The 140,300-nt window shown below is 41.1% G+C and overlaps 1 protein-coding gene across 2 annotated transcripts; it reads left to right on the top strand.

Annotated features, from left to right (window-relative positions):
- The first annotated feature begins 38,765 nt into the window (after positions 1–38,765).
- PRRX1 (paired related homeobox 1) lies at positions 38,766–102,832 on the top strand. Of its 2 annotated transcripts, XM_080649119.1 has the most exons (5): positions 38,766–39,290; positions 89,882–90,057; positions 93,105–93,286; positions 97,094–97,165; positions 102,588–102,812. In XM_080649119.1, exons 1-4 carry the CDS (start codon positions 39,050–39,052, stop codon positions 97,146–97,148), a joined length of 654 nt encoding a protein of 217 aa, XP_080505245.1. In that variant the 5' UTR covers positions 38,766–39,049; the 3' UTR covers positions 97,149–97,165; positions 102,588–102,812. The 2 variants fall into 2 exon arrangements, with proteins under 2 accessions (XP_080505245.1, XP_080505244.1); XM_080649118.1 differs by lacking the exon at positions 97,094–97,165 and having other exon boundaries at positions 102,588–102,832.
- The last annotated feature ends 37,468 nt before the right edge of the window (positions 102,833–140,300 follow it).

The raw sequence follows: 140,300 nt of genomic DNA, 5'->3' as shown, positions 1-140,300 counted from the left end.
AATACGAGAAAATTTATGTGCAAAAAAAAAATTCAACTTTAGTATCAAAAATAGACTTAATATTTTTTCAACAGAAATGAACATTCTATCTCAGTGGTTGGCAAACTGCGGCTCGCGAGCCACATGCGGCTCTTTGGCCCCTTGAGTGTGGCTCTTCCACAAAATACCACAGCCTGGGCGAGTCTATTTTGAAGAAGTGGCGTTAGAAGAAGTTTAAGTTTAAAAAATTTGGCTCTCAAAAGAAATTTCAATCATTGTACTGTTGATATTTGGCTCTGTTGACTAATGAGTTTGTCGACCACTGTACTATCTAACAAACACTTGATTAATAATCTTAAATTAATGGATCCAAAATCAAGATGATGAGAATAAATATTTTGTGTTTTGGTAGCATAACATATTTGCCAACAGACTTAACCTTAATGCGAATTAATTAGGAGATGGATAAATGAGAGACTGCATTTAAAGTAAAGACCACTTTATAGTTAACTTATTTAAAATGGACTCATAATGATGTCTCAAATATTTTCTAAAGTAAATGGAAAGGAAAATGTTTAAATTCTGATAAAAAAGCTTCTTTCAAAAGGCACACAGCATACCACAGACCTTTTCCCTGGCCCTGGCGTTCTCCAGAAATTCCCCTGCTATAAGGCATATTCATAAACCCGATACCAATAGAGACATACTTGTCACATCCAATCTTGCTATCTTCTTAGTTGTTCATTTTACAGGAAAAATTCCCCCTCTCCTATCTCTTCAATTTTTAAATTGCAACTGACTCTAGGTGATATGTACATGAAATGGCATTCATATCCAAGACATTAAATGTCATAACTGAGGTCATTTTAAGATTAGAAAGAATCATTGCTTCAAGAGGACATGCTTGAATGACCTGTGCAAAGACATACATGTGCTTAAATAAGGTTGGAATTATATAAGATTTTAAAGTTGCAAATTACAGTGTTTATGAAAACACTGGGATACCATATAATTAAATAAAAATTGAGAGCCTTCGAACACGTCCAGATTAGTGGAAATGGATTCACAGACGTAGATTTCACGTTTTCATTTTAATAGCAATGAAGTATTTTGTTTATGTACACTCACTTTCAAACTCCACTTTAAAAGCATGGCATTTCTATAGCATTTTATGCACATGTTTGCCATCTAGCTAAAGACAGATTTTAATGAGCCATGGCTGGAAATCATAAAGGTCTGCATGTCAACACTGGTTCCATTATAGAAAATCTTTTATTTTCTCTATTTTGTTTCTAAAAATAGGAAATGTTTGGGGAGTATGGAGGATAAGAAGGAAAAAGTGCTTTGAATTAGTTCATACAGATTCTGAAGGTAGGCTGGCTTAATCTTTCTCTTTTTTGTTCTTTCTTTCTTCTTCCTAATATTGAGAACAAGAATAAGTAGATTTGTGCAAAGGTGAAATGATACAGAAATTGAGACGTAGGCTGCAAGGTCACCAAGGTCATGTGGAGGTACCGTTAGCGTCTCTATCGCTTAGGGACGTTTAGAACGTCCTCAATCTATTTGCTGGGTCAGATAACCTTTTGAAGATCCCTGTTTGTCTGTTTGTCAAAACTTCAAAATTTAGAGCTCTGTAATTTTGAACAGGGAAGTTTAAAGTGACCGCAAACCAAATAGTATAGAAAACACACAAAAACAATAACAACAACACAGAAGAAAAGGAAGGGAGAAAGAAAGGAGGCAGAAGATGAGAAGAGTATGGGAAAAGGGGGACAGATAACTTAGGGGAGAGCAGAGGACAAAATTAAAGTCAGAAAGAGAAGGGTCTGATAAAAGAATCAAACATAACTTAAAAATATGGACGCAGAATCAACATCCCAAATATGCCCTTAACAACCTCCAGTTCTGCAGGCTTTTCTGCTGCCACACGAAAGTGTATTTTTCAAGAAAATTGGTTACAGCAGTTACCGTGCCTTCGAATAGCAGCGAGAAGAAATAAGGCACTGCGTCTGGAGGGACTCTCCACAGTGCTGCATTCTCTACCTTTCCAAGCCCTGCCGGGTCTCCGCGCCTAACCATATGGAATCCATCTCACTCAAGGACATAGATGAGAAGAGGGGCTTGGGGAAGCCAGGGCTGCTGCTGGCTGTTTTAACGGCATGCCCCAGGAAAGTTTTATTTCCAATTGATTGGTTACAAATCAGATAAATATCGCTTCTAATGAAAGCAGCTTTGAACTGCTGGAAATGTTATCTATAGGCGTCTGGGGTTTATCAAAAGTCAAATGCAGCTTTAATCACATCAGCATGCTAATTACAGGCAAACAATAAAAGCTTTAAGAAACGATTGTGCGGGTTTTATTACTATTGACAGTCACCAAGGTGTATTTATCTCGGGAGGCAATTGTCAGAAGACTTTCTCCAGAAAGACTTGCTTGTGTAATTAAGTGCGTGTTATGCAAGCTTATCTGCTGATGGGCTCCTGCTAGCGAGGTCGCCCCCCAATGCCTCAGAACACAGACACAATTAAAAAAGAAACACATGAAAAATACCAAACAGAAAAGAAAAGAAAGAAAGGTTCAGGAAGATGGTTTTTCAGTCGTTCATTTGTGAGGGATTAAAAAAAACACACAACCTGATGTGCTCTGAATAAAACAAATGTACTGGAGTGAGAAATGCAACCAGTCACCCACACACAAAAAGGATAAAACAATCAAGTTAAGTAGAAGACTCTTCCTGATCAATGATTTTTAAGAATCGGGAAAAAAAAATTGGAACGGAACATGTACAGTTTTATTTTGAGTAGAAGTTGGGGGAGCGGGAATTTTCTCTTTTGTGTGCAAGATATTCAATGGGGTAACTCCAACTTAAAAATATGTGAGATGAGAATGAGACAAAATAGAAAATAACAATAAATGGCTACATAGACCCAAAAAAACACTGGTTTTAGTATTTTATAGTGGATTTATTACATAAGTCCCCAAACTACCTAATTTAAAATTAAAAGTTTGATAACATCAATCCAAATCCACACAGCCACACATGCTTTTCCAGCCAAATAAACAACAAAGGCAAATTTGCCACCCTAAAATATTTTTTTTTCAGTCTAGGGCACCTGAAACATGTATTTTTTAAATTTCCACCTTATTTTTAATGACAAACTGGCTACATTGTGACTGAACTAGAGAGGAAAAAAATAAACCTTTCAAACTATAAACTATTTTTGTGCCATAAAGAATCATTCAACTCTAAAAGGGGGGGGAGGACCATAATTTAAAAAATATCATTATTATATCAAAAGGTGTTGGCCTGGATTTAATTCTTTCCATTCCCAAATATTGGCCTCTGTTCAGTTTCCATATCATTCAAAGCAGTTAAAAATGTGGCAAATCCTTGATCAATTTTTTTTACCCTTAAACAGGGTCAGTTCTGAAGTTGTTGTCACATTTTAATGGGTTCAGAGTCAGTTTATGCAAGAGACAATCAAATGTTTGCTTTTAAAAGCCCTATAAAAAGTAAGAGCTTTTAACCTTTTGAATGCATTAATAAAATGCTAATGACATCATGGCCAAGGCCACATTTGGAGGTCCCCCAAAACTCCAAATGACTGTTGTGAAAAGGAAACAAAAATTTAATCAAATGATCTGTTATTTTAATGGCCACTTACAAAACAGGAGATTTATTGAGAAGCATAAAGTTTGTTTGCGTGAGTGAAGGCAAAGCTTTTAAGAATTACCTTCTTCTGGGTTCTACCCCCCCCCCCGCTCCCCCCACCCCAGCTCCTTGCAACATAATACTACCAAATATTTGTGAATTGTGACTCAAGTCTGCAGTCTTATTTCTAACAGAAAATAAAAGTGAGGCTGAAGAGGGGGGAAAAAAAAACAGTGGTGCCAATTTGTCTGCCCAAGCTCTGATTATTGGATGCAGAATTTTTTTTTTTTCTCCTTTCGGGGGAGGATTTGGTGGGAATGTTTCTCCCTTCAGGGTGAGATATCTGATATCCATCTTGAGACCAATCATAAGGCCAAACTTTCATGCAAAACTGCACAAGGGGGAAAATTTAAGACTTTGGGTAAAATCCTCATCTAAACTTGCAGCAGATCTCTAGTTCCCACTGGGCTACAGTGGCTCCATTTGCCATTGCTGATTGCAAAGCACACTGATTTTTTTTTCCCCAAACGTTATTTCTGATAACTTGATGACTTGTGATCCCTAGGCCCCTCCCCCAACTCTTCTGCCTCTTCCATGAATCTCTGTTCCTCGTTTCTGTCTCTCCTGTCCAGAAGTGCTATCCAGTGACCCCTGGTGCTGATTAAAGTTCCTCAGGTGACCCCTGAATGCATTTTATTACACTGGCTGGTCATAAAACCTGCTTAAACTGCTGGCTTATCCAAACTCCTGCCTCTTCTGTGGAAAGCCCCACCGTTAGCCCAACCTCAGGCAGGGAAAAGACGAACAAGCCCACGAAGGAAGGGGAAGGGCAGAGGGCTTGAACACAGCCTTCGTCAATGGTGGGAGCCGCTGGGCAGAAGGGAGGGAACCACTTAGAATGAAGACTGAGGCTGGCCGGGTTCTGGAGGGAATCAACTTAGCGTAGGTGGGACATGGAGATGCAGACGCATAAGGAAAGAGGGGGGCAGAGAAACCCTTTGGTGCTTTGTTCTTTTCTTTTCCTAAAATGATGCCACGGTACCGAACTAGCTTGCCAGGGGAAAGCAAGGCATAGCTAACAGGGGAGCATAAGGCATCTTTGAGACCAAGATATTCCTTAAATGTATCCCAGAAAAACATGGACTTGGCTTTTGGAAGCAACACAGGGCGGCTGGAGGCTTTAGTATGTCTATGTGTTTCTACAACCAGGTAAAGATCTATATTACCCTTACCCGGCTCAGCAGGAACCAACCTTCCGTCTGGCTCACTTAAACTGTTTGTTTTCCTGGTTGCCAGGTGCTGAAGGGAGACAAAATCTGTGATATTCACCATCCTCTGTGGATGGAATTTCTGTGGCCAGGGTGAGGCATGGCAATGCTATGGAAGAGACCAGAGAAAACATGTTTGAAAGAAGGTGCCATTGCAAACCTAAAATCACCAAGTCCTGGGCTTTCCCTGATACTAAAACTGAATGTATATGTGTGTGTCAAATCCAGTTTTAGCACTTGGAAATAAGAAATGTTTTTTATTCCATCCCCACTCACAACGTCTGAAAATAAGTCAGCAGGGTCAGTTCTAATCCTTGAGCCCGAGTAGGAGGATGCGACCAGGAAATTCGCCAAGAGATGCCCATCCGCTCAGTATGTAAGACGCTACCTGCGGCTTCTTGGGTAACAGGATGAAGATCTGATGCACGGAGTTAGCCCTGGGCGGCTCTCTGGACAGCCGCGGTGGAGATCCACAGGGCAGGAGAAGGACACACCCTTCCTACCTCGCGCTGGTCAGGTCCCCATTTCAGTGACACGGAAGCTGGATCAGATCCATACTCTTTGCGGGGAGCCCTTGGCATTCTTAATCTCCAAATAACAGGCTCCCAAAGAGCTGGGCAGTTTTCTCCATACTGCCATGGTCTCGCAGGGGTCCTCAAACTATGGCCCGTGGGCCACATCTGGTCCGCCGAGGACATGTATCCGGCCCGCCGGGTGCCGCTGCCTGTCCTGCTTAGCAGCCGACTCGTCCCGGGCCCACAGTGAGCATAGGAATTTGTTCATAGTGTTTTTTTTAAACTATAGTCCGGCCCTCCAACAGTCTAAGGGACAGTGAACTGGCCCCTTGTTTAAAAAGTTTGAGGACCCCTGGAGAGTGTCAGTCATTTTCACACTAGCTAGAATCCTTAATAAGGCAAAGGTGAGGGCCCAATGGATCATGAATGACTATTTAATCAGCATCTGATGACTAAAAAATGATGTTACTCTTGGAATCATTTCCTTTGTTTCTGTGTTTTCTTCAAGCCCTTGGAAATACTTGCTGCCTTATTCGCCCTTTTGTCTAAACATGCACTCATGGTTCTGTTGTGTTTCTTTGTAATCTTTTCAGGTGGTCTCTTCCTCAGGCTTGGGGATTTCCGTCCATGCATGTGCCCGTCAGTATGTAGCTGAATAGTCAAGAAGGGGACTCTGCAGATGTCTAGCACTTTCTCTCTGTGCAGCTCCCCTCTCTGGTACCCTAGCTGCAACGTCTAGCCATGTTGCAATCCCCAGGTTCCTAGCCCTGTCTCCTCACTCAGGAAGACTGCCGTGCTTCCTAATTCCCCTTCTGTGCCCTGACTGGAGACTTCCTCTGGCCTGTAAGCTCGAATACCTGTATAATTGTAAGGCTCATCTTGATCGTCTCCCATCTCTCAAGGATCGTTCATTGCCTTATGCCTGATGTGAAAAACATTTTTCTATGTATTTTTCTCTTGTTTTTTAGTTGTTTCCATGGGATGGTAATCCATTTGGATGGGATGTAGATGTCTCCATGTCATGAACAAAGTCCCACAATAGTCTAAGCCACTAGTTTGTTTGGCAATGTAGTTCCTTGAAATCTTGGTAGACTTAACACTGAAAAAAAAAAAAATGAAGTAGGCTTCTCATCTATGTACTCAGTGCCATGTGTCAGGAACCACACCTGAAATCTTTTTGAAGCATAGTGTTCAAATCTGCTTTATATCGTTGCTTTCTTATCTCTACACTTGTCTTTCTCAACTTAACGTAGCCACCGGGAGGCTTTCAGGCTTCAAGGTGAGAGATCACAATGTGATCACTTTTGCTAACAAGAAGGTTAGATGGGACATTTACCCTTATATTTTCTTTTATTGTTATTATCTCATACTTTCTGAGATTGATAAACAGTTTTTCCAGCCTTGTATGAGTCCAAATTTCTATTTTTTTTTTCTGTCATTTAAAAACTTCTGCTTGCATATTGGCCATTTTTTCTGAGTTTATTACTTCCTTATAATATTTTGATAGAAGCAATCAGCAATGGCCAATATTTATTTGTAACTGTTATCTTTTCTAATCTCTTCTGCTATGCATGAGGTCTGGCCTAATGCCCACGTTACCACAAGTGGTGGTCTCTCTCTCCGCCATTGAATAACAACAATTTCATCCTTTCTTTCCCCTGATGTCAATTTTATCACTGCCTGCTTCACATGAATACAAGGCATATAATTTAGGTTTTTAATTTCAGCAATACCTTATTTCAAAATATTAATCTCTGGATTAGGATAATGTAGTTTCCATAAGAGAAAAATGCCCAAATCTCAAAGGCTTAACAAAATAAGTTTCATTTCCCTCATGCAATTTTAATGTGGATTGGCAGTCTTCCTCAGACTTACAGCAATGACATCTGGAACACGTCTCCTCCTAGCTTTCCAAGGCAGGGACTAGAGAGATGCTGAAGGCATATTATTTCTGAAGTACCCCATTTTACTCACAGTCCATTGGCCAGAACTTGTCACATGGCCCCAAACTAACTGCAGAGATAGTTGGGAAATACTGGGAGACATAGGAAGAAACTGGGAGAAACAAGGGAGACACAATGATGAACTCTGCCACACCGTGCTAATAACTTAGTGTGGTACTATTCCCATTTCCTGTATAGTCACACCCCTCTGCATACAAATGTATATATTCATAGATAACTATATATATTCCATTTTCTTTTCTTTTCTTTTTTTTTAATAAATGACTTTATATATATATATATATATTTTTTATTGATTTTTTACAGAGAGGAAGGGAGAGGGATAGAGAGTTAGAAACATCAATGAGAGAGAGAAACATCGATGAGCTGCCTCCTGCACACCTCCCACTGGGGATGTGCCTGCAACCAAGGTACATGCCCTTGACCGGAATCGAACCTGGGAACCTTGAGTCCGCAGGCTGACGCTCTATCCACTGAGCCAAACCGGTTAGGGCTATATTCCATTTTCTAAAACAATAATAAGATGCCATATAAACTGTACCTATAAAATAACTGTTTATTCTTTTCATATATCACAAGATTCTATTTGCTTCTATTTAGTAAGGACGTTTTTGCATCATTATCTGTAGGTGAAATGGGCCTTTACTTTCCCTCTTTTGCACTATTTTGGTTAGATTTTAATATGAAAGCCATGCAGGCTTTGAAATATAAGTTGGAGGAATTTTCCATCTTTTTCTACACCTGGAATAGTAAAACCAACACTGGAATTACCTATTTTTAAATAGTTAGGTAAAATTAGTTATGAGTTCATCTGTTTCTGGTACTGTTTTACTGGTAAATATTTACTAGTAATCATTTGACAATCTCATCTGTGATCATTGGTCCACTACTGTTTTCCTGTGTTGTCATTGGTAATTTTATTTTGCTAGGAAATTATTCCTTTTTTACTGTTATTAAAAGTTGTATGAAATACTGTTGCATAATTCTGTTCATCTTTTACGAATGTTTTAAAAGTCCTGATCATGATCTATTTTTGCTTTATTTTTTCTTTTAGCAGTTTTGTGAAAAAAATTAATCATATCACTGTTTTCTTTTAAAAATCTATCTGGCTTATGTCTTTGCAGGTTAGCCTTTTATTTGAACTTGAGAAGAACCTCTTAATTTTCTTTTTATTGCTTCACCTCCTTTTGTGCCTCTTTCTTCCAAACTTCCATCGTTCACATGGGAACTCCTACTCTCTCCTCTGCTGTGTGTGTGCGTGCGTGTGTGTGTGTGTGTGTGTGTGTGTGTGTGTGTGTGTGTGTCTGACATATTTTTGATGGGGACTGTGAAAAACTGCTCTCTATCCCATTATTGCCATGTGGGAAGGAAGAATCTGTGTTGCCATAGCTCCTCATTTTTTAAGAGAAGTCATAAATCCAGAACTTTATGCTACATCTTCTCATTTGGAAACATTGAGGACTTGTGAAAACTGTTCTGTCAATATTACTCCAGGTTAGGACCACAGGAGTAGACAGTACCCTGGGGGATAGATGGTCACTTCTGACTTCTAAGTTCTGTTTCCTGGAGGGAAACTATCCTGCTTCTCTTAGGCAAGCTCCTTGGAGCAGAGCCATGTGCTCTATTTAGTTTGTGTTCCTCAGGGTTCCACGCACAGCCCAGGGTGTACATGGGACACTCAATATGTATTTACAAGTGAAGACATGCACTCTTGGTGCCACTGTCAGACTAACAGGTCATTGGTCTGGCTTTGGTGAACACAAACCTTTATGCTGTAAAGGAAGCTGCTAATGTGGTGATTGAAATGTGGGGGGAGGAGGCATGGAGTCTTCAAAACAAAATTCCCCACAATTGCTTGTGGTGGGGTCAGTAGACTGTACCATTATGAGTTTCCTACAAGACTAGAATATTTTCAAAAGCTCAACTGTTCAACTTTTCTGTGGCAAAGAGTTAGCTGAACAACGAATACTGTTTAATGAGGAATACAGGAAGTTTTGTCTCAACCATGTGGATTTGAAGGTTTTATAGTCTAACAACCACCTCAACGCAAAGCCGTGACTAATAAAATAGAGAGTCTGAGGATGAACTCAGAATGATGGCTTTTCCTTTTTTTTTTTTTCCATTTGCCATGTTTCTCTAAGAGACTTTCGTAGGGAAAGAAAAACAATAAAATCACTGTCCTATGTTTTACAGGCATGGAGTCTTAATATCATCAATGCTGAGAAGTGATTATCTGAGATGAGAACTCAAACGTGAGATTTCAAAATTTGAGGGAGAAAGGCCATAAATCCAGGTTTTGAATTGCAAACCTATTTAATCCTTGATTGGGCTCTGATGGTCTGTTCACCGTAGTGCTGCCTATATTAACCTGAGCCCTATTCCTAGTTACAACCTGCTTTTAGTGTTCCTGGATGACATCAAGATGTGTGGGATTAACAGACAGTACCAGGCACATTGCGTAGCAATTGTGGCAAAACACTGTGTTCCCTCAAGGGTGTGGAGAGTAAGTAGCTTCCTTGGGTCAAAATATTAATGTCTAGACTCTCAAGGCTGCTGTTACTATTCTGAAAAAAAAAAAAAAAAAGCATCATTCTATTGAATCAACAGGCTGTCCTAGACTTGTCACTGAACCCCTCTCATTTTTCACTTTAATTTCAAATTTCTTTGTTAAGCTTCTTTCTCAGAGAGTTTGAAACATGAGTTTCAAAACAGACTATTATTAACCTTAAAAAAGATCCACTTCTACATGATAGAAATATAGAGTGGATAATCATACTACACATTTATTTATAATATGTCTACTTTCAAAGAAAGGATTTGAGGTGTGTTATTCAGAGTAAATGAAAGAGTTTCAATCAGCCCTGTCTGGGAATTTGAGAATCTAAGTGAACCTAAAGAAGGCCAAACGTGGCAATTTTCTCCGGGACTGTCACTTTGCCCTACTTCCAAGGGATATGACACCCAAAGAGTTCACAGCTGTGCTGTCATCACAAGTTTCCATTTGACACTGGTGATATCATAACCATGGAAAATAGTTGCTTAAAAATATCACAGCTTGAGCTTTTAGATTTCATAAATTGTCATGATAAAGTGAGCTCCACAGAGTTTGATGGAGACTATGCACATTCAAGGACACACCATTCTTTACTATATTAAAGAATCGGCTCTGTCAAATACTGTGCCAGGCCTTTCACACCCATTATGTCACTTAATCTCCATATAATAACCCCATAAACTAAATACCATTATCCTTATTCCATACAAGGGCAACTGAAAGTTTGAAGAGATGAGATATCCTCCACAGAATCACACAGCTGGTCAGAGATGGGATGAGGAAGCTTACCCACACTGCCTGGTTCTGAAGCTCTTTCCATTACAACTGGAATGTCTGGAACTCAGATGAAGTTCTGTTCAGCCTGGATTAAGGGCCTGCTCTGTAGCATCTCGCAGGAGTCCAATAAAATAAAGCTAATGAAAACAGCCGATTCATCCCCTGACACAGCAGAACACTCCATAGTAGTAAGGGACAGGGTGTCACTATTGGAATAAAAATCATGATGGGACTCAAAACTCTCCTCAGCCATTCCCTCTTATAGATACCATGATATATCTGAAGTCTGCCCTGAGTGTTCCTACCTTGTAACCTCTTCGTTTAAAAAAAAAAAAAAAAGATTTCTCTAGAAGACAGGAAAGGTTTATACATGAAATAAATTTGAACTGAGGCATTTTGTGATTATACAAATGTGCCTTCTTCTGAGAGGAAGCAGGCAGTCAACACATTTTTGGTGTGTGGAAGGTGGTGGGCTGAAAAAAATGGAACTCCAGAAATGAGAGAACACTCTGGTTTATCTCCTGCGTAGGTCAAATTTTAGATACAGTATTTGGGGTTGGGGAAGGAGAAAATAAAATTCTGGTGTATTTTTCTTTGGGTAATGGAGAAGCTTGCAATGAATGGGTTGGCAATTTGCAGCCATGATCTTGACTGAAGGAAATCATCCTGAAGATAGTAATAATTTTTTTATTCTATTCTAGTGGTCACTGATGGTTTATATAATTTTAAAGGTCAAACATTGGCATCAAGGTCTTTTGTGAATTGAGTTTGTAATTTTCATAATCCTGTACACAAAAGGTATACTTTGAAGATTTAGGAGGACATTTCTTCCACTCATCCTGGTGAATTTGACCTTTGAACTATCATTAAGTTTGAAGCCAAAATTGTGGATTTGGCTAAGACCAGGACTAGACAGCATATTGTGAAAAACCGTGGGAGGAGGGGGGGGAACTCCACTGAATACTAGAAAGTATAATGAAACTAAATATAGAATGTACCACAGATCATAAGGGTTGAAAGGCAAGAGCCAAATTCCAAGCACTGTCCATAGTTGGCAAAATACAAAGTTCCATTTCGAAACAAGTTTTTTCAAGGCATCCAAAAATTCACTCTGCTTTTCAGGAAGCACTGTTGATCCCTTTGCAATGAGACAAGCCTATGGACTTGGCAACCATCTTCGGTCTGGCTCTAAGCCAACCAAAGTGATCAATATTGCATTCTGAGAGCACCAATAGGCCCTTTGTCCCAGCACTAACGTATCTGGGAGATGTGCCAGAAGACTCCCGTGTGCACATATGTGTGCACACACTGGAACAGGATGATCCAGGAAATCTAATCATATGGGAAGATCAAAAGCACAGCAGGATATTCCTGTGACTCTGGCACTGGTCAGCAATACTTCAATGTCCACATCCAAATATGAAGGCAGCTTAAAGAGTCTACAGATGGAAGATAAACAGAAACTTGAAAAAATGTACCAAGGCAGCTGATTTGTGTTCTGTTGCCCTTTCGCCTACCATGAGCAGCCCTGGTGTGTTGTCAATCACTCCCTTGCACTACTTTGAAGTATGACTCTATCCCTAAATCCCACAGAGTGGATGCCAGCCTGGCCTGGTCTCACCTCTTTCCACCTCCTGCCCTCCAGCGCGCTCACAAGTGTTTGGAACATAAATTGGGGATGGAGGGAAATATGATCCCAGACCCAGGTCCTGACGGCTACTAGAACATGTCATGTGTCTGGCACTGAACACGACTCATTGCCAATTTAAAACCAACCTAATGACCACAGTTCTCTTGGGAAAGAAAAAAGAAAGCATGTGGCTGATGAGAAAACAATGAAAAGATATCTTGCGCGTGTGCATGCACGCGCACACACAAACACACACAGACACAAACACGCACACACGAAGTTCATTTGTCTGAAAATCAAGGTCATATTCAGGGTTGAAAAATATATATTACATGGATGGCATTAACAGGACGACCCAATGAGGCACTCTCACTGCTGTTGTCCTTCCAAATAAAATTTAAGGACACACTGAGCCAGGGAGGAAATGAATATTCAATTTAGAGCTTTTTCATACATTTCATATCTGCCTCTCCCATCATGTTTGCGATTTTTACAGTCTTTGTTATGAATAGCTTCTCATCACATTTCTATGAGGGAGATCATCATAATTACAACCTTATGTTATGGGAGAGCAGAAAGAAGTGACTTGGCAAAGGTCATGTGGCAATGCAATGTCCTAGACAGGAAGGGAACTGATATATCTGGAAACCATTGTGAGCTGTGCATTCCAGAGAGCCTGGCAGAAAGCAAGGCTCAGGTTGCCCCAGCCAAAGCTTCGGGCTTATTCAGGAACATGAGTGCTTGCTTGATGTGCATGTGATGTCACCAAGAAGAAGAAACTAAACTTTAGTAATAACTCGAGCAAAATCTTATTAGAAGCAATTTCCAAAATGATTGTTACTATTGTGAGTGTTAGGAGGAAGACAGGGTAAGGATGAACTGACTTTAATACTGGGACATTTGATTTGGCATTTAAATTGCTGCAAACTCTACTCTTAGCTAACAACCTACCCTTTGCAAAATCATTATAAAAGCTCAGGCTAGGGTGGGATCTCTTCATGATACTCTCCAGGGGGGCAGCTTCCGTATATTCCTGTATATTATTCCATAGTCCACATGGTTATGGGATGCAGCAACACTTCTATGCCAGGATGCTGCTTAACTGAGGAAGCAGATGTTCAAACAGTTTTAGAAATGAAATATCATGAAGTCCTTAATTTCTGAACAATGAATGAGTCTTTTTGCAAATCTTACCCAAACTGATAGCTGTTCTTTTCCCAACAAAAAGTTAAAAAAAATTTTAAACCATCTATCACAACAACATAGAAGAGAGTAAAGCTGAAAACTCAAATGAGGGAAACACTTAGAGTCAGTATTTTTCAAAAGGTACCTATTGCCAGGTAAGTAAATCTGCTTATATAGTTGATTTAAAGCAAACAAACCAAGCACTTCCTATATGAACTTCGAAATATTTAAAGTGGAGGAACTGAGAATTTTCTATAATTAATATTGAAGTCCTGATGTATGGAAGTAAATATTGAAATCATAGGTATAGGACAAAACCTTCAGTGGATAAAGGAAAAGTCTACTAAAGGAGAATATGACCCAAACTGGACAAAGACAGACACATGCCCCTCAGCCAGATCTGAACATATTGCTTTCCCCAACTGTCCCGCAAAGAGGAATTCAATGTTAATATTCCATATAGTTTGTGTTCCTAATATTTAAAAAAATGATTATTAAATATTTCAAACAGTACATAGGAAATGGTACTATCGCCATTACATTTTACAAACTTTAGCTTCTTGTCCTATTTGCTTTAGATCTAATTTTTATGAGAAAGAAGACATAGATACATTGAAAGTCCACAATGGAACTACTCCAGAATTTAATTTCCTCTACTCTCTCCTCAGAAGAATCTGAAATTGGTTTGTGTCTTTTGTTGTTTTTTCATACTTTATTATATATGGATGTATTAAAAATCATTATGTAGTTTGCACATTTTAAAACTTGAACCAAATGGTATAATGTTGTTCACATTCATGTCTACTTTTTTACCGTTCTTCATTGTTTTTGTCATTTATACAAATTGGTATATGTATCTAGTTTCATCATTGTAACCACCAAATTTAGTCTACTCATGAAGGGGATCTTTTAAAAATAGCTGATTTTGTTATTTTTTATTTTGCGTTTTCATGATTATAGTGAGATTGATTTCCTTTTCTGTGATTTTCCTATTTATATCTTTTGCCCATATTGCCACTGGGTTGTTTGATTTTTTTAAAATAATAAATCTGTAGGAGTTCTTGGTATATTCTAGATAGCAATTCTTTGACAATTATGTGCCTTGCAAGTAACTTTCCTCTCTATGCCTCTTTAAAAAAGTATTTATATGTCAGTAGTTGTACTTAATATAACACCCTACTTTTATTCTTCAAGACAGACCATCCATCATAACAGTTAATGACCACAAAGAAATTTTATAGAAATTTCATTTTGCTTTTCTAACAACCCCATTCTTGTTCAAGTCCAGAGATAACTTGCTTCTGATTCTTGTTTTCATTTCCTTGCCTTGGCCCCAGATCTGATCTTTTATATGATATTTGAATTTAGAAGTTTTGATAGTCTGTGCTCCCCGAAAATGTTGTTCAGCACTCAACCTCTGTCACCTCCATTTTTTCCTCCTTCTGTAGATTTTCTGGATCTTATATAACTCACGTAACATGTTCTCATGATTGTGGTAAGCTAGATCCATGTTTCTAGCATGGAACTAAACATGTTAAATGATTATCAATCTGATGTGATTTCTTCAGAAGTATACCACTGTCCTGAATCATGATGTCAAGGTTCTTGTCTTTTCACCACAGTATTGTCAGTATTTTTGGGATGAATGAATGAATGAATCTAGGTGTTCTTTGCACAACCTCTGAACATTGGAAACCTGATTCTAGCACAAGTCTTTCTAAGTGAAGTTCGTACCATAATATACTAGTATAGCTAGTGTATCTTAAGTTAATCATTTTATTCTCACAACACATTTAATAAGTATGGCAGTTATTAAAACATGGCTGCAAACTCTGGTATTTCTCCCATAAAGACTCACCTAAGTAGGTGGGGGAGGGGAAGGGTTGACTGAGAGGCATTCATGAAAGTCACAGCCCCCGGGCACAGGCTCACTAAAAGATTGAGACCTAATCGCAGGACCATAGAAACCTTTCCCTCTCCCCACCTCACCATCACATCACTAGGGCTCTGGTATTATAACCAGGGAATATAATTGAAAGAACTGCAGGCCTCAGACTTTACTTAAGAAGAGATCTCTAGGGAACCCCAAATACAACAGAGGAGGCAAACACAAGGACACCAGAGGAAATGTTAGCTTCTGACACCTAAGCTACAACAAACAGTAAACATAACCTAACTCCTAGTAAGATAAACATAAAGCCTCACACAAAAGGCCTACTCTTACCCAGTACATCATGACAAGCTTTCAGTAAGAGAAAACCGTAAGGTATACTAAAAGACAAAAAAGATAGTTTCAAGAGACAGAGCAAGCATTACAGCCAGAGTCAGATATGGCAAGGATGCTGAAATTATCAGACTGAAATTTTAAAACAACTGTAATTCATATGCTAAGAGCTCTAATGGAAAAGGTGGGCAACAGGCAAGAGCAGATGGATGATACCAGCAGGGAGGTGGGAATTCTAAGAAAGAATCAAAAGGAACTGCTAGAAATCAAAAACACTATATGAGGAATGAAGAATGCCTTTGATGGGCTCTTCAATAGACTGGACACAACCAAGGAAACTGTCCATGAGCTAGAAGAAATATAAACTTCTATACTGAAATGCTAAGAGAAAAAGAATGACAAAAGACAATACAGTATTCAAGAATGACAAAAGCAGTAATATATGACAACGGGCATACCAGAAGGAAGATAGAAAAAAGAGCAGAAGAAATAAATGAAGCAATGATGATTCAGAATTTCCTAAAGTTAATGATAGACATCAAACAAAAATTCTCAGAGAACCCCAAGCAGGATAAAATTCCCAAACCTACAGCAACACATATATCAAGCTGTAAAAAATCAAAGACCAGGGGGAAAAATCATGAAAAAACCAAGAGGGGTGGGGGAACGCCTTACTTACAGAGGAGCAAGGATAGGAATTACTAAAACTTCAGAAGCCATGCGAGCAAGAAGAAAGTAGAGGGAAAGTGGATACTGAATGTGTTGAAAGAAAAGATCTACGAATTTAGAATTCTTTCTTCAGTGAAATGATCCTTCAAAAGGTTTGCCCCTTTGGGCTTCTTAGACTTTAGTATGTTTGGAATGAGGGTTTCAATCAAACAAAGACCTCACCCATTCCATGTAGCTGTGACTCTTCACATTGTGTGTCCTCAAATGTGAGAGTAAGGAGAGTGATGCTGGCATGAATCAGGCGTATAGGGCAGAGAGACCCGTGAGGTGTATCTCTTACGTAAAGCAGTCCAATAGCAGAGCTAAGACAGCACTCGGACTGTACATATGACACTAATGAGAGGCTGCATGCAAATTATTAACATGAAAGCTCAGAGCCCTTATTATACATCCAGAACAAACAAGCTTTGTGCACCTGCTTCTGTATCCTTAGGTAAGAGAAGGAAGAACTGTGATTCAGTCTGTTTTGTAATTTCCTTGGCCTCTATCGGCCCCAAAGAAAACAAATATACACACAGCTGTTACAGCACTTGCTTTCTGTTCCAGATGAGGGTAAGCATGGAATAGAAATCTTGGGTGCCTGCAGACGTGGCCTAATAACTAAAAAGTGACAAACACAGCAGGTCTCTCCTGGGTCTCAGTAAGGAGGCTGTAATTCATTATAAAAGCATTTCTGCACCTGCAGCGATGGTTGTTTTATGCTCATCTGTGCACCAGAAGCTGTCTTTGCATAACCATGTGAGGACTGCGGGCTGGAGGCAGAAAGCACAATGATGATCCCCAAACCAAAAGAGCAAGGCATCCAGTCCCACTGGGGTACAGCCAGTTTTCTGAGTTTTGATCCCATAGGGGTCAAGACCGCCTCCAGGGGCAGGGGATGGGAGTGGCCTAGAAGAGGTCAATGGGGGGGGGGGGCACATATGTGATACTTTCAACATTAAAGATTAAAAAAAAAAAAGACTGCCTCCAGTTTGGAGGTGGTGAGCAGAGATTGAAAGTGCAGGTTTTTTGTGATTTTTTTTAAAAATGAAATATAAACCAAAGATTTGGGAATTCCAGACAGCGACCAATTTAAATCCTTTCAACGGGCCATGCAGCTGCAATCCAGTATAGTGCTTGGCTGAGACTGGTCAATAATTTTAACCTTTCCTTCAACTGATACTTCTTGTTATAGTTATTGGTGGTATTACTCAAGGATCATGTGATACCTGGGTATTATTTTTCAAAATCCTATTGTTGATCACTTCTCAGCCTTTTGGTTAAGATCAAGTATAGCAACTGTTCTTATTAGTTTAATATCTAATACCAATACGTCCTCTATCTGAGGACAATATATTAAACTAGAGGCCCGATGCACAAAAATTCGTGCAACAGTAGGCCTTCCTTCCCCTGGCTGCCCGCACCACCTTCCCGCCAGCACCTGGGACCCAGGCTGGCTTCCCTCTGGCCGCCTGCAGGCACCCGGGAGCCTGGCTTTCCTAAGGCCCTGGCTTCATCTGGAAGGATGTCCAGAAGGATGTCCAGAAGGATGTCCGGTCTAATTAGCATATTACCCTTTTATTATTATAGACTACTGACCCAGTGCACAAAATTCGTGCACATTAAAAGGGGATTAATTAGAGGAAATAATTTAATATTACTATTTGCCCTTTCTCTATAATAGAAGTGTCAGAGATGAAAGAAAATTAGTAAAATGTATATGAAAACCTTTCTCCTGTCAGACTCTGGGGCATACCATGGGACCCAGAGTCAAGTCCCTGCCCACCCACATGCACCTCAAAATTGTGTGAGACCCAGACCCGGCCACCCTTCCCCCCATTGGGCTAGATCCAGACCCGGCCAGTCCCACCCTTGTCAAGCCCTGCCGGGCAGGGGGCATAGCCTCAGGTCCCCTGGCCTGGCACCAGGACGGGGGGCATGGCCTGAGGTTCCCCTGCCCAGACTGGGGCGGGGGCATGCCTTGAGGTCTTTCATCAAGCCCTGCCAGGTGGGGGACACGGCCTGAGATCCCCTGTCAAGCCCCGCTGGGTGGAGGGCATGGCCTGAGGTCCCCTGTCAAGCCCAGCTAGGCAGGGGGGTGCAGCCTCAGGTCCCCTAGCCCGGTGCTGGGGTGGGGGGCGCGTCTTGAGGTCCCCTGTCAAGCCCCACTGGGTGGGAGGTGCAGTCTGAGGTCCCCCAGCCTGGTGCTGGGGTGGGGGGCGTGGCCTGAAGTCCCCTGTCAAGCCCCACCTGGTGGGGGGCACAGCCTGAGGTCCCCTGTCAAGCCCCAGGGGTGCGGGGGAGGGCGTAGCCTTAGGTCCCTGCTGATTGCTCGTTAAGGCTGCTTATGGGAACTTGGCCTCAGCTGTGGGTACAGCCATCTTTGTGATGGAGTGATGGTCAATTAGTATATTCCCTCTTTATTAGATAAGATGGATTTTGGAGGCTGGGAGATGGAATAGGAGCTTGCTCCATCCACTCCACATATTGACCCGGTATTGCAGTACCTCTGGGAAAGGTGCACAAAAAAAAAAAAAAAAAAAAAAAAAAAAAAAAAAATCCTATTGATTACAGAGAAATGGATTGTCTTTCAAAATTTTCTCTGGAAAGCATTTGTCTTTTCTTCCTACTATAGATTAAATAATCCTGTGGTGATTTTTAACAGGAATTATTTGGAATCAAATGAAGTTATCAGTTACAAATGCCATAAGCATTTAGGAGAAACTCATTTGTTCAGTTACCCAACCAGTTCTGACTGATTGCTGAAGGCCAACTATGTGTTGTGCTGAATGCTGGGAGACTAGAGATGAGCAAGGACAAGTCCCTGCCCAGTAGGGGGACATATTCATGGGAACTAATAAAAGCAATAGAATGTGGTAGATCCTAGTATAAGCAGCAGGGCCCAAAGAGTGGTCAACTCCACCAACCTTTCTAGAGAAAGCAGTGCTTGAGCTGAGTCATGAAACATGACCAGATAGTCACCAGACTTTCCAGAGAATGCTTCAGACAGGAAACTGAACATAAAAAGGCAGAGAATGAAATAGCTGAATACATTCAGAGAGCTGAAGCTAGCTGAATTTGGAACAAGGGTATATTCATGTATTCATTTATTAAACAAATTCCTCAGAACAGTGAACAAGACACGTTCAGTCCACACTTGCTTGGAGACCACTTTATAGTGATGGAGGCAGATTTTGCAAGTACCCTGTAAATACATTGATCAGGTAATTACAAATTATTAATGCTTATAAAGAGAAAAGTGAGGATTAAGATATAAACTAGAGAAAGGGAGATGAGGGGGACAGAAATATTCTTTAAAGGTCAGGAAATGCTCTTGTGAGAGGTGGCTTTGAAACTGACACCCGAAGAATGAGCATCCTATCTAATAAAAGAGTAATATGCAAATTGACTGTCACTCCAAGATACAAGATGGCCGCCCCCATGTGGTCAAAGATGGCTGCCCCAATGTGGACACAAGATGGCTGCCACAAGATGGCCTGCAGGGGAGGGCAGTTGTGGGCAGTTAGGGGTGACCAGGTCAGCAGAAGAGGGCAGTTGGGGGAGACCAGGTCAGCAAGGGAAGGCAGTTGGGGGGGGGACCCAGGCCTGCAGGGGAGAGCAGTTGGGGGGGACCAGGCCTGCAGGAGAGGGCAGTTGTGGGCGATCAGGCCAGCAGGGAGGGAAGTTAGGGGTGACTGGGCCAGCAGAGGAGGGCAGTTGAGGGAGACCAGGCCAGCAGGGGAGGGCAGTTGGGGGAGACCAGGCCTGCAGGGGAGGACAGTTGGGGGGGACCCAGGCCTACCGGGGAGGGCAGTTGGGGAGGACCAGGCTTGTAGGGGAGGCAGTTGGGGGGGGGGCAGGCCTGCAGGGGAGGGCAGTTGGGGGTGACAGGGCCAACAGGGGAAGGCAGTTGGGAACAACCAGGCCTGCAGGGGAGGGCAGTTAGCGGTGACCAGGCCAGCAGGGGAGGGCAGTTAGGGGCAATTGGGCCGGCCATGGAGCAGTTAGGTGTCGATCAGGCTGGCAGGGGAGTGGTTAAGGGGTGATCAGGCTGGCATGCAGAAGCGCTTAGGGGCAATCAGGCAGAGGCAGGTGAGCAGTTGGGAGCCAGCAGTTCTGGATTGTGAGAGGGATGTCCGACTACCCGTTTAGGACCGGGATCGGGCCTAAACGGGTGGTCTGACATCCCTTAAGGGGTCCCAGATTGGAGAGGGTGCAGACTGGGCTGAGGGACACCACCCCTGTGCACGAATTTTGTGCACCAGGCCTCTAGTCTTAAATAAAGTAGGTGGGATGATCACTATAGACAAGCAGATGGCAGAGGTCCTGAAATGTGAAGAGGAGGGTGGGAGGGAAGATTAGTCCAGTGAATGGACATGCCATCACTATATGAAGGTGTTTATCCTCTCTCTCCTAGACAATAAGGAACCACAGCATAATGTTTAAAGAGACAAATACGATCATGTTTGCATTTTAGGAAATCCACGTTCGTGGCAGAGTAGAGAGGTATTATCCACAGGCTAAGAAACTGCAGGTCTAGTCAGTGGAGAGAGGGTGGATGCAAGTGCTTGTATCAAGGAAGGAAACTGACAGAACCTAAATTCTTATAGCAGCAGAATTCTGGAAGACATGAACAACGTCAATAAAAAAATAAGACAGTATCACTAAAAATTCCAGCACTTAAAGAGATGACTAGTCAGTATTTTGTGTGCATTCTTCTAGTCTCGTTTCTATACAAAAACATAGTTTATAAATATTTTTGCCTAATTTTTCACAAAGCACCTTCATTGTGAATATTTTCCAAACTAGTATATGCCATGACTTTATTCTTTGAATAGCTGCATTGATCATTACCCCATTATTTTTTTCACACATTTGCATTATTAAAAATGTTGCTATAGATATTCTGGTATGTAGATATCATGCTCCTGCCCAATTATGTTTCAGGGAGATAGTCCTCAACGCTGAATTAGTATGTCAAAGCATACAATTTTTTAAGTGCTTCTGATGCGGTTGGCCAGAATACCCTTTTGAAAACTGAATTCTTCTTGTACCTTTGTTGTTCTAGCTGAACTCTGAAACAATTTTGGCAAATTGCAAAGAAAAAAAAGTAATTTGTGTTGGGACTCCATTAAATTTATAGTTAATTTAGGTATACTTGACATTTTTATCCTATTGAGTATTTTTACCTGGGGACGAGCTATGTTTCTACACATCAAAGCAAGACTCTTAATTTCCTTCAATAGTGCTTTACAGTTTGCCTTTTTGTGAGCCCTACAGAGTTCTTTTTCATTTTATCCTTGGGTATTTGACATTTTATTACCATTATGAATGGTGTATTTTATTTAAACACTAAATATTCTGACTATATTTGAAATATAGGAAAACTGTGGAACTTCTAATATTTAATTTGCAACTGGCTACATTATTGAACTCATTAGTTCTAACGGCTTTTTTTTCCTGTTGATTTTCTCAGGCTATTCAGGTGGAAAAATTATATCATTTTATAACATTTGATAAATTTGCTTTCTCTTTTCCAATATTTTTAAGCCATTACATAGTTTTCTTATTTAATTGTGTTGCTGGCATTTCCTGAACAGTCTTACACAATCTTTGCGATCATAGGCTTGTTTCACTGTTCCAGACTTTAATGGGAATTTCTGGAGGGTTACATCACGAGGCATGATATTGTTCAATTATATTAAGCTATGCATCTTACATGTTTAAAAAATCACTCTCTAATCCTATTTTTAAAAGTTTGACTGAGAATAGGTCCTGAATTTTATTAAATACCTCTTGAGTTTCTCTTTTGATACTTTTTCTTTCATGAATAATGGTAATATATATCCTAATATCAAAGCACTCATTTCTTCCTGGAACAAATCCTATTTTGTCATTGTAGCTTAGTCTTTGAATAAATATTTTAGGTGATTTAGTTAGTATTTTTGTTAGGAAATTGGTGTGTACATTGGTTTTTGTGCTGTCTCCGTAAAATTTGTGTATCAGGGTTGTGTTGGCTGTGTATACATATAAGGAAATTGGAAACATTCCTTCTTTCTCTATGTTCTGGAACAATTCAAATAGCCTAGAATTACACGTTCCTAAATGTTTGGATGGATGAACCCATAAAATTACTTAGCTCCAGTGTCTTTTGAAGGAACAGTTATTTAATAAATTTCTTTGAATTTTCCATGAATTTTGATTGAGTTAATATTTCTACCTCTTCTAGGAGCAATGTATCTTATCTTTATTTTCCTGAAACATTGCCTATTTATTTTCTAGTCATTAACATAGAATTGTTGGATGTATTCTCTTATAATTATTTTACATTTTTCTATCAATAATTATAACTCCCTTTAATGGTTATCTTTTCCTATATAAAGGCAGTTAGTTTTATCTTTGTTTTTCATTTTTCAAAGACAATAATTCCTGGATTTATTAACTCTGTTCTAAATTATTACATTTTGCTTTTATTTTTGAAGTTCTTTTCTTCTGTATTCCTTAGCTATGTTAGATTTTGCTTTTCTAGCTTCTTGTAGGCAACTAATTCTTCTTGTCTTAGTGATAAATGTATTTAAATCTATAAACTTGTTTTGGATACAGCTTTGGTTGCATCCAGGTTGAGATCCATATAAACTATTATAAATTATTAATATATATAAATTATAATACTGCATATATTACATATATCTATATTTCTATTAGGTACATAGAATGTGTTCTATAAGTGTACCTATTAATAGTGCTACTTTATTAAATACTGTATATATTATTATATCCTTAACTTTTTTATTTCATGGCAAAAAATAAAATATTTAAAGTTGAAGTTATCTTTGTTTTTTTGTTCCATGACAATTTTTCCCTCCTTCCATAAGGCAACCACTATTATGAATTTTAAATCTTACAAATCTACAAATTCATGACTAATATGCAGTATTGTTTTATATGTTTTTCAAGTACATACATACTACCACACTGATGTATACTTCTGCATCTTTTATGTCCAGTGTATTTTTAAGAACTATGCCAATGGACCTATGAATTGATTGATATATTTATACATATTGATATGAAGGGCTCATTTCTTTTTAACTGCTGTGTGGTATTCTATCATATGGCTAAGTCAGAGTTCATTTAATTTCTCCCTTTATTAATATTTCCACATTCTCTTCATTTTTCAGTCTTTAAGTATAATTTACTTTTTTAAAATTGAGATATAATTGACATAACAATGTATAAGTTTTAGGCATACAACATAATGATTTGATATATGTATATATTGTGAAATGATTAACACAATAAATTTAGTTAATATCCATCATCAAACTAGTTATTTTTTCTTTTTTGTTTTATTTTAATTCCTTATTGTTGAAAGGATAACATATGTCTCCTTTTTCCCCCATTGACCTCTCCCAGCAATTTTTTCTTGTGATAAGAACTTTTAAGATCAACTCTCTTAGCAACTTTCAAATATAAAACACAGTATTGTAAACTATAGTCACCAGGCTGTACATTACATCCCCAGGACTTTTTTTATCATATTGGTGTCATTTTTGTGTGTTTATTCTTGCGGAATTTTCCTTTAAATATTGTATGACCAATTCTGACTTTTAATGATGAGTCTAATCTGTTTGTAATGTTGTGAGCACTGATGTACTTGGGTTTGTGTTTTATATTTACTATGCTCCTCTATACTTTCTTGTATTTTGCTTTCTACTGACTTTATTGAATTTTCTTAATTCTTAATTTTTTCCTAGTGGTTTCAAAATTATACATTTTATTTATATTAATTAGTGGTGAACCGCAAATTTGTACCATATAAAATTAATTTAACTTAATTTAGCAAACTCTAGATTAGAGAGTGGGAATCCACTAGATCCAGTGACTTTCCCTCAAGTTGGTTTATTTATTTTCAGTGTTTGTGACCCTTTTACGAATAACTATAAAAATAATCACTAAGCTGGTATAATTAAAAATCAAACTTGATCAAAGATTTAAAGAATAATGGCATGAAAAATAAGAATGTGAAGTTAAATCATTCTAAGGCTTATGCATTATTGGCGGGGGAGGGGAGGAAGGGTGGAGAGACCTATAACCGATTATCCAGCAAAGTTATCATATCAAAACAGATAAAGAGCTTCCCAGACAAAAAAAAAAGCTAAAGGCATTCATCACCACAAAACCAGTTTTTAAGAAATGTTGCCAAAACAGGTTTGGCTCAGTGGATAGAGCGTCAGCCTGCAGACTGAAAGGTCCCAGGTTCGATTCCGGTCAAGGGCATGTAACTTGGTTGCGGGCACATCCCCAGTAGGAGGTGTGCAAGAGGCAGCTGATTGATATTTCTCTCTCATCGATGTTTCTGACTATCTATCCCTCTTCCTTCCTCTCTGTAAAAAATCAATAAAATATATTTTTTAAAAAAAAGAAATGTTAAAGGGCTTCTTTAAGAAGAAAAAAAGATTAAAAAAATATTTATAATAAAATGACAATAACTTCATATCTACTAACAATTACTTTAAATGCAAATGGATTAAATGCTCCAATCAAACAACATATGGAGGCTGAATGGATAACAAAACATGACCCTTATATATGCTGTTTACAAGAAACTAACTTCAGAGTGAAAGACACACACAGACTGAAAGTAAAGGGATGGAAAAAATATATTTCATGAAAATGGAAACAAACAAACAACAAGCTGGGATAACAATATTTATGCCAGACAAAATAGACTGTAAAACAAAGACTATATAACAAGAGACAAAGAAGGATCCAGCAAGTCTACTTCTTGGTATTTGTCTGAAGAAACACAAAACACAAAATGGAAAAGACATATACATCCATGTGTTCATTGCAGCATTATTTACAATAGCCATGATATGGAAGCAACCTAAGTGTCTGTCAATAGATAAATGGATAAGAAGAAGTGGTGCATATATACAATGGAAAATGACTTGGCCATAAAGAAGAATGAAATCTTGTCATCTGTACATGGACGGACTCAGAGGGTACTGTGCCGAGTAAAATAAGTCAGATAGAGGAAGACAAATGCCGTATGATATCACTTATACATGGAATCTAAAAAAACAAAAAACAGAATAAATGAACAAGCAGAACAGAAGCAGACTCATAGACACAGAGAACATTTTGATGGTTGTCAGATGGGCGGGGTTTGAGGGATGGGTGAAAAAGATGAAGAGATTAAGATTGGTAGTTACAGAACAGTCTTAGAGATGTAAAGAACAGCATAAGGAATATAGTCAATAATATTTTAATAACTATATATAGTGTCAGATGGGTATTAGTTGTATCAGGAGATCACTTAGTACATTATATAATGTTTAATCACTGGGTTGTATACCTGAAACTAATATAATATTCTATGTCAACTGTAATTGAAAAATTTAAAAAATCATTTATAATTTAAAAAGATAAAGCAATCTGAAAGATATTAAATAAGTATGTTTAAAGTATTTTATAAATAAAAGGTTATAGGAATCATTAGGAAAGAATAGGAGACAGTTAAAAAGAATCAATTCCTATAGACAGTTATTGAAATAAAGTAACTCTATAGATGGGTTGAACAATACATCAGATCCTGCTGAAGAGAGAATAAATTGGAACATATATCTGAGGAAACCATTCAAAACAGAACACAGAGAGATTAAGAGAAAATATATGACAGAGAAGTTAGAAAACATGAAGGATGCAATCACAAATTCCTAAACACATTTCAAAAAAATTCCAGAAAGAGGGCACAGAGAGAGTGGGGGAAGACAACTATGGTAGAGATAGCAACTAAGAATTTTCTGGAATTGAAAAGGAACATATAAAATCCTTAGTAGGTACATAAAACAAGCCCACCTCTAGTGAAATTAAGAAAATTTAAGGCAGGGAGACTATTTAAAAAAACAAAAATCATTGGAAGTTATTCTTTAAATATATTTTTATTGATTTCTAAGCGGAAGGGAGAGGGAAAGAGAGATAGAAACATCAGTGATGAGAGAGAATCATTGATTGGCTGCCTCTTGCATGCCCCCTGCTGGGGATCGAGCCAAAATCTGGGCATGTGACCTGACCAGGCACCCAACAGTGATCTGATTCCTAGGTTGACACTCAACCACTGAGCCACACTGCCTGGGCGATGGGACTTCTTCAGGGTCTCCTTTCTGACTCTAGGGATTCCTTTTCCTTGGTTTTGGGTTTGCCTAATCAACCTGCCTTGTTTCTCCAAAGTCTATACAATTTTCTAAATATTTTGTAATTCTAGTTTTAATTATACTTAGGTTCATATATTTCTACAAATTTAAAATGTTTTGCATTAGCTTTACTTTATTTTCATACTTATTTAAAGGTAATTTCTAACTTTATTGTCTGAAAAGTTCTGTGGCTTTCTTTTTGGCTTACAATATAGTAATAAATGGCACCTGACTGAGAACCACTACCAGTTCGACTCCTCTTTATTCAACCAATCACAGAAACCAAAAGACTATTCTTTGACTGTCTAAGACTTATTGGTCTTCTGTTAAATAATGTTACATATTCATTAACAAGTTAATTCACTTCTGCCTGAGATATGGAGGCAACTAAACTCAAAAGATATAAGATCGTGGATCTTATTTGTGGACTTAGACTCTCTCTGCCCAAGTCTACTCTGAGACTTGAAACCGCTCCCTGATATACTCACATGCTATCCTAGAGAAAAGCCAATAGGGTGGAAACAATGGAAATATTAAGCATCAACTTCCTCAAAAACATGAGTTATCTTTGAAAGACTGTTCAACCCCCAGGAATCTGAGATACCATTAATTATTGAATTTAAGCTTTTATTTTGGCCCTGATGGATGAAGGACTAGGGGAATATATCAATTTTAGAAATCAAAGAAAATACTTTTTTTTTAATTTGAAAAATATCGTGTTTAATAGTAAGCTCTGCACACAAATCATTTTCTAAATATCACTGTTCATCTGCCCTCTTAGACAGTGAATATACTGTGCTCAGACCTTTTATTTTTAATCCTCAGGGTTAGTGGGCACTCAACACATGTTGAGTGAGTACATAAGTAAATGAATGAGCAACTAATGCAGGAAGATCTGAGAGATTGTTTTAAAAGTAGACCTTTTGCTGGTTAGTATTTGAGGTAACAGACTTGAAAAGTATAATGAAGACAGGCATCTTGTTGAGAAGTGAAGATCTGAGTGAAGAGGTGAATAGTTAGAATCTGCACATATAGAAAAATCACGCCTAACAAGGGCCATTGTGTTGAATTCTACTTGGTATTTAATCTCAAATACTAATATAAAGAATATAAGCAAAAAAAAAAATGCTGGAATCTTCCCTTCAGGTGCTGACTAACTAGCTATTTGTACTTTTTATTTGCTCTTAAATAAAGCTCCCTTTGTTCTCATGCGTAATAGGTTCAAGGTTTTTATTTGTCTTCTTGCTGCAGCAGGGTTGCTAAAAATTTTCAACCTGTGTAAGTACAAATTCATTTTTCAACTAAAGCTGTTGTCTCCAGAAGGAATACATTTTCACCAACACAGTCCAAAGGCAGAGTCATGATAACAAGTCTTCCTTAGGTTTAAGTCTGGCTCCTGGCAGATGAGGAACATGTTGATGACAATATGCATATCATTGTGACTTGGCAAAGGATCTTTCACAGCAAACAAAAAGTTGGCACCTTTCCCAAAAAAAGGGGTGGGTGGAAAGGTAAAGAGAAAAAAATAATCTAAGTTCAAGCACCCTCTGATTTATAGGATATCTAAACATACAGGTGATGATGCTTTCTTTTCCATAGTTCTACTAAGTAAAATAGTGTTAAGTCTTCATCCCCAGGAGAAGGAAGCAAAGACAGGGTCCCAAACATTTAATGACAAACCCTATTTTTGGATATGGACCCTTGGTGAGGTAAGCAAAGAGATCGATGTTCTTTTCTTCCTCATGATAATTCTAGTTTTTAAAGTGCCCCTATAATGTAGGGTGACTTAAGAAGGTAAAGTAGAGGCTAAAGGAAGGGAAACACATTCTTGGGGCTAAATTTACACTAAACCTTACATTTACTAGTATAGTTTCAGATCATTGAATTGGTGTTTCTTTAAATCACTGATGCATACCAACATATTTAGCAAGGTAGTGAAGAGCACATGTGTTACGGTCAGAGGGAACCAGATTCTAATCAAGGCTGGGTGACCTCCCTTAGGAAATTGCTTAACCTTGGTTTCCTGATCTGGGGTTCTGTGAAGATTAAATGAGATAATGGATATAAAACACTTATCATGGTGTTTGGCATGTAATCAGACCCTGGCCAGGTAGCTCAGTGGGTTAGATTGTCATCACAAAATGCCAAGGTTGTGGATTTGATCCCTGGTCGGGCACATACAAGAAATAACCAAAGAATGCATAAATAAGTGGAACAACAAATTGATGTTTCTCTCTAAAATAAATTTTTAAAAAATTTAAAAATACTAATCAAATGATAATACTATTATTACTATTTTTACAGCTCCAAGGTTATGTAACTTTATGAGATCTTTATTTCTTCTTACAGCTTCAAGTTATTGTCTAATTTCCTTTCATTTTACCCTGCAAGATTCCTTTAAACATTGCTTACAGGTAATTTCTAGTGATAAAAAGCTCCCTCAGCTTTTATTTACCTGGAAATATCTTAATTTCTTCCTCACTCTTGAAGGAAAGTTATTCCTTCAAAGTTATTGATGGCAGTTTATTTTTCTTTGAGCCATTGGAATGTATCAGCCCACTGCCTTCTGTCCTATAAAGTTACTGATGGAAAAAAAAAATCTGCTGACAGTCTCCTTGGATGTGATGAGTCTCTTCCCACTTGCTGCTTTCCAGATTCTCTATATCTTTGGCTTTTGAAAGTTTGATTATAATGTTGTAGGTCTCTTTGAGCTCATCTTGGAGTTCATTGACTGCCGTGGACATTTATATTCGTGTCTTTTATCAAATTTGGGGAGGGTTTTTTTTTTGGCCATTATTTCTTCAAATAGTCTCTCTGCCCCTTACTCTTTTTTTCTGGGACTCTCCAGTGCAAAAAAATGGTCTGCTTGATAGTGTTTTGCAGGTCACTTAGGATGTTTATTCTTCTTCAGTCTTTTTCCTTTCTGTTCCTCGCACTTGATCATTTCCATTGTCATATATTCAAATTTGCTGGTACTTTCTTCTGCCTGCTCAAATCTGCCTTTAAACCCCTCTAGTGCATTTTTCTTTTTAATTGTTGTACTTTTCAGCTCCAGAGTTTCTTTTTATCTTTTCTATCTCTTTATTGATATTTCCATTTTGTTCACAAATTATTTTCTTAACTTTCTCCACATCTTAAGTTCTTTGAGCACTTTCAAGGCAGTTTTTTAAACATCTTTGTCTATTTATTTTTTCTTTTCATTCTGAATGAGTCATACTTCCCTTTTTCTTTGTATGCCTTATATATATATTTTTTTAAAAAACTGGACATTTGTATATAATATTGTGGTAACTCTGGAAATCAGATTCTTTCCCTTTCCCAGTGTTTGTTAGTTTTCATTGTTATGGACTATCTCTAGTCCAAGAATCAGCCTGAGGTATAAACTTAGGGTCTTCTCAGGTCTTTTCTGAGCCCACACATTTCCCTGGGTATGCATGGGCACTTTCTAATTTTCACCATATATGCAGTTGCTTTTGAACGTTCTACTTTTTAATGGCTTTCCAAAAAATGGAAAAAAGATTAAAATGAAGGGGTTGGTAGGGTGCTGGCCATTTAAATCCACTTCAACTTAAGGGGAGGGGCTTGCAGCAATTGGGGGAAGTGTAACCACCATTCCTACTGTCCTCTTGGGCTGCACATCTGTGATCAGAACAACAATCAGCAGTTAGAGCACAGATCCCTGATGGCTGGAGGTTAGGTTCTGTTTCCCCCACTCCGGCTCCCAGGAGCTGTTTGTATTTGCTCCAGAAACATGTGCACAGCTGCCTGCCATAGGGCTGAAGGTGGAGGATGGGTAGCTGCTACTGTGCTAAGAGTGAAATTGACCAAAATTAACCTCAATTTACTGTCCAAGCCTTTCCCTGGAAGTTTCAAGCCTTCAATAGACTCCAGAGTTTTAAATTAATTACATTAGACAGATTCTGCCAGTGCAATTGTTGTCTAGGTAAGGAGACAGTTTCCTGGTGCTTCCTACTTCTTCGTCTCCCTAGAATCCTCTTTACTTCCCGTTATTTTTCCCCTCCATGCTTCAGGCTGGATGCTCTCTTCTGATCTACTTTCAAGCTCACTAATCCTCTCCTGAGCTGTGCCAAATATCCAATTAAAGCCATCTACTATTTTCTTAAGTTCTGTTGTTATATTTTTCAGTTCTAGGAATTCCATTTGATTCTTACAGTTTCAACAGTGAAATTCTCATCTTATATTACTTTGATTATATTAATTACTGTTACTTTTAAGTCCATGTCTGCTACCTCCCATATCTGGGCCACCTATTTCTGTGGTGTATTGCTTCTCTTGGTCTTGTTTCTTAACATGTATGGTTTCTTAAAACTCAAATGCTGGATATTTTGTATGAACATTATGGTGACCCTGAATGCTATATTCTTGCAGAGAGGATTCAGCCTCATGAAGACAACAGTGAGGCAAATCAGTTCAATTCAATCTGGGACTGAACTCAGTACTAGTAAGGTTCAGTTTACATATAATTTTGCTTCCATTCTTAGGCTGTAGCTTTCTAGATTTCCTAACAGGGAGCCTGCAGTGTTTCTTGTGGATTCTCCTCCTTGATATGTCATGAACTTCAATTTTGGTCTTCCAGGTTGCCAAAACTTCTGACTGCTTTTTATTTACATTATGCTATTCTTCTTATCCTTTTATCTTGTGTGGCTCAGTAGTTGAGTGTCCATACGTAAACCAAGAGGTCATTGGTTCAATTCCATGTCAGGGCACAGGCCCAGGTTTCAGGCTCAATCCCCAGTAGAGGGCATGCAGGAGGCAGCTGATCAATGTTTCTTTCTATCATTCTATCTCTTTCCTTTTCTCTCTAAAATCAATAAAAACATATTTTAAAAATTTTTTGAAGGAACTAATTCAGACTTCTGGTTTAAAGAAGATGCTCAAAAGAAAAACAAACACAGAAAGTAGAAAGGCTAAAGCAGTGAGTGGGAAAATGAGGTGTTTTGTTTTGTTTTGTTTTGTTTTGTTTTGAAGCCTGTATGTTGGGGAAGGGTGGCTCTGGTGCTTTATATACAGAGCTGGACACCAGATTCATGACAAGCCTAAAAGAGGTGAACAGTGACTTAACCAAGTGTTGAAGTAATAGGTGCATGATCTGCAACGTGTTGAAATAATACATTATTTCAGACCTTAAAAAAAATCAGGTTTCTAAATGCCATTACGTAAATTCATCCTTCCTATCTGTAGTGATGAAAAGTGAGAGAAGAATGGCAGGAGAACATAACACTCGAGGTAATGATAACTGCAACTGCTCTTCTAGGTAGTCTTGCCTATATTCTACATGGCCCATCCACTGGGTTTGCCAAAAGTGAGCATTAAAGCTGAAGCACCTTATGGGCTTCAAATTGGCCGACTTACCCAGGCCCAAAGCATTTTGTACCTAATCTTAAAATCCCATCCCACTTTTGGTTAGCCCCGAAACAGAGCTCTAGAGTCCAAAATTTGGGGAGTTCACAGAGGCAGGGAGCCAGGCCATGACCTTGGCTCGGATACCTTATGAAGGGCCAAGAATCCAGTGAGAATGCAGGTTCTCTAATTCTCAGAGTGTGATACAAAAATCCCCCAGGCTTGAGCTCTCCTAGCACAGGGGTGAAGGGTCAACAGTGGTTCCCCCTGGCAACGCTGGGTTGCTATTCCCAGTTTTAAGCTTCTTAGTCCCATGCATATGTCCATCCCTAAAGGATTTTTCTAAAATAGGTAGGTAGCAGGAATTTAGCCTCCTGTTTTTCTGTGGAGCCCAGAGGAACCTGTAACCTGAGTGTAAGGGAATAGCAGAGGAAGGGAATTAACATTTGATGAATATTGACTGCGGTAAGGCATTTTACTTTTGTTTTCTTCCTTATCCTCCCAACAGCCATGTGTGATCCTTCTGAGCCTGCCTGCTGAGACAGGCTTGAGTTCTTTGGGACAGAGAGGTATGTCCCCTGCACATACAAACATCCTGAGGGCAACCTGATTACTAAATGTTATGAACATACTCTAATACCACAGCTACACACTCACATGGAGTTTTGCGTATTCATTTGCTCCAGTGTTACTGAATCCTCAGTTCCAATTTGACAAGCACTCACTGACTATTTAATTATAGGTTATGCTGACTAAGTAAAATAGGCAAACCTTAGTGATTACTTAGATGAGCTGGAGGTAATGTCAAAGAGAGAGGAAGATGGAATAATGCCTAGGTTTCTTATTGTGGGAAAGGGAGGAGCATGGGAGAGTAGGTGAGCTCAGTTTGGGACACATTGAGCTCAAAGTTCCTCAATGAATGTGCGTGTCCAGCAAGAAGATGCTGTCTTCCTCCTCACTGTCTCTCAGGCCTTACCATGTGCTAAGCACTGTGTTAAATCACTTGCATGCATTCTCATGTAATTCTCACAAATGTACATGGTAGGGGCCATGATTAGCCTTATTGGAAAGATAAGTAAACTGAGACTTAAAGAAGTAAGTAACTTGCCCAGTTTGCTCAAGGTGATTTAGGTTTCAGACTCATGGACACAGATGGCAATTAACCATGAAAATGTATGAGATCCTCTAAGAACCAGTTTATTGGAAAAGAGAATGAGGATAAAGGACAGAACACAGAAGAATATCAATATTTAAGGAGTGAGCTGAGGGAAAGGCTCAGAGAGCAAAGACCAAGGAGAAGTGATAAGAGAAATAGAGGACCCGATGAAATTTCACAAAGAGAGTGCTCAATGGGGTCAATTACAGCAGAGGCATTTAGTAAAATAAGGTGGGAGGACATTCATTGCATTTGCCATTATACAGATTGCCAATGTCTTTAGCTAAAGCTGGCTTGGTGGTGGATACAAAGTTAGTGCCCAGTGGATAGAAGAGCAGAAAGTCCCAGTGAACATCACTAGGTCCCAGCCTGGTGGGCCTCTCAGCCTGTTACATCATGTACGCATTACCAGCTCACTACTTGGAAATGTGGTTTTAGTTCTATTTCATTTGATTATTGCAAAATATCAAAATAATTCAATAGGACCATTAGAGGAGATGGAGGGGGTGAAGGGCATTCACCCATGCATAGGAGGAACGTTCCTAAAATGCCGCTCATGATTACAAGAACCACAAGTAGAAGGGCAAAGGAGAGTTTCCTTTCAAGTGTGGCATAAAGTGTCCTCAAAAACGTTAAAATAGGGGACCCTGCAGAATCCCGTTTTATTGTTAATGAAATAGATTTCATTGTTAATGAAATGTATATACTAGATTGTCAATCATGAGTAGAAAAGCGTTTCTACCCCACAGCATGTTATGTGCACGAGGGTGGTAGTGCCTTGTTATGTGTCATGGAATCTATGACCTGTCACATGTGATAGTCATGTCAGCTTATTAACATATGAGAGTATAACTCCTGGCTTCCACCTCAGAGGGGAAACTGCTTAGGATGGGGGGCGTTCTGCTAGCCGGATGGGGCAGAATTCTACCAGTTTCCAGTGCCAGGGAAACCCTGGACAGTAATCAATGCGGAACCTCACTACGAAGAGGACTACCCAAGGGCTTGTGGCTGGGAACCAAATCTCCTTCTGCCTTGGTCTGATCTCTCGGTAAGTAAGCTTCCTTCCTTAGTCCCAGCTTTGTTCCCACTTACTCGAGGAGAAATCCAAAAACAGGAGTTATTTTAAAGAGGGTAAGCGTTGGACAGCCACTGGCAGATGCGGGAAGGCTCATAAGGAAATGGATTCTAGCTAGTGACATCACCCAGAGCTTCACATTTTTAATAAGTACTGATTGACAGATGGAAGGAAGTCAAAGCAAATGCCAAGGGAAGACCTGCAAGGGTTCAGAGGTTTTGAGTTAGAAATGCTCTCCTTCCATCTCTTCCAAAAAGGAAGGCACCTGGGGAAGTCACAAAGTAGTGATTACGGAACAAAACAGGCCAGGGTTCTCTGGGGCCTTCCAAGTCTCCAGGCCAGGCCTGCAGGGAGATAAGCTTGGCCCCAGGCACAGCGTCTTCTCTCCCGACATCTTTCTGCCAGATGATCCCTCTCACATTCTAGAGGTGCTTGGCCCTCCTGGTTCATGCAACCTGAGCCAGAGAACTTGGGTCCACCAAATTTCCTCTCCCTCCACCCCTCCAGCAAGCAGGAGCAGGGCCTGGGTCCTGAACGGCAGGGGAGGCCAGGCAGGGAAACTCTTGGTGCCCTGAGAAGGCGCTCTGGACCTAAAGCACTGGCTCCAGGGTATGGAGAGAGCCTTCTCCCTCCGGCCAGCTGGCAGCAGGAACCCACACTTTCGCCTTTTGCTATTTACTGGGTGAATCTCCCTATTACAATCCAGAATCTCAAAAAATTACAAATGTTGTACGAAAATATAATCAGGATGTGGATTCAATCCGCAAGTAATTGTTAATTGAAAAAGAAAGGAGAGGGGAAAAAACACAAATCAACCCTGCAGGGTCTATGCCTGGAGTTTTCCGCTTTCTGGGGACCCTCCCAGCACATATCCCCCAACCACCCCGCCTCATGGACTGACTCCCTTTGGTGGTCTCCGCGGGAGCTGGAGGATGTTGCGGCTCCGTCCCTGCAGTTGAGGCCTACGGGACACCCTGGGAAGGAGACACCTTCTGGAGGGGTTAAGATCCCTGCAACCCTTCTGCGCTCCTGTGGCCTCGCAGGATTCCCCCAACTCCCCCTCCCCCGCCAAAAAAATAAAAAGCGCTCAGAGACTGCGGCGAGGGGGGCCCTGATGTCTGCCTGGAGATCCTGTGCCAACACGGGCTCTTCCCTTTCCCTGGGCACCCTGGGAGTGTGTCCCCAGATCCCAGCTTCTGGGCTTGGAGAACACCCTTCCCCCCTCCTTCCCGCAGTCCTCAAAGGCCACCCCATTCCTTCAAAGGGGCCCCTCAGACTGGACCAGCTCCACACAGTCGCCGAGATTTGAGCTTTTGTTCTAATAGAAGTTTGGGGAAAATATAATCACGTATAGACATGTACATATCTATCCCGGCGACAGTTGTTAAGCAGCTGGGTCTGGTGTTCTTGTTGAAACCGCCAGCATCCCAGGTGGATTGGTAAGACCAGTTGGTATTGTTACACGAGTGCCAAGAGGATGGTGCTCAGGGAGCGCCTGGTTCCTCTGCAGAGCGCGGCGCAATCTAAGGGGTGATGTCCGCTTCTGTTTGCAACCCTGTCTCCGGCCTGAATTCACTGGCGCTGCCTCTCCGTCACCAACCCGGCGGGCGGACGGCGTACCCGGGACAAGGCAGCTTCCTCCCAAGGGCCATCGCCCCCCTCCACCCGGAAGGTCGTTGGGTCTGCAAAGGAGGCAGCACACCCCGGTGTCAGAAGCCCCTGGCCCCTCACCCAGACCTTGGTCACAAAAGGCAGCTCAGTCGGTGTGAGGGACGAGAAGAAACGTGTACAATACTTCTAAGTGGAGAAGGGTGGCGAAGGAGAGACTGGCTAGGGCCTGCTCCGGTTCTGGGGCCGAAGCCGCCAGAGCCTGGCGCGCACGGAGGGAAGGGAAGAGCGGCCCCTCGGCCTTCCGCCTGGGCTCACCCGGCAGGACGCCTGGCGAAAATCTCCCGGTGCGATTGCGTCGCCTCACTTGGAGCCGGTGGCACTGACACGTGTGACGCTTGATTTAGGCTCCGCGGTGGAAATCCCCGCGGAAGCACCCCCTCCCCAACACTCCCACTCGGCGCGGGCCCACCCGGGGCGCGTCCGCCTCCCACCAGCATCCCGCTCGCAGGGCCCCGCGGAGGACAGATGTTTACTGCTGGGAGCCCCGACCGCTGGGGAGACGGAGCGACGGGCGCGGCGCACTGCGTGGCGCTGGCGGGGCTCTTGGCTCCCGGTCGGGGGTGCAAGCGGGCCGTGGGGAGGGCGAGGGGATGGAAAGAGGAGGGGGGAGTGGGTGGACTAATGATGAAAAAGTCTCCTCCATCCCGGCTCCTTAATTAAATGCATGGAAAGAACCGAGGCGTGCACATCTGGTTTCAATCTGCAGCCCTTTGATGGCATCAAATGTTCTTTTCCCAGATCAGGGCTGGAAGTTCTGGGCTAACTACGGCCGTTTGGAGCCCAGAAACCATTTGCACACACTAGGACCCTTTCTCTTCAGTCGAGCCTCTCGGCTATAGGAGAAAAAGGAAGAAAGAAAAAAAAATCTAGTAATCAAGGGAGATGGCGTGTGTGTGTGTGTGTGTGTGTGTGTGTGTGTGTGTGTTTAAAGAACATAAAACGCCACAAATAAGCACTTAATATTTTACTTACTCGTCATATAGTAACTCATTTCTAATGAGACTATTAAAGCTGTTACCAAATTCCAACAGGTCATGAAAAAATCCCTCAGCACCTCCCTGTCCTCTGTCAAGTTAGGGCTCAGCAGACAGACGACGGAGCATTATCTGTCAACTTAGGTGGGACCCCCTCCCCTCCCCCAAGCCGCGAGGTACCGGGCGGGACCCTGCACAGCGCACGCAGTGGAGCGCCCAGCCGGCTCCGCATCTGGGCAGCGCGACCCTCTCGGTTTAGCGTCCCTGCCTGGGGAAGCGACCTTGGCCGCACCAAAAAGGTTACAAAATTGGGCAGACTGGGGGGGTGGGGGGGCGCGGGAGGGGGCGAGGAGACGGGGAGCATTTGTGATAGATTCTAGAGTCCTTTCCTCCAGCTAAATAAATATGTAAATTTCCTACCGCCCGGCGGGGGTGGGGGTGGGGGTGGGAATCCCAGCGGCTCGGAGAGCCTCGAATCGATTCGGCGCCTTCAGATCGCCCCCAATCTGCCCTAGTCCGCGGAAGAGGCGTGGGAGACTCCCATTATGATCGCTCCTGTTACTTTATTACATTATTTAATAGGTTGTCTCTGGAGGGCCAAACGCAGCCCTCCTATGCTTTGCTCTCTCCCGCGTTCTCTCTGAGACGCTCCTCCACCCCCACCGCAAAAACTGTTAGAACAGCAGGAAACATTAAAAAAAAAACAAACTTTTTTTTAAGGCAGAGAAAGGAGAAAATTTGATTGAGATAGTTGTGGATTTTCTCCAACAAGTTTTCCTGCAGCTGTTATCAAAACATGCAAATGAGATTTTTTTTTTCCAACAGGATCTTAAACGAATCCGGAGGAGTTAACGCGCCGAAGCAAAATAATCTTCCCGTTTGAAGTGACTGTGGGTTTCAGTTTGTCTGTTCTCCCTGTGATACTATTGCAGGGGAATGATAATTAGACCTTTACTTGAAAAATCCAAAGGGGCTCTCTGCTTTCTCTTCCCTCCCTCTTCCCTTCCCCCTCCCTCTCCCTCTCTCGCTCCCTCCCTCTCTCTTTCTCTCCTGCTCAGATGTTGGCAAAGGGGGTTTTCTTAATCAGACTGTTTTTGGGTCCGAGGGAGAGGAGGAAGAAGGAGATTGTGATGGAGAAAGGGGGTCTGTAAATCGTCAGGCACCGCACAAAGGCTTTGCCACGTAATTACAGGCCCCTATTAAGTCGAGATCTGCCCTCCCAGGGGTCTCCAATTTTCTTGTATTCCCTACAAAGCGTCCTCTGCATGCCAGTTTGTGCCTTTTGAAGTGCCAGAGAGCTTCTTGATCCAACTGAGAAGGAAAAGGAGCTGGGCGAGAAGAGGGGGAGAGAGAGAAGAGAAAGGGGGGAAACCCACCACCACCCTCCTTCGGACTCCTGAAGCCCTTTTTTTTTTTCCTTCCTAACGAAAAGTAAAGTGAGAATCCTGCTCTCCAGTACATCTGCAAGACATCACCCTCTCCTCCTGAAACTTTAGTCACTCCTGAGAATCCACAGGAGTGCGGAGAGGGGGAACACGCTTTCTTGAAGATGTTTTAAAGCTGGAACAAGCCTTCTTCTGTTGGTGCTTGAACTCTTGCCTGGGAATAACTTTTTTAACCTTAAAAAAAAACCCCACTTTGATTCTTCTCTCCCACCCCTTCTTCTCTCTTCTTGTGTTTGCCTAACTCCCCCGCCCTGCTGGCTTCCCCTCTTTCCTCTCCCCCTTACTATTATTTTTAGTGTGTGCGTGTGGACACTTTTGGAGAGAGAGGTGGAAGGAATTCTTTTCTCCTGACTTGAACGTAGGGTGACTTTTGGACTTTATTTTTTGGTGTGGGTTATCTCTTTGGATCGCGCCGGACTTGGCCTCAGGAAGGCAGCCGGGGCTGTCAGAGGCTGCTGTGGGAGAGCGCTTTGCTCTGCACAAGGGGTCCCCCGCCCTCTTTCCACTTTTTTCCCCCCTGTTCTTCCCCTCCTTCCTCTCTCTCTCTCTCTCTCTCTCTCTCTCTCTCTCTCTCTCTCTCTCTCTCTCTCTCTCTCTCTCTCCACTCCCCCTCTCTCTTCCCCACTCGGCTCCTCTCCCCCCTCGCGCCCACAGCGTTTGGTGTTGATTCGAGCGGGAAGAGGGGGGTGGGTGGGATCCGAGGGGGAGACCATGACCTCCAGCTACGGGCACGTTCTGGAGCGGCAACCGGCGCTGGGCGGCCGCTTGGACAGCCCGGGCAACCTCGACACCCTGCAGGCGAAAAAGAACTTCTCCGTCAGTCACCTGCTAGACCTGGAGGAAGCCGGGGACATGGTGGCGGCGCAGGCGGACGAGAGCGTGGGCGAGGCGGGCCGGAGCCTGCTGGAGTCGCCGGGACTCACCAGCGGCAGCGACACCCCGCAGCAGGACAGTGAGTGAGGGGCGCACGCCCCGGGGGCGGTGTGTCTGGTACCCAGGGCGGGGGTCCGAGCTGGGCGGCCGAAGCCCGCCCGGGGCCAAGGGGAGAGAGCAGGGGACCAGGAGAGGTGGCGGCAGTGGCTGGAGGAAGGGCCGGTCACAGCTGGGAAGCGGGATGAGAAAAGGAGGGCTCCTCCGAAGGCGTCGCCAGGGCAGACGCTGGAGGGAGACTCCGAGGCCCTGCGGTGGGTCGGGGTCAGGAGCACTGCCTGCCGCGGACAGTCGGACAGTCGCTGAGGCCGGGTGCGCTGTCCCTCCGTCCCCAGCGAGCAAGGCGGCATATCTCCCCGCTGGCAGGCGGCAGGGCTGGGAAGGGGTGCAAACTCGAGGAAGGAGCCCGCCCTGTTGGCGTTGAAGACGCTGTGCGGAGGGACAGGGGGGCTTCTTCCCGCGGTATGTGCGGGTTAGGGGGCAGCAGGGACAGAGGAGGCGACGGCGCCGCGCACAGGGAGCCGGACTCAGCGCCTCTGGTGGCACGGGGCTCGCGGGCTCTGGAGGCCTGGCGTGCAGGGTGGGCTGCGCTGCCCTCGGCCCCCTCTGCCTGCACATGGGTTGGAGAGCCTGGCAGAGTCAAACGCCTGAATGACTCCTCTGGTGTGAAACCCAGCTCCTGACCTGCAAGATCCCGCACGAGAGGCGCAGGGCAAGCTGGCTCCCATGTGGGGTCCGGTGTCACTTTGGAGGAATTCCCCCTATTGGCATCAAAACCTCCACAAAATTCCAGCGCAGTCTCCCTTCCCCATCCTCCCGGACTGGTAGCAGCGCCCCCAGGAATGTCGCCTAGTGTTATTAACCAAGCCTTAAAACGTGACTCCAAGTGTGTCCAGACCTGACACCTAGCTCATCCCAGGTGACATGGGACTGGAGAGTTCCTCCTTGAGGTCTGCAAGAGCCCAAACTTGGCTGGAAGTTTTAAAATGAGGCGGATCTCTGTCCGTGTCACTATTTGCCAACTGCTATTTTGTCTTCAAATTTGGAACTTGTGGAACCAGGCAGTCTGTGACTTTCAAAAACAGAGCCAATGTCAGACTTTCAGAAAATAGACAAAGTAACTAGACCCAGAAACAGCTGGGAGCAAGGCCTGGGCAAGGCAGTGGGAGCCCCACGGGGGTAGAGCAGGCCACAGGAAGCCTGCCCCGCACTCTTCCTTGGTCCAGGCATGGGCTCCCCGCAGCGTATTTTAGCCAAAATTGAACTGGGACCTATGTACTTGCAGAGGCAGAGGGCCACCCGGAGTCTGGCCGGCCTGTCCCTAGGGAAAGATGGCCAACTCTGAGGATGAAGACCGGGTGGCACAGAGGCAGGGGATTCCTCGTCAGCGGGTATTGGGGCGGGGGACTGCTCTTGTTGCAAACACAGGTAGCGTTGTTTGCGTAGACACTTTCAGCTCCAAGCAAATGCGCTGTACAATAATATCACTCTTTTTAAAGGTTTACTAGGGAACATTTAAACACACGAAGGACAGGGAGAATAGTATTCCCTACGTCCATGTACCTATTGCCCAGCTTCAGCGATTCTGCACATTCTGGCCTTGTTTCCCCATGGCCAATGACCAATTCCAAAAGTTACCACCATGCAGAGCCCTGGCGGTTAGGCCCACCACAGAAAACAAAGTGGTGAAGACAGTGCTGCTTAGAAGAGGGTGGGGCGCGCGTGTCCAGCCCGAAGTGTGAGCAGAGGGCTTGAAAAGCAGGCCCAAGGCTCCTGGCCACAGGGAGCTCAAGGCCCAGGCCGGCCGCTGTGGGCACTGGGTGCTACAGAGTGAGGCTGGGCCAAGGAGGCTGCCTGGGAAGCGCCCTCAAGCCCAGGCAAAGGCTGTGCCTGAGGTGGAGGAAGGCGACCCGGGACAGCTCCTGAGACCCAGGCCTCTGGCTGCCCAGGCTTTGCTGCCCACGTGGCATCTGCTGCGGGCATGAGGACCTGCAAAGAGCAGTGGGCTCCGTTGGGGACTGTGTCGGAGGGAAAGGGATGAGAGCTGCAGGAACCTGCCTGCTTGATAATTGTGCACATCTCAGAGAATGGAGTGACAAGGCCCCGTGGGGAGTGGACCCGTAAAGGAAACGGAGGTTCCGAGGCCAGCCAGGGAGAGGACGTTGAGGAAGGATGGTCCATAGAGTTACGAAAGGAGGTCGCAAAAAGCAGAGCTGAGGTGATAGGGAAAAAAATCACCTTCACCTGGGGTTGCACACACACACACACACACACACACACACACACACACACGGCAGGCCTAGTTTTCTAGAGATGTCAAAAGGCCTATTCTAACAAATAGTTGTTGCTCTTAGAAATAATGTTCTCTCGTCCTCCTCCCTCATCTCTGGAGAGAAGGGTCTGCTAAGTTGGGCGATGGCAAGTGTCCAGGAGGATCCTTGCCCTGGGTTCTCGGGCCTCCCTCAGGAGGTGCCCAGAAGGTTGCTGTGGGCTACCTGGAAGCCGGCACTGGCTGGGCCTCCAGTCTGCTGGAGACAGTGATCAGAGACCAGAGGAGTCTCCAGGCAGAGGACTGGAGCTGGGCTCTGAGCCCGCCGAGGGCAGAGGCCTCACGGAGAGTCAGGCTCTTCTTGCAGCCTGCTGGGAGGCCACTCCAGAGTGAGACCTGAAGATAATCTCCTTCGGAGAGATGGGGAACCTTCTGAGACACCTTTTATTCTTCCAGCCATATGGAAAAAGGTCCTTCCTAAATTTTCTTTAGGGCTGAAATTGGTAAAACAGACTCCATTTACACTTGCACTTTTAGATCATTAATGTTGCAAATTTTTGAATTACAACCTGGGCCAACCTTGGCAAAGAACTGCTAAGTATCCTGTCCAAAGTGAGGGCTCCTGCTGATCTCCTGCTCACCCACCCCCTGAAATTCTGTTTCCCTGTTGGTTGAGATTCGCTTCCCTTTCTTTCCCCCACTAACGGATTCTCCCAGCCTGTAAATTTCTAAAACTTTTAGGTTCAAATACCTTAAGGGTTTAAAGAAACGGTTCTTTAACACTGTTAGGAATGCAGTGGCTAGTGGGGGAGTATGGAGTGTGAAGGGGGGTGGTGTTAGATCAGGGGCAGTCAGGGAAAGGAAAGAGGAACAGGTCATAAAACAGGCAGACTACTCCTAGGAGGACTGTGCATCCCGCTGTCATTTCTTCATCTGAACTTCTGCAAACTCTTTTAAAAAAAAAACCTGCCTTCCATGTTCCCAGCCTCTAAATTAGTGAAACCAGATTGTCCTAATAAGACCTTTTGTTGGAAACACATGTAGTCATAAAAAGGTAGACGGAAAGTCAATTAGACACGCGCGCGCGCACACACACGCACACACTCACAGGCCGGTGCTAAGTGTGCGACGGACGCAGCTGGGGCCCGGCCAGGGCGGATGCAAATACAGCACAGAGGCCCGGGAAATTGATTTGTCACAAAGGGAGAGGTGTAAACGCGGCGCAGAGGACTCGCTCGCCCAATCCCTCCGCCACACACCGGGACCCACCTCCCACAACTAGTCCCCGTGAGATAAACTCCTCGGGGAGCTTGAACGTTCCCTAGGCGCACTGCAGTTGGAATTGCATCAGGATATCAATTTCCCCGGAATCTCAGCGTTTACAGACTTCTTCGGTGCAAGAAGTTTTCTAGTCCCATCCTGGGACCTAGAGCGGGTGTGGCACTCTGAATTTGGGCCTCCATGATCTCCACTCGATGGGGAGTCAAGAAAACACTTAGTTTTAAGGGTAGCCTGGGAAGAAAATCTCTTTAGAGGAGGTAGTGAAATCCAGGATCACGGGGAGGGAGTGTCACTGAGTCCCCAAAGTCCAAAGTCAAGTTCAGAGAAGAGGTGGTGAATCCTGTTGGTCTTACGCGCAGGGGCAGGGGCTGGATTGCCTCTGTCTCTTAAATTAATTTTGGGAAAACGGACAGTCTGGTGACTTGCACCGCCTTAGAGACAAGCACCGCTTGGAGTTTGCAGTGTCGGGAAGGTGGGACACAAAGTCCGAGGCCCCAGGCTGCCAATGCTCCCTGCTCCAGATCCCCCAACCCTAAGAAACAGTCGCTGCCTCCACGTTCATTTCTCAGCGGAGACCCTTTCCAAGACTCTGGAGCGCCTCTCCCGCAGTTCAGGCGTCCCGAAGCTCGCCCTGTGGCTAGGCGACCTCAGTCTTCCCCGCGCGCTCAGGCAGGGCGTAGTGGCGTCAGGCGGGCAGCCGTAGGTCACTAGGGTCCCTGCAGTTTCCTCATCTTCCCAGGGCCTCGTTTTAGATGTTACAACCCGAGTGAATAAATCATCTCCAAACCAACAAGGTACCACCCACCCACGCCACCCCACTCCACGCGAGCCCCCCACTCCACCCCCCCAGCAACTTCAGAAACCTATCTTCCTAGCCCACTGGCTCAGAGTTCTGAACGTCGCCCCCGCCAGCAGCCACCTCCAGGATGCTTTTTCACGTTTAAATGGCATCAGTAGATTTTCAACCAGGAGGATCTCTAAATTAATTGGATTCATACTTTAAAATACATTGTTTCTTTTACAATTCCTCCCCTCCTACAGCAGAGAACCCCACCAAAAGTTGACACCCCAGCTCCTGGAAAATCTCCATCACAGAGGCCAGCGGGCTGCGGGTACCGGGATGCTGCAAGTCTGTGCGGCGCTCGCGCGCGCACGAACGAGGGTCCCCGCTTGCCTCCCGCTCTTGGTAGCAAGGTTCGCAAAAAACGTATTTCTTTTTTACCCTTTCGGAGAGAAGGAGTCAGCAAAAACTTTAGGCAGTACAATTTTTAGAAATGAAGGAGACAAGGCTTGCGTTTTGCTTTTTTTTTTTTTTTTTTTTGCAAGTATTAGAGTGTTTTGGGAAAGAATCTCCCTGGAAGAAAAAGTGAAACGGGTGGGGGGGGGGGGGGTTCAGCATCCTCCAAGCGATTCCTAAATTCCCATAACAGGATCCTCAGAGTATTCCTCTGAGCCAGAGAGTAAGCATTTACAGGAACTATTCGCTAAGGGGACAACTCCTTGCGGCCCCTTGGTATCCAAACACTTACCTGAGCGCACACGCTGTCCTTGCAATCACTGGGCGCTCTCTGCTGAGAATTCTGCGGTTTAATTTGATGCAGGGGCCCCAATCCCTCTGCACAGATGTCCTTCATCTCCCTTTTCAATAATACCAAGAGGATGCATTCGACAGCACTATTAGAATTTGGATTCTTGTAAAATCGAATCGCTCCGTGAGCAAGCTAACAACACTCAATTAAAAACCAACCGTCTCAAACAGCAACAGTAATATCCACAAAGTGCCACGGCCTCCTTTTCTCTACATAGGCTGTTTCTTATTAAACCAATCAATACGGAGACGCATTGAGGAGACATCTGAGGAGGGACAGTCGTCATGTTGGGGGATCAGCGTTTGTTTTCCATGTGTAGAAGTTTTTGAGTAAGAAGTCTCCACAATGGTCTTAATCTTAGTCGATCCTTGGTGTTATTTGTCTAATCTAGTAAGGCAGCCCCGAGGAAGTAGTCTGATAGAGAATTGCGGGCTATCTATCGATTTTAGGTTTAAGACTTAAAAAATCACCGCGGTTCACTTGTCCTGGAACCACTTTTCTTGATGAAAAAAGTATCTGGGAAGCTGATTACAGGGACGATGGCCACTCCATGGGGACGGGAGGGGAACAACACACAAAAGGTGGTCGGCGAAGGAAACTTTATGAAAGAAAATAAAGAAAACATGTCAGAACAAATCAATCACACATACGTGACTTCTCAGAAGAGTCTGAGGACACTCGGACGCTGAAGGATTCTGTTGTTCCTGAAGTTCTCACATGTAGGATTCCTTCAAGGTCTTAGTTATGCCCAAAATGCAACCCTGGGTATGGGATGTCCCGGCCCCTTTTCTACACCAAGTAATGAGGGAGCTGTAATTCCTAAGAACTATGGGGCTTATTTTTACCAATAGTGATTTCCCCAGACTGAGCTCCAAATGAGAAATAAATTTGTAAAAATGTGTATTCATTCGAATCCCCAAGATCTGAGTTCTGAGAAAGGACAAGGACATGTTCTCTGTTTCCTATTAGGTCTACTTTCCTGGAGTTGTTTGCGAGTGATTCGAAATTTTCTTAAGAGCTGGCAGCATGGGGAGACTACATGGCAATTCCTAGGCGGGAATAGATATCTCTGGGGCCTGAAGAGCAGGCATCTTTGAATCTCACCTTTTGGGGAGTGGGAGTGGGAAGGGAGTAAAATAGGGTGAGGGGAAATTAATTCAGTAATTTAGTGAATTTAACTTTTAAAACACAGCCCATAATATCTTAGATTTTAATGATCTCCATGTTGGGCAGGAAAAGATGTAAGCACCCCTAGCCCACCCCTGGTCTTGGCCTCCAAGTTCCAAGGGCACTGGGGCATAGCTTTGGGTGGGTGGGATGTACCAGGTACCTGGGCAGGCACGCCTCTCCTTGCCTTCTCCCACCTGAAGGGGGCGAATTTCTCCCAGGCCAGGCTGGGACCTACCCTACTTTCAAAAACCCTTGGACTCCTGCAGGAAAGAGAGGCATGCTGGAAGACCCCCTACACAAGTAGCAAAAGATGGGAAATACCAATATCGTGAAGATACTCCAGGATAAATAGAAACTACAGAGACATGGAGATAGCTGGTAAGGCAGTCTGCCTTTCTCTTTGAAATGAGGGTGTCAGGATTCCAGGGTGAGCTGGAAGGGGCAAGAGGGGAGTGCAGTAGACCACCTGAGTTTGGTGGGTGCTAGGCCTGGTGCCAGGGTTCCCTGGGGAAGGAGAGGGCTTGTCCCTGAGGAGGTAGGTAGACATTTGTGCATACGAACAGTATTTAAAGAAAGTGGCACAGATCTGAGAGACCGAGAGCTGCAGTATCAGTGAGGTGCTGCCAAACTTCCACAGAAACCCTCATAGTACCAGGAGTCTCAGATAAGGCAGAACACCAGCCCCCCTAGAGGTGAACCCTGGGGTTAGGGTAACCCTCTTTCCCTCAAAGGAAGAACAAGGCTGCCTCAAGTCTTGGGTGAGACAGGTGGGATTTACCAAAACCATTTGCAAATCCCAAATCTTACTCTTGGCCTCCACTGATCCTCCCTTTTGGGGAGTTTCAAAAGTCCCAAAGGACATAAGAGAGTAAATTCTTAATCCCTCTCTGTAAATCTTGAAATGTTCTACTTCTCTTCTTACCACTCCTTGACATTGGAGGCCAACAAGACAAAGCATCGCTGGGAGCTGCAAACGGCAGAATGAAAATTTTGTCTTCTTAGTGTAGGTGGTGGTTACTACATACCTTCCAAGATAATCTGAGCTTGGGTGCTCACTAGAAACAGAAGCACAAGGCCAGGACGGTAAAGGAAATTGCCTTCCCACAAACATTTGTCTGGGAGTAAAAACACTCACCCCAGTCACTTAATTTCTCATCATTAGTCATGTCATTATATTTTAGAGGACTCACAGTGCTGGAAGGTGGTGTAGTTATAAATAAGCATAAAAACAGACGGGCACTCTCCCAGTACTGTAAATACATATGGGGAGGCCAAATGTTTTCAAAGGGGATTCAGATATACAACTTCAAGGCTACGGGGCCCAAGTCAATCAAAACTGGAGCCAGGATATGCTAAGTTTAATCAGCTTGACTATGGGCAAAGTGAAAGGCCTAGCCAGCATTTCAGATATACAGAGAGAACCACTTTTTCTCAAGTTTCCATTATATTTACCCACACAAATTCATGCTAGTCTGCAAAGGGTTTGGTAGCATTGGGTAGGGCTTGGCAGGTGGTAGGGGACTCGGTGCCCGAGCCTCCTGTCCTTGTCTACTGTCCTCTTCTTTGCATTTTCTGTGCCCCAATTGGTTGTCCAAGACCTCTTTGTTGCAGAGAAATTGGTGCCTGGAGACCACAGAAGCCCCCTAACTACTGTTTTTTCAGTCCTCAGAAAAGGAGACAGCTGTTGAGCTCAATGACATGTCATGTACCAGGTCTTTTCATGTACTTTTCTGCTCTGATAATTTACTTTATAATAGCCTGGTTTGCAACTTCTTGGGAATTGAGGTTTGGGGACCTGGTTACCGTTCAATCTGTTTTCCAGGTAACACACAAATATATGAAGTGGAAACTACCAAAGGAAATAGGTGTTGAATCAAAACCTTTATATCTAGGCATTGACATAGATATCACCATTAATCCAGATTGGGAGGGGGCATTAAATAACTATGTACATTGTGGCTTTTCTTTCCATTTTTACCAGTGCTCTTTCCCTAAATCCTGGTCTGAATTATAGCGGTCATATGTCATGTAGACAGCAGTCAACCTGTTGTCTGTGCTCCATACATGCTCACCTAGTGATAGAATGAGCTCCTATCTTCAGTGGACTCCCTTTCCAATCTGGCCTCAGTTCTAGGCTCTCTTTCTTCCCCTTCCCGCTTCATACCCTTTGCCTTGGAGATCTCCTTGAGGCCAGCCGTTTCAATAACCATCCCTATATTGTCGACTCCCAGGTCATAGCTTCACGGTCCCCTTAGAATTATAGATTTATATATGCAGCTACCTACCTATGGGACATTTCCATTTGAACATAAAAGTGCTTAGACCTCAAAAACAAGAAAACATGCCACCAAATGAGCTCCCTTTCCCCAATCTGATCCTCTTACAGCTTTCCCCATCTTCCTGCACCACATCATGTGGGCACAAAACTTAGAAATTTCATTCTTTGCTCCTTCCTTTACACCTCTGTCCAAGCCATCCCCCGATCCCAGGTTTACTTGCTGAAATCACTTGAATCCATCTTCTTTCCAATCCTCCACGATATCTCACCTGCACTGCTGTACCAGCCTCCTAACGCCCTGCATCCACGCTAGTCCTCCTCTGTGCGCAGGTGGCAAACGGAGCAGGTATAATAGGTCCTCAAAGAATACTTGCTGAGTGAATGAATGATAAATGATCGTGGGTTCTTTTACATACTCTTAAAAATCCATGCGTCTCCCCTTCTTTAGAACTCACAATTGCCTTCATTCTTTTCTACAGCGAGACCAAATTATTTGTCCTGTTCTTTCTTTTTTTTTAAATCACCCTTTATGTTCCCATCCCTGCCCTAGTAACCTGTCCGTCATACAGGTGCAGATGTGACTGTTTCCCCATTTGCCCTAATATGCTCTTGAGGCTCTAGTCTCCTTTCTGCTTCTCTGACTTCTGATATGAAATGGCCCGGCTCCTTGACCCTTTTTCAAACTTATCCATGCGACCTGTTCCCAACACACTTCTGTGTGACACCCTCCTTGACTACTTCTTCTCAGACCAAGCAAACTCCTTTCTCAGTGCTTTCGGTAGAAATATTCAACACCTCAGCAAATATTGCATAGTTGTTTTCTAAATATTTATGATTATTAATTTATCTTGAGAAATTCTTAAGGTTAGAGACTTTTATTGGAGGGGGGGCATATTCCACAGTGCATATAGCAAAGCTGCAGTAAGCAAATAGAGATTTTTTTTTGTATAGTCTGGTTGTGCTGTTTTTACAATCTCTATCTGCAAGTAATTTTTTTTAAATATAAAAATAATATCCAAGTGCAATGCTACTCATTTTAGGAATTGTATTATTTTACATTTAAAAGTTTAAATAGGAAAATAATGTCATCTATATTTCAACTGTGGTAGACACAGTTAATAGTTTGGTGCTAAAATATTTCCTTTTGACTTTTACCAATTTTTCTTATTAACATTCTCGATTCCTGATTTTTCTTTAATTGATGGGGGGAATTTTTAATCCCATTTTCAAAGGTTGTGTTTTCCCCAAATTAAGAAAATACTCAAACATGTAATGGCATGTTTTTTCTCTGTTCCTGGTAGAATGATGATCAGGTAGGACAGGAACAGATTCCAGGACGCAGAAGTATGCTTTCACAGAGGAAGGAGCATTTATAAAAATCAAAGACAATGCATTTATCTAGCTACAAAAGTCTATAGTACCCCAGCCTTTAGGTAACACGATAATTATGGAGAAAATATAATTTGTTATTAGTTGAGGTTAAAACATCTGCCTGATGAATGCAAATATTTTCTTTAGGGAAAAGTATTAACAAGTGGTATGAAATCGTGTAGAAAGAAATTTTAAATGATGAATTAGATGTTGTAATAATTCATCTTTCTCCTCATGAGAAAGGGGGAACAGAGAGCGTAATCATCATTTTTTAGGATTAAAAAAACCACACTTGCCCAATCAAAATTCCTGCTGGTCCCCTCACTGCCTGTTTCTAAGGGAAGAAAAAAGAACCACCCAGTGAGCTCTTTGCTTATACCCAGATGTGCTGTTCAGTGCTCTAATCCTCAAGTTCGAGGAAAGACCATGGGGTGAATCCTCAACACATTTTAGAAATAAAACGTAATTTAGTTCATTAATCACAAAAGCTGAAATCTGCAGTTTTGCTAGACACATTTTAAAGGCTGACTCCCTTCTGACAAGAGAAAGAATTATATCTCCCTTCGAGTTTGACTGCTCCGCGTCTGTTCTCAGCGTCCCTCGGGGAAGGAGATTTCCCCGGGTTTGGTTATTTTAACTCACAATATATGGAGTGCTATTTACATTTATGTCTTCTTTTCCTTTTTCTTCCCTCCAACATTCTTCTTTCCCAAGGTGGTGAGAATATCTGTTGTCTGTGCTGTTTGCGGGGGAGTGGTGGGTTTTTTTGTTTGTTTTTTTGTTTGTTTTTTTGTTTGTTTTGGTTTGGAGATTCAGGGCTACCTTGAACAGCCAGGATATTCCAGCGGTGTTTGGGTAGGCCTTTAAGTACAATCGTTTTAGCTGAATTCATATGCTCACTGCTGGTTTCTTTAATTCTTTCCCCTGATTTGTTTTAGTACATTGATGCATTACTTTGTCTGAAAGAATTAATAATAATAATATGAAAGACAAAGTGAGATTAAATATTAAACTGCTTCACAAACTCTTAAGAATATCTACAGATGCTATTACATTTTAAAAGGCCAATTCTAAGAAGCCAGCAGAGATGGCACAATTCTTGACAGATAAGAAGTCTGTGGCCGATAGGTGACTTGCCTCTTACTCTCCTGACCCCACTGTAACCTTTTTCATTATATCCCACCATCTTTGACGTCAGCTCAGTTCTATGAGATGCCTTATAGTCCAGTGAAACAGTACAGAGTTAAGAAGAGGAAGACCAGCCTGTCACTTCACAACACATGGCCGTGTTACACAATCTCTTCTTATGCCTCTTGCTCATATTGTTGGTTATAAAGTGGGCATGTCACTGCTCTGTCTAGCTTCCTCCTGGGAATGGAGGAGGCCAAAAAGAGAGTGCATCTGTGAAAATATTTGAGAAATAAAGAACTGAATTTGTGTATGTTATTCTACCTTAGGAACCAAATGAAGACTTTTCTAAATTAAGTTATCATACAAAGATCAAAACCCAAGAATACATTTTAATAAATATATACCCAGACCTCAAAAAGCAAGAATCTTTAGAGTTAAGGACATTAGGAGTTTCAAAGCACTTCACTTTTTATTCAGAGAATCCTGTGTGAATTTACAGTTGCACAATACACAGTAGACCCCCTTATCTACTGTTTCACTTTTTAGTTTCAGTTCACCCTGGTCAGCAATGGTACAAAAATGTTAAATGGAAAATTCCAGAAATAAATGATTCCCATATATTTTAAATCGCATGCCATTCTGAGTAGTGGGATGAACTCTCACTGGTCCTGCTCTGTGCCCCTGGGATGTGAATCATCCCTTTATCCAGCATCCACACTGTTGATGTTACTGTTAGTCACCTAGCAGCTGTCCAAGTGATCAGACCCACTGCCTTGGTATTGCAGCAGTGGTGTTCAAGTCTCCCTTATTTTACTTACTAATGGCCCACAAGCACAAGAGCAGAGATGCTGGCTATTTGGATATGCCAACCAGAAGCTGGGAAGTGCTTCCTTTAAGTGAAAAGGAATGTATGTGTAGGGAAAAACATAGTTTATATAGGGTTCAGTATTATCCATGGTTTCAGGCATTCACTGGGGATCTTGGGACATATCCCCTGTGGATAAAGGGGGGTGTGGTACTGTACTTGCTGGTTGACTTTAGACAAATCTGTTGTTTGGAATAATGAGATAATGTAAACAAAGACCTCAATACTCTACTTTTCTTCCCATTGAAGGCATCAGCTAGATGCTTCCCCTTTACCTGCCCACACTGCCACAACATCTCTGACAAGAATCAGTTATTCCAGGCTCAGATATATATTCAATGTGGTTTCTCAACCAATGTTTAATGCCACTTATTGTCACTAAAATTGGAAATATTCCCTACTCCAAAAGTCACTTTGATAGCATGTCACCCACTGACTCAGTAGACATCCATTTTTGATCTACAGTTAGACACTGATGGCTTGTGATTGTTTAGTGACACTCATAAGGCCACACAGAAGTGCCCGGCAGAGCCAGGAGTCTGGCCCAGAAGTTCCTGGCTACGGTCTTCTCTTTCAGGTCCCCCTTCCCCTCTTTAGCATGAAAGTGATGCACATCTTTTTAAACTTTCAGATGACACCAACCTTTCATATTTCCATTTGCTTCACCCATCACCACGGACTTGGTAGTGATTGAAGATAAATGCCCTCCCCCAATTTAGTCAGGATATATGGCCTATGCTTAGGACACCAGGTTTCAAGACTGCTTATCCCACACCTACCATAGCCAGCAAGTTTCCAGGAGACCAACCATGTTCAATTTCCTCCATAAGTAGAATGTCACTAACATAGCACTGTCTCACCACTCCTCTGAGATTTTTGTGTGGTTTACTTAAATTTTTGTACATGAATAATACTCACCATGTTAACTGTGATTATACATAAAGTTGCCATTGTTTTGCCAACTTAGATTTCCTAACCAGTTGAGTAAGATAAACATTCTGTCCTCAGTCTGACATGTGACCTGCTTTCATATGTATGGCTTTGAAATCTGATAAACCTGGGAGACATACAGACTGCATTTCTATATCATGAAGCATCTAGGACTCTTTATTATTATTTTGTCAAGCAATTAACAATTAAATCTCCCTGGTGTTCTTCGGTAATACATCAGCATGCCTAACACTTGTGGAACATGTGAAAGAAATGGATCACCATGGGTGTAGCAGTTAGATACCAGTTTATTGCACAGCTAGTTTGTGCTTGTGTCTAGAGAAGCAGTTTACCATGTGCTTTATGTGCCTTATGCAAGAGAAAGTCAGGTTTTCTCTTAAACATGACCAGTGGATATTAGAGACTAGGAGCACAGCTCTGTTGGGAAGATGAATTGTGACGTATGGGAAAGTGTATGCTTGCTAAAAATGCTGTTTGTGTTTTAGGGGATTCTGTAGAGTTTCTAAATTGGGGGTATAGATTCTTCGTTGGAGAGCATGGAGTCCTTCCTCATCTAGGAAAACTTTCCCTCGGCCTTTATTGCCTTCATTTCTTTCTATGTCTCTCCCACATGTGGTTTATTTCTAACTATTGAGAAACAAGGGATAAAAGAAATGACAGATAAGCCGACTCTTTCTCTGATGTGCTTACGAATTCGATCATATATATCTTAAAGTGTGATGCCTAGTTCCCCTGCAGATTCCAGGGCCCGGCCCTTACCCAGTGTATCAGAATCTCCTAAACCACGTGCATTTAAAATATCCCAGATGATTTTTACATACTGAAAAGTTTGAAAACATTCTCTTAGAGCATACTCTCACATAGTAATTGGTACTGAAGGATGTATTTCCTCACGCCCTCCACTGTACCTCCTGCGATCCATTGTCAACCCCCCGAAGCGTTCGTCTTTTCTCTTCCACCAGATACATAAGGTTGTGAAGACAAGGGCAAAGAGGCAGACATTTGATACTTCAGAGCACTGATCCTGGTGCTTTTTGTATTGTGGACAGCTCAATAAGCAGTTATTGGGTAAATGAAAGAGGGAACAAACACGTGGGAGATAAAACCAGAGCCTGCACAAAGCACTTACTAGGTGCCGGGCCCTGTTTTAAGTTTTTCACATAAAACAAAGGAAAGAGGATGGAGGCAATTATTGGGGACTATAAAAACCCTATGACTAATTTTAGGTAATCATTATCTCAGCCCTTATTCTAGAAGAAAAAGCATGGGTCAACGAAGGGGCTTATCATCACACAGGTATGAATATTTGCAATTGACCTTTAGTTTTAAGTAAGCTTTCAGATGAAAGTGCGCCATATTTAGGAAGTTGAAGTTCAGTATTTGGTGTTCTTTTTTTAACAGAGTCCTTCCTTCCTTTCTGATGGTTGATAAAGCATTTTTTCTTATATGTCCGCAATTTGGTTGATTTCTCTTCTATGTGGTCTGAGAAAGCCAAGTTTTCATCCCCCCCCTGTTCAGACACTGACTAGGGGAAGGGTGTATTTGAAATCTCAACCTAACCGTTCCAAGTTGGCCATGTTTGAAGGCACATTTATTCCATGAGTGGGGTACTAAACTTGGCGCACACTAACGTTCCACCGAAAATATCTCCTTTTAAGGTATGTCCCAGGGTTTTTGTCCTAAATGAATTTTCTATTAAATATCAGGCTTTGGTGTGTGTTTTTTTAATGAAGTACACGCACTTCCTAGATTGCTGTCCAAAGAGTGCATGGGCCTCTTAAATGACAGACCATGTAACTAATTAGAATGGAACTTCATTTAAGGAAGCAGGGTGACTGTGATTTTGGAAAGCCCAGAGGGGGAGAATAAGAAAGGAAGGCCCTTGCAGAGATGAGAGGCGCAAAACCCATGGGGGAAAGGCTTTCCTGGGGCCACCTCTGTGGCAGAGACCCCTGCGGAGTTACAGGATTCCAGGTCCTTCTGGGATCCTTCTGTGACGTGATCTTTGCTTGGGTGGTTTATGACATCATGGGAAGCCCCTTGGTGGAATTACAACTGCATAATTCCCAGTTAGCTGTTGTTTATTTTGTATTTCGTCATTTGTGGAGCACACTGGCAGCGTACCCAGGGGAGCTTTGTGGTTATGCTCCCGCAAATCCTGTTGTTGCAAAATTGAGTACATCAGAAGTAATTCACCAAGTGTCATAACGTCCCTGAAGATGCTGGCCGTGGTGGTGATGGTCCGAAACTTATCCCAGCTGACTCGCCTTTTCAATGAGTTTTCATTTCGGGGCAACAGTTATCAGAGAGCAGGGCTTCCTAGTTTTAATACAGTGTTCTGAGTACTAAGCATAATGCTTCCATAGAAAGATCATTCCCCATGTGGTACTGACTTCTGTAATGTGACTGTGAAAGTGTGGTTCTATTCCTGTTAACCCAGAAGAATGCCTAAACTATATCAGATAACAAAGAAGGTTTCTGGGTTAGCAAAGGGAACCGGGATTGGTTTCTATATTTTTTTGTGTGTGTTTGGTCCTGAAGCTCAGAGATGACCCTACTTACCTAGTGCCCTTGGGTCTTTCATTGGGAAAGGAGCAAAAGAAAGAAATTCCGATGTATGGAGCACCTGTCCTGACCAGGTACTGTACTGGGTGATTTATACTACCTACGTTCTTTAAATGTTCACAATAATGCACAGTGGTGGGTACTATTTCTCCCCCCGCCCCGCCCCCATTTATAAATTGGGCTTTAAGATTCAGAGGAGGCTTAGCAACTTGCCTGAAGCCTCAAAGTTATTCCTGACAAAACTAGAAGTTGTCTTCACCACTCTGTTACCCCATATTCCATTATCCTCTCATTTAACCTCCAGTGGCTAGAAAATTGGAAGGAGGTGATTGAGTTAAGTGGCTTTTCTGTGATGTTTATTCTGTGGAACACGGAACTCCTGCAACTGTAGTATTGGGATTGCAAATGAAAAGAATGCAAATAATCCTTCAGAAAATTATACCTTTGCCAAGAAAAGCCTTGATGGCACTGAGTACTTCAGTGATGGCTAAGCAGCAAATTGAGGTTAATTATGGGGCTCAGTGAACTTGAATGAAAGAGTGAGTTGGAAGATAGTCCTAGAGCAGAAACCAGGTAAGCCAGAAAGCTTTCCTGAAGATCAGCAGTTAATGCTGATTATGGCCTGGCCTTGAACATGTCACCCCGCCCCCTCCTCAATAGTCCTATGAAATTGGAAAAACAGCAATATATTTTTGACAAGTCGGTTGAAGATTCAACCAGATAGTCTGATTTGGTTGTTTGGAAATTAATTTTTCCAAATGCAACGTTGTAAGTGGCGATTAGGTTCCCAGGAAGCCTCCGAAAGGCAAGTAAACATATGATAGGAACTCCCGTGACAACGGAAGCAGCCAGAGTGTTGAATCCTAGAAGCGGCTCAGTAGTGAGGGATGTCTTTCCCTCTTTATTGGTATAGGACCCGTGCTGGGAAAAATTTACAACTAGATGAACTTAATCTCTGGGCAACCTTCTTCAACACCCATCCGTGGCCACCAATGTCTGAAGCCACCCCTCCTCCCACATGCTCTCATGTCTCCCTTTGTGTCATGATCATGTTGCATGGTTTCTTAAAGATGCCACTAAGGTTTCGGTGCCTTGAGCATCCCAGTGAGGAAGATAAACACTTAGAACAATAGCTGAATGGAAAACAATGTACTGAATTGTCATCAATGGGACAAACATTCATTAAATCCTGGGTACCCTAAGGCCCCATTTTCTGGGATTTGCTGATAAAACACAGTTGGAAACTTAGTTTTAGGTCTGTTATGATCACAGGACAGACTCATATTCCATTCCCTTTCTCTCACCCATTTGCTCATATGTTTGACAAACACAGATTGCGTCCTGAGCTTCTGTGAAAAACACGAACTGCTTTTTCTCATAAACCATACATTCTCCTGGGACAGAGAGGCCATAAACAAGAAAACATACAAGCAACTAAATAAATAATTCTATTATAAATAATGGCAGGTTCCATAAAAGGAGTGAAATAGGCTTATTTGAGTAGGGATATGAATGAAAAGAAGATCAGGGTGCAGAGCCTCTCAGGCAGCAGCATGAACAGCAAGTGCAAAGGCCCTGAGGCAGGAGCAAACTTGATATGTGCAAGAAAGAAGGTCAGTGTGACTGGGAGACAGCAAGGGATGGCAGTTTGGGAGATGAGTTCAGGGAGATATGGAGAGGCCAAGTGATGGGACCTTTTAGGTCACAGCGAGGAGCTGGGCTTATATTCTCAGTGCGACAGCAGTAGACAGGAGCCCACTGCATTGGTATATGCCTGGAGGACTGACCCAGGACACTTACTTTTCTTAGCCTCATCTTTTCTTTCTTTCTGTACCCAGGTTTTCTCTCAAACTTGCAGCCGTTCCCTGCCTGGGTCCCTAGAAGCAGTTGCCAAAGGAGAAGAAGTTGGGTGGATGTAGCAGGGTGTGAAATGGAAGCAATTCTGTCTTGAGTTTGTTATTTGAAAAGATAGAGCCTGTAATTCAGGTACTGCCTATAATTTGCCCAGAAAGGAAGGGTTCTGTTTTAAGTTCTGCAAAAGTGGCCTCTTTGTAATTTAGCAAAACATCGGAAGGCAGCTTTGCTAACGGCTACAATTCAGCTCTGTGAGGACTTGGGTAACAGAAAGGCCTCGAGAAGTGATTTGGGTATTTCCTAGGTCACAGGGCCTCCCCATATGTGTGTCTGCAGGGTACAGCTAAAGGATCTTCTCTCCAAACAATGGAACAGTCATCATAGCTGAAATCGGAACATTTCACCTATGCCGGCCATTGGATTAACAAATATTGTGATCAGCATGTGCCAAGCATTCTGAAGGATGGGCTCTTGCCAAAAGAGCCAATCACCGAATGGGGAAATGAATACCAACCCTCACATAGCTCACCATCAGTGTAATTTTAACATGTCCAATCCTGACATCATCCACCCTCCAAACCAGTCATTCAACGATACCTCAAGCTACCGGGTGGAACCAGCTCAAAATTGTAACAGCGACCCCCAATCCCTCCCGTCTTTCATTCTGCACGCCTGCTTCTAGGGCATGTTGTCTCACAGGGGCTTGGTCCCTCCCTGTGCTTCCTCACAGATGGAACTTTCTGTGACCTGCAGGTGATTCCCGGCTTTTGTAGGAATTCCTAACCTGTTAGGAACCACTAGTTGGAAAACGATCAGAAGAAACTCTTGCTTTTAAAGAAGATTTCAAACCCCAAATTCTTGATGCTTGAAGCACCATGAGAGTTAAGAAATTCCTTCCTAGCTCATCTTTCTCAGCATTTTAAATACTCCAACAGTTTTCATGATGTTTCAAGTAATTTGGCAAATGATAGGTTAGAGTCAGCATACGCGTATAATTATGCAATTGATTATGCAGATCATGCAGAAAATTTCAGTGTTTGACAGGAAAAACTGGACTTCATATAAAATGAATCTTGGGACAAGATGACAGTCCCCTGACTTCCAGACTCCAACTCGGAGACAATCAGCGTATTAATTTCTTAGCACAGGGAATTAAATCAGTATTTTTTCCTGAAATATTGGCTTTGCCACAGAACTTTACTTGAGGTTTTATTAGGCTTACCTGTTCTTCGGAGCTTCTTCTAAAGTTTTCGTTAAGAATCTGAAAAACAGAGCAGAGGAAATTGGGTCAGGATAAATCAGTTTATACTGACTGTGGCTGGAACCACCAGCCCAGCACATGTCCTGATGCCGGGGACTGAGGGGCGGTGGGTAAGGCTGGTCTTGGTCAGCTTGGGCTTGGGAAGTCCTGTGAAAGGGTGATTCACATCTGGACCAGCAGTGGATTAGGGCACGGCACAGCTCAGCAGCCCTCAGCAGGCGGACTCCAGGCCAGGGGAGCTGCGAAGGTGGCCTGCAAGACGTGTAGAGGGAAGGGGATTTGGGAATTACAGTGCTTTGACCCAGATGAGGAAGTTTACTTGCTTTCATAGGTGGAGAATAAAAGAATTTGGAATCAGAAAATCATTGATTTGCTTTCTGCCTGCATTTCTGCCTATGTGTACCACACTGGGCCTCTGTTACCTGTCTGTAAAGTGGAATGGTGATCTTTTTTTAACCATGGAGGCTGGAGGGGGTACAATACGGAAAATGGATGTGTATGATTTGAGGCCTGATCATCACAACTGTAAAACTCTACAAGAGGGTAATAAAATAGTAGGGATTCCGAGGGTGAAGTTTTCACACTGAGCAGGAATACATGAATAAAAGCTTTTGGGAAGAGGCCACATTTGAACGAGACCTGAAGTTTTTGTTTTTTTGGTGTTTTTTTTTTTTTTTTTACAAATCAAAATAGTGTAAGTTAATAACAATATAAACAGTAAGCAAGCAAATGTCAAATGGACGTGTACCTGCTCAATCCCACAAGAGCCCTTCCGAGCAGGAGGGGAGGCCTGTGAATTTCCTTGGCCGGAGTTGCTTCACTCTGTTACCGTTAAAAACACAGACCTCCGCCTCCAGGCTGTCAATCTGGCACCTTTCACCAGCGTTAAACCCACTTAAAAATGATTTGAAACAACATGACGTATTAAAAAAAATAAAAAAAAAATACCCGGTTGATTTTTAGTCAAGGGTACAAAAAACAAGTTGCTGTTTGTGTTCCAGACATTTTTTAAAAATATGGTCTGGTGAGTGGAGAATGGCAGCTTGGAGAAAATGCTGGCTTAGAGGACCAGGAGGGCGAAAGCGGGCAGCTCTGTGTGTTTTATAACAAGCTTTTCTTTAAAAAGGGCCATGGTGGGGGACTGGCAGGGGAGGGGGCCAGGGGAGGTGGAGGGAGCAGAAGGGGAAGGAAGACAAGTGGGGAAGAGAATTTCTCATTCAAACAATCCCATGGTTTTCAGCAAGGTCAAATTTCTGAGAGTTTTGTGGTGCCTTGGGGAGGGGACTAAGGAAAATATAACTTTCCAAGGTCAGCAATTTCTGACACTCATTCAGATTCTAGCCTTAGGGGGGTAGCTGTGTGATGAGAAGAGAGGAAGAGGTGACATGGGTAGATGACATTTAACATCGGTAGGGGACGGCGGCGGCGGCGGCAGCTCGCTCAGTCCACTCCAGGGAGACATGTCCAGGACAAACAGTCACCTCTTAATTGCCTGCACATGGAGTTCCCACATGGTGGATTCTTTTAAAATTTGTATCTCTAACTTTCGAGTCCCTTCACTTCATTATCAGAGGGACTCCACTGGAAAGTAAGGCCAGCGAAAGCACATTAGAAATGTCTGTCTCCTAGGTACTTGGAAACAAGGAAACTGTAGAATATTTCCCAAGCATAGATACAGAAGGCTTTCGGACTACCTTGTGTTTTGGGGAATGGAACTAACACTGCTTGAGTACCTTGTAAACAGTTATGGCTTGCTTCTCTCCATTAGTCAGAAAAATCAGGAGTTGGTTGGGCTCTTCCCCATTCCCACCCCCAATGTAAGTTTTCTTATTTACAGCAGCTTCTTCTCAGAGTAACACAGAGTTAAAGAAAAAACATTTCTATGATATGGAGGGTTTTTCCTTTTTTTAAAGGTCACCTTGATCATTTAGAATAGTGTAAGGAGCAGTACAAGCACTAAAGAGGCAAATTTGAAATGCCAAACGTGAAAGCTGGTTTTAAGTAATGGGCAAAGTTTGGCATTGGACATTTCGGTGAGTGAGTCCTTTGGAGGTACTGGGTGAGACTACAGACTTCCCTCCCTCGTCTCTCAAAGGAAATTTCTTGGGATGCCCAGGGTTACCCCATGACTTTGGTGAGTTCTTTCCTTTCTTGGCTGTTCTAAGCCAACAGTAGGAGAGTTTTGCTCTGAGACAGCAGCAGAAACCAGGGACTAAGAATTCAGACTTGGCATGGCCGCCCCTTCCCTCACTTGCTTGTCCTGTGGAAAGCCTGACCCTCCTTCTCTCAAAAATGAAGGTCACAACATCACCCACCTAGGGTTGTCGTGAGTGTTCAATGAGATAATGTATCCAACATGGTTGGCACTGGGCCTGGCATGTAGCAAATACCAAATGGAAGTTATTTTTTAATAAGTACTTGATCCTTATTTTACAATGGACCAGACACCGCGGAGTCCTTTATCACTCAGCCATAAAAACTGTGTGGCTATGTCCTTGAAATATTTGTAAGCATCTGGAAACGATTTAGTCTGAGGACACTTTAGGTAACTAAAGGGACTCATTCTTAAAATGAATATATAGTCTCAGGAGACTGTGGGGGTCAAAGAGCAAGTGACCAAATACTTCTACTCAATCCAGAAAGCTTTGTGGTGAGAGAATGGGAAAAAACAAAGAGGGGAAAAGAGAAGGGGCAAGACAGAAATAGATTTTGCTTAAAGCTAAAGTATATATTGTTTGAGAAGCAGCATGTTGCTTACTCTTTGCTTTAGTAGTCAAAACATCTAGGCTGTACATACATTGATTTGTAGAATGACCTCTAGATCCATTGTGATACCTCTCTAAAAATTAATTATAATTATTGGTATTAAATTTATTGACCTAGAGATCTTTGGGAAATAAAACCTTCAAGCCCCTATTGACTTTGGACCCAGAGAGCAGTGTGAATTAAGAATTAAGGGAGCCCTGACTGGTTTGGCTCAGTGGAAAGAGCATCAGCCTGGGGACTAAAAGGTCCCAGGTTCGATTCCAGTCAAGGGCAAGTACCTTGGTTGCAGGCACATCCCCAGTGGGGGGTGTGCAGGAGGCAACTAATTGATGTTTCTCTCTCATCGATGTTTCTAACTCTCTATCCCTCTCCCTTCCTCTCTGTAAAAAATCAATAAAAATATTTTTTTTAAAAAAAGAATTAAGGGAAACAATAAAACTCAAAGTAAAATGTGGGCCAGAAAAATGTAATGTTACCAGGTGCTGGTAGATATCTCTGGAATCGGGCTATACTTGTGGCAAATTTAAGGTATCTGATTTTTTTCTATTTTTCTTAAAAATTGCTTTTATTTCACCAATCCATTTGAAAGAGCAATTGGATTTTTAAATTTGATCTTCAAGATAATATAAAGTCAGGTATGTTTCAAAGGTCTCCAACTTTAGCTCTTCAAAATGAATTTCAGAGTCTTTTGCTCAGGGTTATCCAGACTTTAAAAATGTATTTGCTAGTAAAATTTTATTTAAAAAAAATCTGGTACCCTTATTTATTTAGCCAAGTAAGTTCCTTTGAAGAAACCTCCTACCATTTTCTGACTGTATCATTTCATAAAAGAAAGGACAGTAGAACACCAAGATAATAAAATGACTGTAATCGCAAATTAAGCAAATGGGTGCATTTAACTTATGAAAACCTCATTGTGTTGTAGTAATCCACCCTCCCCCCATTTTATTTTGGAACCCTGAAAACTCTCTTTGTTTTGAGGACTATTGACTAGGAATCTCTGATTGAGATGTTATTGTTTTGTTTTGCCTCCTATAGCTTCACTGTATAATTGCTGATTTTATTATTCAAACTATTCTGATGATTTTGTGGTGATTCAAGTTCAAGCAAAATCCATATTATTCTTTAGCTTTGCATCTTTTGGTTCTTAGTTGTGTGACAATAAAATTATCATCAGTGCACATTTAAAATCAGATGAATTATAATCTGAGCTAAATGTAGTCATTTGAGAGCTTCTTTTTTTCTCTCCAGGAATATTTTATTTGAAGTTGTACCAAATCCATCAGGAGACTTTTCCTCTAGTCCATTGGTACCCAAATCTCAGATTCTTCAGCTTCTTAGAGGCAGTAAAGGGAACCTTTACTATTTTCTGTTATCTCAAAAGCCTAATGAAAATATATATTTACTATATATATGTAGACAAAAAATTTTTAAGATATTTTTATTGGATTGATATTAATTTAGGGTAAGTCTAAAGCTCTTAGAACACAGGAGGAACTCATTAAAGAGCAGAATGAATGAATGATGCTTATTCCTGGCTATCAGAGGCTAAAAGGTACTGCAGACTGATATAATTAAAACTTTCAGTATATGGCTCCAGGGTTCTGATATTTATTATTTTAAACAGATGAGGGGATTAAGAAGTATGAATTGGCGGTTATAAAACAGTCAGGAGATTTACAGTACAGCATAGGGAATATAGTCAATATTGTAATATGTATCATGCCAGGGGTACTAGACTTATTGGAATGATCACTTCACAAAGTATAGAAATGTCTAATCACTCTGTTGTACACCTGAAATGAATAAAATATTGTATGTCAACTGTAATTGAAATTTTTAAAAAATAAAGAAAAAATAATTTTCATTTATTAGGTATTTTTCTTGCTTTTAGACACCAGGTGGCGATATGGGGTGAGGTGTGGGGAGCTTGGGGCACTGAGGTTGGATCCTGTCCTAGCAAAAGAGGAAGCATGTGGAGAGCTGGAGAGCAAAGTGATCAGATTTAATACTGTGTGTGTGTGTGTGTGTGTGTGTGTGTGTGCGCGCGTGTGTGTGTGACAGAGAGAGAGAGAGAGAGAGAGAGAGAGAGAGAGAGAGAGAGAGAGAGAGAGAGAGAGAGATTTAGTATTTCATTCTCCCTCCTCTCATCCCTTCCATTCATTCAACATTTGCAGAGAACCTAGTGTTCTAGGCACTGTAATAAGCAACAGAAATACTGTCATACAAGGTCTGGTCCCTGCCCACTAGGAGCTCGAAGTTTAGAAGAAGCAGACATGTGAACCCTAAATCAGCAAGATGTTACGGGTTCCAGAATGGAGTCATGATCAGGGCAAGATAAAGAAAAGTCACAAAGGATGGAGTTGCCATGCCAATGGAAGCCATGAACTTTGAGCTGAATAGTGAATAGACTGGGGAAGGGGAATTATTCTCATAGTCAATTTTGCCACCAAGAACAGTTCAAGTGTGTGTGGTGTGGATGAGAAAAGTGGGCTGGGTCTTAGCTTTGATTTATAGTCAAACATCCAAAACACAATCAGGAGTTACCATTAGTAACCTAGTGTTTAAATGTGAAAATGTGAGAGATATACATTTGGCAAAACTTGACTTCTTCACCACTCCTTATATGTAAGAACTTATGTGATAAGAGTAATTATAATATATATTGGACTTTAAATATTCAAATGTTTTTATTGGGTCAAGATTAGATATGGGCCACCTGATCATGGTGTGATTCTGGGAAGAGTATGAATGGAATAAAATTATAGAAACTATTCAGCAAGATGGAAATTTCAGGACATGAGAGCCTAGGGAGCGAGCAGAAGGTTGGCTAGATGCAGGCACTGCCATTGGCATCAGAACGAAGGATGCATGAGTGGATCAGAAGTTGTCCATTAGAAAAGGCTAGGTTCCAGGGAGAAGGTACTGATGGTTTTGTTTAGGCAACAGAAGATAATGTGATGAAAAGGTGCTTGTTTGCTCTGGCCAGTGTGGCTCAGTTGGTTGGGTGTCGACCCGTGCACCAAAGGGTTGTCGGTTCGATTCCTGGTCAGAGCATATGCCTGGGTTATGCAGCTGATCAATATTATGCTCTCACATGGATGTTTCTCTCTCTCTCTCTCTCAAAATCAGTAAAAATATATTTTTATAAAAGAATAGGTACTTGCTTGACAAAATTTGGGGATGGATGATAGCACTAACTGGGTGTTCAGGTGACTGTAGAGAGGGTAGGGTAAGATGTGTTTTGTTGAGCACTGTCTTTCTAGTGCCAGTCACAAATCTGGAAAGTCATTGTTCAAAAAGTATTTGTTGAATGAATAAACGAAATAAAGTAGATGGGTTGCATGCCAGCCAGCAAGCAAAACTTGGGTAAAAAATCTTTATTAACCAACCTAGGAATGAAATATAATGTACTGTCTTTTAGAGACTGCTGATGGATTTAATTAGGCCAAACTTAACTAAGTCCTAAGAACCAACTAGTTTTTACAGAGTTACTCAAGTGGATTCTGGCATCATTGAGAAGAAATTTCCTTCCTTCTTTCCCTCCCTCCCTCCCTCCCTCCCTCCCTCCCTCCCTCCCTCCCTCCCTTCCTTCCTTCCTTCCTTCCTCCCTCCCTCCCTCCCTTACCCCCCTCTTCCTCCTTCCCTCCCTCCCTCCCTCCCTCCCTCCTTTCTTCCTTTCCTTCTTTTTCTTCTTTTGCATGCATTTGTTTTTATTTCAGGAACATTGAATTGTGATATTTTCCTCTGTTTCATTCTTTCCCTCTCCTTTCCCCCCCTTTCTCTTCTTCCCCCTCTATTTCCTCCTCTTCTCTTCCCCTCTTTTTCCTCCCCTACTTTTGTTTGAGTGACAAACATAATCCTAAGAGGTTAATGTAAAGTGGGAAAACTATAACCCTTGTTCTCTGGGTGGCAAACAGAATTCCAACAGCAAGTTTTGGAGACTCTGGCACCTTTTGTTGGGGGTGAGGGGCATGTAAGTCTGCTTTATTGCAACATTTACTCAATATGTGTGCATAGTTCTGTGTTAAGTACTCTGAAGGGTACAAAGTTCCCTGTCCTTTAAGAAACTTGAACTTGATCAATAGGTCTAGAATCTAGACTCTAAATTATATATACACACAAATATAATATCAAGTGGAAAGTGATGTTGTGACAGAGGAACAAAGTATATGATACAGGAGTTATTTTTATCTTGGCAGTCCAAATGAGAGTAGGATCTATTCCAGTTCACATTTCCAGGAAAGAGTATGCATTTATATAAACGATTGTTCAGGATCAGGAAGTCCTTCCTAATAACTAACATTAACCCTTATGGATTAATAATCTATTTCTTATTTTCCCATAGTTTCAACAATTTTGATTAAATTCTTAATTTGAAAGGTTTCACTCAAAAGAAGAGCCTTAAAAATTTCTATAAATGGAGTTAGTAAACCTGTCGGTAATCCTTCCTTGCTTCACTATTGAATTATATGTCAGAGTGTAGCTGTCTTTCTAGAATGCAGTTAAAGGATATCCTTACACTGTTATTAAGCATAACCTTACATTTTCATAAGCATTATAACCTTACATTATGATTAAGTTGCTGTATTATAACTATTTGATGAAAAATTGAAGCTGTTTTTATCAGGCCACTAGTATTATAAAAGAGCCAGACTTGTCTTAGTTTTAGAAAAATTTTTTTTTCTCAAGATAACAAATTATAATTTACAAGTACTGAGAATTGAAATGGGTGTAATAGAAAACCTTCATGGAATGATTTCTCCCCCCGCGCTCCCACCCCACACACCCCTACCAATCCTGCATTTTTTTGCATCTGGGGCTATTGGCATTTTTATATCATCAAAAAGGCTTACCTTATGCCGAAAGCCCTTGACCCCAAGGCACCTTGGAGAATTTTGGGAGCTGGCCTAATCCCATATATATTCAGGGCAAATTCTGACAGCCTTACTGCTTTTCATCATTAAGCAATCCTGGAACTTTTCCAGAGTAGCCAGGGGTATTAACACCGGCATCTTGATTCAGGTCCAACCCAACCTTCAATTTACCCCACTTGGGCTTGCCTTCTTCCCCACTCCTTCTGTGACCTAAGCCGTGCTGGGACACCACTATGTGTTGTTAATATTTGTAGCATTCTCAGGAGACAGAAGCTATAGAAAAGCCAAATACCAGGGTTTTGTTATTATTACTAATCACAGGGCTCTACCTCAAAGGAATAAAAAGGTGAGAAGAGATGAATTAGCATTGATAAATGACTTGCAAAATAGAATATGCTGTAGAAAGGTTCTAAATATTACTAAAAAGAGTGGAGACAGCGTGCAAATGTGATTAAGGAGATGGGGTTAGAGGGCAAATGCTGGAATATGGGTGCACCTAGGGTCAGTGTGAGTGAATTCTGCGATGATGTAATTTCCTGAGCATACTGATCTCAGAGGCTGGCTTTCAGGAAACAGGATATTCAATACAGCAGAACTGCCTTCCCTGGGAAGGGGACTAGGAAAGAACAACAGGGGACTTTCTTGCTGGGCTGCCATCACCTCTTCCCCTATCTCCTACCCCCACTAAACTCCACGTTCACCATCGTAAACAATTTTGAAATTCCGTGTTGCTAGGTAACACCTGCTCAGCCAGGCTCTTAAAAGGAAAACTTTTAGGAAGAAGAAGTCTGATCCTAACCATAGTATGATATAGGATGAGCAATGGGGTTGACAAGGCAATTTATTCCTTGCTGTTTCTTGGAGATGAAATAAAAGCGATGAGGAACTCAAGTCTTGAATTGAATTAAATGTTGAGATGAGACAAGGGATCAAGGAAAATCGATTCTCTCAGAAATTGGGTCTTCCTGGAGGAAGGCTGGAATCAGTAACTAAGTGTGAGTCTACAGAGTATAAAACTCAGGTGGGTTTTTGTCCCCAATGTCAAATGGTTGGGAGCAATAATTCCATCTTATTTACAAATACTTGATTGCTAATTTTCATGTGTTCTGCCTGTGAAACGTGGGAATAGGATTGTTCACCACACAGAGATTCCATGAGGCAAACAGAGTTTTATTTTTCCAAAGCATGTGCAGTTTTCTCAGAGAACGGTCGCTGCCATGAAGGATTTTATTACCAGAGACTTTGGTTTCCAGGTGCAAGCGTGTCCAACATCCCAGGTGCAAATGTATCCAAATGTCAGCACCACAAACCTTCTAACTTGTCATTCGGTTTCTCTCTTGTGTTTGTTAAAGTACCTGCCAACACACGAAACACAGTAGAAATGTCAAGTCAATTTTTTAAATGAATTTAGGGAGGAAAAATAGTAACGCACACCATAGGATTCAGAGTTGAGAGCTTCTAAGTGATGGCATCAAACCTTTTCTGGGATCTGGAATTCCTCCTCCAGTATTCCTGGCAGACAGAATCCAGGCTTGCTTAAAGATTTTCATGGATAGGGAGTGCACTGTCTCACAGAACAGCTGCTTCTTTTGCAGGTGGAAATTATCTTTAATGTACACCAATGCATGTGTATGCTTATGTGCATGTAGAGTACACATGCCCATTTAGGAGAGGCCTAGTCCCTGTGTAACTGCATTTTGTTATTCAAAATCCAGTCACGTGGGCTAAGAAGAGTGAGCATACTTATGAGGAAAATAAGAAAACTGGAATAGTACTTACAATCTGGGAAATGTGCCCACCATCTTTACCACTGTATTAAGAAAGCGTATTTTTTTTTTTTTTGCTTTTAGTACCAAGCACATCTTTTTATTGATTAAGAGACTTCTACTATGAAAGCTGACTGTAAATAAAAATTTACTTATTTTTCCCCTTTTTCCTGTAGTACTGGAGTCTAATGAGTAACAGCTGCACTTGAAGTGTTTCTATAGATACAAATTAAAGTATGATAGCCTCTAAGAATTTTTTGCTGTTAGAATAACAATGACTGTAGGAACTAAGAGGTAGCTAAAGGCATCAGTTCTTCTAATTTATCATTCAGTCTCTTCATGCAATAAATTGGGAAACTGGCAGAACCCAGCAATCCCATCATTGGGGGAGCTGCTGAGACACTCTGACCTTGCATGGAGTTGTAAGACATTGCAATGGAAGGGTCCAGGTCACCCACTGGGATGTCTCCAGAGGTCTGATTCTAAACTCTGCTATTAGAATGGCTCGATGTGATAACTGTGCCCATTGGACAATTAGAGCTGAAAGGGGCTAGAGAGGGTGTCCTTCGGAACCTCTTCTTCGCAAGTGAGTAAACTAAGGTGATTTGCATAAGATCGGCTCACTAGTTGCACAACTGTGTGTAGGACATGAGCTCCTGTTTTATGCTATCACTTCCCACCAATGGCTTTCCCACCCCTGCATTATGGTTGTCACCACTCAAATGAAGATGCTATGTAAGTTCTACAAACCTAAACATGCAATCAGTTGTTCTCCCCTCCCTTTTTTAAGGCCAAACCTTTATGGAATATATTTGATGCTAGTGTCCTCTTGTCTGTTCACATGTCCTTGGGGAGAGAGGTCATTCTCTCATGCTGAGACTATGTACACGTATGAGATTCTTAGACCCAGTTAGAGGCGAGTATTTTCTTCCTCTGAGTCAGGACCAAAAGCCTCCCTCTTCTGCCAGCTGCGCTTGAGTTCTTTTCATATGTACCAACCAACTCCCAGTCACATTTCCAGCCAGCAAGAAACCTATAAAAGGTATGAACATCATTCCCCCGAACTATCCTCACCCCATCTTCTCTTTTCACTCTTTTTTTTCTGAGATACTTTTCTTAGGCTCTGTTCTCTAGGACCTTTGTAGGAACCTCCTACAAACACAGCTTATAGCCACTTAGGAGGATTTTTCTGGGACCTTCTAGGTGCTCAGTGTGGGGGAATAAAATATACACACGCTTGCCACTAGACGTGGGCGCTTGGGGTTCCCTCTCTCTGTAGTGGCGTCCAAAATCCAGCCCGAAAGAGAGACAGAGAGGACCGACACCTCACACCTGCACTGGTCCCTTATCAAGGTGCAAGGTGGGCAGGAGCAAAGGAGGGAGAGACATGAAATCCTAGGTCTAGGGAAGTAAGACATGCTCACTGCATCGATGGCCTTTGGAAAATTCAGTGGGGGTTCCTCTCACACGGCAGGAATGATGGCAAATGTATCATTAGCCGTGACCAGCGATGACATGTTAGATACAAAGGGGCCTCTTTGAATCTCAAGTTCTTGTGTCTTACGTTGCCTGTTTCCTAGTGTGCAGCTCTCAGAGAGGAATGTACCACAGCATTGCAGTAGTCAGGAAAAGATAACATAAGGTGTAGCTCCTGGTCCAGAAGGGATATGGTTAAGATTTGTCAAGCTATTAGAAGTACTTTATAGGGAAAATTACCTCACCCAATGACTCTTATGAATCCAAATTTTCCAGTTAAAAAGAGGGCAAAGAACACATTTTGCCATTTGCGCTAGAGATCAGTATCTCTTTAGTTAAATGCAAATTACTTTAAAAACTAGGAAAAACCTATAAAAATTTTAAATGTTCCACACCGGGGGCTTAAACTAAGAGTCTTTGTCAAATAAAATGACTTCTGGAAGATCTGCCCTGAGCAACTTTCTTTGCATCTGAGCACAGGCTCTCTTAGAGGAAGGAAACAGTAAAGTTCTCACAGAGGGGAAAAACGTTCACCACTCAGTAAAAATCCCTGCGCCTGGCGGCACCAACGCTTTCATTTAGCTCAGCTCACTCCGCCGTGAGTGCATTTGGAGCACCAATAAAAGGAGATTATTTTTGGACTGAGAATCTGCCTGGCACATTCTTTGAACCTAATAGAGCTAAATAAAGCTATGCAAACTCCTGTAGTTTCTGGAGGTCACCCATGAGCGATAGCCCTGCGCTAGTTTTTATGAACCTAGCAGACCCAATGTGAAGGAACATCCTCTGATTTGGGGAGATCAGGAGCCTCATATATGAATAGACCCACTTCTTAAACACACATTAACCAGAAAGGAGAGTAGGTATGAGTAGAACCACTTCTTAACATGCATTAATCTCTCCATTAATCAATCTCTCTCTCTCTCTCTCTCTCTCTCTCTCTCTCTCTCTCTCTCTCACACACACACACACACACACACACACACACACACACACACACACACACACACACACAAAACCAGTCCAGGAAGAGGCAAGCACGAAGGAAAAGCACTAGAAGTAAAGTAAGCGGTGTCTTATTTGCGTCCTGCACCTAACTCATTTCCATTCCAATCACTTAATCTCTCTGAACCTTGGTTACTTTATTGGAAATGGAAAATGATTGTCTCCCTTGACGGGTTACCATATCGGATGTGAAGAGTTTATACACCCACAATCACTTTACATGTATAATATTATAGTCTTAATTTTCCTCGCTTGTACCTTTTCTATTTTTTTTCTCAGATTAACGTAAGACAAGCTCATCATAGAAAATTAGAGTCTCAACAAAACAATAAGGGGAAATAATCCATCATTCCATCACTCAGAGGTGGACACTTAACATTTCAATTTATTTCATTCAAGTCTTTTTTTGCTCAATATTCTTTTATATAGTTTATAATATGCCATATGTATAACTTGCATTCATATATATGAACATATATATTCACAAGTGTCCTTTCATATCATTAAAAAGCCTTTAGAAAACATAACTTTAACACACATTCCCCTATCATCTTTATCAACATTATAGTCAATGTTATCATCATCAATAATTGAACACTATAAACCATGTACACTAGGATAAGTGCTATACATAGATTTATGTTATTTTATTTCATTCTCATGAAAGATGTTTGTATAATGAGATGAATATAGTCAATAAAACCAAAATATTGAATGAAGAGACTGATAATATTAATCAGTAAGCTTCCAAGAGAAACTCCAGGACAATTTAAACTAATTTAAGTGGTAATAAGGTGACAGTAACATGGGTAATGACCTCATACTTCTCTGAAAAGTTAAAGCAAAATAAGAATGTGTGCGTGTGTGTGTGTTTTATCACTTATATACACACTTGAAAATACTTTTAAAATTTTATTTTAATGTCTGAGAAACAAAGTATTGGTTTTTGTATTCCTAAGGAATGCGATCATTTAAAGATGGATTAATGCCTTAGTGCAGTGGTCGGCAAACTGCGGCTCACGAGCCACATGCGGCTCTTTGGCCCCTTGAGTGTGGCTCTTCCACAAAATACCACGGCCTGGGCGAGTCTATTTTGAAGAAGTGGTGTTAGAAGAAGTTTAAGTTTTAAAAATTTGGCTCTCAAAAGAAATTTCAATCGTTGTACTGTTGATATTTGGCTCTGTTAACTAATGAGTTTGCCGACCACTGCCTTAGTGAAATGAGAAAAGGCTTCTCCCAGTACACACAGGCACCATTCAGGATTTGGGTGGGTGTTTTACAATCACAGTAGAGACCTTTGGCTTATTAAAATCACAATTTTTCTGACCATTTAGCCTCTAAATCAGTGGTTCTCAACCTTTCTAATGCGACCCACAGGTTGAGAACTGCTAGCAGGGTCGCCTAAGACCATCGGAAAACACAGATATTTACATTACGGTTCATAACAGTAGCAAAATTACAGTTATGAAGTAGCAACGAAAATAATTTTATGGTTGCGGGTCATCACAACATGAGGAACTGTATTAAAGGGTCGTGGCATTAGAAAGGTTGAGAACCACTGCTCTAAATGAAGCAGCGGAAAAAAAAAAAAAATGAAGCAGCGGGGAGAAATAAACACTGTATTATTTCTTTAGCTTTCAGAAATCAATCTTGTCATTTCCATTTTTATCAACAGAACACATTCATAGCAGAATTGGGGCAACATTGCTGCCGATTTGATTTGACCAATGATTCTTAAGCAACAACTTTCACAACAATGACCACTTTCTGTTGAAAGCTTGCTGGTCTACCAGCCTCTGCTGGCGGAGGTAACAGAGGTAGAGTACTAGAGATGGAAGAGTCAGCCTGTAGCGGGGGAAGGGGTGGGCGAAAAAGGATGGAGGGGGTCTCTGGAGAAGGGGCTCCAGACTGTTAACTTTCTAATCCTCCCTTCAGAGGGGCCCGCTGGCCGCCAAGACTGTTGTTATCCTGTGTGCTGTGTTGACGGTCTATAATCCTTTGTCAGAGTAATTGACGGTGAAGTCTGCACTTTTGCAGCTAATGATAAATAGGCCTTTTAAAGGTTGTAATTTCTTGTTTAACCAATGCCAGTTGCAAATAGTTTGTGCTGAGGAATAATTCCTCCGTGCCAAATAAAATACAGTGGAAGTCTGTGGCGTGTTTTTCAGCTTATTGTTAGTCACAGCCTGCCTGACAGAGCACTTTCTGTGCAGGAGATAAATGCTCAGGCCGTCTGGCTGCCAAACTTAGTACAGAAAGAACTTTTCTGGTGGAAAAAGATTTTCTGTTTCTCCAGCAAACATTAATACATTTTTTTTAAATGCTGTGCTTTTAATTTTTATTCTTTTACAAAATTCTTTCAGAGAGGTAAGTGTTTGATTCCTGGACATGCGAAGGATTCTTTGAGTTTTTAAATGTTTCAGTTCTTTCTCTGTTCCATCCTGGAGCTCTGGTCTGCACACAGCTCCTCCAGGGACACAGCCAGAAGGGGACCCTCGTCAGTGTGAAGAAAACTATATGATGAGCAATAAGATTGGGGAAGAGGGTCAGGAGGGTTCTGCCCACTTCAAGAGTGAAGGGAAGTTTTAGTGAAAGGGCCTGGAGAATGGCCAACAGGAGAGAAACAAGGGTTCCTGTGGGCTCCCGAGTGTGCAGGCTGGCTTGGATTTTAATTGGGATGACTGTCTTTAAAAATGAAACAAAGCAACACAGAAATACGATGGGAAATACCATTTTGCCTCAAAATACAAATGAACGTATTTCTGGGAGTTTTGTATATATGTAATTATATGTTAAATGTACCAGTGGAGTTAGCAATTTAAAAATATCCTAAGTTCAGTTTTTTGGGTCCTATCTGGTATTATGTTTTTGGAAACTTTCCTTTTTTACGCATCAGGTTGTTTAAAGTGAGGCTCCTTAGGAGCTTGGGAAGTTCAGAGAGAGCCTTTGGTAGGCTGAGTTACTGCAGGTTCCCAACAGAAGGGTGCCTGGACTTCTCTGGTGTATATTTGGCCCATTTGGAAAGTCCTTCAGAGGTCCCCCAAACACTAAAAAAATCATACTTGTTCATGTTCTGAATTTGCACTTTGTATCTTTAGTAACTTGGATGCACACAGACTTCACAGATTGAAAGAAAGATGAACAGGAGAGTTAAAAACAGGAACAGACAGGAGAAAGTGGGAGATGATGGACAGAGATATTAGGGTGGAAGTTTAAGAGCAGCCCCAGCACCTGACCATGGAAAGTAGCAGGCAGGGCCACATTATTAGCATTGACCTTCTAAATCTATAAAGCATCATTTGTCTCACGCCCAGCCAAAACCAACCTCCATGTAATTACCAGGATGCTACCTGAAAGGCAAAACTGCTCCAGTCACCCACTCCCCTGCTGAAAATGCCTTTCCTGACTCCACTGCACAAAAGGCTGAAGTCCAAGTGCGTGTTGTTGGAGGCCCCTCACCACCTGGCCGTGCCTTCCCCATGGCTTCATCTTTCTTTTCTCAACGCTCCCAAATACTTGGCTGTGACAGCACAGGAGGGTCAAGATCGTGTCACTTACCTGCCCTGTGTTCTTGAGACATTTACCTTTAAAATGAGCACATGCTCCTTCATGGGGCTGCAGTGAGGAATAAATGAGGTGAAAATCCCCTCTGAGCAATGAGTAATTCTGCTTTCTATCTCTCTGCTCCATCCATTACAAACAGTCTTTTTCCCCTGGTCAAAATGTATATTTTTCCTTCCAAATCCAGTGCAATTAGGCCTTCCTTTTCTGTGACTTTTTTTTCACGTATTAAAATACAATTGATCCTTCCTTTGTGCTACCCTTTAGAGTGTGTTCCCTCCATTATTTTACTTAGCTCATGTGTTGTTTTTTTCTGAAATGACTTGTTTATATACCTGGTTTTCTTACTAAATGGTGAACTCCTTGGGAAGGTAGAGGCCATTGACCTTCTATATACACCAGCCAGTAGGTATTCAATAAACATATGTTATAGGAATAGAAAGGATACACAAGACAGGAGATCTGAATTGATTCATCGTTGTGACTTAATTTGAATCCCATGGTTTAAAGCAGGGGTAGGGAACCTTTTTCTGCCAAGGACCATTTGAATATTTATAACATCATTCGCAGGTCATACAAAATTAACAACTTAAAAATTAGCCTGCTATATTTGGTCAAACCTTTAATTAACTCACCCCTCATGCCTTGGCAGGGCCAGACCAAAAGATTTCATGGGCCTTCTATGGCCCAAGAGCCGGACGTTCTTCACCCCTGGTTTAAAGACTCATACAAGCTTTGAGCATGAAGTCAGTTTAATTTGTGGGCATCTGATTCTTCCATCTCTACTCAGGCCAAATGCTTTGCTTGTTTCATTCAAGAATTATACATATGTCAGACTCCACCCATGGAGCTGGTTTGTGTGTAAAGCAGACTCACATTTCTGCTAACAAATGTAATTTCCACCACAAAAGGATTAAAAAGAGAACTACCCAACTTAATTTCTGAACAGGGCTAACCAGTTCTTTACATTGAGGTGCTTGCCCATGTTCATGTCAGAAGATACCAACTTTTGACTTGTTTTCTCATGTTTTCCACTGTTTTGTCACATGAGCACCCTCTGAAGAATAACACTCAAATTTAAATTTTATTTATTTTTATAGCACTTAAACAAAGACAGTATGATGTGGCTTTTCCATAAATGGCAATAGTAAAATATTTTAAACAGCTTGGGGATTCCAGAAAGCTGAGGCTGTGGCAGCTCAGTGATTGATGATGCTGAGTGTATCAGATGGGTCCTAGATCTACACAGTTATCTTGTTCCCATTGGCCTCATACATAAGCAGATTTATGCTCCCACCATTCTGGGAGGGTTTTATAACTAGCTGATCAGGAGAAGAATAGAAATAGCTTGCAGGCTATAAGTTCAAGTCTCAATTTTTTGCTAAATCAAATGCTCAGAAGCGTTTCTCCAAACTAAACACCCCTCGTGACAATCACATGATTGCAACCCAATCATATCAAGGAGTTGGTCTATTTATCTATTTCGATTTCTGCATTAAAATTATACCAAACACACTCTCACAAATCCCTATCCACTTCTTAAAAGTTCTTTCATTTTTTAATAGTTTTAGGAAGGAAATGTCATGACCTCTTCATTTCCTCAGGATCTCTGGTTCTATGAAAGGCAAGTAGAGTAAAGCTTTTCAGAACTTGGCCTCTGTAACCAAACGACCAGGAGTCACGCGTTTTAGTTGTGTGCTTTTGGTCAGGCTGCTCAACCTCTCTCAGCCTCGGTTTCTTCATCTGCATTATGGGGATGATAACAACATGGCCTCTTAGGATAGCGAAATATGAAATAAACACCTACAGTGGTTCCTGGAAAATAGTACGTACTCTGAGAGTGTTTTATTAAGAAATGTTTATTAAGCACTTATTTGGGAAATCATGTCGACCTAACATCATATAAGATAGAAAGTATGCAAGAAAGGTACAAAATATTATCTCTGCCTTCACAGAGTGATGGCATTATATGATAATTACTAGTATATAATCAGATAAATTAAAGTATATAATAGAATTCTATAATAATTATCTAATAATGTCTTATTTCTATGCATAATACTTTTAGAAAATCATCTTATTTGTGCCTCATAACAATCCTATAAGACATTTAGGAGTTTGTTTATTCATTTGTTAGTAAAGAAACTGGAGCTTAGGAAGGATATGTGAGTTTGCTGACAGTGAGTGACAGAGATGGGACTGTCTCAGGGCTCTGTCTATTCCTGATACATGCAGTCTCTCCCTCAGGGTGGCTATTAAGACTGAAATATATAGAAAACAAAGACAACAATATGGCCATGTATAACAATGTGCTAAATTATATAAATCAAGGACCTAGGACAATTACAGTTATTAATTAGAATACTTAATGTGATCTAGAGAAGTTGGGAAAAGTAAAATAAAATTTTAATTAAAAATAAAATGTTACTAAATGTTGGTTTCCCTGTACATTGAATTAGATAAATGTTGCTTTCCTTAGTTTTGCTAATCTGTATTAAATCATTAATACCTTTTTTGGTTAAAATTGCAGTGAGTGCTTTTTTCCTTATACTATAGACATTTGGAATATAAATGAAATAGCATATGTGAGGTGTTTTATGATCTTGGAAAAAAGGCACCATAGAAATGCAACCTCACAACCCTCAGAAGTTATGAACTCATTTACATTGTCTCTGGCTAATGGAATTCAATTCTCTCCAACTGCCCTGAGAATAAAGTAGAGAACATAGGTTTCTAGTTCTTTCCCTGAGGTTAAAAAATCTGTAGGCTGTGGTTAACTTTTGGCTTGAAACCACAAAAAACACAGTCCACATATTCATCATGTCCAAAGGTTAAGTAGGGTACACAAGATGTAACTGATTTATTGGCCATTGGTCACTGCAGTCATTGTATAGGACTAGATGCTAACTTGCCTTCTCCGCTGTGCTATATCCTTAAAGGAACCTCAAGAAGCAAGAGAGACTTTGGAAAGCTGGTGGCATATATCTTCCTGTCTCCTGTCCTGAGCTCCCATAAGGAATAATCTTGGAGAAACTCACCTTCATGATGTCTTTGTTGAAACAAATGGTAGACAGATTTGCCCTAACAGATCTGCAGCCTGTGTCTGATAGACTATACACCAAACTTTTCCTAATCCTTAATATTAGACGTTCTCTCTTGCTCTTGGAAATAAATTTTTTTTTCTGGATGCTCTCTTTTTGGAGGAGGCAGCAACTTGAAATCTAACAAACAGGCCTAGATTCTGTTGTTCCTGGATCCTCGGTAACATTATTTTTCCAGCTCCGACAAGAAGCTGCTTTTGTAGAGGGAGTCATAAAACTTACCCAGTGGCTTTGCCCTGGACTTTGAAACATATACTGCAATGGTTCCAAAGTCTCACATATTACTTTGGTCCTAGTGGGATGTATGAACTCTCAGAGTTTAAAAGAAGATCATCCTTAGTGATTCATCTTTAATGTCCTGTGTGTGTTTTTTTTTCTTTGCCACTTTTCCTCCTCCATGTCTGCATTATGCTGCAATTTAAGACCCCACTGATATAGTACTTGTTTGTACCAACCAACACCACTTGGGAATTGACTTCACTTGGAACATTATACTTTCTGCCTTAGTTTATTTAAATTTTAAACATCTGAAATATCTTTTTAAAATACTTCTCTGTTTTTGTTGTTGTTTACAGCTGAGGCCAACTGGCACTGATATCACATGGGTTTTTGACTGGGAGTTCCTACCTAAAAACTGATATGTCAAAGTGAGTTACCAGATAGAGCTGGCATGAGACTAGGTAACGATGATATGTCTTAGCTCTTTTAGTGGGCTACACAGAAAGCCCAAACAAGTGAAATGATTCCCAAAGCCACAGGTTGGTCTTTTCCACTGTGGGCAATCGGATCTGCTTCTGGTTCTTATGTTTATAGCACTGTTACAGTTCACCCCAGGATTGTCTGAGCTAAGTTACATGTACACCCACAGAAATACATATCCGCACCCACCCACACACGTAGGTACACAGACATTTCAGGAGAAATATGCCCCCATCTTTAAATGTTAGGTTATTTTAAAATTCCAGAACACTATAAAACAGTTTTTCATCTTTGCTCTCTTCTCCATTGTTTGAACACCTGCTAAATCTGAATATTTTCTTTAAAAATATCTCAAAGAATATAAGCATCCATGCAATGTTGACATAACCCTGATATCCACAAAGATAATCAGTAATGTTATTTAAAACATCTAGAAAACTACAGATTTGACTGCAGAAATATGCATCCATGAAATTATATAATATATAGTTAATCCATTGTTAAATTCATGTATTCCAAACTCAGATATAATTAGTAAATAGATATATTATTTTTTACTATGTCCCTCTTTGAGTGCACAGATTTATTGACTGGTAAGTATTTGAAGAGGAATTTATAACTGAAAATCAGAAAGAGACACTAAAAACAGTTTAATACGATGCCCAATTTGACAGCATAGAAATAGAAACCCAGATTGACAAAGTTATATTCTTAAAATCACATGACTGGGAAAGGAAAAAAATCACATGACTTTTTAGGACCAGACAGAGTGAGAACCCAGGCTGTCTGACTTCTAATCCACTGGTTTATAAACACTAGATTGCTGAAAACATAGGAAAGGGCATAAAATCACTATTATGTAAATCTGATCTGTGACCTATGACTAATTAGAAATAATCTATGATATAAAAAATGGGTTTTCCCAAGTCAAGACATAAACCATACTGACATCACATCACACCAGGCTCTGTGGCCACCAAAGCTAGTGCCCTGTTAGCTTTGAGAAGAGCTGGAAATGGTGCTAAAACTGTAAGTCTCCAGGAAATAAAAGCATAATAATCCTCTAGCCAAGAAGATTTACCCCAAACTAACAGATCTGTAGTAGAGAAAGATGTCTAATAATGCTATAAAGGGTGGTTTGACCACTACCCCTAGAACGTTAGTATGGAAATAACCACAGAGAACAAAGTGAAGGACCCCAGTAGGGGTCCTTGAAATACATCTGAATAGCTACAAGGGGGGCAGCTTTCCTTCTAGGTAACTCCCTCTTTGGTGAAATAAAATTTTTTAAACTGCAGCTTACTATGCCCCCACTTTTGCCCAAATCAGTTACCACTACACACACTTACTTTAACCAATTTATGGCAACATTGTGATTATAAAATTTGATTTCTAAAATATCTTCTTCCATCTATATACCTAATCCGTAGATGATTTTTATGAGTCTCTGAGTTTGTAAAATCTTCTAGAGTATCCCTAAGATACTTTGTTTTAAAGGTGCTGACTTCCAGTAGGTTAATCATGTCATCAAATGTGTCATTTTAATTGGAGTTGCAGAGGAACAGAGAAGAAATGAGAAGAAGGCTGGCAAATGAAAGTCCTATTGATGGTTGGGGAATGGTTGAATAGTGGAATTACACCCTAGCTTGTCCCAGTTTGTTCTTCCTCCTGGTTTGACATACTATCATCAAAGTCCTTTTTTGAAAGTAATTTTAAAAGTTGGAAAAAATTTAAAGTAGTGGACATCTGAGCAAAGATGCAAGAATGTGGAAGGAAGAACATCTGTACTGACATTGAAGGCATGACAGAAACAGATGCCAAGGAAAAGAATGATTTAGGTGGTGACTAAAAAGTCATTGTTCTTAGCTTTGGTTAACTTTTCTAATTAAATCATCTTTTTAATGAAGATTTAACTAGAAAAGTTAACCAAACTCTTCCTCAATCCTGACTTCTTCCTGTTATGAGTTGAGCAGTATGAATTCTTTGTGCCAGCTTACAGATGATGGGGGATTGGAAGTGGTGGTCATGACATGAGTCACAGTGACACATAGATTACTCATAAGTTTCCACTCCAAGCAGACAGAATCACCTAACAAGGTCTCTAGGGCTGTTCAGCAACAGGGGACATGATTCAGTGGAATAAGATTATTCCACATGGATTTTGGGGTATTTTGCCCAAAAACATTTTTCTCATATGATGTTAGTGCATCATCTTCCTTACTAGTTTAAACAGTCATATATCCCTGGAGAGGAAATCACCATATAATTAGGTTTAGGTGTGGTTGACAGGCAGTAATGTTCCTGTGTGTTGGAGAAAGAATTAGCCAGGCTTTTTTTTACCCATGCTCCTTTGCCGGTGAAAGGGGATAGAAGACACAGTGACTTGAAATGACTAATTAGAAGAGGATACAACCTAAAGGTAAACATAAATTTTTTGGAACAGAAATAACTGTACTAAGTCATCTCTAAATGGTCAGTAATTCTAAATGTGTCATCATTATCAAAGTCAAGGATGTACTGAGTGCTACTAAGATGAATGGGGTTCTGTTTCACATACTTTTCTCACCTGCCCTCAGTTTTACCTTCTCATTGGGGAGATAATTACTGATGCAAAGTCATGCACAAGGAAGGTGCATGGAAGACCTGGGTAACACATGCTTCTGGAACTTACATGCCTTAGAGAGAATGCAGTTGTTCTTTATAACAGGGACACTCGTGTGCCAAGAATTTACAGGAATGCATCCCTGAAAGGACTGCCAGGTTTGGTTGAGCGTGAATTGACCAGGATATGGGCAACAGGCGTTTTCACCAAGCACAGTTAACGTAACCATTTTGCCATTCACAGAAAGGTACCTGAAGGCGGCCAGGCACTAATGTTAGATGCTGGACACAGCCGTTAACAAGTCAGAAAAGGCTCCTGCCCTCATGAAATGCATATTGTAGTGTGAGACAATATCAATAATTACCAATTCACACGTCCTTCCGCTGCTGGAAGGAGAATAATGAGGGAAAGGATACTTTTGGTTGTTGATCAGAGAAGGTCCCTATGAAGAGCTGACCAGTAAACTGAGACTTGGGGCAGGAGAAGGAGCCATCAATATAATGAGTCAGTGGATAGGGTGAGGCCTACAATGTGTTGTTTGGCAAAAAGAGACAAAGTCAAAGAAGATCAAGGCTGGTAGAAGAAAGCAAAGAAAGAGCAGTTACTCCTATTTCTCTGTAGTCAATTTAAAGGTTAGAATAACCTTTCTCTTAGAAATCTGTCTCTTAGAAATCTCTCTGGTTTCCTCCTGCTCTTAATTGTGCTTTTAGGTAAACTAACTTAAAATAAAGATTCATATTAATTTCAATTTGGAGACTTATTTGTGCAGGGTGCTCTGGGCATGGAGGAATAGGTCAGTCGCTTAAGCTTTCTCCAGGCATGTATAATTAGAGTATAGTTCTCGTCTGATATATTTTCTAGCCAAAGGTTTTCCAGAACAAAGACAAAAACAAAACAAAGCAAAACCAAAAACATAGCAACAGAAGGGCATGATTCAGTCATTTTGTTAAAACAAATAATTATTGAAAGTTTTCTACTGAAAACATATAAACAATCCTAAAAACCCAGGATGCTGGATTTGAAAGAGATCTTAGTGCCCTAGCCCAACCTATAATTTTTGCCTGTAAGGCCACTGTGGCCTAACATTGCAGATTTGGTCCGTGATCCTTCTGAATGAGAACCTGAGCCTCCTGATTGCCAATCCAAACTTCTTTCCACATTTGTTTCATAATAGAATTTAAAGCAAAACTTAAGAAAATGCTTATACCCAGTCATTACACTTTAAAACCATGTGCCTTTTTTCTCTTAAAGCAAACCATTTGACAGACTAGAAAGCTGAAACCCAGAGATATTACAGGGTGGTATATTCCTCAAAAAAATGTCCGGCTTTCAACCACAGTTGACGCTTTGGCTTTTCTTATTCTTGAAAGAGAATTTCAGTTTCCTTTCACTTAAACATTATTTACAAATTACCAAGCTTCTTATGTTGGCCATTTTAGCATTTTTCTGTCTTCATTAGTTTGATGTAGAAGATTGAAGGGGCTTTAATTTCCTCTCCAGCCCTCCTCATCTATTCCATACAGAATTTCCCTTGGCTCCACCTCTTCCTGTGATGAAAAGCTAACTTTCTGTTCCCTGTGGCTTTCTCTGCTATAGGCATCTTGTCCTTTTAAGTTGAGATGAAGACATATAAGGAAGCACAAGTCATGCTTCTATTCTCAAGTGTTCAAATGCCTCATACTTATCTTTATAGGCAAGTAAGAGAGTCTTGCTCTGTCATCACTGGCCTTCCAAAAGCTGAGCTTACTCATTCATTACACACATCTCCTTTGTTGCTATCTGCTTTCAGTTTTGTTCTGTGTTTTTTTGTTGTTGTTGTTTAAAAATCTGTTTTTTATCAGATTTGTCTTTAGAACATTAACATTTATTACTTAAAAATGAATCATTAAAACAAAATGGCTTAGGGCGGTCACCTCCCATGAAGACACCAATCTCTACCGCTGATGTCAAGATTGATGTTATGTCTCGTACGAAATGACAACAGCCTCGCTACAAAGGGAAACCACTACCAGAAGAAGGCAGCAGAGCATGGCTCCTCTGGAGCTCTGTTTGTAATCTTAGTCAAATCCCAGGCACTTGCAAGGGGACCACACACCTGGAATATGGCAAGTTTAGAGAGGTTTTAAAATCTTGGTCAGAATGCACTCTTTTTCCCAGAACTTTGCCTTCCTGGGTTTCTTTGTATCCCGTTAGAATTTATCAAAGCACTCCGACATTTAGAAAAAAACCCTTACTGAGCAAATATTGAGTAATATGACCCAACTTTTGTGTTTTCAGAATGTGGCAACCAAATTAGTCAACCCAAAGCAAATAGGCAGGGAAATCATTGAATTTTCATGGCCTGGTTTTAGCCCTTGGCCTTTTTTCTCTTTCCTGCCTTTAAAAAAAACACCTTATTTCTCATGAGGTTACTTGTTAAAGGCACCAATTGCTTACCTGTTTTTGAGCGCTAGAATCTGCATGCTTTCTGAATGTTTCTTTTCAAAACCTAAATTGAGAAAGAAAAATTGGCTTGTCAGAAAGCCAGGAATTGACTAGCGGCAGAAGTGTCCCAAATGGGGCTTTTTAGACAAACTTCTAGGCATAATTTCCATGAGCAATTTTCCATGTTTCAGTTCTTGATTTTTAAAGCTTTTTTTTTTCATTGTTCAAACTCCCTAGATATCAATTATGCTCTCTAGCCAAGCTGTCATCTCAACATATTTGAATGGTTGTTGTACTTTTCTCCCCAGTTATGCTGTGATAGAAAGCTTACTGAATAGTTAAATACCAGCAGAGTGAACAGAAAGACAAGGAGTGATGGACGTTGACGAGTCCCTGTCCAAGCGGAAATTTCAGCACATCTGACCAAATGCCTATGACGAGTCAGACTATCTGCCTGCTATGTGTTCATCAAAGTTGCAAATGACCCTAGTTCCATTCTATTGTTTCAAAAACTGAGGGTCAGAGAAGTAAAGTATCTTACCGAAGACCACACAGCTAGTAAGTAGCAGGGTCTATAGGAAAACACAGGTTTTCTAATTTCCAAAACAGTTAACTTTCCATTCTATTCCTCTGCGTCCCCTCTCCTCAATTACAGTTTAGTTGGGTCTGATTAGAACATTCTTATTTTTTACTTTTTTTGACCTCCAGAAATGAATTGAAAAGTGAGTCAATAAGTGATTCATCCATTGAGAAATTGGGAGTAGGTTACATGTCTAAAGCCAGAATTTGATTATTATCAAAAAGTGAAGGTATTCTGTTCAGTAACTGAACTCCTATAATAATAATCTCAATATATGACTATTTAATATCTGATTATTCATTTATATTTACTGAGCATTGCTAAGAGCTTTGATTAAATACAAACATCAACTTTGTACTCTCAGTCTAAAATAGATTCAGAGTCATATGGAACAAACAAGCCAGCACGGGGGAAATGATCAATGTAGCCCCAGAAGAAAGTTATGGCTCCAATAGAGGATTGAAGGAGAGGCTTGTTTTATGTTGTTGATGTCCTGGAGGTTTCTGAATCCTTTCAGAAAAATGTCTTAAGAGAGTTAAAGCAGAAAATGTGATATGAACTGTGTTAACATTTTGGCTCTGTGGAACTTATTGGTCCTAGAGAAGTGGAAGGAAATGTGATGTGAAGAAGTCAAACATAGTACCAATTGCAATATGCTACCTCTCACATTCTCCAGTGTCTTCTTTTCAGAGGAAGGCCGACTACACTGAGAGAGCTCAACTTTGAGCTGTATCTACATAAAACTGCACTGGCTTTAGCCAGAGCCACTGACTTATCTTTTTGGTCAAAACCATTTAAAATACTGTTATTTTACACTTTTAGAGCATGTTATTCTCCAAAGAAAAATATGTTCCCCAAATAACATTTAAGGTGTTTTAATGCTATTTTATAAGGTTTAAGACCAATACTTGACTAAAAATAAACCATGTCTAGGCCAAGTTGACAGTAAGAAGAAAAAAATACATGTCAAAGACTACCATGTAACATTCAGGGTCTGGCAGCTGTAAGGTGATAATACACCCTAGGGTGACAATAGCCAGCTGCACAGCTAGGCATTTGTATAGGCAGCGGCCTGGCCCCCTTTGACAGATGCTAGGACTCACTGGTAGATGATGCTGTTGAGAAGGTATGGATGTGCTGCTGATGTTGGCTTTGGTCGTTGTGATGCACTAACCTTGGTCTACAATGCAGCAGTCAGCCCAGTTTGGCGACCCATGTGCCACTTACCGGGGCCCATGTTAAAAGGATGCTGTCCTAATTGCAACTGGAACTCAGTGTAACCGAAGAAACGCAAGTGGATGCCGCAGCTCTATCTTGCTGCTTTTCATAGGGCTTGCAATAAAAGCTAAAACAGTTTTTAGTGGCTTTTGCAATTATACCTCCCTTCAATTTTCTTAAGGTTACAGGGCCTGAACCACATAAATCCCATTAAAGTAAGTAGTTGTTGTGCAATGTAGGTCCTTTGAAAACATTCTTCCATGCCCATAAAATGATCAGCGGGCTGCTCTTTAGATCCGCTCGCCTGTCATGTTTTCAACCAAGAGGCAGGAGACAGGCTTTGATGTGGCCTTTGGTTTCTGCTACTGAAGCTGGAGTTTTACCTTCTTGCATCAGAATGCTTCCCAAATTGATGGGACTTGGGCACACACAACACATTTCTCTTCGGATTTTAATCTTAAAATATGTTCTTGCTGTACCTTGAAATTACACTTGGCATCCCAATTTGGACTCTCCAAGGCTCCTCCCACACAACAGAGAGCAGAAGAGGGTCAGGGTCTCGGGGAGTTAACCCAAGCCTGGTGGTGAGTGCAAGGCCTTTGTGAGTAGGGCATCATGGCTTGCTGCCTGGTCCTCAGTCCTGAGGATGGCACTTCATGCTGTCTTCTCTACCGACTCTGGCAGCCTCATGTGGAGTCCAGAGTGAATTTCATGCTAGAACCAAGGTCAGAGCTAGTGCTCTCTTGAACTTGTAATTGAATGCACCAGGGGCATCCTACCTGGGACCTAGGGCTTCTTTCCTGGAGAAGTGCTTGGCACATATGCTAACACCCTGACCCACTGAAAAATAACTCTTTCTATGTGTGTTCCTATTTGCTTCAATCCATCCTTGACTGAGAACTGCTTTTCTATTGAGGAATGAAAATGAAGGGCCAATTCCTGCATTTTCAAAGGGATCCGAACCACCACAATTTCACCCATCTCTAGATCTGATGACTAACCTATTTGAAAAAGAAACATGGTAAGAGGTGTCCCCCATCCCCCAAGTAAAATTATCCACAGAGAAAGATAATGTTAGCCCAATTATTTGCTATGCATTGTTTAAAAAGAATACCTGGAATTCAGAAATTATTCAGATGAATCACCAAGATTCTGATTTTCTGGGACAGCTTCTATACCACAATACTATCATAACTCCTTCACATTTTATTGTCATTTAACTTAGCTAGACACCCTATTTCTTTTCTATAGGAATACCTGAGGTGACAAAACATTTACAGACAAAGAACTGAACCATAATTTTAGCCAAGTATTTGATTCTATACTAAATATATATAGGAATTTAGAGAATGGACTTACCAGTGAAGTTTTATAGAGGAGGTAAGATTTCAGATGTGTCAGAGCAAACATATTTTGAACTGGGTCCTAAAATGAAAAAAAAAAAAGTGCAAGTGTGGGTGTGTGGAGAAGATGGGGTGTACTACTGTGATGAAATAACCTTGCACATATTTAATTTATGAAGCAAGGACTTATGGAGGCCACTAAAAAGGAAAATTCAAGAACATCTGGATCAAAGTAGCTATTCTAGATGAGAATGGTTGCATTTTTTGGCTTTTATTTTTATTTTTTAGTTGGGTCAGGGCTTTTATTTTTTTAAAATGTATCTTTATTGTTGAAAGTATTGCAGATGTGTCCTATGTTTTCAATGGGGGAAGAAAGAGAATGGTTGCATTTTTTAATGGCTATTCTGATAGGAATGACAACATGTGATGCACATGGACCCTCTTTCTTAGACCCTCTTTAGAGGCCCGATGCATGAAATTCGTGCAAGGGGCTTAGCCCTCACAGCTCCGGCTTCATCCGGAAGGTTGTCTGGAAGGACGTCTGGAAGGTTGTTCAGCTGTCCAGTCTAATTAGCATATTACACTTTTATTATTATAGATGATGGAAAACCTGTCTTTCCCATAAAGTTTTCCCAGGGTAGAGGTTTGTTTGTTTTTAATTTATATCCCTAACATTCCCTTGCTCCTCTCATGCACAGCACACACTTGTCATCTGCTCTTGAGAATGGAGTAGCATTAGGAGCCCTGCTCAGCCACAACTGGTATTGTTATTTGGGGCAAGTCACATTATTCTTCTAGGTGTTATTCACCCCATCTGTCAAATAATAGGGCTGAATTAGACAATTTCTCCGGTTTCATTTGGTGCTAATATTTTCTGATTGCACCTGGTTAATGGGGTCATTTTGGCTTGTTATTTTATCTGAAAGCTTGTTGATAACTTCATGCTTGCAATTAGTTGTCATCCACAACATACATAATCATCCATAAAACCTGTAAACACCTTGGATTTGAAGCATTATGATTTTGGTAAATATGCATCCATGTCCCCTTTGGTTATTCTGTAGCTCAGTGAATCCTACCCACTTCCAAATTCCAAGGAATGAGATGCTTCCTGATTAGATGTCAATATCCTTGAATACATATTTCAAAATCAACCTTCACTGTAGCTGTTTTCACAAGCAAGATGATCTTCCAGCAATGATAAAAACACATTGCTTTCTTTCCCTTATATTCAGTCTAGAATCTGATGGACTTATCACAGGTCCTTCCAATGCCCCCATTCTTTCTTTTCTTTTGTTAATATGCTTTTATTGATTTTTAGAGAGAGGGGAAGGGAGAGGGATAGAAAGACAGAAACATTGACGAGAGAGGACCTCATTGATTGGCTGCCTCCTGCATGCCCCCTACTGGGGATTGAGCCGGCAACCCAGACATGTGCCCTGATAACCATGAATCGAACCAGTGACCTGGTTGCTGGGTCGACACTTAACCACTGAGCCAACACCAGTTGAGCCAATGCCCTCATTCTTAAACCTCTACAGTATTTATATTTCCTCTCACACTGCTGCAGAGACTGTGCTGGACCCTGTGCTTGCGTGTGCATGGGGGAAAATGGGGACTCGCACTTTGTGATTCTTGAGCAAAGACAGACGAGCCAAAGGCTGCCACTCAAGCTGTCCCTGTTGCCCCCTCACTGTCTCTTTCTATTATCCACACACTTTGAAGGACATTTGCCAGACCCAGACTCCCTGGACCCCTGTCATTCGTGTGTCTTTTCTCACCTTCGACATGATCTGGACTGGTGTTTTCATTTGTTAAAAACAACAAGAATGTTCGCTGGGAAATTTTTGCTGGAATGGTCTCAGGTCATCATAGCTATTTACTCTCTGTCAGAAACTCTAATTCTCTATTTCCCTGGCTCCCACACCAGGGGAGCTGGTGCTTGATGGTGGACAGTCAGTGGGATTTGAGTGAACAGTGGAAGATGACAAAGAACTACCAAGGATTCTGTAGCAGGTTGTAGAACTAAGAATAAAACATAAAATACTCTTGTTAGTGATCACAGTTTGGCAGTCCAAGAAGAAACAAGTTTACACAACAGCACAAAGGGTTGAGACTTTGTGGTTATATTGGAGAAGCATTTTTTTTTCCTGAGGGAAGAAAACAAATCATGTCATTGGCTTTATAAAGGATTCCCTCTATATCATTAGAAACAATAGCCTCTGGTCAGGTCTCAGTCTGGGGTAGGTATGGAGGCTAAGGATTTTTTGCAGACTTCTGTGTTATGGGAACATGAAATGCAGGTTGTGGTGTTGTTGTAAAGGCCTGGATGACGTAGAAAGACCTGAAGTATAGGACATACAGAACTGTATACACAGAAAGTTGGGAAAGAGAATGGGAACAATAGGAATGACTCCAAATGTGCAAATAGGAAGAAGAATACAAATGCAATGCAACTAACTGCTCATAGGTGTTTGATCCTAGGTGCTTGCATTCTAGTGTTGACATTGTGGTAAACGAATTTTGCTCGTAACTAAACAGTGGTATAACTGGAATGTTGGTTAGAATATTCCAGATCTTGAGAGATCCCAGAAATCATGACCATTAAATTGGTTCCATTCTCAAGATGCCACCGATCTGTTGGTTATTAAGTGTCACAGCGGTGACTTGGAAGCAGAGCTCCTGGTAGAGGTTCAATAATACCAGACGCCCAGTCGGCGTGGCTCAGTGGTTGAGTATCAATCTATGAACCAAGAGGTCATGGGGTTTGATTCCCAGTCAGGGCACATGCCCAGGTTGCAGGCTTAATCCCCATTAGGGGGTGTGCAGGAGGCAGCCAATCAATGACTCCCATTGTTGATGTTTCTATCACTCTCTCCCTCACACTTCCTCTCTAAAATCAATAAAAAATATTTAAAAAAACACAAATACTACAAAGGTGATGGGCCAGACCAACCATAAAGTCAAGAGAATGACTATCAGGGCTTCCTACCCGGAGGAAAGTGGTTGAGATCATACAGGTGGTTGTTTTTTCTACAGAACAGTGTGTAAAGACAAGAAAAGTCTCCCATTTTCCCTGAAAAATTCAACAAGCTATATCTAGATACTTTAAGAAATGTGCCTTCTCTCTTCTAAGTTCCAAGGGCATTGCTGACAAGGCAGCCTGCATGAGGAAGAGGTCTCTGATCAGAAGGACTTAGAAGCCTCAGTTGTTAGGCACTGAGAGACCTGAGTGAGGAGCTGCTGGATTTGAGCTACACTTTGAATGTGCACCCACATCTAGAACATTCCCTAGATTTGTAATAAGGATAATATTAGAGCTCAGGTAGGTGTCATTAGGACATGATAATTGGAGCTAGTAGTCTTCTTGAGTGTGTTGTATGCTTACGGTCAGAGAAGATCAGGAGACTTTACATGTTAGAAATATAGTTAAGAGCTCCTTCCTGTGGAATGTGAAGCAAGTAGACAAGCTCTCCTCTCTCTCCATCCTCTCTCACCCTCACATTTCTCTTTGAGCCAATCTCTTTGGAGAGAGAGAGCTTGTGGATATGGATGTTCAGTTCATCAGGCTGGGCAAGGGACTTCGGCCTCAGCAGCTCATGCTGTAGGTCTCTGCTTCACAGACGTGGCAGTGGCGTGGGTCTCAAGTGACGGCTCGATGGGGTGCTAGCACAGCTGGTTTTCCACTCAGTATACACATCCATCATTCCTGGGCTGAGCAGTGGTGGCAAGACAGGAGAACACGACTCTCTACCTACTGTAGACGGCTGGGTGATCAGCTTGCCAGTATACTTTTGGGGGAACTCAGAGGAAACCAAGGAGGGAATTGGACAGTGAAAACTTGGGGTCATGTTTCTCCAAAGGACCGTAAGGTCTTCAGACCCTAGACTTCAATTTGGGGGTGAAACTGTGAGAGATCTTTTTGTGCTGTTCCCTGTTCTTGAGTTATCAGAGGGTGACAGGGCAAGTCCCAGGCCACTGTCAGCTTAGGTGGATGGTCCTGTGAGCATTAGTTCTGCTCTAGGCTGAGGCCTCAGCAACGGCACAGAGCCTTGAGCAAAGCAATTAGGAATCACTGGCTGTTTCCAGGAGAACATATGGTAAAATAGAACCCCCTCTAATCAGTTTACTCTATCACACTGCATTTGTGATTAGGTGGGTATGTTGAGGAGAGGGACCAAGGGGATAGTTGGTCTCCTTGGTTGTGAAACTATCTGAATGAACACAATATTGTCTGATATAAATAAGGTCTAAAGCCATCTACTCTTCCTCCTCCAGCTCTAGCGAAGTCTAGAGAACATGGACAACAGTAAAATTTTCCTTTAGCCTCTGACAAAACAGGCTTCACGGAGCATGCAAGAGTGTCCCTGTGACAGCTCAGGTCTGGTCTCAGATTTCAAAGCAGCAACCAAGCATCAGAACTGCTGGGGTTCTGGGCACAGGATGTTAATGAGCACCTATGGGTGGCATTTGGCTCTAGCATCTTGGTAAAGCAGTGAGCAAAGGAAACAGTATCTCACTGTAGATACACAGAGAAGAAGTATAAAGGGGGAACCCCATCCCTCCTCAACATGACTTTCGCTTCTTATCATTAATGTCTTCCATTCCAGATGATCAGCTGAACTCAGAGGAAAAGAAAAAGAGAAAGCAGCGGAGGAACCGGACCACCTTCAACAGCAGCCAGCTGCAGGCTCTGGAGCGCGTCTTTGAGCGGACCCACTACCCCGATGCTTTTGTGCGAGAAGACCTCGCCCGCAGGGTGAACCTCACTGAAGCCAGAGTGCAGGTAAGCCCAGTCCTCCCCTCAGAGCACATCCGTGAAGACTGCTTAACCCACAGTATCGGAAAGTGCCACTTTTACTGTGCTGATCTCAACTTTATATAAAGAAACCTGGTCAGAGCAATGCTAGAAATGGGGTGGGGAGGGCGTGAAAAGACAATTTTTGGGTTGGGTGCTATTTTGCCCCATCAAAACCATAATTAAATGTCTTTCTTCTATGTAGAAACTACCTTATCTTCTTCCTCTCTCACCCAACTATATTCTAATGGCTTTTGGAGCCGTGAACATTCCTTATGCCAGCAGACCAGAATTCTCCCTCCACAACTTTATTCTTCCTCCAGGAAGTCTTACCCTTTCCCTCTGAACCACGCCCTTCTGACTCTGGTCTTCTTTATAAGTACAGCATGTATCACAACATGACATGTATTATACTGAATTGTATGTGAGCCAACTTCCCCTACTAGACTGTAAAGTTTTCTTGGATGAAAGCCATATCTTATCATTTTTGCACAAGTCATCTTTTTTCTTCTACTTTTTCCTCCCTTCAAACATTTATTAAACACCTATTATGCTCTTGGAACTGTTTTTTTTTTTGGGGGGTTTCTGGGAATGACTAAGACAATGGCCTCCCTTCAGGATATCACAGACTGGGGGCAGACAAAACAGATGTGTATACCATACTATTATGATGTAGTAAGATAATCCTCACACTAAAGAAATGTTCAAGAATTAGGGATTAAGCCCTAGCTGTGTGGCTCAGTTGGTTGAGCATCATCCTATGCATCGAAAAATTGCTGGTTTGATTCCTGGTCAGGGCACATGCCCAGGTTGCAGGCTGGATTCCTAGTAGGGAGCATGTAGGAGGTAGCTGATCAATGTTCTGCTCTCACATCAATGTTTCTCTCTCTCCTTCTCCCTTCCTCTCTTTCTCTAAAAAATCAATAAATATATTTTTTAAAAATCATGATTAAAAAAGCAATAAAACAAAAGAATTAATGATAGAACAGAGGAATGATCAAATCCGCCAGGGAAAAAAGGAGAGACAATTCACATATATTCAGCGCTGAAACTGTGCCAACTGTCACAATGACCCTGTGAGTAGGTATCATTATGCTGACAAAGGATCAGAGAAATTAAATAAATATCCAAGGACAATTCTTTAACACCTTGTAGCCAATATTTTATCCAACTCTGTAAGACGTTAAAGTCATGTTCTTTCCATGACACTTCACAAAGGAGGGGATGTTAAAGTCGAATCTTGAAAGTATGTCTTTTGACACCTGGACAAAGGGGAAGAATGTCACAGGCAGAGGGAACATTGGGTGTGAATAGACTTAGGTGGGAAATAATTGAATATGTCAATAGACTTGAGTCTGGGCTAGGAGTTGGAAAAATAGGGGGCCAGTGCATATGATCCAAGCTGTGCAGGGTGCAGCCAGATTGGTGGACAAAGAAGTCATTCCCAAACAGTCTTTGTTCTATGCTAAGACATTTTTATTTGATTCTGCAAGTGATGGGGAACCAGTGGATGGTATACAGCAGGGCATTAGTACAATTATATGTGCATTTAAAATAATAGCTCTGTTAGCAATGTGAAGAGCACATTGAAGCAAAAGAGCTAGGAGTCTGCAGAGCCAGGAAAGATGTGTCCAGATTCTGCCTTGACTTCCACCCAGGCCTTCCACTGGGCACCCGTCCCACAGTAGTTTCTGTGAAGGTTGCTCCCTAGAATTTTGCACATGTTCCACTCTACACCATAGAATTTCTTTCTCCCATACCTTGTCATGCATTTCTATGATTGCATCTAAAACTTTTATTTTGTAGTATTTCAAATTTCCATGTCTGCCTTCTTTTAATAGACTGTGAGCTGCTTAAGTCTCATCTCTGTTCCCAGCATTAAGCACGGAGTCTGCAACACAACAGGCACTCCATAAAGATCTCTTGAATGAGTAAATGAATGAATAAAATCCCATGGCCATCCGGAGAGTTGTAGGATCATGAGTCAGATGTCCTTGAGTTGAAAAATTCAGCCATTTATTATTTGTGTGCACTTTGACAGATGGCTTCATCTTATTGAACCAATTTCCTCAACTCTGAAATAGAAATAATAAAGCCTAATATATGGAATTGTCATGATAACTAGAAACGATGTATGCAATGTGCTTCTATAAGTTCCTAGCCCTGATAGCACTTAATAAATGATAGGTTGATTATGCTGCTGTCAGCACCAGCCATCTCCCTCTAACCCTACAATTGAATGTATTCCATTCAACTTCCAACCTTCAGTACCTTCATTTCTGTTTACAAGTTTCTCTCTAGAAGTTCAGGAAGCTGCCCTGCCTGTGTTCAGCATGTCAGAGGTGTTGGAACATTAATAATCAATAATGACAGTTTACAAATCTTCAGCTCCCTCACCCCTCAGTGGCAGTCTGTGTCCCTCAGTGGGAGTCTGTGTCCTGGGTTAGTCTCTTCTGTCCCATGGGGCTGAACACATCCTTCCATGGCTCTTCTTCTCTGCTAAAACTTCACTCTTCAACTGCTGTTCCCTGCATTTCCCAAGTAAACCACTTCCTTCTTAAAGTGTGTTGCAGGGCCCATGTTGGGGGAAGATGAATTTTCTTTACATAGCCAATAAGTATTACGAAAGCAGAGGAAGTTTTCACATTTTGAAGGAACTTTAAAAAAATGTCATTGTCTCTGTGGCAGACATCTAATGAGATTTTCTTTTTTCTCTAGATTGTAATTACAACAGGGATTATAACCATATTTTGCTATCTCATGGGTTAGTCATGGTCTTACTTCTGGAGTCTTGATTAGTGGAAGTACCTCAGGGTCCCATTATAAGTCTTCACCCTTAAGAGTTCTCTGACATGGCTCACCTCAGGAAGATTACAGCATGTTTCTATTGTTCTCGGGAGAAGTCCATACCTCCCCTATATCTTCCTTTGGAAGGCATTGTCTAGTAGAATCAACCAGGACTTCATTGGTGTAACCTCCTCTTCTTTTTCTTCCTCCCCCTCCTGTGCCTTTCTCTCCTCCCAACCATCTTCCAGGTGTGGTTTCAGAACCGAAGAGCCAAATTCCGCAGGAACGAGAGAGCCATGCTGGCCAATAAAAACGCTTCCCTCCTCAAATCCTACTCAGGAGACGTGACTGCCGTGGAGCAGCCCATCGTACCTCGTCCTGCTCCAAGACCCACCGATTATTTCTCCTGGGGGACGGCCTCTCCGTACAGGTGAATGATTGGCCCACTCTCCCTTGCTCTACTTCCACATGTTTCTCAGCGCTCCGTCATGTTCAAAGTTGCTTGTGCAGCTGGCTGACATTTCTTACTGGGTTAACCTCTTCAGAGACACTCAACTTGCTGACATCCCCAGATTTTCACGGGAGATTACTAGTTGCCCCAGGAGCGGGGTTTGGGGCAGAAGAGAGAGGGGCAGGCCATCAGCAGTCTCCTCTGAACTCAGGAACTCTTGCAAAGGTTTCAAAGATGGGGAAGAATCTAAAAGAAAAGATAACTAAGCTATGCTCAGAGTCCCCCTTGCAACCATTCTGAAACAAAACTTTACTCTGTTTCCAAATTTAAGATAGATCCATTTTTCTATGCTCAAGTAGGAATTGAATTTGTAAGGCTGTAATTCACAGTAAAACTAATTTTGAATTAAAAGGAAGGAAGGAAGGAAGGAAGGAAGGAAGGAAGGAAGGAAGGAAGGAAGGAAGGGAGGGAGGGAGGAAGAAAGGAAGGGAGGGAGGAAGAAAGGAAAGAAGGGAGGGAAGGAGGGAGGAAGGGAAGAGAGAGGCACAGAGAGAGAAGGAAAGAAAATCCAAAATCATTTTGATCAGTTTCATGGTCACAGTTCTTTGTTAGTAGGGGATGTCTTATGGTTCAAATTGCCTTTCTATTCTATTGCTAAATCTTATCTGCTTATCTGAAGTTCTTTGGGGGTCAGTTTGTTTGTGTGGGTTTTTTAAAGTATAAAAGCAATGTATAATTTACACTAAACTTTTATATTAAAAAGGTGAATATTTTTAAAGAAGCAAATAACAGAGTACTATTTCAATGTCTTGGAGAGGCCTTTAACCTCCATTTGTTATGCTGTTCAGAATTATAGGTTAATGCCAGAGGGAAGCTGAGATACAAGTGCCTAACACATGGTCACCATATAAGTGCCTTTCTTTGAACCTAAACCTGGGTACTCTTAGAAACGAGATCAAGATTATCTCTGGCTGACTGCAGTGGAGAAAGAACTATTTCCAAAATTCATTTATTGTGCTTTGGTTACCTTTTTAATGTTAAAGTTCACTAATGGGTTAAGGAGATGTTTAATTATAGATTATCCCCCCAGTGGAAGCTGAACTCCTCATGTAAAATGCCACATTGTGAAATGCAAATATGTTTCAAATGTTGATTACTCTAATCAAAGCAAAAGGCCTCACCTAAATGTTCTGTTTCTTCCAAATCAGTTTCTTGAAAGAAACACCAGAAATGAATTTGCAAATCTCTTTTGAACCCCCCATTGTGAAATTAGCCTGAATTACTTTGGTCTTAGTACAGAGAGACCCCTGCTGCATAGGACACTGGAAACTCTTCTTGCTCTCAGACATGGTACGCCTTGCTGATTTCAAAAGATTAGTCATATCTTTGGGTCCCATTTAAAATTCAGACTCCTCTCCCATAGAATTTACTAAAGACCCATTTTGAAGACCATTGTGAAATCACCTAGTCTTTAATATTTTTAAATTTAATATTTTTAAATGCTGTGTTTCTCTGATAAATATTGATAGCTCATAGACTCATTAAATGTCTTGGGAAATGGATGTGGTTCCAAGCTTGATGTTTCAAGGTCTCTGCTTTGAATTTGGTCATAGCCAGGAAGTCCTGCGCCCTTTTCTGCCTGGGTCCTATGTAGGAACTTTTCATGCCAGCTCTAAGCAACCCAGATGGCTGTATATGGTCTTACCAGTGAGAGGCTGAGGGCAGTCCCCTACAGCAGTGGGGATGAAATCCTTCCTGAGTTTATACTGGGTTAGGTTACCAGACCTCAGCAGAAGTTCAAACCCCAGGGCCAGCATCATATATATTATGTATATGGGCATCTAACTGAAATTATTAACATACAGTTTATGTGTGCCTGTTTGGGAAATGTTCTATTTTAATTTGAAAGATTATGTAGAAATATTAGCTACATTAAAAAATACTCATAATTCCACCATCTTGACATAACTAGTTTTGTTTACTTTTGCAATTAGAGTTCAGTATTTTATATAGTGTAGACTTAGTGTACATATTATTTTGTATTCTGCTCTTTTCACTTAAAATTATATAACCTAGTACTTTTTACTCATTTCATGGTATACTTTTATATCACTTCTCTCTTAGCTACAGAGTTTGTAAAATATAATTCATTAAAAATTTATAGACTTTGATTGTTCATATTCTGTATGAAGAATAAGTTAATCTCCAGCTATAAGTAGAAAAAAAAACAATGTTTTAAAGCAGTAATTTAATCAATAATAATGTTGTTTGACCCAATATTGACTGAAGTGTTTCTATTTTGATTAATTTCTAAAAGTGGCAAAAAGCTATTCGGTTTCTTGGAGATTTTTCTGCTATGTTTAGACACAAAATACTTTATGATTTTGCATTTTGAAGCTTGGTAGGAAATAGAAGTTTTGTTAAGGAATGATAAAAAAAAAAGTGATGAAAAGCAAAGCAAATGATAGACCTTTTGTGTTATGGAAAATTAACTCGCTATTTCTGTTGGTACTATTATGTCAAGTTAGTTATCTCCCATGTGATGTTGATTAAAAGGCATTTCTCTTGGTTAACCCTTGGAATGCTCTGGTGTGGTAGTTCTGTCCTTGCTCTGGTTCCAAAGAAGAAACTAAACATTCGCCCAAGCTTAAGCTTTCAGCAAGCAGAATTAGACCCAGTGCGCATGATCCCTGTTTCTGTCCAAAATTTTAGGACACATGGCCATATTTTCATTTAAATTAAACCGGACATTATATTGAAAATAGTAACAGTATAAGACTGGGAAACGATGTAAACATGCTCTTTGATTTAGGGTCTAACAGAAGACACTGACGTGTGTGGACATCCCCTTGGGGTGACTGATGGGGCTTGACCATGCAACCCAGGGACAGTGAGAGAGCAGCTGTGTCAGACAGAACAGGACAGTTTGCTGACTTCCACAGAGAAGACAGGAAAAAAATAAGACTCAAAGCAACTATGTGCATATGTTCAGGATTATGGGATAGGATATAGGCAACACATTTTTTTTTCTGGGTGTCTTCCATATCTAGAGTAGTGGCTGTATAATTTATCGTCCAAACTGGGACACTTCTGAGAGTGAAAGGGGCGTGCTATTAATAATAACACTAGAACAAGCATTCAACTGGGATTGTCCCTGGCAAACTGGGACATATGGTTCACACTATATTTTTAGCATGTCATGACCTCATTCATTCTCGTGAGCATGCTAGAGGTGGTGATGTCAGGCAGGCAACCGAGTTATCAGAAGGAGCAAAGCATTCCCTCACACGGACACTACTAGCCTAGTAGGTGTCTTCTTTATCTACCAGCAGCCTGAGGAAGAAGGCTTGTTTTGGGCACACACACCCACGGTTTAGCTCAGAACTGTTTTCCTTCGGTGAAAATCATACCTGCACCAGAGCTATTAAGACTCCCTATCTTGTAGTGCTTTGCCTCTTGGGTAGCACTAATTAACCAAGTCCTGGACTTGGGGCTGCTATTTTAGATAGAATAGTAGAGAAGCCTTTCCCCAGAGATGCCCTTTTCTATAATAGCTAGATTGGCCTGGCTCTGCAGTATTGGTCTGGAGGGCCATTTCCAGAGGGAGGGCTGGGCTTCCAAGAGAACCTATGACAAGTAAAAGGGAGGCCGGCTATCCTTGTCCACAGTTTCTCTCCTCTAACCTTCTCCTCCTCCTCCTCCCCTTCTTTGGTCGTGGTCACGGTGCTGCCTGACATCTGCTGAACGCATTTGGCTCATGTCTCCCTTTCACACTTTCAAAAATAGATCCTCGTCCCTCCCAAGATGTTGTTTACACGAGGGACTTCATAACGGATTCTAACGGAAGACACTGAAAAGGTAACTTGTCAGAGGGGGAAGAGGGTGGCTGCTGGGGGTAGGGTTTAAGTGGGAAATAAGAGTTTGTTTAAGAAAGCGGGACTTGCGGTCCTAGAAATGAAAGCAGGGAGGTCCTTAAGTGGGGAATATCATTGGAAACCAACGGGAGCTGCAAGAAAATGGGTCTATAAAGTCGGTAGCTTAGAGCAGGGCTCCTCAAAAATTACTGGGTATATGGATTGCCAGGGACAGTGTTACAATGCAGACTCAGCTTCTGCGGTGCTAACAGGCATTCATGTCATGCCACACTGTTGACACTTGGGACATAATTGGAATAGTGAGGCTTTAAATGACTGTAGGGTGTGGGGCAGAAGTCAGAAGAACTATGTTCTTGTCCTGGCTCCTGTTGCTTCTCAGGCCAGTTGGATCATCTTTCTTTCATGTAACCTTGCATCTAAGATTGAGCTAGTTACAGTTTTCCTATTACCTACTTCTCCAGGGCGTTTGGAATCTGTAGATAAGCAATGTGCATTTCAAAAAGGAAGTACAAAAATTGTTGAGACAAAGGAGGGAGCAAGGCTTCCAATATAACACATCTGTAGGAAGAAGAGTTAAAAATGGCAGAAGGATTCCTGGACACGCAGTGCAAACTGAAGGCTTATCAATGAAATAGGGTCCAAGTGTATTCACTTAAAAAGCTGAATTTCAAAAATTAACTTCTGGATTTTAAAAACAGAAATTAGAAATGATCATTTAAATCACAAAAGATCACTTCCAAAAGGAAAGTTTAGTTTCCCTTTCTAAGAGTAAACTTCCCTAGGAAAACTCTTATTAAGTTTTCTTAGAGGAAGCAAGTATACCTCCGTGTTCTTGCACTGACAAATGAACAAACCTAAGAGACGGTCTCCAACCTCTGCATATTACAGACAGAGTCGGGCAAACCTCCAGCTCCATAGCCTTTGAAAACTCCTGAGCTGGGAAATCCTAGGATCTCAGAAAGCACATAGATGTCTTGGGCTAACGGATCTGTCTTTGGGATGGAATTCTCAACATCTTGTCATCATTTGTCCAAAATGGCCAAATAGAAAAACAAAGTTAGAGTTGAAAACTAAGTCAGTTATTATTGTCTCCTCCCCCTACAGCCCCCCGCCACCCCCACAGTCCTCATTGTTTTATGACTTATGGGACTTACACTCTGGCTGCTGAGGAAGTAGAGAGGCAGATGCCTGCCAGTTTCCTGGCTTTAAAATCATATCATGTATAGTATCTTCCGGACTTCTTGGTGTTTGGCAGCCATTGTAACACATTTTTCCTCACAACAACCTCTCAGGGTAGGGTGAGGTCATCAAAAATTATGTCTCCAGTGAAAACAGAACTCTGCCCCTGCTGGTGGTTAGCACGCTGCATTGTATGGCTGAGCGCCATCTGTTAGGCATCTCTAAATAAGGAGATGGAAAATGTTCAAGCTCACGTCCATGTGTCCACTCTGTGTGAGTCTCAGCGTAGACTTGCTGAGTTGACAGATGGGATATGGGAATTACCTTTTCATCTCTAATTCTTCAGTGCACTTTATTCATCAACCTAGTTTCTTGGTCGTGGACACAGAGAACTTGACATTCATTAAAATGAAATAGAAATGTTGCTTGAGCCAACCTCCATGAACCCCCAGTTCCAGGGTCATGTCAGCATTATCATGTTAGTAAAAGTACATGTTTCTTACTCATAAAGCAAGACCCAAGGGTAGGATCTCTGGGTGTTGGTCAGCAGGCTCTTGGTGTGATTCGTGTGTTTAATCTATATAAATCACTTTGTTTCCATCTCATCTTTTTGTCCCAGGAAGCTTACTCCTGTATAGGAAAGAGTGGGCGCTTTACATGGTTCCAATGGTCCTGTAAGTTTAGTTGAAAACAGCTCATTGCCTTTGGTATCTGTCTTGTAAGAAAACATTCCAGGGTTCTCTTTCTTTGCCTAACACAGAGCATTGTAAGTTTTGATGACATGGAAAACAGGTGGTCATGAACATTCTGATTGGCAGCCACTCAAGGCTCTCTTGCACCTGTTGTCATTTTTGCAAGCGGGTCCTCTCCATCTTCTAATGCCGTTTTAAAAGCATGACTAAACTGCTCTTGGAGTACCCACTCACTAATTCTGTCTTTTCTGACTTGTAACAAGTCTTGAGGCCTCACTGGCACGTCAAAGGACTGCTCGCTACTTGCCTACATGGCACTTTTAATTCAAGTTGAGAATCTAAACCCATGTCCAGGTACTCAGGGAACACAGATTCACAATTCTTTTGTGTGTGCACAAAACCCTCACCTTGGTCTCTATTTGTACAGTTAGATGGTCTAAACGTTTGTTAAGAAGTTCTGAATTAAGACTCACTATTAGTTTACATCTTATGGCTATGCAATGCTGTTATATTTTAGGTCAATTTTTTAAAGTTTCTAACTTTCCTGAACATTTATCAAGTGCAAATGCTACTACTTGCCAAGTTCCTAGGAAAGTGCAAAACTTACTCATGAATATCAACCACTAGCTTGAGGCCTCACTGATACAGCGATGTCCTTGTAACAGCCCACAGTACAGTCGGACAGGAAGCTATTCTCAACTCTGATAACAGGTTGCCTTTTAGGGGGAAATATCTCAGTGAAAATCCTGTCTCCTGTGCAAGACAGAACCCTAATTTACACTAACTTGGTTTTGAGATGGAAAGTGGATCAACATTCACCTCCTTTGGGATATGAATATTTGGCCTGCATTAGTGAGAAAATCTCAGTATTTCCAAGACATGTGTTATCATAGTCTGTTTTCAGACTAGACTATCAGATAAGACTAGTAAACTTTGCAGAAAATACAGCAAGCATGGTTCTATAATAGATAACATTGAAATCACAACTGTAGCAATTTCAGTTTTATAAGTGCTCTCTCAAGAAGTTTTAGTCTTCTGTTTTAGGAAGCCATCCAAATTCATTCTCAGTACTTAACAGATATCACAGATAACTCATAATTCCAGATTCTCTCCTATGCATCTAAAATGGTTCTATGTACCATCTCCAGGGGTTCATTCTTTTACAAAAACCTGGTTGAGAAAGCCTGTTTGGTTGATTTTGTGGTCTATGACTCAGGTACATGTCCCCAATCCAAGTGTCTCTTTTCTTACCAACTTAGTTGATCTTTGATTTCTTTGAAATCTTAGATTTCAGTGTATCCTTGAACTCCCTTGAACAGAGGATTTATGGATTCACATATATTTCTGGCAGGTTCTTAAATGGAAGCAGGCAATTCATATAGAAATTAAATAATTACATGTATGTGGGTTTGGAAAGTAAATGAAATTTCTTGGTATACTGGAAAGACAAAAATCTTGTTCAATTTTAATGGGTTGTTCTGATCACTTATCTCACTCCTAATTGAAACCTTTAACTGGGACTCTTTTTCTGCCTCTGCCTTTGGTAGACAGTGGTAGAAGTGATAGTCTATTCCATTAGTCTAACCTGTATTAATATTTGTTCATGTTCATGTTAAGAGATATTGTTATGGATATGCAATCACCAGTTGCTATTTGTCATGTCCTTTCTAATTTTGTACATTCTATTAAGATAGCCAAATTAACAGGGAGGAATAAGTTCCTAAGAATAAAAGCATATTGGTGAAATATTTTTAGAATCATTACTCACAGCAGGATGACAGAGAAAAGTGACATTGAGCTGGAATCAGTTTAGTCTTACTTATCTATTCATTAAATACGTTCTTGAATGCCAAATGTGTGGTAGATAGGACGTTAACTCTACCTGGGGAGACAGAGGTGAACAAGGCAGATATGATGTCTCATCTGTGGAACTTACAGTTGAGGAATTAAAATAAGTGCTAAGAGGAAAAGTCCAGGGAGCTATAGGAGAACCTAATTTTGTATAGATGGTTAAAATCATCAATCCAGAAATGAGTAAAAGCAAAGCAGGAAAAAATGAAATATAAGAACATAAGGATCTTTTATAACCCTTCTAAATCTTCTTCCTTTTGCCATAACACACACAACACACACACACACACACACACACACACACACACACACACACACACACACACTAGCGCTATAAGGATTTTACATTAAGGATGTGTATTTTTGGAAAGACCTAGTAACCTGGGACTAATTATATTTCTTCAACCTAGTCTTCCTGGGTTAATTGCTAGTGTCTGAGCTGAAATAGGCTATTGTGGATCTTGACTATAAGCCTTGACAATGCAGTGTCCCAAATAAGTATTAATGATACAGTCGCTCTATTTGTGCAGTAGCTTTAGGTATCTCTCTTTCTGGTCTGTCACTTGATCCCCAGCACCACAAACTCCTGTGTGGCTGACAAAATTGCATTGGAATGCAGGCAATGGAAGAGCACATATCATTCCATTTGTACGTCTACCTCAGTAGAAAGGGATCTTGCTAATCTTAAAAACAACTAGAAACATTTTCATTTAATTGAAACGAGTACCCTTTTAACTGTTTATATAAAGTAATGGATAATTTGCATCCCAGTCAAAGAAATCATTACTCTTTCCTTTAGAAGAAATTCATGGGTACAAGTAACAGAAAACCACCAATTATAAATTTCTTCCCAGTGGTATTCCTAGGTCATAATTACAATCTTTGACAACAAAAAAACAAAACTTCAGGTTTTTCTCAGCAATATGGACAGTGAGAAACAGGTCGGGAATTCTAAAACTGAAGCCTTTGCTAGCTTATCTAGGAGATTTAAACATCTCCAAAATGACTGACCCAAAAGCAGTGTCCAGAGCTACTCAAGTCCTTTTGAAAAGTTATAAATCAAGGCCAAACGGGATGGGTCTCTCTTGATTGGGCAATGCTTGGTACTATCAACCAGGGAATCGAGAACGGCACAAAAGTTATCTTGGGTTGTTTAACGGATTCTCCAAGAATGGTATTTAGTATGGTATCTATTGATCATCTAAAACGTGTTAGAGTGAAAGTCAGTGTCCTAGAATGAGGAAGGCAAAACTTTTTCTTTTCAAATGCCTCCTTTTCTTTCTCGTTGCTCCCATATGCCAGAGATGTAGGCAGGAAGAGGGCTTTGAACAGTTTTAATTGGATAGTTGATCACACACCTGTTATTCAGCACAAGCAGCTTTCTTCTCTCACCCCAGAAGTAAATCATGACTCACTGAGTCCAACACAGCGAATGCCTCTCTCCCCCATCCCTTGGTCCACTCTCCACTGCTCTCCCCTGCCCTTTCAAACACTGCCACCCTTTTCCAAGTGCCTTAGACTAATGGAAATCTGGGGCTGTAAGGGACCTCAGAGGTCATCTTGTCCAACCCTCCTGCCCCTGCCGGCCCCTGTTCTGAGAGTCACACCCATCTGGGGCACAGACTTACAGCTTTGTGAAACTAATGCCTGTTATTCTCCCTGCTCTCTCCTTTGTCCCTACAGTGCCATGGCTACTTATTCTGCCACATGTGCCAACAATAGCCCTGCACAGGGCATCAACATGGCCAACAGCATTGCCAACCTGAGACTGAAGGCCAAGGAATATAGTTTACAGAGGAACCAGGTGCCAACAGTCAACTGAGGAAAAAAATAATTAAACAGGCCTAAGAAGAAATCCAAAAAAACCATAAGACACCTATCCTGTTCTGTCATTTCTTCATCTGCTGGAAAAAAATAATAAAAATAAACAAACCAAAAAAACAGAACTAAACTATTGGGACCATGGCAGAGAAGCACAGGAGAGGAGCCAAATGAAAATTAGTTACCAAACACTCCTCCTCCCTCTGGGATACCAGCAACACTTGTTTCTGGGTGTGTTCGTTTTGTTTTCCCTTCTTTCCATGCTTTGCTTCATATACTCCGAGCTTCTTCAGTTGGGTTCAGCCCCCGCCCCTCCCTATGATTGTATGGGTTTTAAAAAAGTCTACGACAGCCAAAGAAGCCATACATATATCAGAATAATTGCCTATAGTCTCCTCATTGATGAGTTGAAACCTCAGTGCCTTGCCCCTATCCTTCTTCCCAGTTCTCTGCACAGAAGCTCCAGGAACTTCTGAAAAGCCAGTCTTTCTAAAGAATCTGTGCCAGACATGATTTTCTTTCTCCCTGTCTCCATCTCCGCTGGTCATGGAAAGGTTTTTCCATCAGCTACGGCGGGGTAGCGGGGGAGAGAAACAGTCATGTGTAACATCTGGTCACTGGCCTGTCTGTTCCAGTTTGATTGGCTATGTCTGGCTCATTCTAAGCAATAAGCTCTAGACCTAAGCTCTAGATTTAAGCTCTAAGCTATAGATGATATCACCATCATCCCTATCTTAATAATCAGCCATCTTAAGTTCAAGATGTTTGTTGTTTTTGAAGGATTTGCTGTCATGGACTATTTGGTAGACGAACTATTTTTCATTGGAATTGAGAGAGAGAAATTTATCTCGGAAAACAAAGACCGAGTTGTGAAAGGCATAGCCTATATCTCATTGGTGCCTTAAGGGTCATCAGATGCACACTTATATATATACTGTATATATTTATATATTTTATATATATATAAAATATTCTTGCAAGCTCAAGTTTGCAGTTTCTCAAACACAACGAAAAGCAAATTCCACGCCATCACCACTGTCCTTCTCTCTACAGTGATGAGACTTTTTATGGGGGATTTTGTTTTCTTTCTTGCTCTCCACAAAATTCTCATTAAGGTCCACAGGGCAACTTATAGAGCAGCTGTTGGAGAACAGGTCTTGTTTTCACAGTAAGGCTTTAAATAAGTGAGAAACTATGTGAAGCTTTAAGAATGTCCTTGAATTTAGAGGCTGAGCTCTGGTGGATTGCTGGTCTGTCCTGATCTATCACGGGAATTACACCTAGAGAGGGGAGGAAAAGCCATTTGGCCATCTGCCCTTTTTCTACTCAACAGGAATCTGAAAGACACATGTTTATTGGAATACTTAAAGGTTTGTCTAAAAAGGCAGTTATTTTATTTTCTAATATTTTGAAATGAAGGTTAGTGGCTAGGGCTGGGAGCCAGGACTGACCTTTCTTTGTTTCTTTCTCTTTGTTTCCAGCTGTGCTTTTGTGACTTGTCAGGTGGACTTGACCAAACCCCATTACCATGTGGTACCTCAGTTTACCTTTTTGTAAAATGGGTTTAACAATACTTACCTACCTCACAGGGGTGTTGTGAGGCCCTATTCATTTGCTCCTTCATTCTTTCCCATATTCTCTGTATTTCCAGCACTTTGTAGCCATGAAAGGAAGGGGACTATAAAAGTTTTCAAGGCTAAGGGAAGGATACAGTACCTTGTTTTCTAGCAAGGAAATGCTACCTTGCTTTTAATGCTTATAATTTTGCATTTGGAAATGAGAAATAGGTTTATATTTATAGACCTCTGAGAATTCACATCATTTGACCCAAAGTAATCTAAGATACACAGAACAAACACATTTTCAATTTACATCTTCATCCTGGACAGCTTGGTTGTAATAAATTTAGTTATCAGTGATTTAAAAGCTTCAGATTGATTTTAGCCAAATATGTCAACTTTCAGTGACAGGCAAGGAATTGGGGTTTAAGATGCACTTTGAGAACATATTTGTTTCTTGCTTTGACCTACCAGATTGAGTTCATGGTGTTATTTTTTCAGTCAAACATCCCCCAATCTGAAAATGTATTTTGAATGTTGATTCTGTACTTTTCTCTATAACAAAGAAGGAAGCCCATCTGATGCATTTTGCTCTCATCAACCAATTTCCTGTGTGTGTTTCTTTTCACCTACTACTCAAACATTTCTTATCAAATGGTTCACATAAGCTGGCTAACAACACATATTACTTGCTTCCCAAAGAGTCCCTGGACTGATTCTTTTGTCCCATTAGCTGCTGTGGATTATTGAGTTTCAAAGGAACAGTGCATCCTAACAGATTAAAACATTCTTTGTGAAATCAGTGCAATCCAAGAAATTGGTAAACTTTTGGAGTTTGAGGTTTAGGAAGAATGGCTGAAAGAGGATTTGGATTATAGGGCAGGGAACAGAAAACATACATTAAAAAAATTTTTGCTAAGAGGGGCGGAATCTTAGAAGAGGCAGCCAAGCGATAGAGGGTCATGTAAAGTCATTTGAAGCTTCTATCTTGACATCCATTTTCAATGGTGAACAGAAAGGTCTGAACCCATAACCCTAATGCTAGGTGAAACTGAGCAGTTTTACCCAATATTGCAATATTCCCTGAGCAAGAGATGTCTGGGAATATCATGGAAGAACCAGTATTGGTCAGCCATAGGAATTGGCATTGTTGGTGAATGCATACCACAAGCATCTATTATCTAAGCACTTGATCAAGAAGTATACCCATGGTACGAGCACTCGGTGTTGTTCATTTATTATTGACTTGACATTAGTAGGAGTTCATATGTGATTTGGAGGAGTAACCTTCTGGCTCCTGAGCCAGGCATCAAGAGAGGGCCTCAGAGCCACAGAGTTCAAAGGCATCCCCCTGCTCCTCACCATCATTATACTCAGATACAGATGAATACTGACAAACTCTCCGTCTGTGTCCCCAATCCCTTGGAAACAAGATGCTGATTTATGGGGTATGTGGCACGTTAAATGGAACCAGAAGAGGTGACCGAATAAAAAAGGGAATGACATTTAGGGTATAAAGATCTCGTAAGAAATGTAATATGTAAATTATATCTTGCTTTATGATGTAAAATATACATTGTTTGCGCTAGAATAGAAATGATTCCTTTCCAATAAAAAGAAACAAGGATACCACACATCGTCTTTTGTTATGTGCCGTTGAGTCTGCTGATTCTTTTCTCTTTGAACTTCAAAAACAGACCTGCCTAAAATTACATTTGGAGAAGAGTGAATGGAAGAGAGATTTATAAACAAGAGAACTTTTTATCAGAGCGTGATATTATTTCCTAAAAAGGAAAATAGCTTATTGTTCCTCAAAAGGAAAGACAATGGTGGGAAGAACAGGGCACGTTTATTAGTATAGCAGGGAAGTATAGAGAGAAACTTAGGAGGGTTTAGCTATTTTTCCACCCACATCTTTATCATCCATAATACTGATATCACATGACAAAACAGACTTCAGACAAAGTATAGCCCTTTATTTTAGAGTAAAGAAATAACAAAGTAAAAATTTTTAAGCACCTATCATGCATAGTGCTGGGTGTGTGGTAATGGAGGACTAGAAAACCCAAATTAGGAGATATGGGTTCTGTTTTCATGCAAATTAAAGTCTGAATAAAGGGCAACTCTGGCAAGAACAAAATGTATGCCACAGTTCAAGACAATAAATGTGTTAAACATTTAACACAGACAGGAGGGAAGAAGAGGGAGAAAGAAAGCACTATGGGCTGGAGCAGCACAGGGACCTGAGTTTCATCAGCCAGGATTTGGGCAGGAGAAGAGGAGGGGGTGGCCTTTCACGTGGGAAAGTGGAGAAGAGGGATGAAGGCAGAGATACAGGAATGGGGAATTTGTGTTTGGGGACCATGGCTAATGGGATGAAGAGCTAATTTTGAAGCAGAGAGAAAGAAAACACTGGAAATTGAGGTAGAGGCTTCATCTTGCAGGGAGTTTGGACTTTTCCTCAGGCTATAGCGATCTACTGAAAATTATTAAGCAGAAAAGAGTCAGGCAAAAAAAATTTTAGAATTATTGTGGTCAAAAATGAAGATAAATTAGATCAGAACAGGAACTAGAAGCAGAAGAACATAGAGGGGACCCACACACACACAAAAAAAAAAAACAACCAAAAAGATGAATTGGAAACATCTTGCAAAGAAAGAATTAATAAGACTTCATGGCAAGAAAAAGAGAATAGAGTCCAAGGCAACACTGATTTGAAACCTGGGGACTAGGAGAATGAATCCCTGACAAAAATCAACAAAAACAGGAGATGATAATTTCAGTTTTAGATGTATCACTGAATTTGAAAACCGAAATGTAAATATTAAATAAGTGAAGATATGGAAGTTGGGCCTGGAACCAAGGACAGAGATAGAAGGCCTATGATAAATAACACTCCACTTTTACCCATCAGTTTCTATATTGCCAGGAACATTTCTAATGCAACTGACAGAAACCCAATTCAAATTAGGTTGAGATGGTTTAATTAGGGGATTTATTAGATGGATGGGAGTATGTCATAGAATGAAAGGAGGAGCTATAGGAATCATGGAAGCTCTAGAACCTCAAGTGCTGGAGATGAAATTCAACACCACAGAACTCTGTCTCTCATGTCAGCAGGCAGGTTTTCTCCGTGTAGTAGGGGAAGTGCAGATGCAGATGCAGACTGACATCCATGCGGCTTTGGAAGAAAGATCTGAGAAACAAGCTCCTGTTATAGAAATGCTGGGAGAGAACTCTAGAATCCTGGCTTGGTTGGTGCACACCCCTGACCCGAGCACTGTGCCCTGGGGATGGAGGTGTACTGAGCATCCAGAGCAGGGCTACCTGCCTGTATCAGGCACCACAGTGCATCAGTGCAGCTCCTCCTGTCGCCACCTCTAGCTCTAGTCACTACTGCAGCACTTAGTCCCCAGGCTATTTCCATGAGGTTTGCAAACAAAACCTTAATGAACCAATGGATACATGCTCCCCACATTCATCTACAGGCACACAACTACAGTCCCCATAGCAGTGGTGTCCACCTTGATAACACCTCCTTGTGTTGGATTTCCCTTTTTACCTTATTATTCTCCTGGCTGCTCATTCCTGTTCCCTGGGATCATTATCCAAATAAACTACCTGCATGTCAGCCATTACCACCAATTATAATTTCTATGGGGCCCAGGCTAAGATAAAAATCTATTCCCTTTTGCCAGAGGCATTCTCACCAAAACTATGTGGATTGAGTAGTGGGACCTTTTCTTTCCAGAAGAGGTAGGAAATGAAATGTAGGCCAACAAAAATAGCACAGAGCAAAGAGGAAGAGAGAAAGCACTTTAACTGTAGATTGGTTTCCATCTTAATTGGTATTAACTATTTCTTCTTACAAATGTTGGCTGTAATATTTTCAATTAAAACCATACCAACTTCTTTCCTCTTTCCTGTGGAAGAGAGAATTAGAATTCGCACAGTTTACTCTTCTTTCTGAGCACACAGGTACACTTCATTGTCCAGCATCCCTTATAGTTAGATGTGGTCTTGTGACTCACTTCTGGCCAATGGAATGCAAGCCGAAGTGGTATTTGATGATTCAACCTGGGCTCCTGGCTCCCATTTGAACCCTTCTTTGTTTTTTTCCATCTGCCTGACTGATCTGACAACCTCTGATCAACTCTGGGGGCCACATTTTAAAGACAAAAAAGCAGCAGCCAAGCTGGGACCCTGAAAAGTGACGACAGAAAGCAAAGCTGCAACCCTCGCTGACCTGGAACCATCTTCGAGTGTTATATGACAGAGAAATAAAGCTGTATTCTGATGAACCATTGCATGACAACATCTATTTGTTACTGCAACTCAGCCCAACCTAATACAACTCCTTTTCTTCTCTTTTTTGTTCCTTCTTTTCCTCCCTCTTTCCCTTCCTTGCTTCCTTCCTTCCTTCATTTTATCCTTCCTTCTATACCACCTGCATTTCAAGATCCTTGTAATTCATAGACTTACAACTCTCAATGACCACACATTCTTATTTTTCCATATTGAATATTCAAATATTATAATATTTAGTTAATTGGCATCTTGTGCCCTTTGGGTATTAAAATTAAATGTTATAGTAAATAAATACACTAAATAACACTTTCAATAAATTAATGCTAGACACTCTAGAGTTCCTGCAAAATAGCTCAAAATGTTGTTCTGTTATAAAAAGAGAGAATCCTTTTTCTACAGGTCATCTACAAATTGAAGGCATCTGAAAACTATTTTGTGGAGTCTCACATATTTATCTGTTTAGTGTCACTCAGTTCAGCAGAGGTAAAATAAGGCTAGGAAAACTGGACAACTAGAGAAACTCACACATGTGCACAGGAACACATGACTAGAAATGTTCATTGCAGAATGGTTTGCAATAGCAAAATATTGGAAACAAACAAAATGTCCATCAGCAGGAGAATAAATAAACTGGGATATATTCATCAATGGAATACAATTCAGAAATTTAAAAAACGAATAAATGAACCATGGCTACACACAAGCGCTTTGATATCTCTCAGAAACATAACTTGGAAGGGGAAAAATAAAAAACAAATTGCAGAAAGATATATGATACTATTTATATAAAATGTGAAGATGCACACTGTTATATATTGTTTATAAACATGTATGTATGTAATACAAATATAAAAAAGATGCAATAGAAATGAAAACAATTTCAGAATAATAATTTCAGAAAAAAACATTTCTGAGTGAGGAGGTAGGAGATAGGATTAGGAGGGGCACATTGGGTGCTTCAAATACATCTGAAATGTTTTATTTCTTAAAAAAAATGAGAAGCAGAAATATGTTAAGTGAAATAAGCCGGTCAGAAAAAGACAAATATCACATAATCTCACTTATATGTGGAATCTAATCAACAAAATAGACTGACAAACAAAATAGATCCAGAGACATGGATACATGGAACAGACTGACCAATCTCAGAGGGAAGGGGGTTGAATGGGGCAGGAAGAGATTAACCAAAGAATTTATATACATACATGCATAGCCCATAGACACAGACAATAGTTCCCTGTAGGCCTGGGGTGGGGCAGGGGCTGGGTGAAGGGGGACAAGGATGGGGGGGGGGGGAAGGGGGGAGAGGGAGGGAATGGGGGACATCTGTAATATTATCAACAAAAAATAAATGTTTTAAAAAGAAGGTAAATAAAAGAAATATGAGAAGCAAAGGTGACAAATATTAAAGTTTGACACAGCTGGTGGTAAGCACAGCATGTTCCTAATAGTCAGCCCTGTACTTTTCTGTGCTTATGATGTTTCAAAATTTGTTAAATGTGAAAAGAAAAGAAGAAAAGAATGGGTAATGTATACTTTGCAACCTCAGCAGAGGGAGATGTGAGGCCAGGATGGGTGTGTTTGTAACCTTAAACTTTGCCTTAGTCAGGCAGGGAGGAAGTATGTTAAATACATTTTTAAGAAGACTGAAAAAAAGAAAAGAATCCTGCCTATACTGTAGCTCACCCAAACAAACTGAAAAATGTCTACCACAAATATCTCCCGCATTTAACTGCTGCGCCTGAATTCCTGCCTTCACAGTTTGGGTTTCCAGGAGTCTCCCACTACCTGGGCTGCAGTAGGCAACCCATACCTAGAAGTTATTACTGGCCACTATCATTCCTGCGTGGTCCCGAAGGAACAGGAAGAACATAGTTGTGAAGTATGAACTGAGGCAAAAGTGTGAGTCCCGTTGCAGAGCAGACATTGCAGGCACTGTTTAGGAGGTTTCTGGGCATCAGGTGATGTAATAAGAAAGCATGGCCCTTTTCCAGTCCCTACTTAGTGTGTCACTGCAGGGTAATCCTGGGAAGTTGCTTATTCCCTACGAGTCTTTTTTCTTCTCTTGTAAAATGATACACTACAGATCAGAAGTGAGACAACATACCCAAAGCATGAATGAACTACTTGAATCACATCGTGGATTTCCATTTTCTTCTATACTCTCAAGGGACCACTCAGTTGCAGTGGAAAGAGACCTGGGATATAGGTTAGGAAGCCCAGGCTTCTTTCTGCAGCATCGGAGCAGAAGGAACTCAAAGACAAGGGAAGTGTGGCAGCGAGAGGAGGAAAATGCAGAAAGGAAAAGAAGGAATGCATAGAATGTGCGCATGGCCCTGCTTCCCACAAGTAGCATATACATGTTTTTCCTGTTGCCTAGCTACTCTTAAACTGGAGGGTTGGTTTTTTTCTCCCTTTTTGCTTGGATACAAAAATGTCCCTCCAAAGTTTAGAAGCCCCCTTCCCCAATAGAAATTCTACAGAACAGTGACGGAAGACCCTTGTCCTTATCCCACTGTACTAAGTTCAGGAACATACCTGGACCAAACGCACATTGACCCTTGGAGGTTGAGGGAAATGCCTGAATGTACTATACTGAACTGTACCCAATAATAATAATACAGTATATTGTATAATATATTGTATAACAATAAGTTTGATCATCTCAGGCAAATATTCAGACCAGCGTATGCTCAGCCCTGCTCTGGTCTATATAAACCTGACCTGAGCAGCTGGGCTTCCTGAAGGCTATTATCCTCATACACTCAGACACTATAACCCAGGACTGTGCAGGATCTTTGGGTGTGGACATTTGTCCTTCCATCTGTCCTGTTGTGCATCCTGATAGCACTAACTTCCCTAAGGATCCTTTAGAAAAGTGAATCCAGTTTGAAACAACATCTGTGGTCTTTCAGTTAGTCCAAGGCCCTGCTGAAATTAAGTCCTGTATAACTTTGCTTCCCAGAAAACAATTGAATGGGTGCTTTTTGAGGTGGGGAGGAGGAGAAGAGAAGAGAGAGAGAATATGGTCCTAAGAGGATAGGATGTATTCATTATGCCCCTTCAAATGGTCAGGATTAGCAAACTGGTAGATTAGAATATTCTAAAGTATATATTCATCTTCTTTTTTGGAAGCCTTTTAAAAATGAGGAAACTCACTATGGCAGGACTTCTGCATTCTACTCGATAGTTTTAGCCTCAGGTGGGTAGCTAGAAAATTGAAAATGTCCAAGAGGATTTTTGAGTAAGTTTCTCATTTCTCAACAGAAAAAAATAAAGGAGGAATCTAAAATAGATAATAATATAGTATCATGGCTATAATTTTTGACTGGCTGAATAACCATAGCCAAAGATTGTCTTTCTTCATTAGCATACTTCAAGACTTTGTGGTAGGTCCACTTTGCTCAATATTTTAATCAATTACTTGTGCAAAGGTTAAAAAAAAAGTTATGCTTGTCAAAATTCCGAATGTTCCATGCCTTGAGAGAATAGCTAATGTACTTGATAACATGCTTACATTTCACATGAATGCAAATCATGGTGTCAAGTAAGGTGTCACCTGATATCACAGAATGACAATTATAAGGAAACCTAGGGTCTTACTTTTAAAAATTAAAATGTAAAAGGATAGATTTCAAGCTATGGAATATGAAAGCTAGAAAATAATTTAGATAAAACTACAGACTACAGACAAAACGGTTCTGCTAAAATGTTCTCTGCTAAGAGACACAGGCTCACTGTAGGGCCTTGCCTAGAATGGGAAGACTTGTATCCTGTACTCTTTCCACTCTTTCCAGTTGGAGGCTCACCAACGTGAGTGACAGAGAGAGGATGTCTACATTTCATTCTAAATTTGAATTAGATATCTATCTGAGGTTAATTTTTAAATACACTTTTCCCACCATCCTGATGTCTTTCCAGGGCTTGAATGACATGGCACCAATATGAGCAGGATGCCAGCAAGATGCCAGCATCTGGTTAGCTAGCTGTTCTTTGGGTACACTATAGAAGAGTGTATCAGCTCTCAAGTTTCTTAACGGCAAAATCAAACTAAAAAAGCACACACATACACACACACCACCAATATATTTTGCTCACTGGGTATTCTCATCACATAGATTTCAGAATAAAACCATTAGCATTGATGGATTTTCCTCCTTATGCTTCAGACCCTGACACAGTTTTGAGAGTGGCTTCACGTTGTTGCTGCCCAGCGTGAGCTCTAAAAATTGTCCAACTGCTAAACCTAACACACCCCAGGGTGCCAAGGAAAATAATCTATTTTCCTATTTCCTGTGCCCCATCAGGGTACAAAACATAAAATAAGCCAAAATTCCTCCACAGTGGGCTTGCAGTCTTAAGGAGACCATTATTTTCTATGCAGAAAGTCAAATATTTTTTCCAGAACCAATTTTCTTGCTGACCACATTGAGCATTGAGACATCAGTGAGAGCCTTCTTGGGAAAAACTGAATTGAAGAAGGAATTTGGCCTTGGAAAACAGGAAGTGGGTTTCTGTTGCTATAGAGGGCCAAGAGAGAACAGGAGTTCTAGACCACGTTGTCCACGGGTGTGTGAGTAATCTCTAGAGAGAGTGACTACTCTTGCTGATGCTTATCTAAACCAAAGCAAGGTTTACCCATTACTCCTCATTTAAGGACAAAGCTAGGATAATGCCAATGGACTTTTCTGCATTTTTCTGCCTTTTCAAAGAAGAGGAGATCAAGTTGGGAAAGACCCATTGAACACTTTTAAGAAACCTTTAGTCCAAACATATTTCATCCATTAGGGTAATGTTTTCCTCAGGCTTGTCCAGGAATAAATCCCAACCTTCTCCCCGTAAGATCCCAAAGACACAGCTGATTTGTTTTCAGTTGGGGTAATGAAATGTCTAAATGGGAAACACATGTCCGTTTGGTCGGGAGAGGACATGCTAGGAAGTGTCTTGTTTATGAGTGGGGACTCAGCAGTAATCTGACAGCCACAGAAAATACTAAACAAGCAACTAGCAATTAACTCCTAAATAATAGTTCTTCCTGGGAAGACAGTGCATTTTAAATCCATGTAGAACACTCATTGCCTAATACAAGTTTTAAAAGGCTCTTTATTTTTAAACGGAGGAAGTGCTGTTAAAAACCTTATGTAGTTGTTCCTCCTCTCTTTGTTAGAACACAAATAATTTGACCTGACTGCTCCACCCAAATGCTCATGACCTCGTATCATTGCCTGTCCTAGGTAGTGTTTACACATGGAAATTTCTTCCCAGCCTTTCTTTTACACCTTTATAGTTTCTTCTAAATCCTGAATCCCAAGCAAAATAGGCTGAGGAATGAGGAAAATGGGAAGAAAAGTATTATCTCCTGAGAGAATTAAAATTAATAAACAACACAGAGAAGTTGCTGAGTCAAAAGAATCGCAGGAAATGGTGACATGTGGTGTGGGAGTTTAAGACAGGCATTTTTGGACCAGGACAGGAGTGCATAGGAGAGATCACAGCCTCGTCAGTCTTGCTTGTAGCTATTTCCAAGCCAAGTGTTTGCTCGTGACCCTGTGTGCTGCTAACAGTGAGTCATTCTTGGAAATAAAATAAATAATAGCAAGTTTAATCACATGGAATTATACAAATTCTGTGAGTAGAATTTCTAAAAATAGCAGATTTTGGAAGCAAAATATGTCTTTAAATTATAATATTGATGTGATTTTCGTGCACTGCTGTTAACCTTGTTAAAAGATCAAATGTTATATTATTTAAATACTACCCAATTATGTTTTCTGGTATTTTCCAGTCTTTGAATATTTGCCATAAGGCTACAGTTCTTTTTAGCAGAACCAGACTTAATATCTATTATTTTAACATAAATTCATAATTGATAATATATTTATTAAATATTTTAAGACATCCATAGTAATGAGTAAAGAACATAAAGAATATTGAGAATATTTTAAGAATAATGTGACTTTGGGAATTCCCAAGATTTCCCAGGAATTCTGGTTTCTTGTTTCTAAATCCCTAAGATTAGTACCTGTTGGGAATTTGGAGCACTGGGCCTAGGTGAACTTAGTAAGAAACATCATTCTAGGATGGAATAATGGGGCCTTGTATTCAGTGGTCTACCAAAGAATGGTGAAAATGGTTTGAACTTGGGAGTTAGAAGAGTGAGGTATAAGCCTTCCCTCAGAGATTTGCCCTCTAGGTGACCTTGGGCAAGCCACTTGGCAATATGAATATATTGATACTTTACTGGATTGTTGATAAGATCAAATACAATTAGGAATTTCACTTTGTACCCTTTTATGCACTTTAGATTTTTTTAAAGAGGTATCAATTCAGGCAATTATCTCAAATAATCTCTGCTACATTTTGCGTGTACATGTATAAAATTGGAAAGAGCAAAAACTGCGGTGGCAGGCTTACTGGAAAATTGGTAGGAAAAGCTTTGTGGCTAGTTTCAAGTATTCTGCTCCTAGTCTTTTCCATCTACAAAACAGGATCAGGAAACGGCGTGGTGAATGGCTGATGGACTCTGAGGTCCTGGAGATGTCTGGTGACTGCCTTCCCCAGGCCCTACATTCAGGGGCCTTTCTTTTTCAAAACTAAAACATCTTACCAGCCAAATGGGCAAACACAAAAAATGGATCAGCCAGAAGAGAAAATCAAAGGTCAGTTGTGGCCCAAGAATGCCACTTCACAATTACTTTAGGTCATTAGGCCAGCTTAACCATCCAATTTTTCCACTGTTTCCAAACATCAGTGAGTCAAGCACCATATCATACTCCCCATAACATCTGCATAGCATTTGTACTCTTAATTACTTAATATTTTCCTTTAATTCAGTCCATTTTTTAAAGTAGCCCTGTCCCAAACAATAATAAACATGAAATTATTGCTTAATGTGCAAATTATGTTTCCCCATAGCACATTTGCATAAGTATTATATACTAGAGGCCCAGTGCATGAAAATTCATGCACTGGTGTGTGTGTGTTGGGGGGGTCCCTCAGCCTGACCTGCCCCCTCTCACAGTCTGGGAGCCCTCAGGGGTGGGAGGCGACCCGGCAATCAGGGGAAGGCAACGCCCCCATCACACATCTGTTGCTCCCACTGCTGGCAGCGCAAGCCTCTGCTGGCCCTGGTTACCTGAGCCTCGGGCAGCCCTGGGCGGCTGGGCAGCAGCCATCCGAGGCTTGCCCGCGCCTTGGGCTGGCCCTGGGTGGCTGGGCAGCTGACATCCGAGGCTTGCCTGCACCTCGGGCTGGCCATGGGCAGCTTGGGAGCTGAGGGGATGCTGGAGGCAGGCATGCGGAGTGGGGGCTGAGGTGACTGGGCACCATCATCTTGTGGCTGTGGGTGCCACCATCTTTGAGGGTGTGGTAGTCAATTAGCATATTACCTCCTTATTGGCTGTGGGCACCATCATCTTTGTGAGTGTGTGATGGTCAATTAGCATATTCCCTCTTTATTAGATAGGATATCATAACACATTGGTACATAAATAAATGCCCATCTGTGTACCATGGAAAATTGTCTCGCCTCCTATTGGACCACTCTTTGGGAAAGACTTATAAAGATCATTTCCACCAAGTTTACTGACAAAGCATAAAGGAAAGGCATCTTTTCTTAAATGCATAAAGGGAAACAGCCCAGGGCAGTCAGTCACAGGGGACCCCACTCTTAGAACTGCCCCAGACTTGGTTTAATGCTCTACTATCACCTTGATAATTCTTAATAATTTTTCGGACAAGAAGCCCATGTTTTCATTTTGCACCAGGTGCTGCAAATTATATAGCCAGTCCAAAAGGGATAAAGGAATATAATAGGGTTGACATTGTAACATGGTTCCACTGTGACTCTAAAATTTGTTTTTCATCAAAAACTTTTTGCAATGAATTGTTAAGCAGTTATTAGCAAAACCACCACCCTAAAACTACGTAAGATATTCATGGAAGATTTTTAAAATGTTAGATATTTCTTATCTTGTATCAGGTTGGGAAATTAAGATGATATTCATTAATCCAATGGATATTCCATAATTAAGAACCAAATTGCATGCTGTGGATAATAATTATAACAATAGTTTAGAACAGAGAGGTATCTCTGAGGGCAGGAGCAGTTGGAGGGAACATGAAAAGGAAAGATTAGAGCCATGTAACATATCATATATCTGGTTTTAGAAATGTCTACGCTAAGCCTGTTCCATAAAACCCTTCACAGGCTAGTCCCAAAATATCTCCCCAGCCTCTTCATTAATGAGTTTCCCCAAATACAAACTGTTCCTAAAATTGGCAAAACCCAGGTCAAGGGTATCAATGAAGGCTCATGTACCATGTATTTAGCTACTTAAAAGTTATGAAGCAAGGTAACAAAGTGTTAAATATATATAATACATGTCATATAATACTGATGTTGATTATCCTACCTTTATAACAATATGCAAGGCTAGGTCCTAATTTAGCTTTCCTGACTCCTGGGAATTCCATTCTTGCTCATGGTGGAGTGGGACCAGCCTGCTCCCCTTTCCTCACTATATCCAGCTCCAGCCCATGTCTGAGGGACCTCATACACACCATGTGGACTCAGCTCACACATCCAAGCTTGTTCATCACTCTCAATTCTGTGTAGCATTATCTACCTTTGGAAGATGGATTTGGGGACAAGAACCGTGTAGATCCTCAAGCATTTTTGGGGGGCTATTTGGGCAAGGCATTGTGGATGCTGGAAAATCAGACTGTGGTCTGCAATGGGCAGGAGTAAGGAGATGGGAGAGGAGAGAGTGAGCATGTCCTCTTGCGCATGGACCTCCTGGCCCTGTAACACACAGGACCCCAAGCAGATGTACCCTACATTCTCCCTCCTCACCTCCTAATTTCTCCTTTTCCTTAGAGAGTGTTTTCAAGTATCTCTTTGTCTCCATGTACATCACTCTGTCTGCCTTTCTTCTTCACCTAGGACACTCACACCTACTCTGTTTAGTATCATATGACCTTGTTCAAATGCCACCCCATCTTCCAAGCTTTGCAAACTCTCTTAGGCATAAATAGTTTGTTGCTGCTTTGCATTCCTTTGGCATTTTGTTTATGCCTCTATGACAGCCTTTATGACCTTGTATTGGCATCACTGTCTTCCTCCACTAGGCTGGAGTGCTTTGTGCACATTTGGTCTCTTGTATCAACAGAACGACTGGCGACACATGGCACTTCCTCCTACTAATATGTTTATTGTGGGAATGAATGAATGAAGCATACACTTGTGGCCCCAAACATGCTATGCTATGTAAATGTTTATTTATCTTGGAGCAATACCGGTCTCTGAGAGTGGATGTCAGCATGGACATGGCACTATCCCGGTGAGAACTGGAAACACTCACTCATCCAGATGTTCAGCGTCATGTGGATAAAACCCCAGATGACTGACGGGATTTTTCAGTTTTCATCGGAATGATTGGCATGGTACGTATATGGCCTTGTGTTATCAACCCTCGGACCCCCACCACAGTGGGTTCAAAAAGTGACTCTTGCAGACCCGAACGCTCAGCAAGCTGTTAATGGGATGCAGCGTTCTTCCTCATGTGCTACTCACAGGAAAGCTGACAAGTTTGGTGCCAAAGGTGATTTCAGTTCATCAGTCTTCATTGTCATTAGCAACGAGCATTTATTAGGCACTCACATGTGCAAAGCACATTTTCAAATGGAAGACATCATGACAAACATTAGCGGATGAGAGGGTTTTTTTTAAACCATGGAATCAACTTGCCTGCTGCCTCCCAAGCTATTTTTTTTTTATAAGAATTCTGCTTAAAGGAAGTTCAAAGCATGTACGACATTTTGATTATTAAAATCCCACTCATTTCATGGAAGTCTGTTTCCCTAATTTCCCACCCCTTGTTATGTCTTTGTCTTTGATCCCAAACTCTATTTATTGAATGTGCATTTGTTCATTATTTGAAATATTAGAAGTTTTGTTTGTAATATTCTGCCTCTTAGCTTGGTGTAGCTGAGGCGCACTGACAATCAGAAGCCCGAGCTCCACCTTCCTTCTGTCACTTGGTGATTTGAGAAGTCATTCAACTTCTTAGAAGCTCGATGTCCTGGTTTGCAATTAGCAATAACTTCCTTACCGAATTGCTGTGAGGATGCATGAGAAGCACTTGGAAGACTCCTAAGTAAAACCAGAGTACCAGGGGTCATTATTCTTAGCCTTAGTGTATGCATGTGTCAGCTCTCTTCACAAACAAGCTGAGATGGCATCTGAGCAATTGTCCTCTAGGTGTCAGAGGGAACAGCAAGATACTATGTTGATAAAAGCTTAATAAACAGTAATTTTGGTGATGGCGGTGGGTAGGAAACAATGGTAATCTTTTGAGCATAGATGGAAAATTTGAGGCCTGAAATATTCCAGAGGTTTCCAAGGAGATTCCAGGACTTTTGATGTAAATTCCAAAACTCAGGGTGCTCCTTTTACTGCACTGCCCACCCCCAGTGGTAGTCCTGTCTTACGGAGTTACCAAGTGAGACCTCATTTTTCACGTGCTGTTCCATGGCTATCACGAGGGAAGAAATGGAGAGCATTAAGGAAGCAGCTTGGCCATGCATCCACATAGCACTACCCTGGCCCGGCCATGGGGGCGCCCCCGACTGGACCACAGGCCAAGCACTGCTATCCTAAGGTTGCTGTGATGAAAGGTGGCCAGCCAACAAGTACAGAGCTGTCCCCCTTCCTTAAGGCCATGACGTGGGCAAATGTGCCCTGATGGCTTTGTCTGAACACACACATTGGGTCAGCCATTACCCTCAGCTTCCAGAGAAACTTGACAACGGGGAGATTTTAGAAGACCCACTTCAGGGGGAGAATATAGGCGTCTATACAAAACTGACAGATACAACTCAGAAAAGATACTCCTTAGATTAGAACCTGGGGAAACCACAAGGCTAAAAGAAGCAGATGTTTGAATTGAACAACAATACCACACGGTGGCTCCAGAGAGAACTGCATGGGGAGGACAAGCTGTCTAACCCAGTTGCCCCAGACAGTGCCTTTCTCCAAGGCTTCGAGAATTTCACAAAAGCAGGTGCAGCTAAAAATAAAAATGTGCTGAATAGCAGAAATAGCTTCTTAAATATTTAAAAGAGATATGTTGAACAATTATATATTATGGGGCTTTCTCTGATGGTCCTCAGGTGGCTAGCAGCTCCCAGCACTGGTTTGTATAGTAATTGCCCACTTGTCTTTCTCACCCAGTAGGTGGTGAATCCATTGAGGACAACACTGTGTCCTTCATCTCTGAAAGGCAGGCTAGTGTGGGAGAAAGAGCTCCTGTTTCAGAGTTAACTGTGTGACCTTAGGAAAATTAGGTACAGTAGTCCCCCCCTTACTCATGGGGATACATTCTAAGACCCTCAGTGGATCCTGAAACCACAGATAGCAAATCCTATATATACTATGTTTTTTCCTACACATACCTAACTTTATCCTATCTAATAAAAAGGGAATATGCTAATTGACCATCACTCCATCACAAAGATGGCTGCACCCACAGCTGAGGCCAAGTTCCCATAAGGAGCCTTAATGAGCAATCAGCAGGGACCTGTGGCTATGCCCTCCCCCGCCCTGTGGGGCTTGACAGGGGACCTCAGGCCACGCCCCCCGCCCTGGCATCAGGCTGGGGGACCTCAGGCCGCACCCCCCACCTGGCTGGGCTTGACGGGGGACCTGAGACTGCGCCCCCCTCCCGGTGCTGGGCCGGGGGACCTGAGGCTACGCCCCCCCGCCTGGTGGGGCTTGATGGGGGACCTCAGGCCATGCCCCCCACCCAGCAGGGCTTGACAGGGGATCTCAGGCTGTGTCTCTCACCTGGCGGGGCTTGATGGAGGACCTCAGGACATGCCCCCTGCCCTGGTCTGGGCTGGGGGACCTCAGGCCATGCCCCCCATCCTGGCGCCGGGCCAGGGGACCTGAGGCTACGCCCCCTGCCCGGCAGGGCTTGACAAGGGTTGAACTGGCTGGGTCTGGATCTAGCCCAATGGGAGGGGGGGGGCAGCCAGATCTGGGTCTCATGCAATTTTGAGGTGCATGTGGGTGGGTGGGGACTTGACTCTGGGTCCCATGGTATGCCCCAGAGTCTGACAGGAGAAAGGTTTTCATATACATTTTACTAATTTTCTTTCATCTCTGACACTTCTATTATAGAGAAAGGGCAAATAGCAATATTAAATTATAGCCTCTAATTAATCCCCTTTTAATGTGCACGAATTTCATGCACTGGGTCACTAGTATTTATATATTAGGCACACTAAGAGATTAACAACAACAATAATAATATACTCTAATAAAAGTTATATGAATGTGGTTTCTTTCTCAAAATATCTGGTATTTTCCGTTTAATATTTTTAGACCATGGTTGACTGCACGTAACTGAAACTTCAGAAAGCAAAACCATGGATAGTGCCCTTATTAGACTCAGTTTCTTAACTGGAAAAGTGGGAAGCAAAATAAATACTTCAGAGTCATTGCCAGGAAGATAAGTTCTCTCCTATCACCCCTTCAGGAACAGTGCTGAGTATACTTAATATTTGTTGAATGTTTGCATCTGCAAACATCTGCTTGTATTTTTTTATTTTGAAACCTATGATTGCAGTATTTTTTTCAAAAAAATAAAAAGGAAGTATTTTAAAATTCTCCCTTTCTGTACCCTGTTTTCCTTCTGTGTTTTGTTTTTTGCCAATCCTCACCTAAGGATATTTTCCCATTAATTTTTAGAGAGTGGAAGGGAGGGAGAGTGGGAGAGGAAGAAAGAAAGAGAGAAAACACATAAATGTAAGAGAGACATATTGATTGGTTGCCTCCCGCACTTGCCCCAGAGCACCAGGGATTGAACCTGCAACCCAGGTATACACCCTTGAATCGAATCCGAGACCCTTAAGTGTGTGGGCTGACACTCTAACCATTGAGCAACATCAGCCAGGGCTTGTCCTTTATTCTGACCTTCTATCCTATCACCCCTTCAGGAAGATACTCCTTGTACTGTGTTTATTTCATTGTCCTAGCCTACCTTTCTTCAATCATTCATTTACTGCATATGTCAACATGCTGCTAAATTTATGACTTGAAATATTTCCTTAACTTGCAACTCCATAAACCCAATCTTTTCCTTCATTTTACTATAAAAATTCTCAAGTCAATTTCTCCTTCCATTTCTTCACTGTGAAGATATATTCTAAACTTTCCAAACTGCTTTATTACCCTCTATACAACAGAAACTAATCATACTCTTGAACACCTCCAATGACATTGTAATCACTACATTTCCTAGACTTTTAAAATCTTATTATCGTTTTATTTTTAACAAACTCATTTTTTAAGGATGAAAGTTCTATGTTCTAGATCTAGAGCCAGAGTTTACTTAGTTTTGTCAAAACAAGTGAGTCTCCCCAAAGGTCTTTACCCCATGAGCAAGTAGGTGCAAAATACAGGAAAATTATATCACTATATAATGATGGTACAACTATATCAGTATATAATTCCAAGTGAGTTTAAGGATATTCATATTATAAAAAATAAAAATGGCTAGCTGCCCTATTCCAGGGAAGCAGATATCCTAGCCCACTGGCTTTTGAGGTCAAGAAACATTCCTTATAGTGGCAATATAAGTAACACTTTATGGTGCATTAGCCTGTTTAATTGGAGAAAAGAGCATTTTTTCTTATTTATTCTATAGAAAATTAATTGAGGAGAGACTAATATTTCTTAGTGTTGTACTATGTTTCACCCAAGAGACTTGACCCCAGGAGAAGGTCCTCAGGGATCCATTCTTACCTTCTTGTATTTCCATTTTGTAGCAGTCATGGCTGTTTGTCACCCAGCCAGAGTGGAATCCCTAATGCCAGAGATTTGCCAGCCACTGGGAGGAGAGGAGAACCTGGTGCTCTGGAAAGCAGCTTCATGCTAAGGACCTGCCCAGACTGCCCGAAGCTCTGATGGCCATAAATATACATGGGTGGGGCAGTCTCGGAATCTGGGAAATGAGTTCACATCCCTGGCATGCTCAGAGACAAGGGATAAACACATACTAGTATACTGCACACATAATTCAGGTACATACATACATCAGTGCCTACCTGCTAGACTAGGAGGCAGATCAGAGCCCATGGAAATGGTTTGAAATTTAAGAAAGAAAGCAGTTTTTAGTTACTTAAGAAAGAATAGTTAGAAACTATTTATGTATTGACGTAATGTATTTATATATTAACAACAGCATACTAATTAAAATAGATCGTGAAGCACCAGTGTTTAACACCTTTTAAACTTACTTTTTTGTTACCACCTGAGTTTAAAAATCTGTTAAAAGAATAGTTTATTATTCTGAGCAGTCATGTCCCTCACTCTTGAGTTACAACAAATTATTCAAGATTTTATTATGTCTTCTTACAGTGGCTGGTTTTATTTTGAAGAGTGGCTCTATTTTCTACAGAAAGATGAGAAAGGGAATGCAAAGGGCACTGGATTAGAATAGGGTGTCCAGCCATCGTTCTGACTGTGCCACATCAGGGCTATTTTTGAACTTAATGGAACCATCCATCTGCTGTTCAGCCTCTCCTCCTCCAAGATTCCAGAATATCGTGTGACCTTCATGCCCTGTGCCTTTGGTCATGCATTTTCCTGTCTTTAGGGCTATTCCTCACATCTCATTGAATTGGAACATTACTTGACTCCACATGCCACTTACTCAGTAAAGCCCTTTGCCAAGTTCATCTTTCTTCCTGTAATGTTTTTATTGTGTCTTTATTATTGGATATATGTTCATATAATTATTATTAATTTAACAATCATTGTTTATTCTCTGTCCTACTGGACTGTAAGTAAGCTTCTTTAGGGCAGAGATCATGTCTTATTTATCTTCCTAGAAATGCATGACAAATTCCATCCTCATAAGCACCTGTTATGGGTTTTTGTAGTGTTCAATAAATAGGCGTTGACTGAATACATAAATAGAAGAATTATTGAAGTCTCCTTACGTACATGGCACCATACTGAATGCTATGTTAATATTAAAAAAATAAGTATATGCTCAATAACACTTGATTCATTTATGTGTTCTTATTTCAAAGGGTTTCTCTGCTAAACTGGAAATTACTGGCAGAGTAAAAGCAAATGGAGTTTGACATCTCAACTAAGTCCGGTGCGGCAGCTTTGGGGGTAATGGAAAGAGAACTCAACTGGGCTCAGAAGCTCTGGTTTCCAGGACCAGCTCAGATGCTTGCTTTATGACTTCAGCCACCTTGAAACATCTCTGAACATCAATGTCTTCATCTGCAAAATGAGGTATTTTGGTTATGTGATCATCAAGATCTTTTCCAATGGTAACACTTCATGATTCTAAAACACTATGAAATCATCAGAGTTGCCGTCAGACTCACAATCCAGTTTTGCCAAGGAGAACCACGTGTGAATTTCTGGATGGCTAATAATCTTAACTGGACAATATAACTGTTCATAAGAGAGAATAACAAATTACAATTCTTTTTTTCCATTGTCGAAGGCCAGATGATTGGTTCTGCAAATTATGTACTATTCTCGTTTTATGCCCAGCTGTGGTTTAGAGGGCAGGAATAAACACACATTTTCTTCCATTTAAATGGAAAATGTGTGCCCAGTACTCTTTTAGAGGGCACAAATAAATGCCCATCCTCTTCAATCTAGATGAAAAATGTGACATACTTCAGGTTAAACTCCCACCAATGTGCAGAAAATTTACTTCTGGAACCATGAGAAACAGAAAAGAAGAAATAATAACCCTGCACAACTTCAAGCAAATTGGAATTGATATTTGTTGCAGAGCCTGGAGACTTGCCTCTTGGCAGAAGTAGATTTTTCCCAGTTGGTTTCAAAAGTCTAATGATATAACACAACAGCTGGCCTTGTAATTCCTAATAGTTTGCATTTGCCCCTGATATTTACGAGTGACCGTGACAGCACCCCAGCAGGGATCTCACCAAACTTCAGAAGATAGACTTGCTCTTTTAAAAAATCATACATTGTCTTGTGCACATGTACCCATGATTGAAAATTATGGTATCAACAGGGAAGATACACAGAGCAAATAAGAGGAAGGTCTTATTGGCTTAGGACAAAAACTGTCTCAGAATCCAACTCCTTAGTCCATAACAGAGTGTGCTTTTTTCCATTGCCACAAAAGTAGTTGGTATAATGGAAAAACCATTGTCTTTGAAGGTAGGTGGCTCTGGGCTTCACTAGTAGCTCCTCAAATTTACTAGCTAAGTGATCTTATAGAAATTACTTAATCTCTGCCTGTTTTTTAATCTGTAAAATGAGGACACATTTCTGTCACATGAGTTGCGAAAGAAGTGCTTTGGTGGGGAAAACATGTAGATACTTCAGTGCCAGATTATCTAAGTTCTGTGTTTTGAACATGGTATGGTTCTAAAGTGGAGGATAGAATTTTCAGTCTTACGCACAGAAACGCTAAGCAGCATTGCTAAGTGACTGTCACCTGCAGACTGGGGATTGTTGTCCACGCATCTTAGGAAGGAGACTTCACAGGGCTGGCTTCATGGGCGTGCTTCCTGTGCAGCTGTGGAGGGCCTATGCTCAGAAGGGTCTCACTCCTGGTTTTAGTGCTCTGCTGCCGACACCTTGAAATTCTTCATAATCTGTTTAACAAGGGGCCCTGCATTTTCATTTTGCAGTGGTCCCTGAAAATTATTTAGTCAGTCCTGAGACTTAGGAAGGACATTCAGCGCTATGCGCATGCTTGCTCAAATATCTGGAAAAGAATGTGGAGGCATTACTCTGCCTTATAATGAATACGTATTAGCATTTGTGCTTTTGGTTTCAAAGGACAAAGTTCTGAGTTGGTTTTACAGAGACTAAATGGAAGAGGTTCCACATGTCATAGTGAAGATTAGAAAACAAATCAAAGGACAGCAAGAGCATATATATATATATATATATATATATATATATATATATATATATATATAAAAGCCTAAGCAACCGAACAACCGACCTGTCGACTGGTTGCTATGACGCACAATGACCACCAGGGGGCAGACGCTCAACGCAAGAGTGGCAGAATGACGGGTGCCAGACGCCGGGTTCACGGCTGGCAAGAGCAGCTGCAGGGGTGCAAGCCCCTCCTGCCTCTGTGGCAGCACTACCGAGCGGTGGCGGCAGGCGCAGCAGGGCCAGAATGAGCGGGAGTGGCCTGAGCTCGGGCTCTTCCTCAGCTGCCTGCTGCTTTGCGTACTACTACATCCCTCGGGGGATGTCAGACTGCCAGTTTTGGCCAGATCCCTGCAGGCCTGCTGCGGGAGCAGGCCAAAACCGGCAGTCTGACATCCCCCGAGGGGTCCCAGGTTGCAAGAGGACACAGGCCAGGCTGATGGACCCACCAGTGCACAAATCTGTGCACCAGGCCTCTAGTTCACATATAAAAGCTCTCAAGCCAAAAGCATTTTACATTAGACTGCCTGGGTTCAAATCCCAGCTCTGCTTATTAGCTGTGTAATGTTGGGGAAGTTGCTAAATCTAACTCTGCCTCATATTATCATTTATAAAATGGTATAGCAGCAATATCATTGGGCCATTGTGAGGATTCAATAACTTAACTTACTACATATTAAGTGCTAAGAACATTGATTGAAACAGTGCTCAATAAGTATTACTATGATTTACAAAGTAGAACTTAGCAAAGTTCCACTTTCATTTGAAAATATGTTCTTGCGACTTCAAAGGACTTAGAAAACTTTCAGTCTAAAATAAAGATAATTTTGAATTTTTTGACATTTTGAGCTTTATAAATCCTATCAATCTGAAATAATGCTCATACTTTTTAATATATAAAGGGAAGTACCAATAGATAGCTTCCCAACTGGGAATAAAATTTTAAGACTCGTAATTCATTTGTATATGTATGCATGCATTTATTCATTTAATAATTATTCATTGAGTACTTATCATATGTCAGATTCTGTGCCAGATGATAGGAAACTGGTGAAGATGTCATTTATCTCCAATAACTCATTATCTAACAGAATATGAAAAAAATCTATGAGAGAGATAAATACCAGGTAAATGGAATCAACAGAAAGTAAGCCTAATTCATTCTCGAGACAGGGGATCAGAAAGGGTTTTAAAGACAAAGGAAGATCTAAAGTGAGACCTAAAAGGTTATGGGGAGTTCACTATGTAAAAAGGAAGAAAAACATGAACGAAGTCCTAGAATTGTCCATAAAAGCTGCATAAGATTCAGTATGACTATAATATAGAGTATGAGGTAGGAGAGTAGTGAATTAGAGAGGGGCTAAATTGCTGATTTTGTAAGTCGTGTTAAGGAAGTTATCCTGAGGGCATATTGAGTCATTAAAATTGTTAGCAGTTGAGGGACATGATTAAGTCATGGTTTAGGAAATTTACTCTGACTACGGTATGAGTAATAGATTGGAAAGGGAAAATTATTGCAGACAAGAAGAGTGCAATATAATCCAGGTGAACAATGATGAAGACATGACCTCAGGTAATGGCAGTAATAATTTTAATGACTGGACAAAGACAACAGATATCAAAGAGGAAGAATCATATGGGCATTAAGGATGGTAGAGGGGAAAGAGGCAGGAATGATCACCAGGTTTTGGGCTTGGATAATTGTATAGTTGCTGATAAACCATTCAATGCAGTGCTTACGAGGATGCGTAGGACACTGGGAATTGTGAAGGCTTAGGTAGCAATGAATTTATTTGGGACCTGATGAGTTTGAGGTGTCTTTGAGTCACAAAATAGAAATGTCCAATAGGTTGTTAGGTATATGACTTAAGATTTGGGTAAGAGATCTTGGTTTAGGAAATTATTTGAGAACCATTAGCATAGACATGAAAAGGGAAGCTATGAAAGAAAGGAAACATGTCTAGAGTGATGAGATTAAAACACCCAGAAAAAATAGGAAGTAATTTCCTTAACATGCATCTTGATAACATGCATTTGACAACAAAAGCAAAGGCAACAAAACAAAATAAACAAGTGGGCCCTAAACGGTTTGGCTCAGTGGATAGAGCATAGGCCTTCAGACTCAAGGGTCCCAGGTTCAATTCCGGTCAAGGGCATGTACCTTGGTTGTGGGCACATCCCCAGTAGTGGGTGTGCAGGAAGCAGCTGATTGATGGTTCTCTCTCAACAATGTTTCTAACTTTCTCTCCCTCTCCCTTCTTCTCTGTAAAAAATCAATAAAATATATTTAAAAATAAAATTAAAAAATAAACAAGTGGGACTACATCAAACTTAACATTTTTGTACAGCAAAATAAACTATCAAGAAAATGAAAAATAAGTCTATGGAAGAAAATATTTGCAACCCACATATCTGATAAAGGGTTAATATGCAAAATATAAATGGAACTCAATACAACACAATAGCAAAAAACAAATGACACAATTTAAAAATGGGCAAAGAACCTAAATAGATATTTTTCTGAAGAAAACCTTCAAATGGCAGACAAGCACATGACAATGTACTTATCATTAATCATCAGGAAAATGCAAATCAAAACCATATCACCTCACACCTGCTAGAATGACTATTATCAAAAGACAAGAGATAACAAATGCTGGAAAGAATGTCGAGAAAAGGAATCCTTGTGCACTACTGCTGGAAATATAAATTGGTGCAGCCACTAAAAACTGGATTCAGGTTCCTCAAGAAATTAAAAATAGAACTACCTTATGATCCAGCAATTCCACTTCAGGGTATAGGCCAAAGGAAATACAATGACTATCTGGGAGATATTTGTACTTTTGTGTTTATTGCAACATTATTCATAATTGCTAAGGCATGTTCTATAAATTGAGAACAGTCCCAATATTCTTTAGAAAAATTTAACAACCTAAGTGTCCACCAACAGATGAGTGAATAAAAATAATGTGGTGTATAAATATACAATGGAATATTATTCAGTCTTTAAAAAGGAAGATAACCTGCCATTTGCAATAGCATGAATAAATCTGGAGGGCATTATGCTAAGTGAGATAAGCCAGACAGATAAAAAACAAATACTGCATGGTATCACTTTTGGGGATTAAAAAAATGTCAAACACACAGGAACAGAGTAGAATGCTTATTGTTAGGGATTGGATGAGGAGGGGAAAAGGAGAAGCTGATAAAAATGTAAAAACATTCACTTATCAAATGAATAAGAAGTGAAAATTTAATATGTAACATGGCAACTATAGTGGATAATACTGTGTTGTTAATTAAAATTTGCTAAGGGAGTAGAACTTGTGTTTTCACAAACAAAAGAAAATAAATATGTAAGGTGATGAATATGTTAAGTGATTTGATGATGGGAATCCTTTCATGATACATATGTATATAAAATCATCATGTATACTTTAAATATCTTACAATTCTATTTGTCAGTTATACATCAATAAAACTGAAAGAGAAATGACATATTTCCCACATTTAACTTTCTGTTTGTAATAATAAAAAAATAACTTCACAATGGAAAGATCTGACCTTTACCATCTTAATCAAGTGCTCACATTTGGCACCACCAATAATAAGTGCTACCTGGTATAATGTGAGGTGTTGTTAGAATCAACCTGCCAAAAAATTAAATGTGAAGGAGATAAAAAAAATTAAATGTGAAGGAGATAAAAGCAGCAAGTTATAAAATATAATTTTGCTACTGTTAATGAATCGTAATGTAAATATCTGTGTTTTTCAATGGTCTTAGGCTCTACAGCAGCGGTCTTAGGCTCTAGAGCAGTGGTTCTCAACCTGTGGGTCATGACCCACAGGTTGAGAACCACTAGCAGGGTCACCTAAGACAATTGGAAAAACACAGATATTTACATTATGATTCATAACAGTAGCAAAATTACAGTTATGAACTAGCAATGAAAATAATTTTAAGGTTGGGGGTCACCACAACATGAGGAACTATATTAAAGGGTCGCGGCATTAGGAAGGTTGAGAACCACTGATCTAGGGCAATAATAGTATTATAGTTATAAAGGAAATTTTCCTTATTTTTAACAGATGTCAGGATATCTTAATTTTTAGGAGTGTCACAATGTCTGCATCTTACTTTAAAATGGCAAAATGTTCACAGTTGTTCCATCTAGATGTTTGATGCATAAAATTTATTATATTACTCTTTCAACACATTCTTCACATTTAATTTTTTTCATAACACACTATTTGGTGTGGGAGCGAACATATTCTACTTAACTGTTTATTGTCTAGAAAATTGTCCTAAGAAATTAGTGATAGTGACTAAAATTTCATCAAAATGTTTCTGATGAAATAACATAAGTGTATGACAATTATAAATATAGATAAATAAGCTCTGTATTCTCAGATTTAAAAAAATCTTAACAGGATTTTTTGGCAGGTTGATTCTAACATTTATGTAAAACAACAAAGGGCAAAAAAAATAGCCAATTTGTTTCTAAAAGAAAGGGAGGCAATATTTGTGGTACTGAATATAATGATCAGAAAGTTATTTTAAAGTTACAGAGGTATTGTATATGAATGGACTAATTGATAGAACAAATTAGATAGCTCACAAAACAGGGCATGTATGCATGGAATTTTGATACATGATAGAGGTGGTATGACAGATTCCATGGGAAAGGAGGAACTATTTAATAAAAGGAGCTGGAACAGTTATAATTCATACTAGAGGCCCAATGCACGAAATTCATGCAAGGGGCTCAGCCCTCGCAGCCACGCAGCTGACCTCAGCCCTCGCAGCCCCGGCTTCGTCTGGAAGGTCACCCTGAATGTCGTCCGGAAGGTCCTTTGGCTATCTGGTCTAATTAGCGTATTACGCTTTTATTATTATAGACTAGAGGCCCGATGCACAAAATTCATGCAAGGGACTTGGCCCCCACCACTGCTGCAGCTGCCTCTGCCTCAGCCCCCATTGCTACAGCTTCATCTAGAAGGTTAACTGGAAGGACATCCAGTCTAATTAGCATATTACGCTTTTATTATTGTAGATAAGGGCTTAAATGACTTTTTCAACCATCCTTGTGCCAATAGGTAGTTATTTAGATTGTTTTATTAGTAAAGGCTTTGATTGATATGTTAATAGATCACTTAGAAATCTGATAGCTCAACTCTTGATTTTTTTAAATCTCTATACCAATAAAGTAAAAATACTAGTCAGTTAGGGGTAGAATAGTGTTTTTAAAAAGAACTATGAAAAAAAACTTAGAAAAAAAGTATAGGAAATATCTGAGAATGAAAAAGTCTTTTAAGCATGAAGACAATGGAATGTCCCTGCTAGCTGGGGGGAAGGAATGCACAGGCGTTGCTCAAACCTGAGTGATCTGGAGCTAGCGATGGCGGAGGCATTCAAGAGGTGGTGGGCTGTCAGTGTCCAAGCCTTTGAATGCCCTTTAAAATCTTCAAGGAGCGTATTCCCCACTCATCCCTTCTGTGTACCCAGCAAAGAACCGTGCCAGACATTTTATCCTAAGATTTATTTCCAATTTAAATCCTGGAAACTGCACACAGGCATAATAATTTTGGTCAATCAGGAGAAAGCTTATTGTGTTTCAAAACAAGTCATGCAAGGAAAGATTTAAGGAATTTCATTTTAGCCTGAAGATGTGAAATTTAAACTTCCACTAAAGGATGCTTGAAGGAAATGTTTAGAGAAAGTCATGGTGTTGGCTAGACTCTTTCTGAGTGACTTATTCTGATGTCAGGTATGTGGTAAGGTTAGTAAGAATCTCATATTTGGCACAATCTAGGTTCTCATGGTCTCAAATAACAAGCTGGTCAGACATGGATTTTATTTTCCCTCAGTGTTTAGATTTCATTCCACTGTTGGCTTGGTAGCTATTTTTCAACTTACACATTTAAAATGAACATTTATCTGTTGGTAAGCAAAGAAGACCACAGAGAATATTTTTTTCTCTGTTTTTAAGTTTTTGGTCAGAATATTTAGAACTCGATGAATTCCAAGGGAAACAAAGATCTAAGCTAATGACTGGAGTTGCTGCTACAGAATTCAAATCCTTGTGTGTCATCTTTGACTGTAAGTTTTAAAAATTAGTGATTATGTGGTGTCAAATAATGTGAGAGCTTCTGCCAAGCAAAGCAAAACTAAGGAATAATGTCACAGCGGGGAGTGTTGCCAATCAAATGAATGAGCTCTGAGCAATAAAGGATACGTTTTAAGTAGGAAAAGTCACCATTGGTAGAATTCCAAGAATACTGTTGAACTGATAAACTGTCAAGTATCTATCCCAATCAGTATGGCTTAGTCTTGAAGGTGAAGTTTAACTTGGCTGCGTCAGTTGACACAGCCTGAAGCTGGATTAAAGAAACAAATAAAATGCACCGATTGCATCGCTCAGGGAAGAGTTCTAGAAATGTTTCAAAGCTAGAGACACAAAGAGATGTGAACCTCACTGAGTAAATGAACAAAACAGAATTGAAAAAGAGCTAGATGGGTATATCAGAAGTCCCTTCTCTCGGGCATGACAGTAAAGCAGACTTCCTTTTATCCCGTTATCCATCAAGAAATTTGAATTATGAAAACCACCCATGGAGTACATTACAGAGAATTTTAAGTCAATATTTGATATATCATTAAGGGCATTGCTGAGTTTTGGGAAAGAAATAGGGGCTTTCCAATGAGGCCCTGCATCTGAGAGGTTTAAATGTTGGGGCCCTCAATGCACAGAGATGCTGGTGATTGATGGAGAACATATAGAAAAACAGGAATGATTTGCAGGATTGGGAGTAGGGTTGAGGAAATAATGAGAGATTCAACTCTGCATGGCTAAACCATAATTCAGGAGGGATGTGGGTAATGGTGCACGAATGTTTTCAAGTTCCCAGTGCCTATGAAGGAGAACGATTCAGTGCTTTTAGAGCAATAAATTCAAGCTAATTATTAGGATAAACTTTCTGACAGTGTTATTTGTTTTCTTTGGGAGATAAACTGCTTCTAGCACAGAGAAATGGGAAAGGTTAAGCCACATACCAGCTGAGAGAAACATATTCTATTATGGGATAGGAGTGCGGTGTCTAACACACCTTCTAATGGCAGGCAGATGACTATGAAACACATATTTACCATTGGGCTGGCTTTCATTTGAACCCCTCAGCATGGCCAGGATTAGGAGAAAGTAAGGTAACTGGACAACATCCTCTCTGAGTGAGGCCACATCGCTCAAGAAAAAGAAGTTTTTCTCTGACTCATCATGGGAAGGCCCCCAGGGAATCACAAGCGAGGAATGAATATGGGTGAATGTAGAAGGAATCCGTGAGGCAAGAATAGCTTCTTTGGAGGCCCAAAGGTTGTGGTTGCTTGTGCTTTTGGGTGACATTTTGGTGGCCACATCCACCTGGATCTCTGAATTTCATGGGGACATTGCATGTCTCCTGTTAGCACCTTATTTTTAGATTTGCTTCTCAGGTGGTACTCCTAAGTAGCAATGGACATACTTCTGACCATTTCTTGGATTTCTTTGTCCCTAATAGCAGTCATAAGTCCAAGACACAAGTCCAAGTCTTCAGATTTTATATCCACTGTTATATTTATAGCATCCTGGACTTCTTCTCGATTCCTTGTGTTTAAGACTCTTGGGTTACCAGTATTGCAATTATTTGGCATGTTGTTACCAGTATTAGTATGATATTTTTCTTACCTTCTCTTGGAATCTTCCTTTAGGAGGACAGACCTTTAATGCCTTTTCTGTATTGTCCAGGACCAACTATTCAGGACTTCTATAACAATCTGATGTCTTTCCTCATAAGGTTCTGTTATCCATACACATCAGATCAAAAATAGCCTAGGTTGGCAGCAATATCCAAAGTGAGAACTATCCATTTAAAGAGTGGCTAGACTGTTCAGCTTAAGTCAGCATCTTGTTTGGTAATATATAGGGTGAGGCAAAAGTAGATTTATAGTTGTTAATTTGCAAAATAATACAATCAGTAATAAAGAAACTGTGTTTTGCACACTCACAACTATGAACCTACATTTGCCCCACCCAATATGCAAGGCCCTGGGTGAGAAAATTCAGCATACATAAAGATGAATGAAATATAAGTCTAGACATTAAAGAACTTAACATTTCATTGAGGGGGATTGGCCATATAACATCTTCGATGTAAACTGGGGAGTGATGTGATCCTACTGTATCTTATGGTAAAAGAGTGACAAGGCAACAAATGGCAGATCACTATTCAAGGTCAGCTTGGCACCCCTGGCTGACATAAGTGCAGCCCTCACCTACGAGAGAAATGATTCTGTAGTTTTACATGAAATACTATAACATTCTTTATTAAATGGTCTAAAAGTATTCTTAAGGAGATCTCCCTTTCTCTTCTTGTTTCTTAATCCCTTTTCACTCTCCTGTTTTTACCATCACATTTATTAGAATGATTTATTAACAACCATTTCCATTTTTTCCTTTGTTTTTATGAGTTTCAGTCTGGTATTAACCACAGACTCCTGGGAATATGTATCTCATCACCACTTCTGTCTTAGTATATCCCAAACAAAGTTTACCTTTTTCCCTGATGGCACCCACCCCTCCAACTTTTGTGACCCTAGCCTTTACAGAATCTTTCAAATGTCTGTCACCCAGGTGTCACATCTTGTCATTAACTTTGATTCTTCTTTATGTGTCTTGATAACAATACGTGTTTATTACTCATTTATGCAACAAATCGTCATCCTTATCCAAGTTACCATCAGCTTTCCCTTTGAACACTGCAATTACCTTCTCTTTTGCCCATCTATAATTCATTCTGCAGACATCAGCCAGAGTCGTCTTTCAAAAATATTGATAATATCAGGGCACTGCCTAATGCCCAGTGCCTTAGCACACTTAGAACAATTTACTTCAACTTATCAAGACCTAGCGATATAGCCCCTGCTCTTTCTCCAACTCCATTTTGTATTACTCTTACTCTCAATATTAAATCCACAGTGGTTTTCTTTCTGTTCCACCACCACACCAAACTTGTTCCCTGTTAGGACCTTCCCATTAGCTGTTCACATTGCCTGTAGCACTTGTCCAGATCCTTTGTTGGCTGGCTTCTTCTGTCATTCAGGTCTCAGTAGAGACATCTATCATCTGCTCAGAGTAGGCACCCTGATCATCTTCCTCCCCTCTGTTTCTTTTTTTTAAATAACATGGCCTTTCATAGCTTTCGTCACTATCTGATACATTCTTTATTTATCTAAGCTCTATGAGAGTTTGGGACTTATCTCTCATGTTCAGCACTGTATCCTCAGAGCCTTCTAAAGTACTATGCACTGGAGATATAAACACGAATTTGATAAGATGTCATTCCTGGAAATGTATCTGTTCTCCATTTGGCATTGTTGCCTGATCCCTAAGCCAATGCAGCCCATTGTGCCTTCAGACGTCTATGATCTGACAGACTGTCCCTTCAGACTGACATTTTCTCCCTTTAGAAGCACATCATGTGTTTTGTTATAGTTGGTCAGGGAGTGGTTCTGTCTCTCCAAGTTAGCTTCATGGAGGTCTGAGGCCTTCATTTTGTGTTACTTTTATGTTTCATCTCCAGTGTTTAATTATTTAAAAAAACCTTCTTCTTGTTGCTTTATGTGTTCCAGTCCTGTCTTAACTAAACAAGTAATGCTCTGTTTTGTGTTGATTTAAATGCACCATATTGCTCAACACAGAATAAGTGCACCTGATAAATTCTTTATGGATTGATTTTCAACATTATCTTTCTATAATGATTATAGTCACTAAATATGACTATTAGAAAAAGGGATATTTTGTTTCTTAATCTGTTTTTTTCTTCCAAAAAACAGAAAAGAAAAAGGAAACGTGCCTTGGGGAAAGCCTTCACTTACAGCATTTAGTAAGCAGCCGATTCTGAGGGACAGGGCTGGTGGTTTTATTTTACTTCCCACCAGCAAACAGAGTGAGAATGCTAATAATGAAATTTTAAAATAATCCCTTGAAATGAAAATGTTTTTGAAATTAACTTCATATATTTCTTTGGAGTAAGGATGGCTGAGATTTAACCCTCTATCATTTCCAATACATCCTGAATGGCATAAATCCTAACCAGATTTTAATTCATTTTTTGAGGAAACTTTCTTCTTTATGTCTCATTTCCTGAATCCTACCCTGCAGTCTAATTTGGAGCTATCCTGAGTGCTATTTTCAAAATTGATTTAATTGCAAATGTTGGAGACCACGTGAATTGTGGAAACTTATTACCCATGATAATGTGTTCTTGCTCATAAAAGAGAAGATATATTGAATATAATTTATCTAATATGTCCAAGTATATATTTAATATATTACCTAATATGTTCAAAATATAATTATTAATTAATAAATCAATAGCAATTGCCATTTGTTGAGGAAGGGTTATATTTTAGGGACAGGATTAAAAACTTTGCATGCTGACTCCTTTGCTACTCTTAACAATTCTATGGGGTAGTTCTTATTATCCCTATTTCTTCTATAAAAAAAGTGAGGCTTAGAGAGTTTAAGAAATCCATCAAAGTAAGTGAAAGAGGTAGAATTCAAATAGGGTTCTTTGTGGCTACAAGGTCTCTGGCTTTACTTTCTTTGCTATATAAAAATGCATTGACTCTGTGGTCAAGCAGACTTGTATTCAGAGCCTGCTCTGACTTTGTCATATGCCAGCGAGCAAGGGGAGCTTCAATGAATGGTGGAATGCACTGGCCTTGTAGACCAGTTGGCAGATGATCACTGTGAGATTGCTTTCAAGCCTTTGTTTATGATTTGATGGAAAGAAGCCAGTTTCAAAATGTTCATACTGTGTGATCCTATCATTCTGATATTCTTGAAAAGACAAAGGTGTAGTGATGAACAGATGAGTGGTTCCCAGAGGCTAGGGATGGAGAGAGGGAGTGGGGACAGAGAGGTATCCTATACAAGGAGTTAAGCAGGGGTGATGAAATAGTTCTGTGTCCTGACTGTGGTGAGGGCTACATGAATCTACACATGTGTGACACTCACAGAACTGCACATGACAAAAGTCAATTTTACTGAATATTAACAATAATAAAAACAGTAGAACCAGCACCCTCCCAGGCTCTCTGTGTCACCAAATGCTATCTTGTCCTTACATTCTGTTGCTACATTGCCATATTTTCCAAAAGCGATCCACACCCACTTCTTCTACCTACTCCATAATATTTGGCATGTTGTTCTCTGTCTTACTAAATTACCACACAAAGGCATTTACGACCCCTACTCTCCTACCCAGGAGGACTTTCCTAATAATTCCAGCTGGCTACTTACCATGTCTTTCTTTTTAAGATTTTTAAATTGATTTTTACAGAAAGAAGAAGGTAGAGGGAGATGGAAAGAAATATCGATGTGAGAGTGATACATCAATTGCCTGCTTCCTATATGCTCCCTACCTAGGATCAAACCCAAAAACTGGGCATGCACCCTGACTGGGAATCAAACTGGTAACCTTTCGGTGCATGGAATGATGCCCAACCAATTGAGCCATACTAGCCAGGGCTGCCCTGCCTTGTCTCTACTCCTATAACTCTTTCTGTATTCTTCTTCTTGGCACATAGTCTAACACTTCGATTATTCAAAAACTGTTTCAGGTGCATATATTGGTCTGTCATGACCAAAAAGCTTTGTCCTCAAAAAGCATGCAGATAGAGGACAAACCCCAGACTTGCTGGAGCCAGAGTAATCAAAACGTTATGTCGAAAAAAGAGCCAAAATTATTTCTATGAGTGTGAGACTTTTGGGAGAATAGCTTAGGACAAAAATACCAGGGCTCATGAAATTCCAATTGTCTACACAATGATTAATCACAAAATTTCATAGAAGAATGTGCGAACACATAACTGCGCGTACGCGTGCACACGCATACGCATACACACACACACACACACACACACACACACACACACCTGTACTAAGTTTATAATTCCCACTATCTGTTCAAAATGACTGCTTGTGATCATAGTGAGGTAAAATGGTAGCTTTCTATTTTTAGATTAAACATGCTCATAAAACTTCATTTTCTTATCTCTGGTATACACCCTCCCCTAAGTTTGCTTTGGCCTGTGTTCTAATTATCTTGATCATCTATATTTTTGCAATCAAGTTCTGGAAGGGACCAGGATATTTTGACTTTGTGAAATTGCAAAATATTTTTATTCCAAACAGTCTATCTGCAGCCAGATTTGTCTGTGTGGTTTTCTCTGCTGGGGATTTCACTCCACATTTAGTCAGTAGATACTGATTGACAACTTCCTGTGTGCCAGGTACTGTGTTTGAAGTTGTGAGTAGAGAGATCAATTAGACAGACATGATCCCTGTATTCATGGGGTCCACTGACTAGTGGCTATAAGCAGACAAATGAGCCACTACTTACAAGACGTGTGTGTACGGATGTGTACATTATGGGTGAACCTAGAAGAAATACCTGATCCAGTCCATGAAAGTCAGATGCTTGGCTGAGTTTTCAGAATAAATAAGAAGTGTAGGAAGAAATTGACAGAAGAAAAAAACACATGACAACATTATGTCCAATAATGGGATTCTGGTATCATTGTAACCTGATATCTTGGAAATGTATTCTCTTCTGTGCTGTGGACTCAGCAGAATGAGTCGCCTGCACCTGTTGTTTGGCCCTTCTGCGTGATCCTCAGGAAGCAGAATAACTTGTCATATGCATGAGCCAGTTAGGGTCACAGGGCCTGGGGGACGGGTCACAGGGCCTGGGGGACGGGTCCCTGGGTTTGCTCTGGGTTTGAATTCCACCTGTGTGGTAGTTCACTACTTCCTAGCCTCTCTACACGCTTCAGTTTCTCCAACTATAAGTACTAATACCTACTTTACAGGGTTATTGCCAAGGTGAAGTGGGCCAATAAATGCAACAGCATGAGATATTGTAGGCATCCATGTAAACACTGCCCGCGATTAATATGTGTGCTATGTGCGCATGCCATAGTTCCCCAACTACAAGGGAAGTTTCCGAAAGTCAAAACCAAATTTTAATTAAAAGAAAAGTCCAAGAGTTTTCCACATAAAGTTTCATTTAACTCCTTCAATAATTCTGTGAGTTTGCTATTGTTTTTCCCTTGTTTCAGATGGGAGGGCTGGGGCTCAGAGATGCTAACTTAACCCTCCAAGGTTGCCACCGTGTAAATGAGAGAATTTGATCCCATGTCCCTCTCACTGTAATGACCCTGCCGTTTCCGTGACATAATGAAATAAAAGAAGAAGCAAAATGTGCCAATCCCGGTTTTTCAGTTACAAACAAAAGAAATGGAGATGAGCTAACTTGGGCCAAAAGGAAATGATTGGAAGGTCGCTGGTAGTTCTCAGATTGATGGAATGACCAGAGGACAAGGTCTGGGACGGGAAGCCAAGTGTGCAGAAGATGCTGCCATGGCCTCCAGTCTGGGACAATGGATTCTGCCACCATGGCCACCTAAGCAGGTTTCAAAGAGTCCTGTGTCTTCATGACAAGGCTGTAGTTTTATGCTGTAAGATTACTCCCCTAATACAATACGTAGGGACCAGAAGAAACTGGTATCTGGCCTTTGGGAGCTGAACCTATATAGTGCCAAGTTTCCCACCACGGGGAGGACATTCTGCTGCGGATGTCCACCAGTCACCCTGGAGGGTTTCTTTGGAAAATCAAGCTGACTTTCCGTGTGATCCAAAGCAATAAATACACCAAGCATGTCAAACTCGCGGCTGGCGGGCTGCATGCCTTTTTTAAACAGTGAATTTGACATGCTTGAAATATACTTTAAATCTAGGAGAAGGTGAGCTGGCATTACCCTTTCTGCTTGGATTCTGGGCCGACCAGCTAGTGTAAGTGCAGACAGGAAGTTTGCTAGTGTCATGTTCTGGGAATTTTTGTATGGACTTCTGGGAAACTGAGATGATAGAGAATAGCACAAAGAGGAGTGAGGGGCTGGGATTCTAGGCACGATGAGAGAGTCAAGGAAAAGTTCAAGCATGAGAGAGTCAAGTTCAAGTATGATGAGAGAGTCAAGGCAAAGTGAAAAAGAAAACACAAACACTAAAAGTCTAGGAAAGGATCCCAGGAAAGGTTAAGAAAACAAGGCTAGTTTTATATAGTATTTGGGAATAAGAAAAAAGCAGAGTCCCATGGGACACAGATAATAGTATGGTGAAGACCTGGGGTGAGGGACTGGGGTGGGCTAGAAGGGGGTCAATGGGGGAAAAGGGGATATATCTGTAATACTTTCAATGATAAAGATTTTTTTTTAAAGGAAAAGAAAAAAGCAGAGTCAATCTCTGATAATGTGGGAGACCCTGATTTAGAGATCATGGTAGGGACAGTAGGGCTTGTTACAGGAAGAACTTAGAGGGGGGCAAAGAAAGAGACTTCGGGTACAGTGTCAGAAAGAGTTATTCTAAAAGGAAATTTAGAGTTACAGTTTGCCCAACCCTCCTTGCAAAATGAAAAAGTTGTTTTGGCCTCACAATTTGCAGCAAGACCACAGATTCCTGACTGGGTCACATGAACACTAACCCATTCATTTTTCCTTTGATGTGTGTGTGTGTGTGTGTGTGTGTGTGTGTGTGTGTGTGTGTGTGTGTGTGATGGGGTGTCCAACCTCTCTCTGGGCCCAGACACACTGAAAATCAGAAAGGAAGAGAACAGCTATCTAGCTGCCCAATGAGCAGAATTTAATACATATTAGAG

Source organism: Plecotus auritus (genome assembly GCF_963455305.1).
Source record: "Plecotus auritus genome assembly, chromosome: 12".
In the NCBI taxonomy this organism is placed as follows: domain Eukaryota; kingdom Metazoa; phylum Chordata; class Mammalia; order Chiroptera; family Vespertilionidae; genus Plecotus; species Plecotus auritus.
This window is presented reverse-complemented; position numbering and strand designations above follow the sequence as displayed.

Excerpts from the sequence above, each read along its gene's own strand:
- PRRX1 (XM_080649118.1), top strand. The coding sequence starts at position 39,050 with ATGACCTCCAGCTACGGGCACGTTCTGGAGCGGCAACCGGCGCTGGGC. Across the intron at positions 39,291-89,881 it reads CGACACCCCGCAGCAGGACA|ATGATCAGCTGAACTCAGAG; the intron begins GTGAGTGAGGGG and ends CTTCCATTCCAG. Across the intron at positions 90,058-93,104 it reads TCACTGAAGCCAGAGTGCAG|GTGTGGTTTCAGAACCGAAG; the intron begins GTAAGCCCAGTC and ends ACCATCTTCCAG.